Source organism: Coregonus lavaretus (assembly GCF_964263955.1).
Source record: "Coregonus lavaretus genome assembly, contig: HAP1_SCAFFOLD_621, whole genome shotgun sequence".
NCBI classification, from domain to species: Eukaryota; Metazoa; Chordata; class Actinopteri; order Salmoniformes; family Salmonidae; genus Coregonus; species Coregonus lavaretus.
Window position 1 is genome coordinate 151,007 of NW_028159804.1, and position 144,179 is coordinate 295,185.

A 144,179-nucleotide genomic window follows, 5' to 3' on the forward strand; every position below is an offset into this window, starting at 1 on the left:
GACAAAGGGCAGAGCTATGTCCGTTTGTTAGATGAACCCACGAGCTCGTGATCAAATAAATACTTGGTATAAAATCTCCACAGAATGTCTAAGTAAATTATTGTATCCTTGATTCTTTGATACCCGAGAAACTCATCATAACAGATTGGCGTCTAAACGAACAGGATGCAGTTCACAGCCAGACTAACAGGTAAGCAGACTTTCATTTTTTTTGATTATGTCAAATTCTGCTTATCTGTGGTAAGGCTTAGCTGTAACGGACCTTTAATTAAAGGGGGACGATGAGTGGTGTTGAGTTATGTAAGGGATGAAAGGGGAATATCAAATTGGACTATGATATGGTGTTATGATTCAAAAATAGTGTGTTTAAAGTACTGAGTAAAGGCAATAAGCGGACAAACGAATAGGCGCAGGGCAACTATGATGTTAAGTACATCATGAAGAGAGAGTGGATCAAGCCATTAATGTCAAACAGTACATTATAAAATGAGTGGGCTCAGGTAAACCCTTGATGTTAGGTACGTCATAAAGAGTGGGCAAGTAACCCTTGATGTGAGCTAGGATACATCATAAAATGGAATAGAGTGGGTTTTTAGTCCCGTAGTGTGTAAGACATTATAAAATAATAGGTTACGGACCTGTTAGATGTGGGAGGACATCATAAAATGAAATACTCAAAACGGCCAGGAGCCGATGAAACGTAACATATTGAATCATAGCACCAAAATGACATTTAAAGGAAAACTACATTTTAATTCATATCAGGATGGAGATTTTATTTAAGTATTTAATTGCAATTACTAATATTGCATGTACTAATAACAGTAATGAATGGCCAGCTTAGTACACCGGTATATATAAATATTTTTTTTAAAGTCACCATCAGAGCTTCATTTAATTCGAAGTAAGAGACAGGAAATGACTATCTTATGAACAAAGAGCAGAAGGTAATTTCAATATGAAGGGTGCAAAATAAGTTCTAAAAATGGGTATGATAATTTGATATAAGTTTGGATAAGAAATTACGATATATAACATAATAAGGTCATAATGGGTTTTTAGTATACATTTTTACGAATGGGTGGTCCTCTGTAGCTCAATTGGTAGAGCATGGCGCTTGTAATGCCAGGGTAGTGGGTTCGATCCCCGGGACCACCCATACGTAAAAATGTATTTGGATAAAAGCGTCTGCTAAATGGCATATTATATTATTATTATAGAATATCAAGGAGTGGTAAATAGAGTTTGAAGTTATTTTAGAGAGTAGTGGAAAGTCTGTGTTTTCTGGGACAGGAATGGCAGTGTCCTTGGAAATTACAGGCTGTTTTTTTGGTTCCGCTGGAAGAATGAATGAGGATTGTTAAACTAACTAAAGTATTCTTTGATGTGAGTACCTAGAAGTTTCTAACGGTCTATATGGAGTTTGTGACAAATGTGAAAATATGATCCATTTTACATATGGGTAGGTGATTAGTAGAGATTTCATAAAATAATAATTGGAATAACAATTATATATTGGCTTTGTCGTATATGATGAATGGTGGCAATTATCGCTGTCAACAAAAGAGTCCATCCATGCTGCATCGTGTCAGAAGTTTTTATTCATACCACGAGGTTACAGCATAGATTACAGACACGCGTTGTCTGGAGAGCAGTTGCCTCGAATTATAATAACCGCTCTGCCCTATCTTCTTCGTGTACCCCTATTTATAACAAATGCAACAAGATGAGCTCCCTCTTCTGGCCAGTTTACAATACACTTCCTGTCTATTATATGTTACATTATACTAACCATTGTCTTTTGATACTAACATAACCAACATTCCATTTCGTCATGAAAAACATTTAACAAAGGCATAATCTTCAGATACGATATTCCCCCCTTTCGAGACGACATAAACGTCTCGAAAACAAACAGAATAAGATTATGACTATTAACCATTTATCTTATTGAGTATCTTTAACATTAAACCAAACACATTCTCCTCTAGAGTGTAAATACCTTTCTATGAAATACCTGTTTATGAAGTGAGAATACATTACTATGACATATGAACAACTGTTTATGAAGTATGAATACATTACTATGAATTATGAATAAATCTTTATGGAGTGTGAGAGCGAAAAACCTGTCCAGCAGCCATCCATCCATATCAATCAAGACAGTAAAATTCTCTCACGGTCCCTCTGCCCCAGGCAACCACCGTCGGTACTCCAGATAACCTCATTAACCATGTAAATGCATTTGAAACTATGATGTAATTAAATACACATGTAAACAAAATCCTATCCATAAATATCCATTGTACGGCTGGTCAAACCATCGAATCGTACAATGAATCTCTCCCTTCCTAGACCTTCTGTCCCTAAACCCCATCGAAATAAACAAAAGCATCTAAGATCCTCATCTGCATTCAATAACATCAAACATCATTCTACTAAAATCAATACCTAAGAATATGACACAATTATGTATTACACATGTCTATATTTCATTGCCAACACTGGAATGTAGTCCACTACACTTCATCTCCCTGTAGTGTCCTCTTCCAATGGACTTGTTGATGATGGAATCAGCCACACCCTCCTTGTTTCATCTCCTCCAGTCATATTGTCCCTTCATATTGTCTTTGTTTGAGTATTCCAATCTCCACATGTTCTCCCAAATGCTTCTGGAATGACAAGAAAATAAACGACCAAACAGTATCTTTTGCAAAACAACATTTTCAAATTAAACCTCCACATCAATTTAAGAATATAAAAATGACCTATAAATGATGTATGAATCACATTAACCTATCCCCCCCTTGATTCATAAATCATACCAAAATCATACTAAAAAAATGTTTTCCTTGAAACAATAAAAATAAAATGATCAAATAATCAAAAAGGATATTTATCCATTCAGTAGTCCATCTAGACCCCCTCGTCCGTCTTTGTCCAGATCCGGAACAGTCAACACCGGCATCCTTCTCCAACCTATTTCAATCTCATAGCTTCCTCAAAAGTCAGTAACATATTACACCTTGCTATCAAAGCTGTCATTAACCCATCACTGCCCCTACTGGCCTAATTGATCTTGCAACCAAATCTTCTCAGATCTCCCAAACACATCCCTTATAATGCATATATAACCCCAGTGATCTTATCTAAACTATCTGGACTCAAAAGATAACTAATATTTATCAATATGATCTTCCCAAATGTTACACCATACCATGAATAAAGTCCCCCCTTCTCCCTTAGACTTATTCTTCAATGATAGGCTTGAAGACTATGACATGTCGCCATGTCACCCTTTTAACCCTAGAGTTAGCTGTGTCCAATGCTATCCCTCTTATAATGGTAAAACCTCATATGGAAGCTTCAACGTTGACATGTAACCAAATCCTGTTAATTCATAATGTAAGAATATATATTTTATCATCACAAACCCACCCAATATCTCTAAAATTCCCCATAGTCATAAGCAAAAGCTAATCTTTTACCCATCAAAGTCCTGCTCTTCTTACTACCTGATACCTAAAAAATAACATATTTCTCATTACTACCCTTAAGGTCATGCTTATCCAAATTTATCATATAACATCACACTGATCTTCCCATAAACATACCCCTTACCTCATATGTTTTATTAGAACAAAAACAATTCTTAGCCCTCACTGCTTTCACCTCAAATGCTTCAGGGATCCGCTGTTACCTGACTTTACTTTCCATCTAACAATTCCCATAGGGTAAACCATTTACCCAAGAACACTACTTAAACCTAAGCTTAAACCACTGTTCTGACAACGACATTATTTTATCTGTCAATGACTGTTGCTAATTCCACAGTCATGACAAAGCATAAGACTGACCCACACCTGATAGAGGCTGCGCAACCATCTAACATGTTTGGGATGGAATTCTCAACAGACATGGACCCTCAAGATTCCTCACTGATCTTCCAGAATGAGTTAATATATCTCTAATTTCCACAACAGAAGAACGAGCAGTACTGATCAGATACCTCTCCCCATCTGTCATTAAAATCAAAGATCTCATCCTGTCCTCCATGATGAATCTATATTCTCTCTACTACTCTCTGTTCTCCTATTTTAACCCTATTCGTACTATCATTGACAACACTCTCCATCCGTAACCTAAACCCCTGAGTCCTTCTTGCTAACCCCCTTTAATTTCAGAACAGTTGTTGTCGGTATCATACTCCTATATTTGCTATTGCCATAGTATCATTAATCCCTTCCAAAGTTACCATTAAAGTAGTTGATTTAGCTGCTGTATCAACCCTAATTACTTCTAGTGCAAAATTTCCCATTATCCTCGGTGTATTATCTACTGTTGGAGTGACTACTGTCCATTCAGTTCTACTCCTCCTGAACTCCCTCAATGACTGTGGAGGCTACAACAGACCTCAACTCTTCCATTATAAGCGTTACTTCATGAATTACCTAGCCCTTTAACCAATAATTCGTAACCGGAACAAATTCTAATGCTTGCCCTAAATAAGTACACATATATTCTCCCTGACCTTTCTCTGTAACCTTACGCCAAATAAGTGAACAGTCACTCCTAACCCTCTTTTAAACTATACCTCCTTTTACTCCTGATCCTGATAACAATACTTATTCTCCATAATTATCTCTCCATATGGGAGAAACGTCCCCATCCTAAACCCTAATAAGTATTTTTCCCCCTAAAATTGGTGCTGTATTGGTTCCCTTATAATCAAATGCAATATATTTATGACTTTAATACCTATCAATGTTGAAAGAGTTAAATTGCTTCTCCCTGTTGTTCTAATAGACTGAAGTGTTAATGTCCTTATTTACTCCTAGTTTTCCCCCAGTTTTCCCCTAAGACTTTGAACTCTTTCCTTGTACTTCCATCCATCACCACTAGTGTCACTTTTTCCCCAAATCTCAGTCCTATCTCTAAATCCCTGACTTTCAAACTTTTGATTACACAAAATACACCTATAATGACCTTGATCTCCCTGCTGGAAACTGTAAATATAGATACTCCATCACCCTCAATCTTCTCTTATCATTCAGCAACACATACTTTCTCAATGCATTTGCCCCTATCAGATCTAAACTCCTACCATATCTTCCCACTTAACTTTAAAATGTCCTTCATCACTGTTCTCTCTCTCTCTTTCTACTACCTTTGAAACTTAGCTTACTGTCTCAGAGTTCCTTCAACCCTAATCTACTCCTAACTTATTTTAATCTGATCTTTTCTCTCATAACCTTTAAAACCTTTTCCCCTGATTTTCACAAAATCCCTTACCACCAAATTTGTAGAATATGTGATTGGGAAAGTTCCCCACCTGCTTCTGACTCATTACACACAGACTTGGCAAACGTCTAAACACCTTTTAGCCTAGCCTGAAATCCCTTAGTGTAAGAATGTAACCCAGAATAATAGTCACCCCCTTTTAACTTTATTTTCCCAGACAGATCGTCTAATAGACAGTCGTCTAGTGTACATTTTATTGTACAATTCAATTCAAACCATGCATCTCTTCCCAACACTGCCATAACAGCATCTTCTAATATTAGTACCTTAAGAGTAAGTAACTGTTTTACTACCTCAAATCCCTATCCTAATTAGTTATCAAGTAGTGAGATGTTTAACCTCTTTAGGCTGAACACAAATAAGTTTTTCCCCTATTCACTATCACTTCTAATGGTCGGTTGTTTCAACTGTTAGCTATTTTCTCTTCTCCTCTAATCGATGCTCTCAGCAATGCCCCCCCTTCCGGATCTTCTAGACACTAACAGGTGATCTTGAATTGCCCCTGTATCTTCCTTAAAAATGTTCTCTGTTCTTCCTCCTCCTCCAATTCTGTGTCTGTCCAGAAACTGGCGGTCGATATGGAACATCTGGTCCCCCCTTGGCTGGTACAATTGCCTTTGATATTGTTCAGTTAAAGCTGTAACAGTGATTGTTGATTTGGTTCACTCTGATTCTTCATAACCAAAACTTATCTTCTCCACCCGTTGTATGATTGAGTTTTCAGAGTTTCTTCTTCTCCAACTCTTGGGATTATTTTCTCAGCATGTTTTCTTGGTCCTGTTCCTTCTCGTCGTTGACATATCAGTATTCTTCAACCTTAGTTCTAAGTTCTGTCCTCGAAATATCATCTTCCATCATCTTCTTACTGTTCTTCTGTGCCAGTCCTTGTAGGACAAACTCCTCTTGAAAATAAAGCACCTTTAATCTCCAAATCTTCATCTTCAACTTCATCTTTCTGAACCTCATTCTTCTCTTCGTTTCCAGACATCTCGGTTTTTCTTACTTCTGAAGTTTTGGATTCATCTTCATCTCTGAGGCAATAATCACTCTCCTGGATGATGACTGGAACTGAGGATAAACATCCCTAAGCTCTATTTTTTAGCCTATCCTATCGCTGGAATATTTTATCAATTTCTGTTTGAGAATGAAGGGCAACTTTTGTTTCACTTGCCGGATACCCTAGCAACACTTTAATTAAAGGATTACCACTATTTCAACCCGTGTAATGACTTTCATAGTCCTGATATCTTTTTCCCCATTGTAACAAGCCTTTCTATTCCTTTATTGTGAACTATCCTATTTTAGACTATATAAGTTATTTTATTTTTTATTTTATTTTATTTCACCTTTATTTAACCAGGTAAACCAGTTGAGAACAGGTTCTCATTTACAACTGTGACCTGGCCAAGACAAAGCAAAGTAGTGCAACAAAAAACAACACAGAGTTACATATGGGGTAAAAAAAAACATAAAGTCAGAGATACAACAGAAAATATATATACAGTGTGTGCAAATGTAGCAAGTTATGGAGGTAAGGCAATAAATAGGCTATAGTGCAGAATAATTACAATAGTATTAACACTGGAATGCTAGATGTGCAAGAGATTATGTGCAAATAGAGATAATGGGGTGCAAAAGAGCAAATTAAATAACAATATAGGGATGAGGTAGTTGGGTGGGCTAATTTCAGATGGGCTGTGTACAGGTGCAGTGATCGGTAAGGTGCTCTGACAACTGATGCTTAAAGTTGTTGAGGGAGATAAGAGTCTCCAGCTTCAGAGATTTTTGCAATTCGTTCCAGTCATTGGCAGCAGAGAACTGGAAGGAATGGCGGCCAAAGGAGGTGTTGGCTTTGGGAATGACCAGTGAGATATACCTGCTGGAGCGCAGACTACGGGTGGGTGCTGCTATGGTGACCAATGAGCTAAGATAAGGCGGGGATTTGCCTAGCAGTGATTTATAGATGGCCTGGAGCCAGTGGGTTTGACGACGAACATGTAGTGAGGACCAGCCAACAAGAGCGTACAGGTCACAGTGGTGGGTAGTGTATGGGGCTTTGGAGACAAAACGGATGGCACTGTGATAGACTACATCCAATTTGCTGAGTAGAGTGTTGGAGGCTATTTTATAAATGACATCGCCGAAGTCAAGGATCGGTAGGATAGTCAGTTTTACGAGGGCATGTTTGGCAGCATGAGTGAAGGAGGCTTTGTTGCGAAATAGGAAGCCGATCCTAGATTTAACTTTGGATTGGAGATTCTTTATGTGAGTCTGGAAGTTGAGTTTACAGTCTAACCAGACACCTAGGTATTTGTAGTTGTCCACATACTCTAGGTCAGACCCGTCGAGAGTGGTGATTCTAGTCGGGTGGGCGGGTGCTAGCAGCGTTCGATTGAAAAGCATGCATTTAGTTTTACTAGTGTTTAAGAGCAGTTGAAGGCTACTGAAGGATTGTTGTATGGCATTGAAGCTCGTTTGGAGGTTTGTTAACACAGTGTCCAATGAAGGGCCAGATGTATACAAAATGGTGTCGTCTGCGTAGAGGTGGATCTGAGAGTCACCAGCAGCAAGAGCGACATCATTGATATACACGGAGAAAAGTGTCGGCCCAAGAATTGAACCCTGTGGCACCCCCATAGAGACTGCCATAGGTCCAGACCACAGGCCCTCCGATTTGACACACTGAACTCTATCTGAGAAGTAGTTGGTGAACCAGGCGAGGCAGTCATTTGAGAAACCAAGGCTATTTAGTCTGCCAATAAGAATGCGGTGGTTGACAGAGTCGAAAGCCTTGGCCAGGTCGATGAAGACGGCTGCACAGTACTGTCTATTATCAATCGCGGTTATAATATCGTTTAGGACCTTGAGCGTGGCTGAAGTGCACCCGTGACCAGCTCGGAAACCAGATTGCATAGCGGAGAAGGTACGGTGGTATTCGAAATGGTCGATGATCTGTTTATTAACTTGGCTTTCGAATACTTTCGAAAGGCAGGGCAGGATGGATATAGGTCTGTAGCAGTTTGGATCTAGAGTGTCACCCCCTTTGAAGAGGGGGATGACCGCGGCAGCTTTCCAATCTCTGGGGATCTCAGACGTTATGAAAGAGAGGTTGAACAGACTAGTAATAGCGGTTGCGACAATTTCGGCGGCTAGTTTTAGGAAGAAAGGGTCCAGATTGTCTAGCCCAGCTGATTTGTAGGGGTCCAGATTTTGCAGCGCTTTCAAAACATCAGCTGTCTGAATTTGTGTGAAGGAGAAGCGGGGGGGGCATGGGCAAGTTGCAGCAGAGGGTGCAGAGTTGGTGGCCGGGTTAGTGGTAGCCAGATGGAAAGCATGGCCAGCTGTAGCAAAATGCTTGTTGAAATTCTCGATTATTGTAGATTTATCGGTGGTGATAGTGTTTCCTAGCCTCAGTGCAGTGGGCAGCTGGGAGGAAGTGCTCTTATTCTCCATGGACTTTACAGTGTCCCAAAACTTTTTGGAGTTAGTGCTACAGGATGCAAATTTCTGTTTGAAAAAGTTAGCCTTTGCTTTCCTGACTGCTTGTGTATATTGGTTCCTAACTTCCCTGAAAAGTTGCATATCGCGGGGGCTATTTGATGCTAATGCTGTACGCCACAGGATGTTTTTGTGCTGGTCAAGGGCAGTCAAGTCTGAGGAGAACCAGGGGCTATATCGGTTCTTAGTTCTGTATTTTTTGAAAGGGGCATGTTTATTTAAGATTGAGAGGAAATTACTTTTAAGGAACAACCAGGCATCCTCTACTGACGGAATGAGATCTATATCCATCCAGGATACCTGGGCCAGGTCAATTAGGAAGGCCTCCTCGCTAAAGTGTTTTAGGGAGCGTTTGACAGTGATGAGGGGTGGTTGTTTGACCGCGGACCCGTTACGGACGCAGGCAATAAGGCAGTGATCGCTGAGATCCTGGTTGAAGACAGCTGAGGTGTATTTAGAGGGTATGTTAGTCAGGATGATATCTATGAGGGTACCTATGTTTAAGGATTTAGGGTTGTACCTGGTAGGTTCGTTGATAATTTGCGTGAGGTTGAGGGCATCTAGCTTGGATTGTAGGATGGCTGGGGTATTAAGCATATCCCAATTTAGGTCACCAAGCAGTTATATAGACTTCCCCCCTGTAATTCTTAATATAACCTAAACAAATCCATTAACAATCCTGAATAATTAACCCCAATTCCTATTCCTATGTCACCAATATCAATTAGTGTTGGCTATCTTACCACAACCCATCAAATGCAAGTAAATGAAGTTAGTAAACTTCAGACTAAAATACCCATAAACAAAGCCTTCTAACCTTACAACCCTTCAATACTCCAATTCCCATAACCCCTTGCTCTATTAGCTCTAATTATCTTAAATTTACAGAACAATCCTCCATCCATCCTTGATTCCCAACACATCTGTAATCAAACCCCAGTGATACACAGCCTCCAAAATGCAATTTTTAATGAAATAGTATTTGCCAAGCCCATGTAAAATTGTCATAACATCACATATCTTTAAATTGGAAAATGTTGCAACCTAGCCTGATATCTGATCCTCTGCTGCGTCATGTGATGTCACGTCATGTGACGTCACGCCACGCACACGTCAGCCCCTCCTCTCTCTCTCTCGTCTCGCCGTTCCATGTTCCTCTCATATTTCAAAAAACATAGAAACACACAAGATTTCAGCAGTTTATGCAATTAACCAAGTTATCCACATTCAATATTCGTCCGTTTTACATTCGCTCTAAGACTTTAACTCAGGACGAATTATAGATCGCTCAAAAACATTTAAAATTTTATTTTCATCCGTCATTTAATTTAATTTAATTCAATCTATTATAATCCGCTACCATATATCTAATTTATAAATTCAATAGGTCCCAAAACAAGTTTCATCTTAACCAATCGCAGTTTAAACTAGAATCATCGTGTTAAAATTTCTCCTCTGTCTATTTTCCCTTGCAGGGTAACGCCAAATGGGACCTATGACCTTAAGCCACCATTTTGTTTTGTAGGCTTAGCCCAACCTCATTTCGTAGTTTTTAGCCCCGTAAAATCAACACGTGTCCTAATCTCCTGTCATAACCTCCCCCTTTCTGTAGGGTAGTATCGCAAAATTAAACGCATGCGCACAACCATTCAAAAATCCCTTCTCACCGTGGAAGGAAGATTTTCTATTCTCTCTCCCCAAACAGACAGAATAACCCTCCAGCTATAACTCCCGTTTCCCCCTTATAGTCAAACAACATTTAACAGCGCTCACAAAACAACATATAACCTGACTTAAACACAGAGACAAATTTAAGAGACTTTAATCCATCGCAATGGAGTCTCTAAGGATACGTTAGCATGCAGCACCCAACACAATTAGCCTTCAACCTTAGCATTTAGCTTAGCCTAAGGTACACCGTGGCACAAAACACAATTAGCATGTAGCATTAGCATTTAGCCACGATGTACCACGTGACCCGTAACAATCCAGCCTTAGCCCTAGCCTCCAGCTAACTGCGGCCTACAACACAAATGAACATCCCGCATTGCGTCTTTAATTGATTACTGTTTCGTTTGCCCTAAATTTATTCTGCCGTGGGTATGGCTATTTCAGTGAGCGATCCCCCCCAATGCAACTATCCCGTCGAACAGAAGTTGAGTAAGCCATCCCCAAGAAATGTCCCACCAACCCCCAGTCCCAGACTGAACCTGAACACTCATAACGCATGTCCAGGATTTTGGCCCACCCTGTGGTCGCCCCGTGTGTCACGAGGGCTTATCTAAACCTGCAATGCTCTAAAGAATGCGCATATCTGAATTTACCAACCATTGTCACCCGTTACCAATGAAATATAACCTTATCATTGACCATAGTTACCAATGAAATATAAATGTCTCCTACCGTTTTCCTAAATTTGTCATTGCCCATAGTTACCAATGAAATATAAATGTATGCTCTAAATCCTCATTGCCATCCGTTACCAATGAAATATAAACTTATCACTCTAAATTATCATTGTCTATAGTTACCAATGAAATAACATTTTAGCAGACTCCAGTCGACCAGCAACAACGCCACCTGAGGCCAGGTCATAATGGAACATCTCTCCCGTGCACACAAGTCATATCCAATCTAACAAACTCCAAAGCGGTAAGAACACTCACCCTTTTTCCGACCATGCTTCAGAGAGTGTTAGGCCGGCGGTTGACTGAAACAAGGAAGAGACGCAAAACCAGCCCCACGTTGGGCGCCATTATGTCGTATATGATGAATGGTGGCAATTATCGCTGTCAACAAAAGAGTCCATCCATGCTGCATCGTGTCAGAAGTTTTTATTCATACCACGAGGTTACAGCATAGATTACAGACACGCGTTGTCTGGAGAGCAGTTGCCTCGAATTATAATAACCGCTCTGCCCTATCTTCTTCGTGTACCCCTATTTATAACAAATGCAACAAGATGAGCTCCCTCTTCTGGCCAGTTTACAATACACTTCCTGTCTATTATATGTTACATTATTCTAACCATTGTCTTTTGATACTAACATAACCAACATTCCATTTCGTCATGAAAAACATTTAACAAAGGCATAATCTTCAGATACGATAGCTTGCTCACCCACAACGTAGACGTACGTCGTGGGTGGAAAAGTAATTAATATGGGTTTTCTATGTTTGTACCGTAGTTGGATAATGTGATCGAGATAAGATTTAAGGAATAAACTGACCGTGAGTAATGTGGTTAAAGACTTGAGTTATAATGTTGTACAAAGCCAATTTAGGGTTTCCATCAAAATAAAACTCATTATGGTGCGAATATGATGTCATAAAGGGATTTCATTACGTCGCAAGGGAAAACATAATCCGTTTTATTAAAATATTTCCAAATCAATGAATGTGGATTTGACTCGTTGACTGCTAATTTATTCATTTTGAGCACGTGAGATCTTTGCAAAGAAACACTTGAAATACTTTTTAAGGCTATTTTCTTGTAATTTTGTCGTTATTATGTACCAGAGGTTAAGACTACAAACCATTGTAGTTGGGCTATTTGGGGGACTTATTGTCTTTTCAAAAGCCATCGGTTCCATGGTACTGACTAAAATCTGGGTTTTGGAGTGTAATTCATATGATGGTAAACTACAGCAAGTGTTTGCTGTTACTTGTAGCCTACGTAGAAAGGATAGATACCTACATCTGCTATATTCTGATGATGGAAGAGTGTTGTTTTAAGACGAGCGGTGACTATAATCTTAGTTGATGGCAGGGGAAATAGGATATAGTTTACGACGCATGGAGAAGTGAATGTCTTATATTCATGAAAAGTGAAGCAAGGGAACTTATAGAATAATAGGAATATTAAACAAACACTAGGGATAGCGTCGCTTTGTTAGAAGTATTATGGACATACTATCGTGTAATAGATAAACTGAACCAAACATGACGTTACTACGGCAATTTAGGATGGTTAATGTTGTTACGTTCATTTTTAAACCCTACGATAAAGGTAACTGCAGAACGCGGTTTGAGCATGGATGCTATTTGGTATACTAGTAAGAAGGGGTTTCCATGTTTTGTCTGCGGGTGTTAGCAACTGTGTCTTGCTGAAACGTGAGAGTGCTGTAAGGGACATTATGGGTTAAATTAGGAGTACAGGGATCTGTGGTTGCTGTGGAGAAGGAAGGGGGTTGAATGGGGGGGTTGAATGTTATCGGTGTGAAATGGCTAGCTAGTTAGCGGTGAGAGCTAGTGGGGTTTCATTTGTGATGTCACTTGCTCTATGAACTGGAGCTAGTTGCTTTGAAAGGATCGCGGATTTTGTGGAGTGACTGGTAATGGTGTTTCGATGGTAAATGTTGTTGATATGTGTAGAGGGTCCCTGGTTCGAGCCCAGGAAGGGACAGAAAGCAAATATTTTACATTGATGCTATTGACCTAGATTACTAGACGAATTGACAAGATTACGTGAAAGGAATTGTCTTACCAGCACATAGCGAATAGTATAACATAGTAATTAAAGTTGCAGATCGGTGAATAGATGTTTTATTTGTTTTGACTATAACTTTACAATAATTTGTCATCTGTTGAGGTAACGTTATATGGAAAGTTAGTGATAGAGAATAATAGATATCGTAGAGGGTTTACAAAGTAAGTAAGTTCATTGGGTGATGAGACATGTTGAATTAATTTTGAATTGAATTGTTTGAAGAAGGTTAAGTAGGTTTATTGGGATGATATGAAGAACATGTCTACATAGTTGAATATGGAACATTATTTGATCATTGGTAATTATTATTACATTATATAGTTTATTTAAACAACATGGAGTTAAGCAGACAGTTCATTACTTCTAAAAAAAAAAACGCTAATCTGTTTATGGTATGTTGAATAATGGGATATAGTTTTTACTATTAGGATGATGGATTAAATAAACATTTTTAGAGGATTAAAGAAGTAAGAGCTGGACATAATCTAGGTGGAGTGGTTAGTACTAGTTGTTGCGGGCTACCTCAAGGGAGGAGAAAGTAGAAGAGAGATTTGTGCATATATTTGTCCCAATGTAGGAGTGTTAAGAATCATAGGAGGAAGATGGAACTGCCACTGTGGAGCATTGTTTTTGTTTTTGTTTTTGTGTCTATGTCTGTGTGTCGTTGCAGCTGTGAATCTTGAATTCCATATTGGTGCGATGCAAGAAGGACATGCTACACAGAACGATGTGAACAGAAATTGGGAAGTATATTAGAAATTGGTATTAAGAATCATTGTTAACACGTAATAATTTGTCATATGGTGAATGTTTATATGGATTTATTGGTTTAGAAATGAAATCAATTAAACTGTTATGTTTGTCTTCTAGTGAGATAAGTACAGATGCTGTCTTGATGCATAGTAGGGATAATTTGGCCTAGCATGGTGTGAACCTAAATAAATAAATGTAACAAACTATGAACCGGCTGAAGGTGAATATCAGAGGCGTTGAAGACGTTTTTGTAAAATACCACTTCTACATGCAACTGGTGTACAACAACCAATCGAAGATATCAAAGGATTTTCTCATGTTTTATATCGAAGGGGTGGGAAAGGAGTCCACCATTGAGTGAGAATGGAGAAAGATCTGTTCAAATGCAACATTTCTCATGTTGTTGGTATAATGGTTGGTAAATGGAGAAGACATTGAGGTTGTGGAGTTGGCGGTGACTCGAATGAGACATTGTAGTTGTGACATTGTCATGGGAAAGTCATTTTGAAATATGAAGATGTCTGAAGAACGTCATGAAGAGACGCAAGAAGATTTAAGTGATAATTTGGGTAGTAGGTATATACACTGCTAAATTAATAGTATTAAGAATGCATTGAGATAATGATCTGTACTTATTTTCAGGATGAGGAAAGTCATAATTGAATTATGGATGTTTATAATGTATGTTAATATAAGTGTACATTATGACAGTTGTAATGGGTGATAAAGTTGAGGGTTTTAATGTTCATTGATAAGGAGAAAGTGAATCAATAAGGATTGTCATTTTAAATTTGGTTGAGTTAAGTAATTTGGTTGGTTATAATTTATAAGATTAATGGGTGATTTAAGTAAATCATTTGTATGTATTAGTATAATTATTTTCAAAATGAAGAATATTGATTGTTCAATTGAGAAATGCTTTATATAGATATTATGGGTTAAAACAGTGATACATTATGGTAATGTCTTAGGATACACTTATATGATTTATTTTGAGTGGACATTGTTGAATCATACTGTTTTAAACATGGAAGTTAAGGTGAGGATTGTGAATGAAATCATGAATATGTTGATTAATTGGTTTAATGTATTAGCATATTAGTCATTATATACATTTGAAGTATTGGGTGATATTGATATGGATGTTTAGAGTGGTAAATATCTATGTTGATAGGCAAGTACTTAATTGGTTATTATCATGGGGTTATGATATTTTCATATGATCTGAATTTGGTTGAATTATTAAAGCAGGAATAGTTTAGGGACGTGATGATTTAACAGGGAGTGATAATAGAGTGTTATAATGTGTATGTCATATCAGGTATATTAGGAGGACAAAGTCGGAGTTGAACATTGTATATATTAACAATCATGGGTTGTTAAGCAATTGGGTATGAGATGTTACTCATCAGACTATGCAAGTGATAATCACATAGCATTGGATGCTATTATAGTAGATAAAGAGGGAATGTATGTGATTATATGGGGGATACATGTTGGATAGTAAGATTAGGAAGGTATTGGTAATTTAAATAAAGCTATGGGAAATATTAGAGACATATAGGAAGGTATTAGGAGGATGAACAGAGATGTATCAGTCAATATAAATGCAAGGAGACAAAGGATAAATTATTCATCTATATGTTATTCCAGATTAGAGTACATTGATAATGTTGATTGAGAAATGAGAATGTTAAGTTGGAAATGTATATCATGGAATTTAAGGTTTAGAGGATTGAAGATGTGGACAGATGACTATCTCAGTAGATCAGATAGCGCCCCTTGTGACCAGTGATAAGCTTGGGGTTCATCTGACGGGGCATGGATGATGAAGACGGATGTTTTTGTTATTTTTATATTCATGTGTATAGATTATAATATCCATGTAACTTACAAAGTGTTATGGATCTTTGTATTTGTGGGGATGGTGTCATGATGGTTACAATTTATTTTGATGAATGTTTTCTTGGTAGCATGTCTAAGAAATGGGTATATTTGAAAATGATGTATACAAAAAGGTCATTTTAAGATGGGGGATGTCTATGTGGGATTTTTCCTTATATATAAAAATAAGGTTTTGACTACATAGATTATTATCATGAATATATAGTAGTTAATTATGTGTCTATCTTTTACTCTGACTGAGTTTATAGAGGTTTGAGAGGTTTGATATCGCATAAGATAGATAAGAATTTATACCTTTGTTGATTAAATATATTGAGAATCAGGTTGGATTCAGGTATAAAAGGTAGAAAGGGGTCAATTCTCAGATTTCTAGCATAGTTTAGGATCTGGTCAGAGATATATATGTACTACTGATTGGAAATATTGAAGTTATATGTAAATGGTTGGGGGTTAAGTCATGTCACTTACCACAACAAAAAAAAAGTGGGTTGTAATAATGTCATGTCATAGTATTGTGAGGACCGAGGTAGAGTTACGAGATAATTGGTTTGGGGCCATGAAGTCTACATTCCTTATGTCAAAGGAGATTACTGATGTTTATGGTAGTATGATTGATGGACAGGATATAATGACCTGGGGCAAAGGGTAATAACAACAGAGAAAGGGAGTGACTATGATGGTTGCCAGATGTATGTGAAAGTGTGGGAAATTATTCTCTTATATTTTAGATGTGCTGTTAGCTTAATAAGAAAGCATTAATGATTAAACATAATAGGTTTGTGCTGTACTGATATAGACTGTTTAACATAGCACGCTGTGATTCATGTGAGGAGCTGTTAGGGAGTAGGGGGAGATAAGAACTTGTGTCACACAGACACAAACACAGCCTCTTTGTTAGACCGCGCTCAAGGACATGTGTTCTGCTACAAACTGTGTCTATGGGTGCTGACTCGGGACAAGTTGTGGAGATAACAATTAATGCCTGGCAACAGTGAAGCGCCAAGGGCCTGGGACCAGCCTGTGCGCCAACGATTGGCTGAGTAAGTCTAAACCACACTCAGCCTCTACCCTGATAGGCCCAGCAAGGAGCGGGAACTATCACTGTCAGGGTATTTAAAGAAGAGCCTGTAGTAAGGAACTTAGTTCTCTGTCTGCCCTGCGTGGTATTTCAGTGAGCCCGTATACGAACTTTCATACTTATCATATATACATTTGCATACAATAAATGTAGCTTGAATTGAATACCTCTTGATCATGTTTTCTCTCATTCCAATACCAGATTTGAATTAACGCTATTCTAACAAAAGGAAGGATGACCGAGAGTATAAAAGCTGTGAGATTTGTGTGTGTGGGCAGTTCAAATGACAAAGGGCAGAGCTATGTTCGTTTGTTAGATGAACCCACGAGCTCGTGATCAAATACTTGGTATAAAATCTCCACAGAATGTCTAAGTAAATTCTTGCATCCTTGATTCTTTGATACCCAAGAAACTCATCATAACAACCTGTGTGCAATCTAAGTGTCACATGATCTCAGTATATACCTGTTCTGAAAGGCCCCAGAGTCTGCAACACCACTAAGCAAGGGGCACCATGAAGACCAAGGAGCTCTCCAAATAGGTCAGGGACAAAGTTGTGGAGAAGTACAGATCAGGGTTGGGTTATAAAAAAATATCAAAAACTTTGAACATCCCACAGAGCACCATTAAATCCATTATTAAAAAATGGAAAGAATACGGCACCACAACAAACCTGCCAAGAGAGGGCCGCCCACCAAAACTCACGGACCAGGCAAGGAGGGCATTAATCAGAGAGGCAACAAAGAGACCAAAGATAACCCTGAAGGAGCTGCAAAGCTCCACAGCAGATATTGGAGTATCTGTCCATATGACCACTTTAAGCTGTAAACTCCACAGAGCTGGGCTTTACGGAAGAGTGGCCAAAAAAAAGCCATTGCTTAAAGAAAAAAATAAGCAAACACATTTGGTGTTCGCCAAAAGGCATGTGGGAGACTCCCCAAACATATGGAAGAAGGTACTCTGGTCAGATGAGACTAAAACTGAGCTTTCTGGCCATCAAGGAAAACGCTATGTCTGGCGCAAACCCAACACCTCTCATCACCCCGAGAACACCATCCCCACAGTGAAGCATGGTGGTGGCAGCATCATGCTGTGGGGATATTTTTCATCGGCAGGGACTGGGAAACTGGTCAGAATTGAAGGAATGATGGATGGCGTTAAATACAGGGAAATTATTGAGGGAAACCTGTTTCAGTCTTCCAGAGATTTGAGACTGGGACGGAGGTTCACCTTCCAGCAGGACAATGACCCCAAGCATACTGCTAAAGCAACACTTGAGTGTTTTAAGGGGAAACATTTAAATGTCTTGAAATGGCCTAGTCAAAGCTCAGACCTCAATCCAATTGAGAATATATGGTATGACTTAAGGATTGCTGTACACCAGCGGAACCCATCCAACTTGAAGGAGCTGGAGCAGTTTTGCCTTGAAGAATGGGCAAAAATCCCAGTGGCTAGATGTGCCAAGCTTATAGAGACATACCCCAAGAGACTTGCAGCTGTAATTCCTGCAAAAGGTGGCTCTACAAAGTATTGACTTTGGGGGGGGGGTGAATAGTTATGCACGCTCAAGTTTTCTGTTTGTTTGTATTGTTTCTTGTTTGTTTCTTGTTTGTTTCACAATAAAAAATATTTTGCATCTTCAAAGTGGTAGGCATGTTGTGTAAATCAAATGATACAAATCCCCAAAAGATCCATTTTACTTCCAGGTTGTAAGGCAACAAAATAGGAAAAATGCCAAGGGGCGTGAATACTTTCGCAAGCAACTGTAGATAGCAATAAAAACGATACTACAGAGATACACAATAAGTTAGAGGAAAAACAAAAAGAACTGGAGGAACTTATTCAAGAACGATCTAATGTAATCTATTACAAAAATAAAGCAAACTGGATGGAATATGGAGAAAAATTCACCAAATTCTTCCTGAATCTCCAACACAGTAACGCTAATAAAAATAATTTGCAGAAACTCGTTACTGAAGACGGAGTCGTCTATGATTCTCCGAATGATATTTTAAAAGAGGAAGCTAAATATTTTAAGCAGATGTTCTCTTTTCCGTCTCATCCTCACCCACTGAATGATGTTTACTGTAAGGAATTATTTCCAAATAATAATAAAAAATGGAAAATTAACAAATGTACAGAAAGAACAGCGCGAAGGGCAAATTACAGAGGAATAACTTTTTGAGGCCATTAAATCCTTTCAGTGTGGAAAACCTCCGGGGCTTGATGGTATACAGGTAGAGGTATATCAAGCCTTTTTTTATATATACTCAAAGCTCTATTGTTAGCTTGTTTTAACTACTCTGATAGAAATGGTAGTCTGTCAGGTACTCAGCAGGAAGGTCTGATTTCACTATTATTAAAACAAGACCCAGATGGCAAATATAAAGATCCAGTTTATCTTAAAAACTGGAGGCCTCTTACACTTCAATGTTGTGATGCAAAAATACTAGCGAAATGCAGAGCACTCAGAATTAAAAAGGTTTTACCAGGTATTGTTCATCCTGATCAGACAGGTTTTTTACATGGACGATACATTGGAGATAATATACGACAACTACTAGAAATAATAGAACATCATGAAACATCTAAGAAGCCAGGCCTGGTATTTATAGTGGATTCTGAAAAGGCCTTTGATAAAGTAAGACTAGATTTTATTTATAAATGCCTGTATTTTTTAAATTTCGGTGATTCTCTTATAAAATGGGTAAAAGTAATGTATAGCAACCTCAGGTGTAAAATAGTAAATAGAGGCTACTTCTCAGAGAGTTTTGAATTGTCAAGAGGAGTTAAACAAGGGTGCCGCTATCACCATATCTATTTGTTATGGCCATCGAAATGCTAGCTATTCAAATCAGATCAAATAACAACATTAGAGGATTAGTAATCCAAGGCTTAAAAACAAAGGTGTCCATGTATGCCGATGACTCAAGTTTTATATTAAGTCCGCAAGCTAGATCCCTGCAATGTCTCATTGAAGATCTAGATAACTTTTCTGGACTCTGGACTAAAACCTAATTATGATAAGTGTACATTATTACGTATTGGATCTTTAAAAAAATTTTACATTACCCTGCAGTTTACCTATAAAATGGGCTGACGGTCTTACGACTTCCTCCAAAGCTGCCACCTCTCCTTGTTCGTTCAGGCTTCGGCGTTTGTTGTCACCGGCCTTCTAGCCACTGCCGCTCGTCATCTCTTCATTCCATTTGTTTTGTCTTGTTTATTACACACACCTGGTTCATATCCCCCTCATCAGTACCTGTATAAGTGTTCCCTCTGCCCCCTTGTATTGGTGGGGGATTGTTTATTGTGGAGGTTCTTTGTTATTTTGTATCGCCGGGTTATTTTCACCCGTGTGCTTCGTTGTTTTCCAGTGCACCTGTTTTTCCGCACTGAAGTGTTTGACGCATTGCTGCGTACTACTGTGTTCAGAATAAACCTTTTATTCTGTGAATTGCCCTCCTGCGCCTGACTCCTTCAAATCATCCATCACAGATGGTGAAGTAGACATACTTGGTATTCATATCACCAAATATATAAATGAGCTCTCCACAATGAATTTCAATAGAAAACGTGTAAAAATAGACAAGATCCTGCAATCATGGAGAGGTAAATACCTGTCTATTTATGGATTAACTCCTTAGTCACATCTCAGTTTATTCACATACTTATGACAATGCCTACTCCTGATGATTTGTTTTTGAAATCATAGGAGCAAAAAATATTTCGCTTTATCTGGGATGCTAAACCAGACAAGATAAAGCGTGCCTATCTATATAATGAATATGAATTGGGTGGGTTGAGATTATTAAATATAAAAGCACTAAACCTCTCTCTAAAAGCATAACTTATTCAAAAGTTTTACTTGAACCCTAAATGGTTCTCAAGTAGATTACTAAGAAAAGCTCATCCATTGTTTAAAAATTGCCTTTTTGCCTTTGTTCAGATTGCCATGTCTCATTTTCGATTAATTGGTGGCTGATGGTTCGGGTCGCCGTTTTTGACCTTGTGGGAGATGTCGATGTGCCCTTGAGCAGGGCGTTGACCCTGGTTGCTTCTGTGTGTCGCTCTGGATGGGAGTCTGTTAGATTACTAATGTGATGTAGTTGTTGAGCGCTTCACTGCAAATATATTGTATGTTTTAAATATTCAATAAATATATATATCGATATACACTCGATCCCACTGATGTCAACAACTACAGACCAGTATCCCTTCTTTCTTTTCTTTCCAAAACTATTGAGCGTGCCGTCTTTAGCCAACTCTCTTGCTATCTCTCTCAGAATGACCTTCTTGATCCAAACCAGTCAGGTTTCAGGACTGGTCATTCAACTGAGACTGCTCTTCTCTGTGTCACGGAGGCTCTCAGCACTGCTAAAGCTAACTCTCTCTCCTCTGCTCTTGTCCTTCTAGACCTGTCTGCTGCCTTTGATACTGTGAACCATCAGATCCTCCTCTCCACCCTCTCCGAGCTGGGCATCTCCGGCGCGGCTCACTCCTGGATTGCGTCCTACCTGACCGGTCGCTCCTACCAAGTGGCGTGGCGAGAAGCTGTCTCCGCACCATGTGCTCTCACCACTGGTGTCCCCCAGGGCTCAGTTCTAGGCCCTCTCCTATTCTCCCTATACACCAAGTCACTTGGCTCTGTCATATCCTCACATGGCCTCTCCTATCATTGCTACGCTGACGATACACAACTAATCTTCTCCTTTCCCCCTTCTGATAACCAGGTGGCGAATCTCATCTCTGCATGTCTGGCAGACATATCAGTATGGATGACGGATCACCACCTCAAGCTGAACCTTGGCAAGACGGAGCTGCTCTTCCTCCCGGGGAAGGACTGCCCGTTCCATGATCTTGCCATCACGGTTGACAACTCCGTTGTGTCCTCCTCCCAGAGTGCGAAGAGCCTTGGCGTGACCCTGGACAACACCCTGTCGTTCTCCGCTAACATCAAGGCGGTGACCCGATCCTGCAGGTTCATGCTCTACAACATTCGGAGAGTACGACCCTGCCTTACACAGGAAGCGGCACAGGTCCTAATCCAGGCACTTGTCATCTTCCGTCTGGATTACTGCAACTCGCAGTTGGCTGGGCTCCCTGCCTGTGCCATTAAACCCCTACAACTCATCCAGAATGCCGCAGCCCGTCTGGTGTTCAACCTTCCCAAGTTCTCTCACGTCACCCCGCTCCTCCGCACACTCCACTGGCTTCCAGTTGAAGCTCGCATCTGTTACAAGACCATGGTGCTTGCCTATGGAGCTGTGAGGGGATCGGCACCTCTGTACCTTCAGGCTCTGATCAGTCCCTACACCCAACCGAGGGCATTGCGTTCATCCACCTCTGGCCTCTGGCTCCCCTTCCTCTGCGGAAGCATAGTTCCCGCTCAGCCCAGTCAAAACTGTTCGCTGCTCTGGCACCCCAATGGTGGAACAAGCTCCCTCACGACGCCAGGACAGCGGAGTCACTCACCACCTTCCGGAGACATTTGAAACCCCACCTCTTTAAGGAATACCTGGGATAGGATAAAGTAATTCTTCCTTGCTGAGTGGCCTTTCAGGTTATGTCGATATAGGACTAATTTTACTGTGGATATAGATACCATTGTACCTGTTTCCTCCAGCATCTTCACAAGGTCCTTTGCTGTTCTGGGATTGATTTGCACTTTTTTCACCAAAGTATGTTCATCTCTAGGAGACAGAATGTGTCTCCTTCCAGAGCGGTATGATGGCTGCGTGGTCCCATGGTGTTTATACTTGCATACTATTGTTTGTACAGATGAACGTGTTACCTTCAGGCGTTTGGAAATTGCTCCCAAGGATGAACCAGATTTGTTGAGGTCTACAATTTTTTTTCTGAGGTCTTGGCTGATTCATTTTCATTTTCCCATGATGTCAAGCAAAGAGGCACTGAGTTTGAAGGTAGGCCTTGAAATACATCCACAGGTACACCTCCAATTGACTCAAATGATGTCAATTAGCCTATCAGAAGCTTCTAAAGCCATGACATCATTTTCTGGAATTTTCCAAGCTGTTTAAAGGCACTGTCAACTTAGTGTATGTTAACTTCTGACCCACTGGAATTGTGATACAGTGAATTATAAGTGAAATAATCTGTCTGTAAACAATTGTTGGAAAAATTACTTGTGTCATGCACAAAGTAGATTACAGGACTACAGGAATGTTTTGCTAGCACAGACTGGAATATGTTCCGGGATTCGTCCGATGGCATTGAGGAGTATACCACCTCAGTCACTGGCTTCATCAATAAGTGCATCGATGATGTCGTCCCCACAGTGACCGTACGTACATACCCCAATCAGAAGCCATGGATTACAGGCAACATCCGCACTGAGCGAAAGGGTAGAGCTGCCACTTTCAAGGAGCGGGACTCTAACCCGGACGCTTATAAGAAATCCCGCTATGCCTTCCGACATACCGTCAAACAGGCAAAGCGTCAATACAGGACTAAAATTGAATCCTACTACACCGGCTCCGATGCTCGTTGGATGTGGCAGAGCTTGCAAACAATTACAGACTACAAAGGGAAGCACAACCACCAGCTGCCCAGTGACACGATCCTACCAGACGAGCTAAATTACTTCTATGCTCGCTTCGAGGCAAGCAACACCGAAGCATGCATGAGAGCATCAGCTGTTCGAGACGACTGTGTGATCACGCAGTCCGTAGCCGATGTGAGTAAGACCTTTAAACAGGTCAACATTCACAAGGCCAAAGGGCCAGACGGGCGCTGACCAACTGGCAAGTGTCTTCACTGACATTCTCAACCTCTCCCTGTCTGAGTCTGTAATACCAACATGTTTCAAGCAGACCACCATAGTCCCTGTGCCCAAGAACACTAAGGTAACCTGCCTAAATGACTACCGACCCGTAGCACTCACGTCTGTAGCCATGAAGTGCTTTGAAAGGCTGGTCATGGCTCACATCAACACCATTATCCCAGAAATCCTAGACCCACTCCAATTTGCATACCGCCCCAACAGATCCACAGATGATGCAATCTCTATTGCACTCCACACTGCCCTTTCCCACCTGGACAAAAGGAACACTTACATGAGAATGCTATTCATTGACTACAGCTCAGCGTTCAACACCATAGTGCCCTCAAAGCTCATCACAAATCTAAGGATCCTGGGACTAAACACCTCCCTCTGAAACTGGATCCTGGACTTCCTGACGGGCCGCCCCAGGTGGTGAGGGTAGGTAACAACACATCTGCCATGCTGATTCTCAACACGGGGGCCCCTCAAGGGTGCGTTTTCAGTCCCCTCCTGGACTTCCTGTTCACCCATGACTGTATGGCCAGGCACGACTCCGACACCATCATTACGTTTTCTGATGACACAACAGTGGTAGGCCTGATCACCGACAACGATGAGACAGCCTATAGGGAGGAGGTCAGAGACCTGGCCGTGTGGTGCCAGGATAACCACCTCTCCCTCAATATGATCAAGACAAAGGAGATGATTTTGAACTACAGGAAAAAGAGGACTGAGCACGCCCCCATTCTCATCGATGGGGCTGTAGTGGAGCAGGTTGAGAGCTTCACATCACCAACAAACTGTCATGGTCCAAAAACACCCAAGACAGTCATGAAGAGGGCACGACAAAGCCTCAGGAGACTGAAAAGATTTGGCATGGGTCCTCAGATCCTCAAAAGGTTCTACAGCTGCACCATCGAGAGCATCCTGACTGGTTGCATCACTGCCTGGTACGGCAACTGCTCGGCCTCCGACCACAAGGCACTACAGAATGTAGTGCGTACGGCCCAGTACATCAGTGGGACCACTATACCAGGCGGTGTCAGAGGAAGGCCCTAAAAGTTGTCAAAGACAATGCTTGTTGAATGACCTTCTATATAAGCGTGATGAAAGTCAGTTGTCAATTTGTTTACTGTAAAATAGCATTGTATCTGGTCAAACACAAATTTTTCCTAAACTTTAGTAAGGGTTGGTAACAGGCTGATTGGTCAGCTATTTGAACCTGTTCCCTGTTCTGTTCCCTGTTCTCTGTTCCCTGTTCTCTGTTCCCTGTTCTGTTCCATGTTATCTGTTCCCTGTTCTGTTCCCTGTTCCCTGTTCTGTTCCCTGTTCTGTTCCCTGTTCTCTGTTCTGTTCCCTGTTCTGTTCCCTGTTCTCTGTTCCCTGTTCTGTTCCCTGTTCCCTGTTCTGTTCCCTGTTCCCTGTTCTGTTCCCTGTTCTGTTCCCTGTTCCCTGTTCTGTTCCCTGTTTCCTGTTCCCTGTTCTGTTCCCTGTTCTGTTCCCTGTTCCCTGTTCCCTGTTCTGTTCCCTGTTCCCTGTTCTGTTCCCTGTTCCCTGTTCTGTTCCCTGTTCTGTTCCCTGTTCTCTGTTCCCTGTTCTGTTCCCTGTTCTCTGTTCTGTTCCCTGTTCTGTTCCCTGTTCTCTGTTCCCTGTTCTGTTCCCTGTTCCCTGTTCTGTTCCCTGTTCCCTGTTCTGTTCCCTGTTCTGTTCCCTGTTCCCTGTTCTGTTCCCTGTTTCCTGTTCCCTGTTCTGTTCCCTGTTCTGTTCCCTGTTCCCTGTTCCCTGTTCTGTTCCCTGTTCTGTTCCCTGTTCCCTGTTCTGTTCCCTGTTCCCTGTTCTGTTCCCTGTTCTGTTCCCTGTTCTCTGTTCCCTGTTCTGTTCCCTGTTCTCTGTTCCCTGTTCTGTTCCCTGTTCTCTGTTCCCTGTTCTGTTCCCTGTTCCCTGTTCTGTTCCCTGTTCTGTTCCCTGTTCGCTGTTCTGTTCCCTGTTCTCTGTTCGCTGTTCTGTTCCCTGTTCTCTGTTCCCTGTTCTGTTCCCTGTTCTGTTCCCTGTTCTCTGTTCTGTTCCCTGTTCTGTTCCCTGTTCTCTGTTCCCTGTTCTGTTCCCTGTTCTATGTTCCCTGTTCTGTTCCCTGTTCCCTGTTCTGTTCCCTGTTCTGTTCCCTGTTCTCTGTTCTGTTCCCTGTTCTGTTCCCTGTTCTGTTCCCTGTTCTCTGTTCCCTGTTCCCTGTTATGTTCCCTGTTCTGTTCCCTGTTCCCTGTTCTGTTCCCTGTTCTGTTCCCTGTTCCCTGTTCTGTTCCCTGTTCCCTGTTCCCTGTTCTGTTCCCTGTTCTGTTCCCTGTTCTCTGTTCCCTGTTCTGTTCCCTGTTCCCTGTTCCCTGTTCTCGGCTCCCTGTTCTGTTCCCTGTTCTGTTCCCTGTTCACTGTTTCTTTTAACTGTTCCCCTGTTCCCTGTTCTGTTCCCTGTTCTCTGTTCTGTTCCCTGTTCACTGTTTCTTTTAACTGTTCCCTGTTCCCTGTTCTGTTCCCTGTTCTGTTCCCAGTTCTGTGTCTAGTGTCTACAGTAAACTATAGTCAACCCCAATCCCTTTCTTTCCTGTCTCTCCCTCTTGTCTATCTTTCTGTCTGTCTGTCTCATTCATTGCAGTCAAACAGGCAGGCTGTCACTGCAAAAGAACAGTTGAGGAGTCCCAGCATTGAGCTGAGTCAGAGACAGGTCAATGGCGACCTTTCCTGTTGATGTGAGTGTACTACAACAGTGTGAGGACTAATTTAAAAAAGGACTTGCCAGGAGACTATTTCAGCAGACTAAAAATGTAAATACACAGGAAAGTATTTCTCTGACTTTTTCTCGGGGGGGGGGGGGGGGGGCTCAATATAGAGAATAAGATAGGAGAGAGAGAGCGTGCGTGCAAAGAGAGAGAAGCTACTAGAGAATTGGGAGAGAGAAAGAAGGGGTCTATGATGTCAAATCAGTTCAACCCCTTTGAGCACTATTTGCACCATATAAATATTCAGGGCTGGGCAAGTGACCTCAATCAGTTTCTGTCAACACAAAACACACTCTGCTCTCTCACAGAAAGAAAGAGACACACACACACATTTACATTTTACATTTTACATTTTAGTCATTTAGCAGACGCTCTTAACCAGAGCGACTTACAGGAGCAATTAGGGTTAAGTGCCTTGCTCAAGGGCACATTAACGTCATTTAGCAGACGCTCTTAGCCAGAGCGACTCACAAATTGGTGCGTTCACCCTATAGCCAGTGGGATAACCACTTTACAATTTGGGGGGGTTAGAAGGAATACTTTAGGCTATCCCAGGTATTCCTTAAAGAGGTGGGGTTTCAAATGTCTCCGGAAGGTGGTGAGTGACTCCGCTGTCCTGGCGTCGTGAGGGAGCTTGTTCCACCATTGGGGTGCCAGAGCAGCGAACAGTTTTGACTGGGCTGAGCGGGAGCTGTGCTTCCGCAGAGGAAGGGGAGCCAGCAGGCCAGAGGTGGATGAACGCAATGTCCTCGTTTGGGTGTAGGGACTGATCAGAGCCTGAAGGTACAGGGGTGCCGTTCCCCTCACTGCTCCAAAGGCAAGCACCATGGTCTTGTAGCGGATGCGAGCTTCAATTGGAAGCCAGTGGAGTGTGCGGAGGAGGGGGGTGACGTGAGAGAACTTGGGAAGGTTGAACACCAGACGGGCTGCGGCATTCTGGATGAGTTGTAGGGGTTTAATGGCACAGGCAGGGAGCCCAGCCAACAGCGAGTTGCAGTAGTCCAGACGGGAGATGACAAGTGCCTGGACCAGGACCTGCGCCGCTTCCTGTGTAAGGCAGGGTCGCACTCTCCGAATGTTGTAGAGCATGAACCTGCAGGAGCGGGTCACCGCCTTGATGTTAGCGGAGAACGACAGGGTGTTGTCCAGGGTCACGCCTAGGCTCTTCGCACTCTGGGAGGAGGACACAGCGGAGTTGTCTACCGTGATGGCGAGATCATGGAACGGGCAGTCCTTCCCCGGGAGGAAGAGCAGCTCCGTCTTGCCAGGGTTCAGCTTGAGGTGGTGATCCGTCATCCATACTGATATGTCTGCCAGACATGCAGAGATGCGATTCGCCACCTGGTTATCAGAAGGGGGAAAGGAGAAGATTAGTTGTGTATCGTCAGCGTAGCAATGATAGGAAAGGCCATGTGAGGATATGACAGAGCCAAGTGACTTGGTGTATAGGGAGAAAAGGAGAGGGCCCAAAACCGATCCCTGGGGGACACCAGTGGTGAGAGCACGTGGTGCGGAGACAGCTTCCCGCCACGCCACTTGGTAGGAGCGACCGGTCAGGTAGGACGCAATCCAGGAGTGAGCCGCGCCGGAGATGCCCATTTCGGAGAGGGTGGAGAGGAGGATCTGATGGTTCACAGTATCAAAGGCAGCAGACAGGTCTAGAAGGACAAGAGCAGAGGAGAGAGAGTTAGCTTTAGCAGTGCGGAGAGTCTCTGTGACACAGAGAAGAGCAGTCTCAGTTGAATGACCAGTCCTGAAACCTGATTGGTTTGGATCAAGAAGGTCATTCTGAGAGAGATAGCAAGAGAGTTGGCTAAAGACGGCACGCTCAATAGTTTTGGAAAGAAAAGAAAGAAGGGATACTGGTCTGTAGTTGTTGACATCAGTGGGGTCGAGTGTTGGTTTTTTGAGAAGGGGAGTAACTCTCGCTCTCTTGAAGACGGAAGGGACATGGCCAGCGGTCAAGGATGAGTTGATCAGCGAGGTGAGGTAGGGGAGAAGGTCACCGGAGATGGTCTGGAGAAGGGAGGAGGGGATGGGGTCAAGCGGGCAGGTTGTTGGGCGGCCTGCAGTCACAAGTCGCAGGATCTTATCTGGAGAGAGAGGGGAGAAAGAAGTCAAAGCATAGGGTAGGGCAGTGTGAGCAGGACCAGCAGTGTCATTAGACTTAACAAACAAGGATCGGATGTCGTCAACCTTCTTTTCAAAGTGGTTGACGAAGTCATCCACAGAGAGAGAGGAGGGGGGGGGGGGGGGAGGGAGGATTCAGGAGGGAGGAAAATGTGGCAAAGAGCTTCCTAGGGTTAGAGGCAGATGCTTGGAATTTAGAGTGGTAGAAGGTGGCCTTAGCAGCAGAAACAGATGAAGAAAATGTAGAGAGGAGGGAGTGAAAAGATGCCAGGTCGGCAGGGAATTTAGTTTTCTTCCATTTCCGCTCCGCTGCCCGGAGCTCTGTTCTGTGAGCTCGCAATGAGTCATCAAGCCACGGAGCTGGAGGGGAGGACCGAGCCGGCCGGGAGGATAGGGGACACAGAGAGTCAAAGGATGCAGAAAGGGAGGAGAGGAGGGTTGAGGAGGCAGAATCAGGAGATTGGAGGGAGAAGGATTGAGCAGAGGGAAGAGATGATAGGATGGAAGAGGAGAGAGTAGTGGGAGAGAGAGAGCGAAGGTTGCGGCGGCGCTTTACCATCTGTGTAGGGGCAGAGTGAGTAGTGTGGGAGGAGAGTGAGAGAGAAAAGGAAACAAAGTAGTGGTCGGAGACTTGGAGGGGAGTTGCAGTGAGATTAGTAGAGGAGCAGCATCTAGTGAAGATGAGGTCAAGCGTATTGCCTGCCTTGTGAGTAGGGGGGGACGGTGAGAGGGTGAGGTCAAAAGAGGAGAGGAGTGGAAAGAAGGAGGCAGAGAGAAATGAGTCAAATGTGGACATAGGGAGGTTGAAATCCCCCAAAACTGTGAGGGGTGAGCCATCCTCAGGGAAGGAACTTATCAAGGCGTCAAGCTCATTGATGAACTCTCCAAGGGAACCTGGAGGGCGATAGATGACAAGGATATTAAGCTTAAATGGGCTAGTGACTGTGACAGCATGGAATTCAAATGAGGAGATAGACAGATGGGTTAGGGGAAAAATTGAGAATGTCCACTTGGGAGAGATGAGGATTCCTGTACCACCACCCCTCTGACCAGATGCTCTCGGGGTATGCGAGAACACATGGTCAGACGAGGAGAGAGCAGTAGGAGTAGCGGTGTTTTCAGTGGTGATCCATGTTTCCGTCAGCGCCAGGAAGTCGAGGGACTGGAGGTTGGCATAGGCTGGGATGAAGTCAGCTTTGTTGGCAGCAGAACGGCAGTTCCAGAGGCTGCCTGCGACCTGGAACTCCACGTGGGTGGTGCGTGCAGGGACCACCAGATTGGAGAGGCAGCAGCCACGCGGTGTGGTGCGTTTGTGTAGCCTGTGCAGAGAGGAGAGAACAGGGATAGGCAGAGACATAGTTGACAGGCTGTAGCAAATGGCTACAAAAATGCAGAGGAGATCGGAATGAAATGGGCTAAGCATCTGGGAGTGGAGAGAGCAGGGCCTCCCTCACCAAAACTTCTACCTCGGAAACTAAAATTGTTTCACTGAACCACCCGAAGAAAAAAACTCTCCCAACTTCCGCCTTTGGAAATCAGAATTGTTGTGAACCACAGCGGTTCAATGTTTAAAGGAGTAGACTCAACCCACTTTGTTCAGCTAGCCAACTATGACTCCATAGCCAACTAGCAGACTAGCATCCAATAACAATAACACACCGTTTAGCGCCAACACTTGGTCACAACAAACCACCAATATTGTGATAACACACTAAACAGATCATTCGTGTCTGTGTCAAGTTCCTTACATGACGCAGCAATGATTAGACGTTGGCTAGCTAGGACAAGTAAATTGTGGTTAGCTACTTCAGTACAGCCAAATGGTCATGTTGGGTAGCTAGCAATGGCCACTGTGTCGACTCTGTTTGAAGAACGGCTAGCTAGCTAGCTTCGTGCTACAGCTGGCACGGCCGAGGACACTGCCAAGACACAGTAACTACCCACAACAACCCACGAAGCCTAGCTATGACGCCGTAGCCAACCTGCAAGCTAGCATCCATTAACACACAACTTAGCATCAACACCTGGCCACAACAAACTGCCAAGAGTGTGTCAGCACACCAAACAGACAATTCAAGTCCGTGTCGAGTTCCCTTCACAACGCAGCAAAAAAAATAAAAATAATAATAATAATAATAATAATAATTAAACGTTGGAACCAGCTCTCCAGCGTTGCTAATCGTTACCAATAGCTACCCGCTAGCTAGCTAGCTTCGTGCCTCAATTCTAACCCACAATTACCCACGGAAAGCTACAATAACAACAATACTAACCTACAATAAATACAATACCTAACTACAGCTAACTACCTACCTACGATCTAGTACATGGTTAAGCAAAAGTTAAACGTTGGGTAGGACTACATTACCGTTGGAGCCAGCTCTCCAGCGTTGCTAATCGTTACCAATAGCTACCCGCTAGCTAGCTAGCCTCGTGCCTCGATACTAATCCACAATTACCTATGGAAAGCTACTACAACCACAATACTAACCTACAATAAATTCAATACCTAACTACAGCTAGCTACCTACCTACGATCTAATACATGGTTAAGCAAAAGTTAAACGTTGGGTAGGAGTACATTACCGTTGGAACCAGCTCTCCAGCGTTGCTAATCGTTACCAATAGCTACCCGCTAGCTAGCTAGCCTCATGCCTCGATACTAACCCACAAATTACCCACGGAAAGCTACAATAACAACAATACTAACCTACAATACCTAACTACAGCTAACTACCTACCTACGATCTAATACATGGTTAAGCTTTACTCAACACTACATGTAGCTTACCCCTACTTACCTCCAGCCAGAGAAAAACACGTCCTCTCCCGTCAGCACACACAGCACACACAGATGCACACTCACACTTTTACAGACACTCTTATCCAGAGCAACTTACAGTTAGTGAATACATATTTTTTTTATACTGGCCCCCCGTGGGAATCGAACCCAAAACGCCATGCTCTATCAACTGAGCTACATCCCTGCCGGCCATTCCCTCCCCTACCCTGGACGACGCTGGGCCAATTGTGCGCCGCCCATGAGTCTCCCGGTCGCGGCCGGCTGCGACAGAGCCTGGATTCGAACCAGGATCTCTAGTGGCACAGTTAGCTCTGCGATGCAGTACCTTAGACCACTGCGCCACTCAGGAGACTACACACACAAACACACACAGATCCATTCAGACAAAGGTCTTAAAGCTAATGAGTGCTTTGGCAGCTCAAGCTGTGGTAAATTAACTGGTTGGCTTGATTCAACTCTCAGTAGCAACTCGTACCCGGATACGGGTTGAAAATGGCTGATTTGGACACTGGGAAGCGCCTAAATTGGAACGCAGTGGCTGGACAGTAACATGCTATACATGAGGTCAGAGGTCAGTGGCTGTACAGTAACGTGCTATACATGAGGTCAGAGGTCAGTGGCTGTACAGTAACATGCTATACATGAGGTCAGTGGCTGTACAGTAACATGCTATACATGAGGTCAGAGGTCAGTGGCTGTACAGTAACATGCTATACATGAGGTCAGTGGCTGTACAGTAACATGCTATACATGAGGTCAGTGGCTGTACAGTAACATGCTATACATGAGGTCAGAGGTCAGTGGCTGGACAGTAACATGCTATACATGAGGTCAGAGGTCAGTGGCTGTACAGTTACATGCTATACATGAGGTCAGAGGTCAGTGGCTGTACAGTAACATGCTATACATGAGGTCAGTGGCTGTACAGTAACATGCTATACATGAGGTCAGAGGTCAGTGGCTGTACAGTAACATGCTATACATGAGGTCAGTGGCTGTACAGTAACATGCTATACATGAGGTCAGAGGTCAGTGGCTGGACAGTAACATGCTATACATGACGTTGGCGCTCAGGTTCTCTGCTTTACAGCTCTGTGTGGGTTTTGACTGACAGCCGTTCTGAACTTGAGTACCCGCCAATTGGGCAACTTTTGCAAATGTTTTGTTGTCTTGAGTGAGGGGAATTCTGTAAATTAAGAGGACACAATGTATTTTGAAAGATGAGACGTTGATGTTATACAGGTAAGCCAAACACCCATTAGTCCAAATGTGCACTTCACATTGCCATATCATAAAACTCATGTCATATACAGTGTCAACGTTTATCATCACTATGTTTGATGTACAATTACAAGTTGTTATACCCTGGGTTGTCCTGAACAGAATGAGCCTGTTTGTATATTTGTATTGTTACGTAAATGTGCCACGGACCACGCATCTGAATGCACTCATGACTTCATTCTATGCCCACCAAAATTACGATCTGCTTCAGGGGAATATATTTAGTATTGTTTTATCTAAAAAAAATAAAAATAAACTATTTTTATTTTTATGAAATTCACTGAGGAGGATGCTCTTCCCCTTCCTCCTCTGAGGAGCCTCCACTTATAGGGAATAGAGTCTCATTTGGGACACACATATTAACCTAAACCTACTGACCCACTTTGAGGACTGACCCTTAATCTCATCCCTCTGGGACTTTCAGAGGGGAAATAAATGTGTTTTCCCCTTCAGCAGTGTTGCCAACTTAGTGTCATGCCCTGATCAAGAGAACTCTCGTTGGTTGGGTCAGGGTGTGAGTTTTCTGTTGAGATCTATGTTAGTGTATTTCTATGTGGTAGATCTAGTGTGTATTTCTATGTTTGGCCGGGTGTGATTCCCAATCAGAGGGCAGCTGTCGCTCGTTGTCTCTGATTGGGGATCATACTTAGGTAGCCTGGTTTCCTACCTTAGTTGTGGGATCTTGTTCCGTTTAGGCTTGTATGTGTATAGCCGGAGGACTTCACGTTACGTTGTTTCTTGTTTTGTTGTATGTTTATTGAGTAAATAAACATGTACGCTTTTCACGCTGCACCTTGGTCTGACCCGTCTCTCAACGATCGTGACAGAAGATCCCACCACAAAAGGACCAAGCAGCGTGCCGAAGAGGAGCGAATAGCTTTGTCACAGGTGGGCAAATGGTGGTCATGGGAGGAGATATTAGCTGGGAAAGGACCCTGGGCGAAGGTAGAGGCCCGGGTAGGAGAGGATCCACGACAACGCCAACGGGACCAACTGCTGAGGAAGCCCGAGAGGCAACCCCAAGAAAAAAAATTGGGGGGGCTAGAGGGGTGGTCAGGGATCGAGAGAGAAGAGCCCCAGCCACTGCACCCGGTGGGGTTCCAGTTGGAGTCCCTACGACCATGGGAACAGGAATGGGAACAGTTTTACACAGAGGAGTCGGAGGATGACGACGACGATGAGTTTCTGTTCCCTAACTCGTGGGGGCTCCCGAAGGAGTCCTCACTGGAGGAGGATTGGCGAGAGAGAGAGAAGGACTGGAGCAGTCTGAGAGAGGAGGCCACCACGTTACGGGGTGCTGTTAGCTCAGAGGGAGCAGGAGTTATCCGTTCAGAGGGAGGCGCTACAGGAGGCTCAAAGGGAGAAGGAAGTAGTGGAGGCACGGAGAGAGGAGCTGGTCAGGCAACAAAAGGAGCGTGTGTTCATTGAGGAACCTAGGTATGCGGAGATACGCACTGTGTTGCCAGTGCGCATTCACAGCCCAGTGCGTCCTGTGCCAGCGCCCCGCACGTGTCATGCGAAAGTGGGCATCCGGCCAGGACGGGTTGTGCCAGCACCCCGCACCAAACAAGTGGTGCGTGTCTCCAGTCCGGCCCGTTCCTGCTCCTCGCACCAGACCAGTGGTGCGTGTCCCCAGTCCAGCCCGGCCCGGGCCTGCTCCTCACACCAAGCCAGTTGTGCGTGTTCCCAGTCCGGCACGGCCCGTGCCCGTTCCACCGGTGCTTGGTCCAGCACCGGTCAGCTGCTCCACTCCGGAGTCAGAGCAGTCCGCTCCACCGGTGCCTAGTCCAGCTCCGGTCAGTGGCTCCACTCCGGAGCCAGAGCAGTCCGCTCCACCGGTGCCCAGTCCAGCTCCGTTCGGCGGATCCACTCCGGAGCCAGAGCAGTCCGCTCCACCGTTGCCCAGTCCAGCTCTGGTCGGCGGCTCCACTCCGGAGCCAGAGTAGTCCGCTCCACTGGCGCCCAGTCCAGCTCCGGTCAGCGGATCCACTCCGGAGCCAGAGCAGTCCGCTCCACCGGCGCCCAGTCCAGCTCCGGTCAGCGGATCCACGCCGGAGCCAGAGCAGTCCGCTCCACCGGCGCCCAGTCCAGCTCCGGTCAGCGGATCCACTCCGGAGCCAGAGCAGTCCGCTCCACCGGCGCCCAGTCCAGCTCCGGTCAGCGGATCCACTCCGGAGCCAGAGCAGTCCGCTCCACCGGTGCCCAGTCCAGCTCCAGTCAGCGGATCCATTCCGGAGCCAGAGTAGTCCGCTCCACCGGTGCCCAATCCAGCTCCGGACAGCGGCTCTACTCCAGGCCCAGATGTCAGCCCCTCTCCAGGGTCGGGGCCTCCCACACCAGGGTCCAGACAGGGCTTGGTGCATTGTGGGAGGAAGGAGAGGGGAAGCATCGCGCCGAGGTCCAGACCAGACCAGGGGCGCAACGGGGAGGCAGAGAGGGAGAGGTCGTCACGCCCGGACCCGGATCCTCCCCTAATGAGTCAGGTTGGTGCAGCCGGAGTACGCACCTTTGGGGGGGGGGGGGTACTGTCACGCCCTGATCAAGAGAACTCTCGTTGGTTGGGTCAGGGTGTGAGTTTTCTGTTGAGATCTATGTTAGTGTATTTCTATGTGGTAGATCTAGGGTGTATTACTATGTTTGGCCGGGTGTGATTCCCAATCAGAGACAGCTGTCGCTCATTGTCTCTGATTGGGGATCATACTTAGGTAGCCTGGTTGCCTACCTTAGTTGTGGGATCTTGTTCCGTTTAGGCTTGTATGTGTATAGCCAGAGGACTTCACGTTACGGTGTTTCTTGTTTTGTTGTATGTTTATTGAGTAAATAAACATGTACGCTTTTCACGCTGCACCTTGGTCTGACCCGTCTCTCAACGATCGTGACACTTAGCGACTTTGTCGCTATATTTAGCGAGTTTTCAGACCCCTCTAGCGACACGTTTTCAAAAAAGCGACTAGCGACAAATCTAGCAACTTTTTCTGGTGTTATTGGAGACTTTTGGAGACTCTGACGTGAAAGCACGTATCGTTCTTACTCTTCTCAACGAGCAGCGGGTGCTGCCGTGGGCCCCACCCCCACCCCCACCCCCAGGGCCCCCTCCGTCCCAAAGCACTCACAGGCGGCCCAGTCCTCATGCAGCAGTCCCTCCCAGCTGCAGTCAGAGCAGGAGATGTTCATCCCTCCGCGTCCAGACTGCAAATGAATCGCGCATGCGGGAAGCCGTCGCTGGCTGATCCCGCCCTGGCTGATCCCACCCTGGCTGATCCCACCCTGGCTTACATTCAGGGCGGGATGTAAATGTAAAACATTTTTTTTTTTTATATCGAGAGAAGAAAGTTCATTTGTAGTTCTAAACATATTTAGGGTGTTTTTTACTCACTTGTTGTCTTTCCCACAACGTTATTCCTCTCTCCTACAGCGTCCATCACAATTACATGCAGATGGCCAATTATGCAAATTAGGTGATGATGTCATTTAGCGACTTCTAGCGACTTTTAGGACAGCCAATAGCTACTTTCCTTACTGATGAGTTGGCAACACTGCCCTTCTGATCACACACACACACATAAGCTACATAGATAAGCAGACACCCAGTCACGTCAGCACACACCCACTTTTTCAGAGCCTCACCTGTTGCCTACAAATTAACAAGCGGTCAGGTGAGTGTCAATAGTCTATTATTTCTCACAAACATTACTCGCCATTGAGGGCAAGTCTGACTTTTACCCATTGGAAGATTCCAAACAAGGTGCGACACCTCGGTCTACAGTTATAAAATGGGTAGAGGTCTAAAACATTCCACACCAGTGACAGCCAGTCTGTCTTGGAAGATTCCAAACAAGGTGCGACACCTCGGTCTACAGTTATAAAATGGGTAGAGGTCTAAAACGTTCCACACCGGTGACAGCCAGTCTGTCTTGGAAGATTCCAAACAGGGTGGAGAAACGCTTACTACACTTGCTGTTATTAAGTGAGTACATATTTTCTGTGTCATGTTTCAGGACAGTACAGTGAGTCCGGCATTAGAATCTAACTAGTGTAGACCTAGTGTAAAAAGTTAAGCAACAGGTAGAAGATTGTAACAAGTTGAAGAAATGAAATGGGTAAAGTAAATAGGATAGACCACATCTGTTAAGTTTTTTTATGACCCCACCAAAAAAGATCAATGATAATACAAATAAAATAAACGTTTTTAAAAATATTGAAACGTTTATAAGCATCTTGATAAGGGATACAGCAAAAATGTCCCATCCAAAGATCTTCAAGTCACCACTATCAATCCGTGTCATTCATATGTGCTTTTGTGAAGAAAATACTTTCTGATTGAGACGTTCTGTTCCAATGAGAGTTCATCTGGGGTTATAAGACGTTCATTTCCTCATCACGTGATCTGGAATCACAGCAGAAAAACAGACAGCGTGCGAGACAGAGAAGTCCATATCACTCCAAAGACATGACGGTCACAGATGTCTCCCGCTGTACGATGGAAGTTATAGAAGTTGAGGAATTCTTACGGAACCCTCCGCCCGGTTTCACGGTAGAGGCTGGCTACCGATTCGTGAAAAGCGATCCTGAAAACTGCTGCGTGTTCATCGATGACTTTGAGTTATCCAGAGTAGGAAAAGTAGTCTTCCAGCACTCGCCAGGAAAGTAAGGAATATGTTAATTTAAAAAGTTAGGTTAGTCAGCCTTGAAAACATAATTCAGATGCGCATCAACTTCTCAGCAATCGACAATTCATCTAACCATTTATTTTGTTTCAGGAAAATCACAGTGCGCAATTTGGGAGATTACACTCGCTTCAGGAAGAGCCTAACCTCAAAAAAGATATATATACTGGTGTCTGCATGTGAAAGTAAACTTTCATCGACAGATAAGAAATCTCCCAAAAACCTCAAAGGTAAATTTTCACTGTTCTATCTATAATGGACCTGTGGGCTGCAGCAGACAAGGCGTAAGCCAAAACCACACGGTGCGTCTGTCTGTGTGCGCTGCGCTGTAGTCCATGGTTTTCCTAAATGACTTTTCATAACGTTACTCTTTACAGCATCAAATACCAGATTGCATAATTTAATGTATGTACAGGAGTAAATGTTATCCACCAATACATGCATAATGTATCAGGCTATCAGCAGCACATAGTTCTTAACCATGCAGTGAAACAACAGCATTTTATTGATGTATTTTTAACCTGGGCTGGCCCCTCCTATGTAGGTTATAATGAATCACTCGGTACTTCCCAAATTGTGCCTTATTCCCTATATAGTGCACTTCTTTTGACCAGGGTTCTGGTCAAAAGTATTGCACTATATAGGGAATAGGGTGCCATTTGGGATAGAACTGCGGTTTTTGACCGGTTGCAGGCGGTGCAGTGTGACTTTTAGGTCTGACTCACGGCCTAACTACAGTGCAATTGAAAAGGATTCAGACCCCTTGACTTATCCACATTTTGTTACGTTACAGCCTTATTCGAAAAATGTGTTAAATAAATAAAAATCCTCATCAATTTACACACAATACCCCATAATGACAAAGTAAAAACAAGTTTTATTACAAATAAAAAAAACTGATACCTTATTTCCAAAAGTATTCAGACCCTTTGCAATGACTCGAAATTGAGCTCAGGTGCATCCTGTTTCCATTGATCATCCTTGAGATGTTTCTACAATTTGATTGGAGTCCACCTGTCATAAATTCAATTGATTGGGCATGATTTGGAAAGGCACACACCTATCTATATAATGTCCCACAGTTGACAGTGCATGTCAGAGCAAAATCCAAGCCATGAGGTCGAAGGAATTGTCCGTAGAGCTCAGAGACAGGATTGTGTCGAGGCACAGATCTGGGGAAGGATACCAAAAAATGTCTGCAGCATTGAAGGTACCCAAGCACATGACAGCCCACTTGGAGTTTGCCAAAAGGCACCTAAAGGACTCAGACCTTGAGAAACAAGATTCTCTGTTCTGATGAAACCAAGATTGAACTCTTTGGCCTGAATGCCAAGCGTCACGTCTGGAGGAAACCTGGCGCCATCCCGACAGTGAAGCATGGTGGTGGCAGCATCATGCTGTGGGGATGTTTTTCAGCGGCAGGGACCAGTCTAGTCAGGATCGAGGTTAAGATGAACGGAGCAAAGTACAGAAAGGTCCTTGATGAAAACCTGCTCCAGAGTGCTCAGGACCTCAGACTGGGGGGTGAAGATTCCCCTTCCAACAGGACAACGACCCTAAGCACACAGCCAAGACAATGTGGTAGTGGCTTCGGGAGAAGTCTCTGAATGTCCTTGAGTGGTCCAGCCAGAGCCCGGACTTGAACCTGATCAAACATCTCTGGAGAGACCTGAAAATAGCTGTGCAGTGACACTCCCCATCTAACCTGACAGAGCTGGAGAGCATCTGCAGAGAAGTATGGGAGAAACTAGCCAAATACAGGCGTGCGAAGCTTGTAGCGTCATACCCAAGAAGACTCGAGGCTGTAATCGCTACCAAAGGTGCTTCAACAAAGTACTGAGTAAATGGTCTGAATACTTATGTAAATGGTATTCTTTTTTATTTTATTTTTGCTTTATCATTATGGGGTATTGTGTGTAGATTGAGGGGAAAAACAAACAATTTAATCCATTTTAGAATAAGGCTGTAACATAACAAAATGTGGAAAAAGTAATAGGGGTCTGAATACTTTCTGAATGCACTGTACAGAGACTCATTGCCTCTTCACTGTGGTGGATTGGTGAAAGGTTTTATTACTAACTAACACAGTGGTCATCACATGACTAACTCTCTCTCTCTCCCCAACCCCTCTCTCTCCCTCCTTCTCACTCTCCCCCTCTCTTTCTCTCTCTCTCTCTCTCCCTCTCCTTTTCTCCCTCCCGCCCAGTGCTCCAGCGGTATGTGGTGGCCATTGATGGCCGTAACGCTCTGATCAAGTGGGAGATGGAGAGAGGCCTGGACAGGACTATCTCCTCTGTGGCTGGGGAGAGCTACAGGGTCGATGTGAGTTTGTCATTTTCCTGTTATAAAAATAACATTTTAATAAGAGTGTGATTCTTGGATAACACGCTTATTTTCTTTATGCAACCACCTCTCAAGATGATGACATTGAAAATAGCATTTTCATATTTCTTATATTTTAATGTAAAGTTAAAATACATTTTTCCCTCTGCTTTTTGGTTTTCAGATTGACCTGGGTGATGCATTGCGTGGCTGGGCAGGTGAGAGTTTCTGTCTCCTAGGCGACAGAGAGAAGGTCACGCCCGTGTGGAGGGATACCTGCTTCACCCTGAAATATTACTCTGATGCCCTCTTCGACTTCCCACACTGGCTCGGCTTCAGTAAACGCCATTTCAAGGTAAAATACAATGAATGAATAAGGCCTATTTATTTATTAATGGATCTGGAACTGTCCTGTTAGCTTATTGATGTATATTAAAGCAATAAGGCCAGAGGGGGTGTGGTAAATGGCCAATATACCACGGCTAAGGGCTGTTCTTATGCATGACGCAACTCGGAGTGCCTGGATACAGCCCTTAGCCGTGGTATATTGGCCATATACCACAAACCCCAGAGGTGCCTTATTGCTATTATAAACTGGTTACCAACATAATTAGAGCAGTAAAAATAAATGTTTTGTCATACCTGTGATATACCACGGCTTTCAGCCAATCAGCATTCAGGGCTCGAACCACCCAGTTTATAATCTCTACCACAGACCGTTTACTGCTGAATAATCTGTTTCTCTGAATCTTGCTTGTGGCCATCAAAGGGTGTGTCCCAATAATATCTCTGTCCTCCTGAAGTGTGCAGTCGTTCACTACTTCCCACAAATCTAAAAGCATTGAAATATAGTGGAAACTCCCACCAGCCCATGGCAGTGAAATATAGTGGAAACTCCCACCAGCCCATGGCAGTGAAATATAGTGGAAACTCCCACCAGCCCATGGCAGTGAAATATAGTGGAAACTCCCACCAGCCCATGGCAGTGAAATATAGTGGAAACTCTCACCAGCCCATGGCAGTGAAATATGGTGGAAACTCCCACCAGCCCATGGCTCCGTCATTTTCTTTCAAATCAGTGAAGGGAAGTGAACAGTTCCACTCTGGGAGGAAGGAGATGATTGGGCCATACCTAGGGTGTCCACTCTGGGAGGAAGGATATGATTGGGCCATAGCTAGGGTGTCCACTCAGAGGAAGGGAACCAACACATGTTTATTTACTTTGTGATTTCTTCCCTGTAGATCTCCTACCATGGAATATGAGACCTTAGCAATAATCAATAATAGCTATTTGATGGGCAAGAAGACTGGACATAGGCCAAAGATGAGCTATTATATTGACAAGATAGCCGAGTGACCGCTCAAACAATGCAAATACATGTCTTCAATGCTTGAAGGCAAGTGAGGTCAGGAGGGACCATTCTAGCCAATGAGAGGGCAGATACACGTGTGAACAACAGGCACAACCAAGTTGCCGGAATGCCACCTGCATCCATTTATATCAGTACATTTGTAACAGTCTAAAAATTACAAACTTCTATTTGAATCAAATTAGCCCCATGTAATTCAACACTCTCTCATAGACCTCCATACAAAAATGGTCTTATCTCACACGGATATATTTTGGGCGGAGTAAATCCTCTCGCTTCGCCTCTTCCCCTCAACCTAGGCCCATGTTTCAGCGGACAGCGACTCCTGTTAGTTGAAGTGAGACGCTGTCTGCTATGCAGGATTCCACCACTGGGAGGATCTGTTTATCAGCAGACTGGATCATCTCGTTTAGTGTAGGACATGGGATGGTCAGTTTAATGCTGCTGCTTTGATTTGAGAATTGACCCCTCTGCTGCACTGTTATGTTAATGGGAAGACTGAGTAAGCTAGTCGGCATGAAACTATTGTAAGAATAGCCCAAAAGACTTACAATAAGTTGTTTTAAGAAGTTCATATATATACAGCGCCTTCAGAAAGTATTCACTCCCCTTGACTTTTCCCACATGTTGTTGTGTTACAGCCTGAATTTTTGTAAATTGATAAAATAGAGATTATTTTTGTTACTGGCCTACACACAATACACCATAATGACAAAGTGGAATAATGTTTTCCCCCCCAAAAAAAAATTAATGAATAAAAAATGAGTCGGTAAGTATTCAACCCCTTATGGCAAGCCAAAATAAATGTCCTTAACAAGTCACATAATAAGTTGCATGGACTCACTGTGTGCAATAATAGTATTTAACATGATCTTTGAATGACTACTTAATCTCTGTACCCACACATACAATGATCTGTAAGGTCCCTCAGTCGAGCAGTGAATTTCAAACACAGATTTAACCACAAAGACCAGGGACGTTTTCCAATGCCTCGCAAAGAAGGGCACCGATTGGTAGATGGCACAGGCGGCTGGTGGTACCTTAATTGGGAGGACATGCTCTTAGTAATGGCTGGAACGGAATTAATGGAATGGTATTGAAAACATCAAACACATGGTTTCCATGTGTTTAATGCCATTCCATTCACTCCATTCCAACCATTATTATGAGCCGTCCTCCCCTCAGCAGCCTCCTGTGGTAGATAGGTAAAAAATTAAAAAAGAAGACATTGAATATTCCCTTTGAGCATGGGGAAGTTATTAATTACACTTTGGATGATGTATCGATACACCCAGTCACTACAAAGATACAGGCGTCCTTCCTAACTCAGTTGCCCAAGAGGAAGGAAACCGCTCAGGAATGGTGACTTTAAAACAGTTACAGAGATGAATGGCTTTGATAGGAGAAAACTGAGAATTGATCAACAACATTGTAGTAACTCAACAACACTAACCTAATTGACAGAGTGAGAAGAAGGAAGCCTGTACAGAATACAAATATTCCAAAACATGCATCCTGTTTGCAACAAGGCACTAAAGTAATACTGCAAAAACTGTGGCAAAGCAATTAACTTTTTGTCCTGAATACAAAGTGTTATGTTTGGGGCAAATCCAATGTAACACATTACTGAGTACCACTCTCCATATTTTCAAGCATAGTGGTGGCTGCATCATGTTATGGGTATGCTTGTAATCGTTATGGACTAGGGAGTTTTTCAGGATAAAAGATAAACGGAATGGAGCTAAGCACAGGCAAAATCCTAGAGGAAAACCTGGTTCAGTCTGCTTTCGACCAGACCGATGAATTCATCTTTCAGCACGACAACCTAAAACACAAGGCCAAATCTAAACTGGAGTTGCTTACCAAGAAGACCGTGAATGTTCCTGAGTGGCCGAGTTACAGTTTTGACTTAGATCTGCTTGAAAATCTATGGCAAGACTTGAAAATGGCTGTCTAGCAATGACAAACAACCAATTTGTCCAAGCTTGTAGAATTTTGCAAATAATAACAGGCAAATGTTGCACAATCCAGGTGTGGAAAGCTCTTAGAGGCTTACCCAGAAACACTCACAACTGTAATTAATCGCTGTCAAAGGTGCTTCCACAAAGTATTGACTCAAGGGTACTTCTGTATTTCATTTTCAATACATTTGCAAACATTTGTAAAAACATGTTTTCACTTTATCATTATGGGGTATTGTGTGTAGATGGGTGAGAAAAACATATTTAATCCATTTTGAATTCAGGCTGTAATACAAGAAAATATATGCTCTTTATGTAAATGTTGAGATGCTGTATGCTCTTTATGTGGATGCTGAATGCTCTTAATGTAGATGTGGAGATGCTGTATGCTCTTTATGTGGATGCTGAATGCTCTTAATGTAGATGTGGAGATGCTGTATGCTCTTAATGTAGATGTGGAGATGCTGTATGCTCTTAATGTAAATGTGGAGATGCTGTATGCTCTTAATGTAAATGTGGAGATGCTGTATGCTCTTATTATTATTATTATTAATGTAGATGTGGATGCTGTATGCTCTTAATGTAAATGTGGAGATGCTGTATGCTCTTAATGTAAATGTGGAGATGCTGTATGCTCTTAATGTAAATGTGGAGATGCTGTATGCTCTTAATGTAAATGTGGAGATGCTGTATGCTCTTAATGTGGATGCTGTATGCTCTTAATGTAGATGTGGAGATGCTGTATGCTCTTAATGTAGATGTGGAGATGCTGTATGCTCTTTAGATGAAGGGTCACCTTGGACTGACTTTAGAAACTGTTCAAATTACATTTAGAGGGGTAGTTGTGGCTGCTGTGGCATATCAAAACATTTTATTAATTTTCAATGGAATTCAAAATTATGCTCTGTAGTTTTGATTGTTTTTGTGTGTTTCTATTTCCAGACTCAAATAAAAGTATTTTTTAGAAAAATAAAACATGAAATTATTGAGCACAGAAGCGGATAATTGCACCACATTGAATTACACATCACATCACACACTTCCTACCCTTGCACTGTGCGAATACACACATGCACGCACACACAAAGACAATACATAGAGGTCCTACGGCAGTGACTATAAAGTCTAACACAGACAATACATAGACTTTATAGTCACTGCCGAAGTAGGTCTAACACACAGACAATACATAGACTTTATAGTCACTGCCGAAGTAGGTCTAACACACAGACAATACATAGACTTTATAGTCACTGCCGAAGTAGGTCTAACACACAGACAATACATAGACTTTATAGTCACTGCCGAAGTAGGTCTAACACACAGACAGGTTCAGGGAATGAGGAGGAGAGCGGAGGCTGCGTTGGTGATCATTTCCGTGGTGTCTTTATAGTCGTTGCCGAAGTAACGCACCAGCAGGAAGTTGAAGATACCCACAATGCACATCAGGATGAGGAAGGCCAGGACGCGTTTCCCAAACAGGTACCCTGGAGTGCTGTCAGACAGAAACACAGTCAGTCACACACACACACACACACACACACACATACACATACACATACACACACACACACACACACACACATACACATACACACACACACACACACACACAAAACAACAGTCAGTCAGTCACACACACACACACAAAACAACAGTCAGTCAGTTACACATACTTCACACACACAGGTACACACACACCCTCTCACCTTTGAGATGTCTGACCCATGTACCCGACAAAGTACTTCTGCCTGGCCACCAGGTAGATGAGCCCTGCGAAGGCAGCAGGAGCTGAACACACCAAGATCACAGACATAGTGTTAGTTGGGGAATCATACTAGGTGAAAATAGAGACTTGGGAATTGTCACGTGATGTACGGCATCTGTGTGATGATTTACCTTGGTTAAGACACAGCCCAGCACACCACATCACTGCTAGGAAGGTCGGGTAGGAATCCATACAGTTACGACTGGGGGAGACAGACAAGAGAAACACATGATGAAAACCCTAGTTAGGCCTAGATTCAATCAGATCGAGGGTTAACCGGCGATAGCAGACACCCGCATGGCGGGTGAATACAAAACACACAAACACAAACTTACAGTGAATACAAACACACACTGAGACTCGACTCATATGAAGTGTTAGGGCTCTATTCAATCCGTATCTCGGAAATTCAGCATTACAGCGTGATTGACATGTAAAGGCAATGTTCCCCTGTTAACGGTGAGACTGCATTCACGGTTAAAGCTGCATATGTCGGCTCAATCGGAATTACCTTTGAAGTTCTATAGCGGAATCTGTAACGCTTCAGTTTTACAGATTGAATAGAGACCTTTTTTCATTTTTTCTTTATTACTTTCCAATCCCACCACCCCTTCCCTAATTGGAGTAAACTAGTGAACAACAACGCTTAGGCCTCTACTTCCAGCTTATACATACTATATACATTTTATGGACACAGTCAATTTGACAATAATTCTATATTGTTTGTTTTTTCTCCTGAACTTCCTCTACCCTGAACTTCTCCGATCATTTTCATGATGTCCATCCGGTTTGCTTCTATATACCATATCTTTCTAACTGTGCTCTTTCACAAAAGCTCTCAACCTATAACCTACAGTGGGGAGAACAAGTATTTGATACACTGCCGATTTTGCAGGTTTTCCTACTTACAAAGCATGTAGAGGTCTGCAATTTTTATCATAGGTACACTTCAACTGTGAGAAACGGAATCTAAAACAAAAATCCAGAAAATCACATTGTATGATTTTTAAGTAATTAATTTGCATTTTATTGCATGACATAAGTATTTGATACATCAGAAAAGCAGAACTTAATATTTGGTACAGAAACCTTTGTTTGTAATTACAGAGATCATACGTTTCCTGTAGGTCTTGACCTGGTTTGCACACACTGCAGCAGGGATTTTGGCCAACTCCTCCATACAGACCTTCTCCAGATCCTTCAGGTTTCGGGGCTGTCGCTGGGCAATACGGACTTTCAGCTCCCTCCAAAGATTTTCTATTGGGTTCAGGTCTGGAGACTGGCTAGGCCACTCCAGGACCTTGAGATGCTTCTTACGGAGCCACTCCTTAGTTGCCCTGGCTGTGTGTTTCGGGTCGTTGTCATGCTGGAAGACCCAGCCACGACCCATCTTCAATGCTCTTACTGAGGGAAGGAGGTTGTTGCCCAAGATCTCGCGATACATGGCCCCATCCATCCTCCCCTCAATACGGTGCAGTCGTCCTGTCCCCTTTGCAGAAAAGTATCCCCAAAGAATGATGTTTCCACCTCCATGCTTCACGGTTGGGATGGTGTTCTTGGGGTTGTACTCATCCTTCTTCTTCCTCCAAACACAGCGAGTGGAGTTTAGACCAAAAAGCTATATTTTTTTCTCATCAGACCACATGACCTTCTCCCATTCCTCCTCTGGATCATCCAGATGGTCATTGGCAAACTTCAGACGGGCCTGGACATGCGCTGGCTTGAGCAGGGGGACCTTGCGTGCGCTGCAGGATTTTAATCCATGACGGCGTAGTGTGTTACTAATGGTTTTCTTTGAGACTGTGGTCCCAGCTCTCTTCAGGTCATTGACCAGGTCCTGCCGTGTAGTTCTGGGCTGATCCCCCACCTTCCTCATGATCATTGATGCCCCACGAAGTGAGATCTTGCATGGAGCCCCAGACCGAGGGTGATTGACCGTCATCTTGAACTTCTTCCATTTGCTAATAATTGCGCCAACAGTTGTTGCCTTCTCACTAAGCTGCTTGCCTATTGTCCTGTAGCCCATCCCAGCCTTGTGCAGGTCTATAATTTTATCCCTGATGTCCTTACACAGCTCTCTGGTCTTGGCCATTGCGGAGAGGTTGGAGTCTGTTTGATTGAGTGTGTGGACAGGTGTCTTTAATACAGGTAACGAGTTCAAACAGGTGCAGTTAATACAGGTAATGAGTGGAGAACAGGAGAGCTTCTTAAAGAAAAACTAACAGGTCTGTGAGAGCCGGAATTCTTACTGGTTGGTAGGTGATCAAATACTTATGTCATGCAATAAAATGCAAATTAATTACTTAAAAATCATACAATGTGATTTTCTGGATTTTTGTTTTAGATTCCGTCTCTCACAGTTGAAGTGTACCTATGATAAAAATTACAGACCTCTACATGTTTGTAAGTAGGAAAACCTGCAAAATCTGCAGTGTATCAAATACTTGTTCTCCCCACTGTATATACTGATTATGGACACAGTATGCTTTACATTAGTTATCTTCTTGTTAATAGTTGTTGTTATTAGTCCCATCCTTCAGCTCCATTCAACACCTCCCATCTCTTAACACCATTCATATTGGATTTCTATTTGCCATATATTTTTCAACTGTACTGTGATGTTTCACAAAAGTTCTGAACCCTTCTATTTTCATTGTTACTACAGATTGTAAATTGAAAATAAACATTTTTGCTAAAAGTATTATTATATTATTGATCGATTGACTTATGACTTTTCAGATCACCCAGTAGTGCTATTGAATAGAGCCCTTACAATATCTATTGCACATATTCTGTGGTTAGTAAAGGACTCTCTCTGTAGTGTGTCAGTAAAGGAACGTTGATGAAATGTGATGACAACATCCTCAGCCCCTCTCACACTAAGAAGGAGGGGTGGAGGGAGGGTGGGGTGTTAGAAAAATATATTTAATGTGTGACTCAACGCAGCCACACAGCAACTTCCTGAACTTATCCATCAAGAAACTCTTGTTTTTGTTGCAAAATGTTTTACTTTGTGTGTTTGAGTGAGTGTGTTTCTTCACACATGATAATAATATGCCATTTAGCAGACACTTTTATCCAAAGCGACTTACAGTCATGCGTGCATACATTTTTTGTGTATGGGTGGTCCCGGGGATCGAACCCACTACCTTGGCGTTACAAGCGCCGTGCTCTACCGGCTGAGTTAGCCTAACCACCGTTAACTTAAGTCCTCTCTTCAGAGTAGTTTCAAGTTGTATTAGTCGTATGTACGGGACACACATGGTATACACCGTCCAACTAAACGCTTCCTTGCAGCTTCCTTCTGGACAATGCAACAACAATAAGAAATAATGAAAGATGAGAATAGCAACATAAAGTAAATGTCTCAGTAGAACAGAAGAAACATTTCAGCAGAAGTATAATAGAGGAAGGCACAATCTACAGTCCAATATTTACACGTGTTTTGGGGAAGGGGGGGAGGGGGAGGGGGAGGGGTTTATAAAACTGAGCAGTATAATATAAGTGGTCCTCTGTAGCTCAGCTGGTAGAGCACGGCGCTTGTAACGCCAAGGTAGTGGGTTCGATCCCTGGGACCACCCATAAAATAAAAAATTTATGCACGCATGACTGTAAGTCGCTTTGGATAAAAGCGTCTGCTAAATGGTATATTATAAGTGTAGTAGCAGCAGTTGTGATATGAGTGTGTGCTAAGGTGCAGAGTAGAGAAAGGATGTGGGTCCACTGTTTCCTTTTTTTAGTACAGGAAGTACATCAGTGCAATAACGATGGCCTCCAATTAAAGACATTGAAACAACAGTTCTGATCCTCTGTTCCTTCATGTGTCTGTCTTCATCTACGTTATTCGTCTTTTATACCTGAACTTTTAAAGGAAAGGAGACAAGAAGAGGAAGCCACTTCAAACTATTGAGATGCACCCTATGGGCCGATTTCCTGGTCTGAGATTAAGCCAAGTCCTGGAATACAAAGCACTTACAATGGGGCTGTTTCCGTTGAGTATGCTTTTTAGTCCAAGACTTAACATCTGTACAGGAAACCGTCCCAGTCTGACCTCCCCTACAGCCCCAGTCTGACCTCCCCTACAGCCCCAATCTAACCTCCCCTACAGGCACAGGGCAGTTCCACACAGTAAGCAGAATCTAACCTCCCCTAAAGCCACCAGGGCAGTTCCACACAGTAAGCAGAAAGAACTACACCTGATGTGTTTTTTATGGAACTCTGTGATGGTTATAATGTCAGGAGAGACGGCTGCCTCCCAAATGGCACCCTACACCCTACTCCCTACACCCTACTCCCTACACCCTACTCCCTACACCCTACACCCTACTCCCTACACCCTACACCCTACTCCCTACACCCTACTCCCTACACCCTACTCCCTACACCCTACACCCTACTCCCTACTCCCTTCACCCTACTCCCTACACCCTACTCCCTACACCCTACACCCTACTCCCTACTCCCTACACCCTACTTCCTACACCCTACTCCCTACACCCTACACCCTACTCCCTACTCCCTTCACCCTACTCCCTACACCCTACTTCCTACACCCTACTTCCTACACCCTACTCCCTACACCCTACTCCCTTCACCCTACTCCCTACACCCTACTTCCTACACCCTACACCCTACTCCCTACTCCCTACACCCTACTCCCTACACCCTACTTCCAACTCCCTTCACCCTACACCCTACTCCCTACACCCTACTTCCTACACCCTACACCCTACTTCCTACTTCCTACACCCTACTCCCTGCACCCTACATATGACACTACAGTTGACCAGGGTCGGGCACTATGGGCCCTGGTCAACAGTTCCGCACTATAAATAGAAAATAGGGTGGCTATAACCTGGTCTGGTTGGAGTTTGAGGAAACTCCATGGGATGGTTACTAATGTTAGGAGAGATGGAAATCAGATGGAAAAGTCGACTACTCAGATGGAAGAGAAAGGAGACATGGGATATGCAAAACCCTTATCACAAAGCCAACAAAACCAATGTGTACAGAAACACGCAGTCTTGTGTGGGTTGTGGCTTGGCTATTATTAGGTTATGGCTTGGTACATGGGGGTAGTAGCGTTCATGTACATGTAATAAGCAGTAAAGAACATTGGGAAATAATGTCAAACTGGAACAACAGTTCAACACGGTTCAAATGGAACGTCCTTGTTTGGGTTATGGCTTAGTTAATATTCTAAATACACAGGGAAAGAATATAACTGTACATATAACAGTGTGTGTGTGTGTGTGTGTGTGTGTGTGTGTGTGTGTGTGTGTGTGTGTGCATGTGTGAAAGTCACTTACTTGGCGCAAGACACTCTCTCAAAAGCAGAAGTTTTGGTGTTTTGCACTTTACCTTCCTTCTCTACTTTTGTTGCAAAGAAAGCTGTAAATAACACAACAGATACATCACCAACAGTCAGAAATGTATTTCATCATCGATCAGAGAAGCTAAGGAAAATACTTGATTTTCAAGTGATATACCGTAATTTAAAAGCTAGGCATGGTATTCAATTCAAAGCATCAACCGAAAGATTAAATGATAAAAAACATTTTACAGTATGAAAAACAAAGAACATGTCACCACTACTAATGCCTATTAGTCTTAATAAATCACATAGTAAGCTACTTTACAATGCGAGGAAATCCTCCTCGGGTCTCCATTTATAAAGGTATTATTTATCTCAATGGTGGGACTTCCTGGTTCAAATAAAATATATATTTTAATCGATATTACGTTTATAGTCACTCAGCTGAGATAGGGCCGGTTTCCCAGACACAGATAAAGCCTAGTCCTGGACTAAAATCGCCATTGAAAGTGTTTTTTATTCCAGGATTAGGTTTAATATATGTCTGGGAAAAAGACCAATAAAGTGTATTTATTCTCTCACTGACAATGACAATGCAAGTAACTTCGCCACAGTTGTCTTTTTGGCCAGGTCTCCTTTCTATAAATATATTATTCATGTGAATGGGACATCCTAGTTGAAATAAAATAATACATGTAGTAAAATAAAATTTTTGATAATAATAACCATAATAATTGATATAAAGTGTATTAATTGTCTTACCATTCTGCAGGACGCTAATGAGAGTGACGATGACCAAGAGAAAGATGTGTTCCACCACTATGGATACCATGACTACTCAGAACGGAGGGATGGAGGGAGATAACAACAGGGAGGACAGGATGATTGAATATAAGGAGAGGAGGAGGGGGGACAACAGTTATAACTCTCTCTCTCTCTCTGTGTCTGTCGCACACACACACTATCTCTCTATCTCTGTCCTGCACTTCCTCTATTTGTTTTACGCAAATGATTTTTCAGACAATATTTCCTTACTAGTGTGTGTGTGTGACAGGGCCTACCAACGGAGCTCCCTCACCCTTCCGTCATGGTTACGTCACTGTTATTGCCTTTGCTTAGTACATTGAAAACGCCATTGACGAACTAAGAATGTAGACTCCCATATGGTCTAGCGGTTAGGATTCCTGGTTTTCACCCAGGCGGCCCGGGTTCGACTCCCGGTATGGGAATGAGTGTTTTTGTTAGTAGTCTTCCCACCAATAAATCACTATCATAGGCGATTCAATTTACTTACATATTTTTACAATGATGCTTGCATGCATGACTTTCCAATTGGCGAGGAGTTTTCTGCGCGCGGAGAACAGCCAATACATAAACCTAGCTAGAATTGACATGTTCTACATGTTTCATATTTATGAGAATGTATGTCAATAAATTTAACAAAACATTGATTCCTCCAACTGATAAAATACTGTGTTTTAAAATAATGTACATACTGTAGCTAGTAGAACCAGAGAAGTTAGAGAACGCGAGACACCCCACTCTGGTCTACTTATTTCCCCCGCCCCGAGGAGGGGGTGCCCCAGAACGAGATATCTCACAGGCAAAAAGATTCTGGTCGGGGCGGATGGGGCGAGCGGTTGGCGGGGCGGATGGGGCGAGCGGTTGGCGGGGCGGATGGGGCGAGCGGTTGGCGGGGCGGATGGGGCGAGCGGTTGGCGGGGCGGATGGGGCGAGCGGTTGGGGACAATAAGTAGACCAGAGCGAGCGAGCGAGCTCTCGCGTGAGTATGCCAGATATTCTGGAGGAACCGTGAGCTCACGCGGGAAAAGCATACTCACGCGAAAGAGGAAACGCCCAATTACACAGACAGGATCCTTGACAAAAAAATAAATAATTGTAAACTATCTTTGGTAGAATATTGAAAGACCGACGTTGGGGTAAATGGACATGCTCTTTCAAATATGTTCCACTAGGTGGCGCATTAGCACTATCGAAGAGCCTGACATGGCGAAGGAAAGAATACTAGTTAAATTGCATTACCAGTAAATATGTGGTTGTGGAACTACTTACCAATCTATGTATATTCAGTAGTTAACACATTTTATCACCCTGTAGTGAGACCACAACTACAAAGCTACATCACCACATTTTCATATCCTTCCATTCATTTTAGTGGAGTGAACTGCGTATACTTTCCTGCAGGTTACTCCTGATTCTTAGCCTGGGTGCCACTACCAGTCTGTTGTGCCATCATGACACAGGAGTTGTCGTGATAGCACATACAGTGCATTCGGAAAGTATTCAGACTCCTTGACTTTTTCCACATTTTGTTACGTTACAGCCTTCATTTCTAAAATTGATTAAATAAAGACAATTCCTCAATCTACATACAATACCCAATAACGACAAAGCAAAAGCCGTTTTTTTGAAATTTTTGCTAATTTATAAAAAATAAACATATATATATATATATACACACATACATACATACATATAGCTCTCTTTGTGCCAGACTAGGTTCAAATGCCTTCCGTTTCTTTTTTATCTGTATATGTTATGTTTTATTTTTTATTTCACCTTTATTTAACCAGGTAAGCCAGTTGAGAACAAGTTCTCATTTACAACTGCGACCTGGCCAAGATAAAGCAAAGCAGTGCGATAAAAACAACAACACAGAGTTACATATGGAGTAAAAAAAACATAAGGTCATAAAATACAACAGAAAATATTTATACAGTGTGTGCCAATGTAGCAAGTTATGGAGGTAAGGCAATAAATAGGCTATAGTGCAAAATAATTACAATTAGTATTAACACTGGAATGCTAGATGTGCAAGAGATTATGTGCAAATAGAGATACTGGGGTGCAAAATAGCAAAATAAATAACAATATAGGGATGAGGTAGTTGGGTGGGCTAATTTCAGATGGGCTGTGTACATGTGCAGTGATCGGTAAGGTGCTCTGACAACTGATGCTTAAAGTTAGTGAGGGAGATAAGAGTCTCCAGCTTCAGAGATTTTTGCAATTCGTTCCAGTCATTGGCAGCAGAGAACTGGAAGGAATGGCAGCCAAAGGAGGTGTTGGCTTTGGGAATGACCAGTGAGATATACCTGCTGGAGCGCAGACTACGGGTTGGTGCTGCTATGGTGACCAATGAGCTAAGATAAGGCGGGGATTTGCCTAGCAGTGATTTATAGATGTCCTGGAGCCAGTGGGTTTGACGACGAACATGTAGTGAGGACCAGCCAACAAGAGCGTACAGGTCACAGTGGTGGGTAGTGTATGGGGCTTTGGAGACAAAACGGATGGCACTGTGATAGACTACATCCAATTTGCTGAGTAGAGTGTTGGAGGCTATTTTGTAAATGACATCGCCGAAGTCAAGGATCGGTAGGATAGTCAGTTTTACGAGGGCATGTTTGGCAGCATGTGTGAAGGAGGCTTTGTTGCGAAATAGGAAGCCGATTCTAGATTTAACTTTGGATTGGAGATTCTTAATGTGAGTCTGGAAGGCGAGTTTACAGTCTAACCAGACACCTAGGTATTTGTAGTTGTCCACATACTCTAGGTCAGACCCGTCGAGAGTGGTGATTCTAGTCGGGTGGGCGGGTGCCAGCAGCGTTCGATTGAAGAGCATGCATTTAGTTTTACTAGTGTTTAAGAGCAGTTGGAGGCTACTGAAGGAGTGTTGTATGGCATTGAAGCTCATTTGGAGGTTTGTTAACACAGTGTCCAATGAAGGGCCAGATGTATACAAAATGGTGTCGTCTGCATAGAGGTGGATCTGAGAGTCACCAGCAGCAAGAGCGACATCATTGATATACACAGAGAAAAGAGTCGGCCCAAGAATTGAACCCTGTGGCACCCCAATAGAGACTGCCATAGGTCCAGACAACAGGCCCTCCGATTTCACACATTGAACTCTATCTGAGAAGTAGTTGGTGAACCAGGCGAGGCAGTCATTTGAGAAACCAAGGCTATTTAGTCTGCCAATAAGAATGCGGTGGTTGACAGAGTCGAAAGCCTTGGCCAGGTCGATGAAGACGGCTGCACAGTACTGTCTATTATCGATCGCGGTTATAATATCGTTTAGGACCTTGAGCGTGGCTGAAGTGCACCCATGACCAGCTCGGAAACCGGATTGCATAGCGGAGAAGGTACGGTGGGATTCGAAATGGTTGGTGATCTGTTTGTTAACTTGGCTTTCAAATACTTTCGAAAGGCAGGGCAGGATGGATATAGGTCTGTAACAGTTTGGATCTAGAGTGTCACCCCCTTTGAAGAGGGGGATGACCGCGGCAGCTTTCCAATCTCTGGGGATCTCAGACGTTACGAAAGAGAGGTTGAACAGGCTAGTAATAGGGGTTGCGACAATTTCGGCGGCTAGTTTTAGAAAGAAAGGGTCCAGATTGTCTAGCCCAGCTGATTTTTAGGGGTCCAGATTTTGCAGCTCTTTCAGAACATCAGCTGTCTGAATTTGTGTGAAGGAGAAGCAGGGGGGGGCATGGGCAAGTTGCAGCGGAGGGTGCAGAGCTGGTGGCCGGGGTAGTGGTAGCCAGGTGGAAAGCATGGCCAGCCGTAGCAAAATGCTTGTTGAAATTCTCCATTATTGTAGATTTATCGGTGGTGATAGTGTTTCCTAGCCTCAGTGCAGGGGGCAGCTGGGAGGAAGTGCTCTTATTCTCCATGGACTTTACAGTGTCCCAAAACTTTTTGGAGTTATTTGCATCCTGTAGCACTTTCTGTTTGAAAAAGTTAGCCTTTGCTTTCCTGACTGCTTGTGTATATTGGTTCCTAACTTCCCTGAAAAGTTGCATATCGCAGGGGCTATTTGATGCTAATGCAGTACGCCACAATGTTTTTGTGCTGGTCAAGGGCAGTCAAGTCTGAGGAGAACCAGGGGCTATATCTGTTCTTAGTTCTGTATTTTTTGAATGGGGCATGTTTATTTAAGATTGAGAGGAAATTACTTTTAAAGAACAACCAGACATCCTCTACTGACGGAATGAGATCTATATCCATCCAGGATACCTGGGCCAGGTCAATTAGGAAGGCCTGCTCGCTAAAGTGTTTTAGGGAGCGTTTGACAGTGATGAGGGGTGGTCGTTTGACCGCGGACCCGTTACGGACGCAGGCAATAAGGCAGTGATCGCTGAGATCCTGGTTGAAGACAGCGGAGATGTATTTAGAGGGTAAGTTAGTCAGGATGATATCTATGAGGGTACCCATGTTTACGGATTTAGGGTTGTACCTGGTAGGTTCGTTGATCATTTGTGTGAGATTGAGGGCATCTAGTTTGGATTGTAGGATGGCCGGGGTGTTAAGCATATCCCAATTTAGGTCACCAAGCAGTACGAACTCTGAGGATAAATGGGGGGCAATCAATTCACATATGGTATCCATGTATGTCTGTATATTATTTTACTGCACTAGGGAGATTGTTTGGAGAACCTTATTTACTATTATATATTGATTTTTACAATTGTTTCACTATTTATGCAATGCGCAATGCAGAGAACACCGGAAGAAGAACAATCATCATTTAATTACCACAGTGAATTATTGTAATGTTTGTTTATGCGTCAATTAATCCCATAAACGGTGGGTTGCCAATTGGCGATTTGACACGAAAATAAAATGTCATTCATTCGATATACCTTATTTACATAAGTATTCAGACCCTTTGCTATGAGACTCTAAATTGAGCTCAGGTGCATCCTGTTTCCATTGATCATCCTTGACATGTTTCTACAATTTGGTTGGAGTCCACCTGTGGTAAATACAATTGATTGGACATGATTTGGAAAGGCACACAACTGTCTATATAAGGTCCCACAGTCGACAGTGCATGTCAGAGCAAAAACCAAGCCATGAGGTAGAAAGGAATTGTCCGTAGAGCTCAGAGACAGGATTGTGTCGAGGCACAGATCTGGGGAATGGAAACAAAACATGTCTGCAGCATTGAAGGTCCCCAAGAACACAGTGGCCTCCATTCAAAAATAGAAAAAGTTTGGAACCACCAAGACTCTTCCTAGATCTGGCCACCCGGCCAAACTGAGCAATTGGGGGAGAAGGGCCTTGGTCAGGGAGGTCACCAAGAACCCGATTGTCACTCTGACAGAGCTCCAGAGTTCCTCTGTGGAGATGGGAGAACCTTCCAGAAGGACAACCATCCCTGCAGCACTCCACCAATCAGGCCTTTACGGTAGATTGGCCAGAGGGAAGCCACTCCTCAGCAAAAGGCACATGACAGCCCACTTGGAGTTTGCCAAAAGGCACCTAAAGGACTAAGACCATGAGAAACAAGATTCTCTGTTCTGATGAAACCAAGATTGAACTCTTTGGCCTGAATGCCAAGCGTCACGTCTGGAGGAAACCTGGCACCATCCCTACGGTGAAGCATGGTGGTGGCAGGATCATGCTGTGGGGATGTTTTTCAGCGGCAGGGACTGGGAGACTAGTCAGGATCGAGGGAAAGATGAACGGAGCAAAGTACAGAGAGATCCTTAATGAAAACCTGCTCCAGAACACTCAGGACCTCAGACTGGGGGCAAAGGTTCACCTTCCAACAGGACAACGAACATAAGCACACAGCCAAGACGATGCAGGAGTGGCTTTCGGACAAGTCTCTCATTTTTTAGAATAAGGCTGTAACGTAACAAAATGTGGAAAAAGTCAAGGGGTCTGAATACTTTCCCAATACACTGTACATATCTGGGACCAGGCTAATTGATTCTCACAACTCTCCCCCAAAACTATTTCCTCTAGATTCTAGAAATTGACAATATGGATAATTTTGCCTCCTGATTGATTTGCTACTAGGAGTCACAGTATATATTTTCCACCACCTATCATACACAAATAAATAAGGAGATGGTTTGGGGATAAGACCGATAAGCGTCCTGTCCAGGAGTTACAGGTGCATCACGCTGACTCACGTTAGTACAAAATTTTTTGGTTCTGGCTCAGACAAGGCTTATTTACGTATACCTCAAAAACATGTGTATCCATGTCAAGAAGATTTTATTTTATTAGAATTACATACAGTATCTGATTCAGTACAACATTGTACAACTCTGTCACACTTTGTATTACAAAAATATATTCAAACCTTGGATAAGATAAGAGTTCGAACCACCCCTAAAACACAAACCCATTTTTATCCTACATGTCAGGCTTTTATCCTAGCTCAGGTTAAAGTAATTCAGACAAACGAATATAAAAAAAAGCAAACCAAAACAACAACAGTACATATGATGTCTTCTGGAGGTTTTATTTTCCCTCCACAAAAGCAGGATCAAATAATTGTTCTATTAACTTTCCAGAATACTCTGAAACAACCTCCATATTTTATCTCCCTTAAAGCCTCAGAACCTGTAAGTATTATGGTTCGTCCCAAATGATACCCTATCCCCTACAGGCCCTGGTCTAAAGTAGTGCACTATATAGGGAATAGGGTGTCATTTGGGACGAAGCCTCAGCGAGTATTAACATTACTCCATTTCAGCTTCAACATTCTTGCTAAACTAAAAAAATAAATGAGCGATATCCGAGTTAAAGGGATAGTTCTCCCAAATTCAAGTCCCATGACTTGGATGGGATTTGTGCCACAAATGCTAAAACGTTAGAGCGTGGAAACAACCAAAGCATGGATTGCTGTCATACCTTGTCCATAGATTGTTTACAGGGTAAGACAACCAATGTCATTTTATTTGATTCCGCTCTGTGTAACACATGCTACCCAGAACAGAACAACCCATTGATGCCAAGCATGTGCACGTGCACACACACACACACTCTCTCCAGACAAAGGAATAGTAGCATGTAGTTTGTACTAGGAACTGTCTGCATCCGAAACGGCACCCTAACTCCCTATATATAGTGCACTACTCATATAATTAGAATACTTTAATTTAATAGGATCTCTATGGTGCTACTTTTAACCAGGGGCTCTGGTCAAAAATAGTGCACTATATAGGGATTAGGGTGCCATTTCAGACGTAACCTTAGCCACTGATCTGAGGTAAGCTTTGTATTTCCCCCTAATGTTTAAGCTTAGGGGTTAGGTAAGAGTTGTTAGCAGATCCTAGACCTGTGGTTAACGAGCCTAAAAGAACATGTCGAGAGCACTGAGGGTTTCAGTCTCCATCTCCACCGTCTGCTGATTGGCCGAACCTGATATGAACTCTTCCAGGAAGTTCTCACCAGAGGTTGTGATTGGCCCGGCTAGATCAGGCTGTGGCACTACTACATAGTGACTGGCCGGTTGCAAGGTCACAGGTGTCACCACCTGTGAGGCTCCAACAACACCATTCCCCCCACATGCCAAGTCCCCGCCCCCTTCTTGACCATTGGTGGTCAGCATCTCCAGGAAGCCTGTGCTGTCCGGTGATAGGTTGCTTGCGGTCGTCGCGGGCGACAGAAGGTCGGCGAAGAACTCGTCGTATGCGGGGCTGTCGTAGACAGAGGTACTAGAGCTCACGGTGTAAGAGGGATTCCGATCAACCATGTCTGGTCTGCAGGTCACTCCCCCCCCGGGGTACCCCAACATCTGATTCAGCTTCTCCAGTTTCTTCTTCTTGGCTTTCAGCTTCTTCAGCAGCTTGTACCTGAGGGCCTCCGTCTCACTGAGGCCAGCCGGAACTTTCGAGCCCTGGCCTCCGGGGCTGTGTTTCCTGGAGGAAGAGATTTTAGGGAGCTCAGTGACTCCTGGAGAGGGGGGAAGTGAGGTCATAATAGGCACTGCTGAAGTGGTGTGGTTGATAGGGGGTTTTCGCGAGACAAGGGCGGCAGGTTGACTTGGTGTCTTCCAGACGCCATTTTGAGGGTCAGTTCTTTGAGAGAGGAGCTGGGTGGGAGGTGAAGTCTTGGAGGGGACATCGTTTATGTTTGTATTTACGTTCCTGCTCCTGGCCTGGAACCTTCCGTACATCTCGGCAGCCTTCACCGGCAGGGTCTCGTTGTCCACCTTACTCAGTTTGGGTTTGGGTAGAGGCGGAGGCTTCTTCAGCCTGGCGTCTGGGTTGGGGGGAGACACCTTTGGGGTCTGCCTGCTCTGTGAAAGCTGCTGGAACTGGTTGGGTGTTGAGTGGTTGAAGTGGCTGGGTGGTCTCTGGGTTCTGGGGGGAGTTGGGGTGGAGGTGGGGTGGCGGCTAAGCAGGTAGGACCAGCGAGAGTTGGGGTCCAGGGGCGGAGGAAGGCCGGGTTTGCTCTGCAGAGACGTGGAGGTATTAGCGGGTTTGGAGTGGGGCGGGGGAGAGCAACGAGTAGGGGACTCTGGTGCTGGGGTGCTGGGTTCCACATATGATGGTGACATCATAGATACAACTGAGGGCAGGATTATTCCGCCACAGTTTCCAGTAAGTGCCATTGGTGTAGCTGTTCTTGGTGGTGTTGTTGATGTGACCACCTTAGCTGCTGGTGCAACTGGAGTGTTGGATGCTACCATTTTGGGTTTACTGCGGGTGCTTCTGCCCCTTCTGAGCTTGGGAGGACTAGGAGGAGTGGGCTCTTCAGAGTCGGGCTCAGAATGACCGTCACTGTTGTCAAGGAGAAACTCACTGGCAGTGTCGGGGGACGTTGGCCTTTTGATGACAATGTCATCATCTGTTTCAGGGGGCATTTCACGGGCAGGTGCGGGGTTCTCAGCCTCAGGTGTAGGAGCAGGTCGAGGAGGAGTGAGGTCTCCAGTTTGCCTGGGAGCTAGGGAGACGTTGTCGTCCAACGGCCTCCCATCAGAGTCAACTTGGACCTCTACGAGCGTCAGGGTGACGATGTCATCGTGGGAGAGGCCCTCGAAGGTGTCGAGCAGTGTGGTGCTACTGATGGATGAGTTACCAATGGTTACCGTGGTGTCCATGATGTCGTTGTCGGTATCATCAGACACCGTCAGTGCCTCGACAATGGCCGTGTCGTTGTGAAGGAGGGGGAGAGAAAGGTTGTGGTCACAGGACTGAACCGGTACGCCAGGAAGCACGGTGGTGGAACCGATGACGATGGGAGAGTCAACGTTATTCGTTAATGTTGTGTCCATAACGTTATCAATATAGCCAGCAGTTATGGTGGTGTCCATGTCAGTGTCCGCATCGTCAGAGACCGTCTGAGAGATGTCTTGAGATTCATTGTTGACAAAGAGTTTGGCTAAGGGAGGTTGCTTCAGTTCTTTCTGTATCAGGAAAGTGCTTGTCAGGGATACAGGGGGAGAGCAGGGTGTCTGTGGGTTGTCCGGTCTGTTGGTCTTCAACTCCCAGAAGACAACATGGATTTCTCTAGGAGGGACCACCAGCTGGGTGTGGGAGACACAGTTAGGGTGCTTCAGATCGTCGAACTCCAGCCATGATCCTGTGGGGAGAGACAATAAGAGGAAGAGTGAAGAAAGTGAGGAATGGGTGTTATACAATGGTAGTGGATGGGGAGAGTTACTACAGTCACAGAGGAATGGGTGTTATACAATGGTGGTGGATGGGGAGAGTTACTACAGTCACAGAGGAATGGGTGTTATACAATGGTGGCGGATGGGGAGAGTTACTACAGTCACAGAGGAATGGGTGTTATACAATGGTGGCGGATGGGGAGAGTTACTACAGTCACAGAGGAATGGGTGTTATACAATGGTGGCGGATGGGGAGAGTTACTACAGTCACAGAGGAATGGGTGTTATACAATGGTGGCGGATGGGGAGAGTTACTACAGTCACAGAGGAATGGGTGTTATACAATGGTGGCGGATGGGGAGAGTTACTACAGTCACAGAGGAATGGGTGTTATACAATGGTGGCGGATGGGGAGAGTTACTACAGTCACAGAGGAATGGGTGTTATACAATGGTGGCGGATGGGGAGAGTTACTACAGTCACAGAGGAATGGGTGTTATACAATGGTGGTGGATGGGGAGAGTTACTACAGTCACAGAGGAATGGGTGTTATACAATGGTGGTGGATGGGGAGAGTTACTACAGTCACAGAGGAATGGGTGTTATACAATGGTGGTGGATGGGGAGAGTTACTACAGTCACAGAGGAATGGGTGTTATACAATGGTGGCGGATGGGGAGAGTTACTACAGTCACAGAGGAATGGGTGTTATACAATGGTGGTGGATGGGGAGAGTTACTACAGTCACAGAGGAATGGGTGTTATACAATGGTGGCGGATGGGGAGAGTTACTACAGTCACAGAGGAATGGGTGGTATACAATGGTGGTGGATGGGGAGAGTTATTACAGTCACAGACGAATAGATAACATGCTCACTCTCAGATCATTCCTCAATAGTAGGAAGGTGCTAAATTGATTATTGAAGGTATTTTTTGTGTGCTGTCCATCTCTTTTATAGAGTTACCCCAACACAACGTAAAGAGACCTACTGATTGGCACTTTATAAATGCTACACATGATTAGACACACTGACATGACCTTTCAGTTACGAAATATATTTGTTTCTATCTGTTGATAATGGAGGTATGAATAAGCTATATATGGCATTCTTAAAGTGATACTTTGAGATTTTGGCAATCAAGCCCTTTATCTACTTCCTGAGTCAGATGAACTCATGGATACCATTTTTGTGTCTCTGCATCCAGTATGAAGGAAGTCTGAGGTAGTTTCGCGAGCCAATGCTAACTAGCAATCTACTAGCATGCTAGTAGTTACCATAGACTTCCAGTCATTGCGCTAACACTAGTTAGCAATTTCCTTCAAACTGCACGCAGAGACATAAACATGGTATCCATGAGTTCATCTGACTCTGGGGAAGTTGCCAAGATCCTGAAGTATACCTTTTAAAAATAACACAAATTAACTTGTTGACCAGTAAAAAACAACAAACTACATGAATGAAATGACAGTCTTAACTGCCCCTGAAGGGATAAATAAAGTTATACTGAACTAAATGAGAAAGCCACACTGACCGTCTGGTCTGCGTATCCAGGTGACAAAGTGCTTGAGTTGCTGGTCATACTGTATGACGGTGGTGACGGAGTATTTCTGCTGCTGGAAGGTGAAGGAGTACACACTGAGGTCGTTGTCAGGGAGACCTTCTACAAAGTGCAGCACAAACACAGGAGACACCCTGAAAGAAGAGACAGAATAGATATCAGCCTCAGGAAACAGAGTTAGAGAAAAGCAAGACAATGTCTACAACATGGCACCTCGATCGTTTGAAGAGAACTCATCTACTCATCTCCTGTCCTCCATCTGCACTGACTGGTAACAGAACAACAAATCAGCAACAGACAACATGAAAGAGAAAAACCAAGACAATAGAGTGCTTGCAGTTGCTTCACAAATCACCTAGCAACCGCACCAGGCGCCATGTCTGGTAGAAGTCCTCCAATCGTCCACATGGCTGGCTGCGTTTTGCCATCACCGTAAACGTCAGGAAGAACCCAGAAAACGGAGGCAGTGGGAGAACCTATTCAAGTAAGTAAATATATTTTGAAAATGATAGCTACAGGAACTTTGAGTGCAGGCTAACTCAAATTAGCTGCTAATGTAATGTTCGCTAGCTGATTTTACATACCGTGTAGCTAACCAAGTGAATTAAAAAATCACCAGCAAGCTAACTTCATATTAGCTAGTTAGCTACCTATCTTTGATGTATTTATTTTTGTAACTCAAAACGCAATTGTAGCTATGTAGCTAGCTAGCTAACAGCCATGGAAGAGGGTGAAAACGTTAGCTAGCAGTTCCATCTGTCAGAGAAGGGACAGTTGGCTCCTTTGGATAGGGCAGCTACTGGTCCTTTGTGAGAGGACATTATGAAAAGACTCTCCAGTTCAAGTCCCTGGCAAGAAACACTATGAGAAGAGAGAGATACAGCAACATCATATTTAGTGCCGTCTAATTTGAGTATAACGCAGCCCGTTTCTTTGTGATGTGTTCTGTCCGCAGATCCAGAGAGCTGTGAAACCCTGTCTGCAGTTGAAGAGGTACCAATGAAATTATCTTGGGACAAAAGGGTACATCGTTGTATGCCATGGATTATATGTGTACCTATGTTGGCAAATTTTGTGAAGAACAATACATAAAAAAAAAAAAAAAAGTCCCACACAATGTAGAAACCTATTACAACTGGAGCAGGCCAGCCCTGCTGGGTGTGCAGGCGTCTATTCCAGCCCAGCACCAACATACATGATTCAATGTATCAAACCTAATTGGTTGATAATCAAGTGTGCTATTGCTGGACTGGAACAGAAGTCTGCTCACCCAGTAGATCAGGGATCAGTGGAGCGAGGTTGGACACACCTCTGGTATTTACTTTTGTTTTTTTGTTCAACTGAAATGACGCTTTAGTAATTAATAGCCTACTTGTTACTAAGATGTCTAACCTTTACATACGAGTTAGTTTACGTGTGCAAATTATATGAAATACTGTTGATTCTTTGAAGTGAAGTGTTTAAACTTGTTTTAGTTGTCACCTTAAAACTTTTTATTCAAGATGAACTAGCGTCAATGTTGATTAAATCACAGCTCACAATCCTGCAATAAAGGCAATCTGTCTAATATGTCTGTGTTATATTCTCAAAAAAACGTTTTGTTCAGTTGTAAGCTCTACAATTAGTATTATTTTATTGTCACTTTTTTTTCAGGATATCAGCCATCTGAACCCATTTTGCAGCTGATAATGACATGCAACGCCAATGCAGCCACAGACCTCCAGCAGCGGTTCCCAACTCCGGTCCTCCAGTTCCCCCCAACAACACACACGGAGCCCTGGACAAACACACCTGATTCAATTCATTGAGGGCCTGATGATTAGTTGACGAGTTGAATCAGGTGTGCTTGTCCGGGGCTACGATAAAACAGTGTACTGTTGGGGCGTACTGGAGGACCGGAGTTGGGAACCACTGGCCTACAGTATGATGGCGTTAGCCTTATGGCAGGGTTTCCCAAACTCGGTCCGCCAAGGGGTGCACGTTTAGTTTTTTTTGCCCTAGCACTACACAGCTGATTCAAATAATCAACTAATCATCAAGCTTTGATAATTTGAATCAGCTGTGTAGTGTTAGGGCAAAAACCAAAACGTGCACCCCTTAGGGTCCCAAGGACTGAGTTTGGGAAACGCTGCCTTGTGGGCATTTGCAATGCACCCCTTGACATTGTGCATCTGAAGCAGAGAATAGCTTAACTCACATATTATTTACATATTCTTGAGCTATATGTTCTCAATTTAAAAAAAACTATAGCAGTAGACAATGTACAGTGCATTCGGAAAGTATTCAGACCCCTTGACCTTTTCCACATTTTGTTACATTAAAGCGTTACTCTAAAATTGATTGAAATTGTTTTTTCCCCTCATCAATCTACACACAATACCACATAATGACGAAGCAAAAACAGGTAAATACAAGTATTCAGACCCTTTACTCAGTACTTTGTTGAAGCACCTTTGGCAGCGATTACAGCCTCGAGTCTTCTTGGGTATAATAATAATAATAATAATAATAAGCCATTTAGCAGACGCTTTTATCCAAAGCGACTTACAGTCATGCGTGCATACATTTTTGTGTATGGGTGGTCCCGGGGATCGAACCCACTACCCTGGCGTTACAAGCGCCGTGCTCTACCAGCTGAGCTACAGAGGACCACCCGCTACAATCTTGGCACACCTGTATGAGGAGTTTCTCCCATTCTTCTCTGGAGATCCTCTCAAGTTCTGTCAGGTTGGTTGGGGAGCTTCTCTGCACAGCTATTTTCAGGTCTCTCCAGAGATGTTCGATCATGTTCAAGTACGGGCTCTGGCTGGGCCACACAAGGACATTCAGAGACTTGTCCCGAAGCCATTCCTGTGTTGTCTTGGCTGTGTGCTTAGGGTCGTTGTCCTGTTGGAAGGTGAACCTTTGCCCCAGTCTGAGGTCCTGAGCGCTCTGGAGAAGGTTTTCATCAAGGATCTCTCTGTACTTTGCTCCGTTCATCTTTCCCTCGATCCTGACTAGTCTCCCAGTCCCTGCCGCTGAAAAACACCCCCACAGCATGATGCTGCCACCACCATGCTTCACCGTAGGGATGGTGCCAGGTTTCCTCCAGACTTGACGCTTGGCATTCAGACCAATGAGTTCAATCTTGGTTTCATCAGACCAGAAAATCTTGTTTCTCATGGTCTGAATCCTATAGGTGCCATTTGGCAAACTCCAAGCGGGCTGTCATGTGCCTTTTACTGAGGAGTGGCTTCCGCCTGGCCACTCTACCATAAAAGGGCCTGATTGGTGGAGTGCTGCAGAGACAGTTGTCCTTCTGGAACGTTCTCCCATCTCCACAGAAAAACTCTGTCAGAGTGACCATCGGGTTCTTGGTCACCTCCCTGACCAAGGCCCTTCTCCCCCGATTGCTCAATTTGGCCGGGCGGCCAACTCTAGGAAGAGTCTTGGTGGTTCCAAACCAGTCTCGGAGCACTACGGAAAATTCCTTCAACCTCATGCCTTGGTTTTTTCTCTGAAATGCACTGTCAACTATTATATAGACAGGTGTGTGCCTTTCCAAATCATGTCCAATCAATTGAATTTACCACAGGTGGACTCCTATCAAGTTGTAGAGACATCTCAAGGATGATCAATGGAAACAGGATGCACCGGAGCTCAATTTGTAGTCTCATAGCAAAGGGTCTGATTACTTATGTTAATACTTTGAAAACATTTCTAAAAACCTGGTTTCGCTTTGTCATTACGGGTTTTTTTGTGTAGATTGATGAGGAAAACATTTAATTTAATCAATTTTAGAACAAGGCTCTAAAGTAACAAAATGTGGAAAAAGTCAAGGGGTTTGAATATGTTTTCCAAATGCACTGTATATGAGGCTAATATTATACCAGATGTTGTACATGGCTTGTGCTGACATTAAATAGTGTAGTGCAAATCCAACCCTGAAATGTCTGTTAGAAGGAGATTATGGGATCCTTAGCTTAAAACATACACACAGCTACTACCACCAAGTTCAATGTCAGATCCTTTTCTCCCAGATGGTCTGAGTGGCACTTGGATCGTATTAAAAAAAGATTCTTCTAATGTCTCCAGTCATATAAAGTGTAGTAGAAATCTATGAAATGTTTGTCAAAGGCCACATTTTCCCCTTGCAAAGGAAAGAAACATCTCTAAAATAGCCTATAGGCCTATACCACTACACGCTCATTAATAGCCTATAGGCCTATACCACTACACGCTCATTAATAGCCTATAGGCCTATACCACTACACGCTCATTAATAGCCTATAGGCCTATACCACTACACGCTCATTAATAGCCTATAGGCCTATACCACTACACGCTCATTAATAGCCTATAGGCCTATACCACTACACGCTCATTAATAGCCTATAGGCCTATACCACTACACGCTCATTAATAGCCTATAGGCCTATACCACTACACGCTCATTAATAGCCTATAGGCCTATACCACTACACGCTCATTAATAGCCTATAGGCCTATACCACTACACGCCCATTAATAGCCTATAGGCCTATACCACTACACGCTCATTAATAGCCTATAGGCCTATACCACTACACGCTCATTAATAGCCTATAGGCCTATACCACTACACGCTCATTAATAGCCTATAGGCCTATACCACTACACGCTCATTAACAGCCTAAATTATGACTATCCAATCTACTCATCACATTAGGAATAGTATGCTTACATTAGTCTGCAAATGTGATGATAGATGCATGCAATCCTTTGTTATAAAGGTGCATTTTTAGGGTGAAAAAATTGCTTCCCTAAAACGTGAAACTCACGCGACACATGCTAATAGCTAGACTTCAAGCTATCGAGCTAGCTAATTTTGGCTAACTTAGTGTTGTTGTTAACACCTGATTAGCATAACAGCTAAACTAAAGTCAAGATCGATCAGACTTGACTTACCAGTGATTAAATGATTGTAGCAGACCCTGTACTAACAGCTGTCTGGGTTCAGGTCTTGACGGGCAAACAGGTTTCTTCGCTTTTCTGACAGTTCTTGAGTCTTATCTCCTTGGTGTCACCAATGGTGTTTCATGATTGTGGGGAATCCGTAAACATTTTTTTTCATCCCCGTTGTCTTTCCTGCCTTGTCAGAGCAGCCAAATACTGCACAGAAAATGACTGTGGTGATGAATCAAACAGTTTCAGACACTGTTTTCATGCTCTTTGTGGTAGCAACTCAGCTGCTGTTGTCGGAAAGAATTACTGCGGGGGTCTTCCAACATCGCCGTCAGGAGGCATCATACGTCAACTGCAAGCCATCTATAACAACTACTTGGCTCCATCTCAATAGTCTACAATATCAACTACTTGGCTCCATCTCAATAGTCTACAATATCAACTACTTGGCTCCATCTCAATAGTCTACAATATCAACTACTTGGCTCCATCTCAATAGTCTACAATATCAACTACTTGGCTCCATCTCAATAGTCTACAATATCAACTACTTGGCTCCATCTCAATAGTCTACAATATCAACTACTTGGCTCCATCTCAATAGTCTACAATATCAACTACTTGGCTCCATCTCAATAGTCTACAGTATCAACTACATGGCTCCATCTCAATAGTCTACAATATCAACTACACTGAACAAAAATAAAACTTAACATGTAAAGTGTTGGTCCCATGTTTCATGAGCTGAAATAAAAAAATCCATACGCACAAAAATCTTATTTCTCTCAAATGTTGTGCACAAATCTGTTTACATCCTTGTTAGTGAGCATTTCTCCTTTGCCAATATAATCCATCCACCTGCCAGGTGTGGCATATCAAAGAAGCGGATTAAACAGCATGATCATTACACAGATGCACCTTGTGCTGGGGACAATAAAAGGCCACTTTAAAATGTCCAGTTTTGTCATACAACACAATGCCACAGATGTCTCAAGTTGAGGGAGCGTGCAATTGGCATGCTGACTGCAGGAATGTCCAACTGAGCTGTTGCCAGAGAATTTAATGTTCACTTCTCTACCATAAGCTGCCTCCAATGTCGTTTTAGAGAATTTGGCAGTATGTCCAACCGGCCTCACAAACGCAGACCACGTGTAAACAAACCAGCCCAGGACCTACACATCCGGCTTCTTCACCTGCGGGATCGTCTGAGGTGGGGGGCCTAATTAATTTATTTCAATTGACTGATTTCCTTATATGAACTGTAAAACTCAGTAAACTCTTTGAAATTGTTGTATTGGCTCCATCTCAATAGTCTACAATATCAACTACATGGCTCCATCTCAATTGTCTACAACAGGGCTCTCCAACCCTGTTCATGGAGAGCTACCGTCCTGTAGGTTTTCGCTCCAACCCCAGTTGTAACTAACATGATTCACCTTATCAACCAGCTAATTATTAGCACCAAGTGTGCTAGATTAGGGTTGGAGCGAAGACCTACAGGATGGTAGCTCTCCAGGAACTGAATTGGAAGTTTCCCATTGTTTTCTATGAGGACTTCTCAATTCATGAATAGAATTCCAATTTCATTCACTTCCTGAATTAAAAAACAGAACTGACCACAACCCTGGTTGAGATCCAACTCAAGTATGAAAGGTTAGAGGTCGCACCCTCACCTCTCCAGCACCAACATCCTGGTCTGCTTCCTCTTATTACACTTGCTGCAACGTGATTGGTGGGCCGCGTTGAGAGGGTGCCAATCAGAAACCACCTTGGTGAAAGTGGTGAGGGTCTTCTTACATCTGAAAGAAAAAAACATTTCATTGTAAATAAAGACACACACACACGCATACACCCTTTAGTCCAGTTGAGTCAGTCAGTTTTTCCCTTTATTTGTTTTATGCAAATTATTATCTAAAATGTCCTCCCTTTGTGTCAACATTACCTCGTTGTTGTTGCCATTCAAATGCCTAGTTAAACACAGAAAGACACAGCTTCCCATATGGTCTAGCGGTTAGGATTCCTGGTTTTCACCCAGGCGGCCCGGGTTCGACTCCCGGTATGGGAATGAGTCTTTTTGTTAGTAGTTTTCATCTCACTTAAATTATTATTAGAAGCTATCTAGACCGATTCAATTTCAATTCACACAGGAATATAGGGGATGGAGGTTTCAACAAATAATATCTGCTTTTTTTAAATTTATTTAACCTTATTTTAACCAGGTAAGCCAGTTGAGAACAAGTTCTCATTTACAACTGCGACCTGGCCAAGATAAAGCAAAGCAGTGCGATAAAAACAACAACAGAGTTACATATGGGGTAAAACAAAACATAAAGTCAAAAATACAACAGAAAAAATATATAGATACAGTGTGTGCAAATGTAGTAAGTTATGGAGGTAGGGCAATAAATAGGCCATAGTGCAAAATAATTACCATTTAGTATTGACACTGGAGTGATAGACGTGCAGAAGATGATGTGCAAATAGAGATACTGGGGTGCAAATGAGCAAAATAAATAACAATATGGGGATGAGGTAGTTGGGTGGGCTAATTTCAGATGGGCTGTGTACAGGTGCAGTGATCGGTAAACTGCTCTGACAACTGATGCTTAAAGTTAGTGAGGGAGATAAGGGTCTCCAGCTTCAGAGATTTTTGCAGTTCGTTCCAGTCATTGGCAGCAGAGAACTGGAAGGAATGGCGGCCAAAGGAGGTGTTGGCTTTGGGGATGACCAGTGAGATACACCTGCTGGAGCGCATGTACTTAGCCAAGTTCTTCAAAAGAAACCAACCGAAAACTACAGGAAGAATGAAATGAGTACATTTACATTTTAGTCATTTAGTAGACGCTCTTATCCAGAACAACTTACAGGCGCAATTAGGATTAAGTGTCTTGCTCAAGGGCACAGACAGATTTTTTTAACTTAGTCGGCTCAGGGATTCGAACCAGCAAACTTTCAGTTACTGGCCCAACGCTCTTAACCGCTAGGCTATCTGCCGCCCCAGTAAGTAGCGGATGGAGGTTTCAACAGACTAATCGTTACCCTTTTCACCGTCTGTATTGTAGCTACTGGGCCAAGTTCCTTGAAGATTCATAATTAGAACAATAGGTTCACAGTATTTTTTGCTCTTTGCACTGCTAAAATGTTGCCCAATACCTGCTTCACTGTCTATACTGGTAAACTTATACCGGGCCAAGTTTCTCAAAGAGCCATAATACGACCAATCACGAAACTAGGAGGAAGGAATTAGGTGAGTAAACGTTTGTTTTCATTCATGACTCATTTTCCTATTCTTTCCTCTTCCTCTGGGCACAAGACTGGGCACTCCTCCAGTAGTACAGAACAATCACCACATTGATATATTAATTTCACTTCTCTTTCCTTCTCTCCCTTTTTCTCTCATTCCCTCTCTTTTCTCTTACTCCCTCTCTTTTCTCTCATTCCCATGCCTATCCCAGCAGCACGTTGTGCCTCAGGATATGTCGGATGCTGTTACAAGCCATGTCTACTGAAGGTAGAGAGAGCGAGAGAGGACAAGATGCTTATAAACCTGCTCTCTCACCTGATTGACCATTAGGTTAATATGACCTTGTGGTCCTCTGTAGCTCAGCTGGTAGAGCACGGCGCTTGTAACGCCAAGGTAGTGGGTTCGATCCCCGGGACCACCCATACACAAAAATGTATGCACGCATGACTGTAAGTCGCTTTGGATAAAAGCGTCTGCTAAATGGCATATTATATTATATTATATATTATAGTCTACAGTATTGACCATTAGGTTAATATGACCTAGTCTACAGTATTGACCATTAGGTTAATATGACCTAGTCTACAGTATTGACCATTAGGTTAATATGACCTAGTCTACAGTATTGACCATTAGGTTAATATGACCTAGTCTACAGTATTGACCATTAGGTTAATATGACCTAGTCTACAGTATTGACCATTAGGTTAATATGACCTAGTCTACAGTATTGACCATTAGGTTAATATGACAGAGTATACAGCAGGACTGCCCAACCCAGTTCCTGGAGAGCTACCGTCCTGTAGGTTTTTACTCCAACCCTAATCTAGCACACCTGATTCTAATAATTAGCAGGTTGATAAGATGAATAAGGTTAGTAACATCTGGGGTTGGAGCGAAAACCTACAGGAGGGTAGCTCTCCAGGAACAGGGTTGGAGTTAAAACCTACAGGAGGATAGCTCTCCAGGAACAGGGTTGGAGTTAAAACCTACAGGAGGGTAGCTCTCCAGGAACAGGGTTGGAGTTAAAACCTACAGGAGGGTAGCTCTCCAGGAACAGGGTTGGAGTTAAAACCTACAGGAGGATAGCTCTCCAGGAACAGGGTTGGAGCGAACACCTACAGGAGGGTAGCTCTCCAGGAACAGGGTTGGAGTTAAAACCTACAGGAGGGTAGCTCTCCAGGAACAGGGTTGGAGCGAACACCTACAGGAGGGTAGCTCTCCAGGAACAGGGTTGGAGTTAAAACCTACAGGAGGGTAGCTCTCCAGGAACAGGGTTGGAGCGAACACCTACAGGAGGGTAGCTCTCCAGGAACAGGGTTGGAGTTAAAACCTACAGGAGGGTAGCTCTCCAGGAACAGGGTTGGAGTTAAAACCTACAGGAGGGTAGATCTCCAGGAACAGGGTTGGAGCGAACACCTACAGGAGGGTAGCTCTCCAGGAACAGGGTTGGAGCGAACACCTACAGGAGGGTAGCTCTCCAGGAACAGGGTTGGAGTTAAAACCTACAGGAGGGTAGCTCTCCAGGAACAGGGTTGGAGTTAAAACCTACAGGAGGGTAGCTCTCCAGGAACAGGGTTGGAGTTAAAACCTACAGGAGGGTAGCTCTCCAGGAACAGGGTTGGAGCGAACACCTACAGGAGGGTAGCTCTCCAGGAACAGGGTTGGGCAACCCTGGTCTACAGTATTGCTGTAGGACTACCAGAGGCTTCTTATGAAAACTAAAGAACGTTGGAAACAGTCAAACACAGAACTTCTAAGATAACGACTAATAATGATATTGATCACTAAATCACTGATAGACAGATGAAGATTCTCCATGAGAGATGGAGATTCTCCATTGAAAGTGCTTCTTAGTCCAAGACTAGGTTATATCTATGTCCAGAAACCTGACCCTAAAAGTTAAAAGGTGGCTCTTACTTGGTGGCTTGTTGACAAGTTGTTGAGATACACTCAACCTGCCACTTATAGACCTTTATGATATATCCCTGATAGATACATTAAAATAGTGTAAAACAGACATTTACATTTACATTTTAGTCATTTAGCAGACGCTCTTATCCAGAGCGACTTACAGTTAGTGAATACATATTTTTTTATACTGGCCCCCCGTGGGAATCGAACCCACAACCCTGGCGTTGCAAACGCCATGCTCTATCAACTGAGCTACATCCCGGCCGGCCATTCCCTCCCCTAACCTGGACGACGCTGGGCCAATTGTGCGCCGCCCATGAGTCTCCCGGTCGCGGCCGGCTGCGACAGAGCCTGGATTCGAACCAGGATCTCTAGTGACACAGTTAGCACTGCGATGCAGTGCCTTAGACCACTGCGCCACTCAGGAGTAAGGAGATAGTTACTTGGTGTTGGTGGCGTGCTGGCAGGTTGTTGAGATACACTCAAACTGCCACTCATATGCTTGCTGGAAAAGAGGCTCGGCCCATGAGTCAGCCCTGAGGAGGAGAGGCAGGGCGAACACCGGCGTCTCATTCTGACCTGCAGGAGAGGAGACAAAACAGCAGGGGGCAGGGTGAGGTCAGGGCTAAAAAAAATCAGGGTCAGCTCACTAAAAGTCAAATCAGGTCAATTTGGAATCAATGGTTGAATGTTTGTGTTAGTTCTGAATTTAAGAGACAGTTGAGATGCTGGAATATTTAATATTTGTGTATATATATATATATATATATATATATATATATATATATATATATATATATATATATACACATATACATATATACACACATACATACACATACACATACACACACACAAATATATATACATATATATATATATATATATATATATATATATATACAGTGGGGAAAACAATTATTTAGTCAGCCACCAATTGTGCAAATTCTCCCACTTAAAAATATGAGAGGCCTGTAATTTTCATCATAGGTACACGTCAACTATGACAGACAAAATGAGAAAATAAAATCCAGAAAATCACATTGTAGGATTTGTAATGAATTTATTTGCAAATTATGGTGGAAAATAAGTATTTGGTCAATAACAAAAGTTTCTCAATACTTTGTTATATACCCTTTGTTGGCAATGACACAGGTCAAACGTTTTCTGTAAGTCTTCACAAGGTTTTCACACACTGTTGCTGGTATTTTGGCCCATTCCTCCATGCAGATCTCCGCAAAATGATGCTCAGTAGTGTGTGTGGCCTCCACGTGCCTGTATGACCTCCCTACAACGCCTGGGCATGCTCCTGATGAGGTGGCGGATGGTCTCCTTAGGGATCTCCTCCCAGACCTGGACTAAAGTCTGTGGTGCAATGTGGCGTTGATGGATGGAGCGAGACATGATGTCCCAGATGTGCTCAATTGGATTCAGGTCTGGGGAATGGGCGAGCCAGTCCATAGCATCAATGCCTTCCTCTTGCAGGAACTGCTGACACACTCCAGCCACATGAGGTCTAGAATTGTCTTGCATTAGGAGGAACCCAGGGCCAACCGCACCAGCATATGGTCTCACAAGGGGTCTGTGGATCTCATCTCGGTACCTAATGGCAGTCAGGCTACCTCTGGCAAGCACATGCGGCCCCCCAAAGAAATGCCACCCCACACCATGACTGACCCACCGCCAAACCGGTCATGCTGGAGGATGTTGCAGGCAGCAGAACGTTCTCCACGGCGTCTCCAGACTGTCACGTCTGTCACGCGCTCAGTGTGAACCTGCTTTCATCTGTGAAGAGCACAGGGCGCCAGTGGCGAATTTGCCAATCTTGGTGTTCTCTGGCAAATGCCAAACGTCCTGCACGGTGTTGGGCTGTAAGCACAACCCCCACCTGTGGACGTCGGGCCCTCATACCACCCTCATGGAGTCTGTTTCTGACCGTTTGAGCAGACACATGCACATTTGTGGCCTGCTGGAGGTCATTTTGCAGGGCTCTGGCAGTGCTCCTCCTGCTCCTCCTTGCACAAAGGCGGAGGTAGCGGTCCTGCTGCTGGGTTGTTGCCCTCCTACGGCCTCCTCCACGTCTCCTGATGTACTGGCCTGTCTCCTGGTAGCGCCTCCATGCTCTGGACACTATGCTGACAGACACAGCATACCTTCTTGCCACAGCTCGCATTGATGTGCCATCCTGGATGAGCTGCACTACCTGAGCCACTTGTGTGGGTTGTAGACTCCGTCTCATGCTACCACTAGAGCGAAAGCACCGCCAGCATTCAAAAGTGACCAAAACATCAACCAGGAAGCATAGGAACTGAGAAGTGGTCTGTGGTCACCACCTGAAGAACAACTTCTTTATTGGGGGTATCTTGCTAATTGCCTATAATTTCCACCTGTTGTCTATTCCATTTGCACAACAGCATGTGACATTTATTGTCAATCAGTGTTGCTCCCTAAGTGGACAGTTTGATTTCACTGAAGTGTGATTGACTTGGAGTTACATTGTGTTGTTTAAGTGTTCCCTTTATTTTTTTGAGCAGTGTATATATATTTCCCTTTATTACCTTCCAACCCCACCATCCCTTCCCTAATTGGAGTAAACTAGTGAACAACAATGCTTAGGCCTCTACTTCATGCTTATACATACTATATACATTTTATGGACACAGTCAATAAATATATTTTGTTTGCTTTTACTCCTGAACTTCCTCCGATCATTTTCATGATGTCCATCTGGTATGCTTCGATATGCCATATCTTTCTAACAGTGCTCTTTCACAAAAGCTCACAATATATAACCTATATATTTATTATGGACACAGCATGTCTTACACTAGTTATCTTGTTATTAGTCCCATCCTTCAGCTCCATTCAAGACCTCCCATCTATCTCTGAACACCATCCATATTGGATTTCTATTTGCCATATATTTTTTTAACTGTACTGTGATGTTTTACAAAAGTTCTGAACCTTTCTATTCTCATTGTTTCTACAGTTTGTGAATTGAAAATATTTTTTTTTGCTAAAAGTATTATATTATTGATCGATTGACTATGACTTTTCAGATCACCCAGTAGTGCTATCTGCAGGGTCAGCGCCATGCAAATATTGCAATCCTTCAGCCATTCCCGGACCTGTTTCCAGAAACAAGCTACAAATGGACAGTAACAAAACAAATGATCTAATGATTCTGTCTCTTCACAGCCAAATCTGCAGAGCTGGGAAGGTTGTATACCCCATACAAATAACATTCTATTGGTAGCGAGAATTTGTTATAAGAATTTAAATTGAAAAATTCTAAGTTTTGAATCCGGCGTTGTTTTACGTAACAGTTCATAAACACTATGCCATGGAATTGGTACGTCAAAAATCTCTTCCCAACTAATTTGCAATCTATATGGGACGGCTGTCAATCTTTTGGTCCTTAAATTAAACTGGAAAACTTTATCACAATTTTCTTTAACCAATTATGTTCTTTAATGCAAGGCCGACAGACAAGTTCCTTACTTTTTCCTCCTTCCACTTTCCTCTTCCATTTTTGCGGTAACGCTGCAATTATTTGGTTGTAATTTTGGGTAGAGCAGACATTTCCATATGTTTTTGTTAGCTGCACGTGCGACATAACTCCACCATTCCTACCGATAATATCATTTACGAAGATTACTTCTTTTTTTTTATCTAAAAAAAAATATTTTTTTAAAATCAATTAGTATATTTGAGTTTAACCACAATATTTGTTGCAATATTTGTTCTGTCATTTCTGGAGGATTAAATTGAAATTGCAACCAACTTTCTATGACTTGTTTTAGAAATAGTGATATTTGGAAGATGATTTCCTTTTCAAATACCTGAAAGTGAGGGGTTGTAATCTGAATTAAGGGAAAAGGTCCCTTCTTGAACATTGGTTGAGACAATCTTACTAGTTTGCTAGAGAACCAGTTCGGATTTAAGTATAATTTTTGTATGACTGAAGCTTTTAGTGATAGGTCTAATGCTTTAATATTTAATAATTTCTGTCCTCCTAATTCATATTCATTATATAAATAGGCCCGTTTAATTTTGTCTGGCTTGCCATTCCAAATAAAATGGAATATTTTTTTCTCATATAATTTAAAAATGTTCGGTAGGCGTAGGCAAGACCATAAGCAAATAGGTAAACTGGGATAATACTAAAGAGTTAATCAGGGTGGTTTTTCCACAAATTGACAGGCACCCACCTTTCCATGGTAGCAAGATCTTATCTATTTTTGCTAAATTTCTATTTTATTTTTTTGGAGTGAGATCATTTATTTCATTTGGGATATGTATTCCGAGTATATCCACATCACCATCTGACCATTTTATTGGTAAACTACATGGTAATGTAAATTTTTTATTTTTTTGTGATCCAATATGTAATATAGTACATTTATCATAATTTGGTTGTAATCCAGAGAGGTTAGAAAATGTATCTAGATCCTCTATGAGGCTGTGGAGGGATTCAAGCTGTGGATTTAAAAGAAAACATGAATCATCAGCGTACAATGACACCTTTGTTTTTAAGCCCTGGATTTCTAATCCCTTGATATTATTGTTGGATCTGATTTTAATAGCTAACATCTCGATAGCAATAATAAATAGATATGCCGATAGTGGACAACCTTGTTTCACTCCTCTTGACAGTTTAAAACTTTCTGAAAAATAGCCATTATTTACTATTTTACACCTAGAGTTACTATACATGATTTTAACCCAATTTATAAGAGATTGTCCAAAATTGAAATGCTCCAGCCATTTATATATAAACCCCAGTCGTACTTTATCAAATGCCTTTTCGAAGTTTACTTTGAATAGTAGGCCTGGTTTCACAGATTTTTCATAGTGTCCTATTGTTTCCAGTACTGCCTTATATTATCTCCAATGTATCGCCCATGTAATAACCTGTCTGATTAGAATGAATAATGTCCGACAATACTTTTTTAATTCTATGCGCTATACATTTTGCTAGAATTTTTGCATCACAACACTGAAGTGTAAGGGGCCGCCAATTTTTTATATGGACTGGATCTTTATATTTTCCACTTGTATCCTGTATCAGTAATAATGAAATCAGACCTTCTTCTTGAGTGTCAGATAATCTACCATTTACATAGGAGTGGTTAAAACATGCTAATAGCGGTCCTCTAAGTATATCAAAAAAGGTTTGGTATACTTCGACTGGTATGCCATCCAACCCTGGAGTTTTCCCGGACTTAAAGTCTTTAATTGCTTCCAGAAGTTCCTCCTCTGTAATTTCCCCTTTACATGAGTCTTTCTGTAGGGCTGTTCATTTTACATTATCAATAGAAAATAAATCTCTACAATTTGCTTCAGTTAGAGGAGATGGAGGCGACTGAAACGAAAACATATACTTAAAATACTTTGTTTCCTCCTTCAAAATATAATTTGGTGAATCATGGGTGACTCCGTCATTTGAAACCAGTTTCAAGAAATTATTTTTGGTAGCATTCCTATGTTGAAGATTAAAAAAGAATTTGGTGCATTTTTCCCCATATTCCATCCAGTTTGCTTTATTTTTATAATATATTACACTTGATCTTTCTTGAATAAGTTTCTCCTTTTCTTTTTGTTTTTCCTCTAATTTATTCTGAGCCTCTATGTTACAGTTTTTATTGCTATCTATCTGTTCTGTTAGACCTTCTATTTCCTTTGTTAGTATGGACTCTTTTGACCTAAATTGCTTTTGTTTTCGAGATGAGTACTGAATTGCATGGCCTCTAAAAAGGCACATTTAAAGGTGTCCCATACAATAAGGGGATTTGCTGTACCTATGTTATGTTGGAAAAAATCAGTTATAAATTCCTCTGTCCTAGTTAAAAACAAGTTATCATCCAATAGGCTTTGATTAAATTACCAATATCCTCGCCCACGTGGAAATTCAGTAAGAGTAATGTATTTGCCAATTATATGATGGTCCGACCGCATTCTGTCCCCTATCAACACTTTTTAAACTTTTGGTGCCAACGACAATGACATAAGAAAGAAGTCAAGACAACTAGCTTGATTGAGTCTCCGCCATGTATACCGTGGGGAGAACAAGTATTTGATACACTGCTGATTTTGCAGGTTTTCCTACTTACAAAGCATGTGGAGGTCTGTAATTTTTATCATAGGTACACTTCAACTGTGAGAGAAGGAATCAAAAAAATCCAGAAAATCACATTGCATGATTTTTAAGTAATTCATTTGCATTTTAATGCATGACATAAGTATTTGATACATCAGAAAAGCAGAACTTAATATTTGGTACAGAAACCTTTGTTTGTAATTACAGAGATCATACGTTTCCTCTAGGTCTTGACCAGGTTTGCACACACTGCAACAGGGATTTTGGCCCACTCCTCCATACAGACCTTCTCCAGATCCTTCAGGTTTCGGGGCTGTCGCTGGGCAATACGGACTTTCAGCTCCCTACAAAGATTTTCTATTGGGTTCAGGTCTGGAGACTGGCTAGGGCACTCAAGGATCTTGAGATGCTTCTTACGGAGCCACTCCTTAGTTGCCCTGGCTGTGTGTTTCGGGTCGTTTTCATGCTGGAAGACCCAGCCACAACCCATCTTCAATGCTCTTACTGAGGGAAGGAGGTTGTTGGCCAAGATCTCACGATACATGGCCCCATCCATCCTCCCCTCAATACGGTGCAGTCGTCCTGTCCCCTTTGCAGAAAAGCATCCCCAAAGAATGATGTTTCCACCTCCATGCTTCACGGTTGGGATGGTGTTCTTGGGGTTGTACTCATCCTTCTTCCTACAAACACGGCGAGTGGAGTTTAGACCAAAAAGCTCTATTTTTGTCTCATCAGACCACATGACCTTCTCCCATTCCTCCTCTGGATCATCCAGATGGTCATTGGCAAACTTCAGACGGGCTTGGACATGCGCTGGCTTGAGCAGGGGGACCTTGCGTGCGCTGCAGGATTTTAATCCATGACGGCGTAATGTGTTACTAATGGTTTTCTTTGAGACTGTGGTCCCAGCTCTCTTCAGGTCATTGACCAGGTCCTGCCGTGTTGTTCTGGTCTGATCCCTCACCTTCCTCATGATCATTGATGCCCCACGAGGTGAGATCTTGCATGGAGCCCCAGACCGAGGGGGATTGACCGTCATCTTGAACTTCTTCCATTTTCTAATAATTGCGCCAACAGTTGTTGCCTTCTCACCAAGCTGCTTGCCTATTGTCCTGTAGCCCATCCCAGCCTTGTGCAGGTCTACAATTTTATCGCTGATGTCCTTACACAGCTCTCTGGTCTTGGCCATTGTGGAGAGGTTGGAGTCTGATTGAGTGGGTGGACAGGTGTCTTTTATACAGGTAACGAGTTCAAACAGGAGCAGTTAATACAGGTAATGAGTGGAGAACAGGAGGGCTTCTTAAAGAAAAATGAACAGGTCTGTGAGAGCCGGAATTCTTACTGGTTGGTAGGTGATCAAATACTTATGTCATGCAATAAAATGCAAATTAATTACTTAAAAATCATATGTGATTTTCTGGATTTTTGTTATAGATTCCGTCTCTCACAGTTTAAGTGTACCTATGATAAAAATTACAGACCTCTACATGCTTTGTAAGTAGGAAAACCTGCAAAATCAGCAGTGTATCAAATACTTGTCTCCCCACTGTATCTCACTAAATCAGGATATTTAAGCCACCATATAACTACTAGTTCTAATGTATCCATGACATTCACGATTTCCTTAAGAGCATGAGGGTGATAGTTTGTAGTGTGATTTCCTTTACGGTCCAATGAGCTATTTAATACAGTATTATAATCTCCCACCATAATAATAGAGTCTTGTATTGCTTGCAGGGTTGATAATTTATTATATATTTTGTCAAAGAAGTGTGGATCATCATTATTTGGTCCGTGAAAGGTTAATGAGGCATATTTGTTTATGGTCCAATAACATATTTAAAATAATCCATCTACCTTGCATATCTGTTTGGACAATTTGCACATTCGGATCGAAATTACTGTTAATTAATATCATCACCCCTTTTGAGTTTCTTAGCCCATGGGAGAAGTATATTTCGCCCCCCCATTCCTTTTTCCATGCAACTTCATCTTGAATTGTTGAATGGGTTTCCTGTAAACAATAGATATTATATTCCTTCTCTTTGAGCCATGTAAATATTGTTCTTTTGTTATTATCTGCTAAGCCATTACAATTACAACTGGCTATACTTATTTCAGTACATACCATAATGAGATACACGTTTCAAATCTATTTGTCATTATATATGTTTGTAAATTTACCAATAGAAAATACCATAGTGATTGAGTGTCCATATCACTATACCATGATATTTGCAATGTTACTAATTAACCCTCCAATTGTTCTCCACCAATTCCCCCGCTAAAACCACTCCCCATCCCAAGTTGGGCCGTCATCCCAGTGATCAGTATACCACCCCTGTCCCCCCGGATCCCTATGCCCCCGAGAGGCCAGGACCCATCCATCGAAAACATCACATAGTGCCACCCACAAAACAGAAGCAGGTCAACCGCCAAAAGCATTTCCAATGCTCTCACCTCAATATATTTACATAGCTATTTAAAAAAACATCTATTCAAATATCTTGCATATCTTATTTTCCATCATTATCAATTAATGTGCGTAAAAATGTCGGCAGTTCATGCGTAGGATTTTAACCTATAACCAGAATTGCCATTGTATTACATTACATTTTTAACAAGCAACTACCACTTCAGCAAACAACCACTGCGATGCGATTCGAAAAATAAGTATTTGGTCAATAACAAAAGTTTCTCAATACTTTGTTATATACCCTTTGTTGGCAATGACACAGGTCAAACGTTTTCTGTAAGTCTTCACAAGGTTTTCACACACTGTTGCTGGTATTTTTGGCCCATTCCTTCATGCAGATCTCCTCTAGAGAAGTGATGTTTTGGGGCTGTCGCTGGGCAACACGGACTTTCAACTCCCTCCAAAGATTTTCTATGGGGTTGAGATCTGGAGACTGGCTAGGCCACTCCAGGACCTTGAAATGCTTCTTACGAAGCCACTCCTTCGTTGACCGGGCGGTGTGTTTGGGATCATTGTCATGCTGAAAGACCCAGCCACGTTTCATCTTCAATGCCCTTGCTGATGGAAGGTTTTCACTCAAAATCTCACGATACATGGCCCCATTCATTCTTTCCTTTACACGGATCAGTCGTCCTGGTCCCTTTGCAGAAAAACAGCCCCAAAGCATGATGTTTCCACCCCCATGCTTCACAGTAGGTATGGTGTTCTTTGGATGCAACTCAGCATTCTTTGTCCTCCAAACACGACGAGTTGAGTTTTTACCAAAAAGTTATATTTTGGTTTCATCTGACCATATGACATTCTCCCAATCCTCTTCTGGATCATCCAAATGCACTCTAGCAAACTTCAGACGGGCCTGGACATGTACTGGCTTAAGCAGGGGGACACGTCTGGCACTGCAGGATTTGAGTCCCTGGCGGCGTAGTGTGTTACTGATGGTAGGCTTTGTTACTTTGGTCCCAGCTCTCTGCAGGTCATTCACTAGGTCCCCCTGTGTGGTTCTGGGATTTTTGCTCACCGTTCTTGTGATCATCTTGACCCCAAGGGTGAGATCTTGCGTGGAGCCCCAGATCGAGGGAGATTATCAGTGGTCTTGTATGTCTTCCATTTCCTAATAATTGCTCCCACAGTTGATTTCTTCAAACCAAGCTGCTTACCTATTGCAGATTCAGTCTTCCCAGCCTGGTGCAGGTCTACAATTTTGTTTCTGTTGTCCTTTGACAGCTCTTTGGTCTTGGCCATAGTGGAGTTTGGAGTGTGACTGAGGTTGTGGACAGGTGTCGTTTATACTGATAACAAGTTCAAACAGGTGCCATTAATACAGGTAACGAGTGGAGGACAGAGGAGCCTCTTAAAGAAGAAGTTACAGGTCTGTGAGAGCCAGAAATCTTGCTTGTTTGTAGGTGACCAAATACTTATTTTCCACCATAATTTGCAAATAAATTCATTAAAAATCCTACAATGTGATTTTCTGGAAAAAAAATTCTCAATTTGTCTGTCATAGTTGACGTGTACCTATGATGAAAATTACAGGCCTCTCTCATCTTTTTAAGTGGGAGAACTTGCACAATTGGTGGCTGACTAAATACTTTTTTTCCCCACTGTATGTGTGTGACCTAATGGTTAGGAGAGCAGTTTGAAAGTGGAAAACTACAGCCTGCCTACAGAGAGGAGGGATGTTTGTATGACGTATGAGTATAAAAGATGGACTCTGAAATTGTGATGGCAGAATTCTCAATGAATAAAGATCTCTGACTATGCAGATCGGAACTCTGTCCGTTACTTAAATCCCAAAAGACTTACAACCTTTTGGGAGACGCACAGAGACACTGAAATAGTTTGTTTAATAATTCACATAACAACAGCGCAGCGGAGGTAGCATGTCACTTCAAAAGCACTAAATGGTCTCAGAGTCTCAGCATTTTAACTTTGTTTGTGGTATTGAGCGATTTAAGCAGAACTCTATATAATTCCAATGCAAGAACCCCCACAAACTGTGCCACCTCAACGATTTCAACTGCCCCCTTAGTCACTTTATCCTGGCGCCGGGTCTGGAGGGAAGCAGCTGAGTAGACTAATGGCTGGTTAGGGGATGTGGCTGGCTGCTCACAGTTGTTACACGTGATATTATTGGATGAAGCACTCATTCTGATATGACATATCTAACATCACACTCTGAACTCTGATATTCTATTTGTAGGACGCATTCTGTTCAGTCATTCATTTCGATATGAGAAACGTACACCATTATTCACTGGTAATGTTAGCTTGCCAGCTTAGATGCTAACATAGCTAGCTAGTTAACGTTAATAACTTTGTGTGTGATAGTTTGCGCTATTGAAACATACATGCAACTACAGTATAATTTGCTTCTTATCAAACATAAAATCACAGCATTATTTTGAACACAGGTTGCTTACCTCGAGTTGCATTCCAAATTTCCCAGTCAGGAAAAAAAAGTTTGTTGCGTGGAGCGCGTGACGACACAGCCGCCAGAGAAAGTTAACTTTAGTGAGCACACAGTGGGACAATCTCAATTGCATACTCCTCGCGCCCTCTCTCCTCAAAACCCATTGGATGAGAAAGCCAGAGGTCCCTCCCCTCTGACCTTCTCCTCCAACGGGTTTTGAGGAGGCGGCGAGGAGAGAGGACGCGATGAGTATGTAATTGAGATTCTCCCAGGGAGAAGGTCTGTTCACGCCTCTCTTTTATAGCTCAATATGGGTTTGATTCTCGGGACCACCCATACATAAAATGTTGCATGACTGTAAGTCGCTTTGGATAGTGTCTGATAAATGGCATATACTGTAATGTACACAGTATACAAAGTCTCAAGAACACCTGCTCTTTCCATGGCACAGACTGACCAGGTGAAAGCTATGATCCCTTATTGATGTCACTTGTTAAATCTACTTCAAAATCAGGGTATATGAAGGGGAGGAGACAGGTTAAAGAAGGATTTTTAAGCCTAGAGACAATTGAGACATGGATTGTGTACATGTGCCATTCAGATTAAAGAAGGATTTTTAAGCCTCGAGACAATTGAGACATGGATTGTGTACATGTGCCATTCAGAAGGTGAATGGGCAAGACAAAATATTTAGGTGCCTTTGAGCGGGGTATGGTAGTAGGTGCCAGGCGCACAGGTTTGCGTCAAGAACTGCAACGCTTCTGGGTTTTTCCTGCTCAACAGTTTCCTGTGTGTATCAAGAATGGTCCCACCACACAAAGGACATCCAGACAACTAGACACAACTGTGGGAAGCATTGGAGTCAACATGGGCCAGCATCCCTGTGGAACACTTGACACAATGTTGAGTCCATGCCCTGACGAATTGAGACTGTTCTGAGGTCAAAAGGTATTAGGAAGGTGTTTCTAATGTTTGGTACACTCAAACTGTTCGCTGCTCTGGCACCCCAATGGTGGAACAAGCTCCCTCACGATGCTAGGACAGCAGAGTCACTCACCACCTTCCCGAGACACTTGAAACCCCACCTCTTTAAGGAATACCTGGGATAGGATAAAGTAATCCTTCTACCCCCCCTTACCCCACCCCCAAAAAAACATATTGTAAAGTGTTTATCCCACTGGCTATAAGGTGAATGCACCAATTTGTAAGTCGCTCTGGATAAGAGCGTCTGCTAAATGACGTAAATGTAAAATGTTTGGTACACTCAGTTCTTGACACAAACCGGTGCGCCTGGCACCTACTACCATACCCCGTTCAAAGGCACTTAAATATTTTGTCTTGCCCATTCACCCTCTGAATGGCACACATACACAATCCATGTCTCAATTGTCTCAAGGCTTAAAAATCCTTCTTTAACCTGTCTCCCCCCCTTCATCTACACTGATTTGAAGTGGATTTAACAGGTGACATCAATAAGGGATCATAGACTGACCAGGTGAAAGCTATGTCATGGAAAGAGCAGGTGTTCTTAATGTTTTGTACACTCAGTGTATATTATTATATACGACTTTATTATACAGTGCCTTCAGAAAGTAGTCACACCCCTAGACTTTTCCCACATTTTGTTGTGTTACAGCCTGAATTTAAAATGGATTCAATTGAGATTTTTGGTCACTGGCCTACACACAATACGCCCAATATTAGGTTATTCAAAGTTCTTACAAATTAATTAAAAGCTGAAATGTCAACAAGTCAATTAGTATTCAACCCCAATAACGTTCAAATCTGCGTCTGCTAAATGACTAAAATGTAAATGTAAAGCGTATTCCAAAACATGCATCCTGTTTGCAACAAGGAACTAAAGCAATAGTGCAAATAATGTGGCAAAGCAAGTAACTTTTTTTTTCAAGCATAGTGGTGGCTGCATCATGTTATGGGTATGCTTGTAACCATTAAGGACTGGGATGTTTTTCAGGATAAAAAAGAAACGGAATGGAGCTAAGCACAGGCATAATCATAGAGGAAAACCTAGTTCAGTCTCCTTTCCACCAGACACTGGGAGACAAATTCACCTTTCAGCAGGACAATAACCTAAAACACAAGGCCAAATCTACGTTAGAGTTGCTTACCAAAAAGACAGTGAATGTTCCTGAGTGGCCGAGTTCCAGTTTTGACTTAAATCGCCTTGAAAATCTATGGCAAGAACTGAAAATGGTTGTCGAACAATGATCAACAACCTATTTGACAGAACTCAAATAATTTTTAAAAGAATAAAATGGGCAAATGTTGCACAATCCAGGTTTGGAAAGCTCTTAAGAGACTTACCCAGAAAGACTTACAGCTGTAATCACTGCCACAGGTGCTTCTATATAGTATTAACTCAGGGGGTGTGAATACTTATGTCAATGAAATATTTCTGTATTTAATTTAATACATTTGCACAGAAAAAAAATTGAATTCAGGCTGTAACAATTTTTTGGGGAGTAAGTCAAGGGGTATGAATACTTTCTGAAGGCACTGTATATTACTTTAGACTAAGTAGATAAGATAAGGTCACGTGAACAAAAAGCCCAAATTGCACGAGTCATTTTGCAGATGCTCTTATCCGGAGCTTTCACACGTTTGTTGATCTATGAACTGCCGAGAGCCATCACCCAACGCCCTCTATGATTTCCCAGACAGGTTCTTACCCAGTTTGCATTTCAGTAGAGGCTCCAGCAGTTTAAAGATGGACATCCTGGCGGTCTGCATCTCCGTCTGGACCCTCTGTAACACCGCAGAGGGCACTCTGACTACTCCGTCTGGAGAGAGATGAGAGGGAGAGAAACACACAGGTGTAAACATGGCATTCTGGCAGCACAAAAACACATGTTTTTTTTACTTCTTTGGAAAGTGAAAGGCAGTCCAAAGTCAAATTGAGTTCTGTATTTAGGATTGGGAAATAGATCAAAACACAAGAAACTCTGCTGAAGGCAGCTTGGTTAAACCCCCCCTAGAGTCGATGTCCACACCCCCGTGGAAATCTAATTAGCATTTTTTTTATCCCATACAAATCCATCAGTTTAAGCTAGAGATATATTTTGTTGTTGCATTGGATGAGTCTCAATCCACCGCATCCGCCGATGTCGCACTTCCGTATCTGTGAAAATAGGTGACAGAGCTAGAGTGGTGATTGGCAGACCATGAGACATCACGAAAATTGGTCTTCTCACAAAATGAGACTCAGGAAGACGATGTTCTCCATTTTGCTCTAGGACCTCCACAGGCGTCTTGGGACTCGTCTGAAATCGGTACAGTCAATCTGCCAACTTCTGTCTGTAGCATTCGAACAGCTTGGATTACACACTAATATGATCCATCTGTGGAAAGGTGAGACTCTCACGAACATGTACGTTGTTTTGCTCTAGGACGCCCACAGGCCTCAGGAGACTTGTCTGAAGGTCCCCCGGTACCAGTTGAAAAAATGCATGGAAGTTTACACTACCAGTCAAAAGTTTGGACACACCTACTCATTCAAGGGTTTTTCTCTATTTTTACATTGTAGAATAATAGTGAAGACATCAAAACTATGAAATAACACATATGGAATCATGTAGTAACCAAAAAAGTGTAAAATCAAAATACATGTTATATATTTGAGATTCTTCAAATAGCCACCCTTTGCCTTGATGACAGCTTTGCACACTCTCTGCATTCTCTCAACCAGATTCATGAGGTAGTCACCTTGAATGCATTTCAATTAACAGGTGTGCCTTCTTAAAAGTCAATTTGTGGAATTCCTTTCCTTCTTAATGCGTTTGAGCCAATCAGTTGTGTTGTGACAAGGTAGGGGGGTTATACAGAAGATAGCCCTATTTGGTAAAAGACCAAGTCCATATTATGGCAAGAACAGCTCAAATAAGCAAAGAGGAACGACAGTCCATCATTACTGTAAGACATGAAGGTCAGTCAGTGCGGAACATTTCCAGAACTTTTCTTCAAGTGCAGTCGCAAAAACAATCAAGCGCTATGATGAAACTGGCTCTCATGAGGTCAACCACAGGAATGGAAGACCCAGAGTTACCTCTGCTGCAGAGGATAAGTTCATTAGAGTTACCAGCCTCAGAAATTGCAGCACAAATAAATGCTACACAGAGTTCAAGTAACAGACACATCTCAACATCAACTGTTCAGAGGGGACTGTGTGAATCAGGCCTTCATGGTCGAATTGCTGCAAAGAAACCACTACTAAAGGACACCAATAAGAAGAAGACACCTGCTTGGGCCAAGAAACATGAGCAATGGACATTAGACCGGTATAATGTGTCCTTTGGTCTGGAGTCCAAATTGGAGATTATTGGTTCCAACCGCCGTGTCTTTGTGAGACGTGGTGTGGGTGAACGGATGATCTCCACATGTGTATTTCCCACCGTGAAGCATGGAGGTGTTATGGTGTGGGGGTGCTTTGCTGATGACACTGTCTGTGATTTATTTAGAATTCAAGGCACACTTAACCAGCATGGCTACCACAGCATTCTGCAACGATACGCCATCCCATCTGGTTTGGGCTTAGTGGGACTATCATTTGTTTTTCAACAGGACAATGACCCAAGACACCTCCAGGCTGGGTAAGGGCTATTTTACCAAGAAGGAAAGTGATGGAGTGCTGAATCAGATGACCTGGCCTCCACAATCCCCCGACCTCAACCCAATTGAGATGGTTTAGGATGAGTCGGACGGCAGAGTGAAGGAAAAGCAGCCAACAAGTGCTCAGCATATGTGGGAACTCCTTCAAGACTGTTGGAAAAGCATTCCAGGTGAAGCTGGTTGAGAGAATGCCAAGAGTGTGGAAAGCTGTCATCAAGGCAAAGGGTGGCTATTTGAAGAATCTCAAATATAACATATATTTTGATTTGTTTAACACTTTTTTGGTTACTACATGATTCCATATGTGTTATTTCATAGTTTTGATGTCTTCACTGTTATTCTACAATGTCGAAAATAGTAAAAATAAAGAAAAGCGCTGGAATGAGTATGTGTTTCCAAACTTTTGACTGGTACTGTATATGGTGACTGTTTAGTGCCTAAAATAAGGGGTTAAATCCATGTTAAAAAATAAAAATAAATAAATCCTGATCTATATCTCTCAGATATAGGACAGACACTTCAGAACAAACTTCCTTAGGATTTTTTTGGGGAATCTATTGTTTGTTCCATGTATTGAATCTTTTATTCAATGCGTTTGTTTTAGTCTAATAGCAGTAAAAAAATGTATACTTCAAGGGGTCTTAGAATTCTAACTCAAATAGCTAAATGGTCCTTGGTATGACCTTCTTAAAACAATTCCATATAGCTTAGTAGAACACGGCTACATTCATTCCCATTCCAAATAGATATTCAGCTCTTAGCTGCCAATGTTCTACATCAATTCAAATAAACCTTACTAAATAGATAAGTCCACCCACCTGCGTCAGTGTGTTGGTAGGCTGTAATGAGACCACAGGCCCGGTCATATCTCTCACACAGGTCCCAGACAGGTTGACCTACAGTGGGCCTCTTGGTGGGTCGTCTGTCCCTCAGGGTGCGACAGTGGACCAGCGCTACCAGCAAGGTGTCCAGCCAACACAGACTGTTCTCATTCCTCCAGAACAGGTGAGGCCCGGGAACCGGGACCAACTCCCCAGTCAAGATAACTTCCGGGTCAAAGTGGGGACCCACTTCCTGCGTGTATTTAATAATAGGAGTCTTTCTCGGCCGGCCCATTTTCTTTTTCAGCGGTGGTGCCACGACTTCCACTTCCTCCGTGACGCTTCCTTCCTGTTCCGTTTCCATGGTTGCGTCAGTCATCTCGTCCTCGCTACTGATTAGTTGCCGGGCGTTCTGAGCTCTTCTTCTAGCTCTGATAGGACCAGCATCTTCATCATCATCATCCCCCACAACATGAACTTCAACAGGCACTTTGCTCTGACTGAGGTCCACACTACAGGGCCTACACATCACCTCTGGTGGGCACTCTTCCTCCTCTTCCTCGTCAAAGACAGGCAGATCCTCCTCTCCGTACTCATCATCCACCTGCTCCTCGTCTTTCTCTGAGGCAGGGACAGCCTCCAAGGCCACAAGTGTAACCACTTCTTCCTCCTCCTCCTCCATTAAACACTCCTCTTCCTCACCTTTCTCTAAGACAGAGAGACCCTTGTTAATGCCAGGTGAAGCCTCCTCTAAGACGGTCAGAGCTTCCTGCAACACGAGGACAGCTTCCATGGCAGGTGTCCCCACCTTCTCGGGTGCAGACACACCATCCTCGGGTGCAGACACAGTCCTTTGTAAGGGAGGGTTAACCTTCTGATGTGCTGGTGTAGCTTCCCCTGGGGCAGTCAGAGCCTCTAGGAGAGAGACTGTGTCCTGTAAGGGAGGGTTAACCTTCTGATGTGCTGGTGTAACTTCCACTAAGGCAGCCTTGGCCAACGGTTTCTCTGGGGCAGACGTTGAGGCAGAAACGGCCACGTGTAAGGGAGGTGAAATCTTCTCATGGACAGAAATGGCTACCTGCGGGGCAGATAAAGTCTTCTCTAGGGCAAATACAGCCTCCTCTAAGGTAGAGATAATCTTAACCACCTTTGGTGCACCTTCAGTCTCTACGGTAGGCTCTACAACAGAAACGGCCACCTGTAAGACCGGTACAGTCTTCTCTTGGAGAGGCAAACCCTTGTCTAAGGTAGGTGTACCCTCCTCTGGGAGAAAGACACCATCTTCTTCCTCTTCTAGGACTTCCTGGTTCATTTCTTCTGGCATCGACCAACCAGAATCCTTGTGGTATCCGTTGGCCCCTCCCCTCTCAGTCTCAGGAAGTGGGTGTTTGAGGGTTTTATCCACCACATCCATGTCGGTGTGTTCTGACTGGCTGATTCTTTCCTTCTGTACTGCACGCTTCTTCCCATTAAAGCACTCTTCTCCCCCATTGAGTTTGTTGGCGATGCTGCTGACTGATAGAGCTCCACTCTGTGATACGGCCTCCTCTGCCACTTCTGAATCCACCGATCGTGCACGTTTGGGGGAAGGTACAGGGTCTCCGTTCTCCAACCCGCAGGGGCTCTTCCTCTTGTTCCCCGTCTGAGTTCGGAGTAGAGGGGGTACGAGGCTGTCCAGGACATCCTCCAAAGGCCTGGAGACCAGGGGAAACAGGCACTGTAGGGTAGAGGGGGAGAGGTTACTCTGATGCATTTGTTTATTTAAAACAGGCAAGTCAATTCTTAATTAAAAAGGATGGCCTGGCAAGAGGCGTGGTTGAATTAAGAAATAATTATGGGCAACTGTCTGGGAAGTTCAAACTTCACATTGACTTCATATTGTTTCTTGACCCTACTACTTGTATTCACTCTTGCATTGAATGACAACACTACAGGACAACACTCACACTATAAAGTAGCAGAGTGAAAGGATACTTTAGCACAGTTTCTGACTGCATTTACTACCGACAGTAACACAGAATTCAGCCATAATACTGCCACTATGCCGGACAACAAAGCAAACCCAGACACAGGACACAGTTTCTTTAGGAAACTACTAAAACTAGTGTCTTGTTCAGAGGTTTCTTTAGGAAACTAAAACTAGTGTCTTGTTCAGAGGTTTATTTAGGAAACTACTAAAACTGGTGTCTTGTTCAGAGGTTAATTTAGGAAACTAAAACTAGTGTCTTGTTCAGAGGTTTATTTAGGAAACTACTAAAACTAGTGTCTTGTTCAGAGGTTTCTTTAGGAAACTACTAAAACTGGTGTCTTGTTCAGAGGTTTCTTTAGGAAACTACTACAACTGGTGTCTTGTTCAGACAGTTTAGGATTCACTCATTGATCCTGCTTTGTGAAATACCCCACTGTTTTTGTTGACGTTGTGCTGATTGTGTGCGCACATCTGTGTGTGTGTGTGTGTGTGTGTGTGTAAGTGAGTGAGTGAGCGCATGTGTGTGTTTTAACGATACCCTACCTGTGGGTCAGTGCAGAGAGTGATGAACTCCTGGAAGTTGATCCTGTAGGAGCGCAGGGCCTGAGTCTGTCCTTTAGCAGCACACCATGGACAGGTCTCCAACAAAGCTGAGCGCTCCTGGATCTGCAGGGACCAATCACAAAATATGTTAATACCCTGATAGATATCAGTAGGGGAGGGCAACCTGGTCAACCACATACAGTAATTACACAGAGTATTGTACAGTATCATTGAGTAAAGTTGAGTACAATAGAGTATCACCAGTATCGTGATACTCGTTAGTATCTTGGCAAGAAGACAAAACATGAAGCATATTTAACTTCTTTAGGAAGACAGCCCTAATGTTGTAAACAAACATTATGTTGTCATCCAGAGTCACATTTATTTATTTTTCAAGCTATAGCACACAATATTTTACATACAGCAGGTTTTTAAAGGCCCAAAGAGTATAGTCTGCTTCGTGTTTTCATTTAATGCATGGGAAAATATATCCCGATACTTGCATCGTCAAAATATAATTTAGTGCCATCACAGAGTATCGTACACGGTATCATTTAGAATCAGAGAGTATCTCAATGTCAGAATGAAAAATGTATGCACTCACTAACTAAGTCGCTCTGGATAAGAACATCTGCTAAATGACTAAAATGTAAAATATAGTACACTGGAGTATCAGATTAGAGTACACAGTATCATTGATTTTTTTAGTGTATCTCAAGATATCGTTTAGTACAGTGGAGTATCAATCCAGTCGATATGAGAATAATTTTTAAGTTGAGCATTGTACCAGGCAGCATGTCAATCAATCTAACCCTCAAAAACACCCACACACAACAGATCAAAACCTTCCGCCTTTTGAAACCAAAGTTTCAGTTTCTTTGTTTTGTTGAGTTTGTCTTTTTTTAAACTTTGATTTTGGATACAAGAGGATTCTGCCTGCCCAATCAGACAGCATCTCTCTGACCCAAAATAGCTTTGCACAAGTGACAGTAAGTGAGAGGAAGACAATACGAGTTCAACTGACTTTTTCCCAATACCCCGCTAGCGGGCCAAGGGCCCCCAAACCAGTGCCTTCGCCACTCATCACAGGCAAATCACTGCTGTTCCTTGTTGTTGTTGTTGTGTCCTGTGCTGTCAGTGTCCGGCGCCATTCACTACACATTACCATATCACTGTGAACACCCAGTCTCACCACCTCAGCATGGTAGGCTATGAGGGAGGGAAGGGGACAACAAAAACAAAGCAGAATATGTTAGGTACAGTGAGTAGTGTATATCTAAAGAAGAAGAAGAAGACAGTCAGAGAATGAACCCATATCAGCCAATGGAACGCCAGCCTACTGACAAGACACCTGCGATTGACTACCATATTTATTCAGATGTGCACACTATTGACTACACAGCCCTATTCTAGCCAGCAGAACTGAATATTAATATAGCTAAGCATTCTCTTTCAGGGGTAGAATACATGGTTACATGATTAAATATATAAAATACATACTTATAAATTAAGTATTTACCTAGTTCAACCAGTATCTGTGCGTTAGGGACCTCTAAAGCCCAGAATGCTCCGATTCAAACTCAAATTCACCAGCTCTGCAAGAGTTAAAATAGACGTTATAATAATGATAAGCCAATGAGAAGTTATTTTGGTTCTTAGAGTTTTATAGTTGTACTGTTGTTCATGCTTAATCGGGACCAATTGATTTACACAGATATTTTACGGACGATTGATAGTCACAGGATATACAAAATAAGTATTTGAGCTAATATTTTTATTGGACCTATTTATTTAGACCTTTTTTTGAAGGCCGTAACGGGAGTAAATCAAGATAGTTTCTCAGCGAAATTCAATTAACGTATTGTGACATTATAACGCTCGCAGAGCTGGTGAATGAGAACTTCCTAGGCGTTAGTTAACTTTAATCAAAGATAACAATTGTCACGCAGACAGACGCCACATTGGCAAAGTACACGCAGCAAAACGTTGGCATTACGTTTGGATATCTAACGTTTGCTAATGGCTAAACGTTACCTACACCCATAATCATGTCCGAAACATAGTTGATATGACCATGCAGGGAATAGGATTTAATGTTGCTGTGATAGCTAGCTACCTTATGAAACTAACACAGAAAAATAGTAACGTTAGCTATAACGTGGTGGTTAATGCTAGCTTGTTAGCAATGCCATGCTATTGAGCGAGTAGTTAGAGAAAACGCTAGACCTCAAACCTTGCTATTATTTTACCCTACCTCGGTAAAGAGCTTATTCTATCAAATTTAGAGTTGAATATGATCACAATAATCCATCTGAAGTTAATTCATTCATCAACTCCGGTCGGCGGTGTGTTTCCATGTGCACCGCTCTTTCGGGGTCGAAACGTTGTGTTTCCGGTTGGGGGCTAGTTGCCGTTTCCACTAGATAGCTCCGACACAAAGTCAAAATTGGTTTTATCGTAAGAATTCATGAAAACTAAAATGAGCATTTAGGTCTTGAGATTTTTTTGGTCTTTTTAGGCCTAAGGTTTGCAGTGGGTTTAGGGTTAGGTTGAAAATCAGATTTTAAGAAGATAAATTGTAGAAATGGGCGGGGTTTATGACTTTGTGTCTGTGGTAGCTAGTGACAATCGCTTTGCGCCGGTTACATAGTTAACTTTACCTTCCCTTCGAACGGAGAAAAAGGCGTTGGTGTACCACCTCCCACAGGCCACACAATGTATAACACCTTATTGGCTAGACTGGTCATAGAGAATGATAGAGGACTCTAATGGCCAAAAAGGCTTCATTTGCATTGGCGACGCCATTGAGGACATCCACCATTTTAATATAGTCAACTGGGTGGGACTTCCAACTTCATTGGCTGATCCATGTCCAACCGGGGCATCAGAAGGGATCAGCTAATCGTGAAAAATAAAATGGACTTCTTCAAAATGGAGATTGTCTCAATGGCGTTGCCCATGCTGTCACAGACTCTATAATTGCACAGACACAAAGATGAGTCCTCTATCTATCTCTATGAGACTGGTACATTTTGATTCAGATCAAGAAGAACATCAGATTCACATAGCTGCCTGCAACACACAGACATTGTGGAGTCGAGCTCTGAAAAATAGATGTTCAGCTAGCTAGCCGGTAATGTAGCCTAGAGTGACGCTGACTTGACTGGTGTGATGAGGACTTTGCATAAAATGATAATAACAATTATGAAGTCCAATCAATGTAATAGATTTGATGATAATATAAGATTATTTACATTTACATCATTTAGCAGACGCTCTTATCCAGAGCGACTTACAAATTGGTGCATTCAACTTATGATAGCCAGTGGGACAACCACTATTCCAGGTATTCCTTAAAGAGGTAGGGCTTCAAGTGTCTCCGGAAGGTGGTCAGTGACTCTGCTGTCCTGGCGTCGTGGGGGAGCTTGTTCCACCATTGGGGTGCCAGAGCAGCGAATAGCTTTGACTGGGCTGAGTGGGAACTGTGCTTCCGTAGAGGTAGGGGAGCTAGCAGGCCAGAGGTGGATGAACGTAGTGCCCTCGTTTGGGTGTAGGGTCTGATCAGAGCCTGAAGGTAAGGAGGTGCCGTTCCCCTCACAGCTCCGTAGGCAAGCACCATGGTCTTGTAGTAGATGCAAGCCTCAACTGGAAGCCAGTGGAGTGTGCGGAGGAGCGGGGTGACATGAGAGAACTTGGGAAGGTTGAACACCAGACAGGCTGCAGCGTTCTGGATAAGTTGTAGGGGTTTAATGGCACAGGCAGGGAGCCCAGCCAACAGCGAGTTGCAGTAATCCAGACGGGAGATGACAAGTGCCTGGATTAGGACCTGTGCCGCTTTCTGTATAAGGTAGGGTCGTACTCTGCGAATGTTGTAGAGCATGAACCTGCAGGATCGGGTCACCGCTTTGATGTTAGGTAGGACGCAATCCAAGAGTGAGCAGCGCCGGAGATGCCCAACTCAGTGAGGGTGGAGAGGAGGATCTGATGGTTCACAGTATCAAAGGCAGCGGATAAGTCTAGAAGGATAAGAGCAGAGGAGAGAGAGTTAGCTTTAGCAGTGCGGAGAGCCTCCGTGACACAGAGAAGAGCAGTCTCAGTTGAATGACCAGTCTTGAAACCTGACTGGTTTGGATCAAGAAGGTCATTCTGAGAGAGATAACAGGAGAGTTGGCTAGAGACGGCACGCTCAAGAGTTTTGGAGAGAAAAGAAAGAAGGGATACTGGTCTGTAGTTGTTGACATCAGAGGGATCGAGTGTAGGTTTTTTGAGGAGGGGTGCAACTCTCGCTCTCTTGAAGACGGAAGGGACATGGCCAGCGGTCAAGGATGAGTTGATGAGCGAGGTGAGGTAAGGGAGAAGGTCTCCGGAAATGGTCTGGAGAAGAGAGGAGGGGATAGGGTCAAGCGGGCAGGTTGTTGGGCGGCCGGCCGTCACAAGTCGCAAGATTTCAGGAGAGAGAGGGGAGAAAGAAGTCAAAGCATAGGGTAGGGCATTGTGAGCAGGACCAGCGGTGTCATTTGACTTAATAAATGAGGATCGGATGTCGTCAACCTTCTTTTCAAAATGGTTGACGAAGTCATCCACAGAGAGGGAGGAGGAGGAGGATTCAACAGGGAGGAGAAGGTGGCAAAGAGCTTCCTAGGGTTAGAGGCAGAGGCTTTAAATTTAGAGTGGTGGAAAGTGGCTTTAGCAGCGGAAACAGAGGAAGAGAATGTAGAGAGGAGGGAGTGAAAAGATGACAGGTCCGCAGGGAGTCTAGTTTCCCTCCATTTCCGCTCGGGTGCCCGGAGCCCTCTTCTGTGAGCTCGCAATGAGTCGTCAAGCCACGGAGCAGGAGGGGAGGACCGAGCCGGCCGGGAGGATAGGGGATATAGAGAGTCAAAAGATGCAGAAAGGGAGGAGAGGAGGGTTGAGGAGGCAGAATCAGGAGATCGGAGGGAGAAGGATTTAGCAGAGGGAAGAGATGATAGGATGGAAGAGGAGAGAGTAGCGGGAGAGAGAGAGCGAAGGTTGCGACGGCACATTACCATCTGAGTAGGGGCAGAGTGAGTAGTGTTGGAGGAGAGCGAGAGAGAAAAGGATACAAAGTAGTGGTCGGAGACTTGGAGGGGAGTTGCAGTGAGATTAGTAGAAGAACAGCATCTAGTAAAGATGAGGTCAAGCGTATTGCCTGCCTTGTGAGTAGGGGGGGACGGTGAGAGGGTGAGGTCAAAAGAGGAAAGGAGTGGAAAGAAGGAGGCAGAGAGAAATGAGTCAAAGGCAGACGTAGGGAGGTTAAAGTCACCCAGAACTGTGAGGGGTGAGCAATCCTCAGGAAAGGAACTTATCAAGGCGTCAAGCTCATTGATGAACTCTCCAAGGGAACCTGGAGGGCGATAAATGACAATTTATATGCCTATCATAATGTGAATAATTGCTGTACTAATATTAATACTGCTACTAATAATTGCTGTACTAATATTAATACTGATAGTAATAATTGCTGTACTAATATGAATACTGATACTAATAATTGCTGTACTAATGCAACTATGTCATCTTTTGCTATCCACATTTAGTTCAGCTTCTCTTTCTGATTTGAATTTATAGAAGGAGAAACATAAAATGGAGAGGGGGGGTTCTTTGGGGTACTCAGAGTACAGAGGCAAGAGGGCAGGGCGGTGGGGTAGGTGCTACAAATCTATGAAAAACAACCCCCCCCCCCCCCCCCCCTCCCCCCAGCCCCTCCTGTATGCACCACTACTCTCCTTTGTTTTCCTCTCCTGATGACAAATTCATATTGCATATTTTCTTCCCCCCCAGAGAGGCCTCAATAGAATGCATAAATACACTGGCGGTGGGCTGTCTACTGCTGCTACATGGGACATATGAGAGTGTAATAGCCAGACAGAGACAAATGGGTCTCTGGATAAAAGTTGCCCTTAGGTACAGATCTGGGATCAGTTTCCGCTCACTGAATCCTACTCGTAGATATGAAGGGGTGGAATTGCCCCTCCCCCGTAATGTATTTTTATTTCTTTTTTGACTGTATTTATTCTCATATGTCAAGTAAGTGTATTAGGTCCCTCCCCTCCATTGTTCCTAGTGGGTGGACATATTCCGTCCCTTTATATTTTGATAGCACTGTGCTAGAATGTATTCCTATATAGCAAATTCTGATTGGTGGCACTATCAGTTTCACCCTTCGATTGTTCTGTAGGTCGAAGGGTATCAATGTAACCTCCAAAGAAATAAATGGATTGTAGAAATCAAGGGTGGTTTAATTTAAGATGATAATGATGCTAACAAACAGCAAATTAATATCAGAACGTGGAAGGAAAGCATCATCACCATCACCACCATCATCACTACCATCATCACCACCATCATCATCATCACCACCATCATCACCACCATCATCATCTTCATCTTCATCACTACCATTATCATCACCACCTTCACCATCATCAATACCATCATCATCATCACCATCAACCATCATCAATACCACCAGCATCATCATTGTATTATAAGTTAGACATTATCATAATCTTGTTGTACTTTCCACACCTGTAAAGACAATGGCTCAGAGCCCTATAAAAATCCCATCGTTTTTTTTTGTCAGTGGTATGATGATGATAATTGATTTGATAATGAATTTGACCTTAAGGGACTGAAAAAACAGCACTGTCCCAACAAGGGTGCATTCAAATCTGTCTATTAAAAATGGTATCAAACTTTTGTCGAGATCAAAATATGGTTATATTTCTAATGGCACATGATTGTTTTTATTCAACTTGTAAAATTAGGCTTCAATCAATCCATGGATTGACCTTATATGTGTGAATTGAATGTGCCTGGAAGGGGCTATGGAATGCAATACAATTCTATTCATAGGAGCGCGAGCGCATGTGATAATTGTAACGTTGGGTTGCAACATACACGCATACTGTAAGCGCGTTGACATCAAAGATCTTTTAGCAGGTCTCCCGCGATGCTCTTTGCTTGTATCCTAATACATGTATCCAAAAGGTTTAGCCTTTAGCTAGATTGTAACAAAACGTACAGTTACAATAGCAGAAAAATAACGGTACAAAGTTAACGGTTCGAGTCAGAGCTGTAGCCTATTGCGCGTCTCACTGCTTCATATAGCCTTAAGAGCGCACATGAAACAGGTTGTTATGTTTGTGGTGCTCCCACTGATAACAATATACCACATGCATTAGATTAAACTATGTGATTAACATTTGTTAGATAATCTTGTATTTCTCTTAAACAATCACTTTTAGCATAGTAAACGCTGTCTCGTATCGAAAAGCAGAGCGATGGTGGCTTAAGAAGGCTAAATAATTAGACAGTTATTGATGCACCTGCATTGATAGCAGTGTATATTGTGTCTAGCCTATAGCCTATTGATTGGCTGAAAAACAAATGCCAAATTATCTCAAATTCCTTCTGCATTACATTACCAAGAAGTCCCTCAAACAGTTTTATATTATTCCTATTCAAAACCCACCATCCTAATCTTAAATTAACAAAGTCATAATTTGCTAATAAAGTTAACATTGGGTGGTGTGAAAAGTCAATGGTTGTGATTGATGATCAGGGGAAACGCCCACCTATCCGGTTCACTTTACCACTCTGTAGCTCACTAGAACGCTCCACGTTGTCCCATTCATTTGCTACACTGTGTTCAACACACATAATTCAATACTATGGCTAACACACTACACTATCTAGCAAGCTGCGCGCCCCAAACTCAGCACTAGCAACATGTTTCGTATCACCGCGCCATTTAAAACTCTGGTGACGTTTCACAAAAGATAGCCAATGGCGCATCGTCTGATATTAGGGCAATGAAAAGGTTATATCCAATCAGATATGCGATAGACTTGAAGGTGGCCAATGCGGGGCGAGCACCATCGACAGTAATGTTACAGAAGCGAAGACTGAAGACACTGCGTATCGCTGGTATTCCACATACAGCCATTGCAGTGCATTGAGATACAGCGGCAGCCTTTGGTAAGTATCACTCACGAAAAAATGTGAAAGTGTCGGGAAGGATGAAAGTGATAAGAAAATGCTGAAATACCTCAGAAATGTATTGACCATGCTTGAATATTAGGTTGGCGACAATTTTGTGATTTTTCATTCGAAGCGAACGTAAAAAAAACTACAAATTAGCCAGCTACTGTAACTTACAATAAGCACACGTAAAAAAAAAAAAAGAGAAAGCAAAATGAATCAGTGGAATTTCAATACAAACGTCGATTTCCTTGAATGCAAATTATTTCATTAATTCATGTCAGGTAAGTGTTGCATTGTTATGATAAAATGTGGTGTAATTATCGAGTTAAAAATCAGTAATGTCCAGCGGACAGCTGGCTATGTAACGTTAGCGCACAAACATGGTTCATGGTGGAAGACATGGTTCATGGTATGGGCTCCAGCCCATAGCTAGTCATTGCAGTGTGTTGCGAGGCTGTGATGCCTCTCATGCGAAGATGAAACCGTGGGAAAATCGAAAATAAAAATATAGAAAACATTGTGGGGAAAAAAAGCTGTTCATAGTTATTTTTAACTAATCGTCTCATAAAAGAGTGAAATAAAAATTTCCTCAGGAATCTGCGCTTTACTGTAATGGCTGACTGTACTCGCATTGGAAAAAATGCAGACAGTAACGGCTGAGCCAGCCATACAAGCGCAGTTCACTTCAACTTTTTCAAACCGTGATTTCTCACCAAACACGTATCAAACTGTACGATCTAACGATTAGAAATTAAAGTCCCATCTTTCCTTATTCCAACGACAGTATTATGGTATTTTTCCGTCGAGATTAAAGGGTTGAAATCGCAGATTGAAATAAAGTGGGCACCCGCGGTCGCGCTGCCCTCTACTGTATGCAATGTAATGGCCAAAGATTTAACTAACCCAAGATAGACCACAGCCTGTCCTTTCCAATGTGAGCAAATGAATCATAGTGGGCGGAACAAGCAAGGAGCGGTGCAGAGCCAAGCACAAGTTAGTAAGATCCTATTGGCACGTTCTAGCATCTATTTGCATATTTCCGTAAGGGAACGCCTACTCTGAAGTGCGCGTGTGCAATAACATCATTTGCCTGTGCAGTCGTTCTAAACAACGCAATTTAATGAAACTTTGGCAAAGGGTAAAGTCAACAAAACATAGTCCAATCTGATCTTGACATATTGTAGTAATAGGAACAGAATACTTTATTAAGATCAAATGTTTAATTGAATCGAAAATTAGCAGAATGTTGGGCAAAATCCATCTCACTCTACTCTCACTGCCGGCCACTAGGCTTCCTCTCATCACCATATTTGGTGGCGAGTGGAATCGCTTACCGGATGCTTCAGATTTGTACATCCGGTGAAACATCTGGCTCATTGTTCTATCTGTGTCGTCACTAGTTACCATAGCCACAAAGTCTTAAACCCCTCCTATTTCTAAAATTTATTTTCTTAAAATGTGATTTTAAACCTAACACTAACCACACTGCTAACCTTATGCCTAACCCTGACCTTCCATTAAGACCAAAAAGCAAATTGTTGTTTTCATTCATTTTTACGATTTTCAATTTTGACTTTGTTGCTGTGGTAACTAGTGTAAACCGTGTAATGGCTGTGCATTGACACAAAGAGAAGGAGCCATATTCTCCATGTTAGTGGATGAAGACAAGCGGCCATTCCGAGCTAATAGGAAACTAACTCAACACGGCCCGCACATAGGCATAGCACAGACCCAGTGTATTGCTATAAACGGCGGCTATTGCAATAGGAATCTACCGGGGAAAAGTATTGTCAGGCTCGCGGGCTTTGTCAACATATTTGTCGATTAATAAAGCGACCGGGAATGCGGGTGGAGACATTTCAGGGCGACTTTCTTTCATGAAGAAGGCTTTCTTACAAAATGGAAGAAGAAATATTGCAGTCGTTGTTGACCTCCTTTTCCTCAACGAGAAGCCTATGCGCCATTACTACTTCACTCGGCAGATAGAAAGGCATTGCTTTGTTACAACACAGATGTATAGCTACCAGTAATATAATAGGGAATATTAGTGATTTTTTTCCCAAATTTTTATGATTTTTTCAAATGTTGCCGAATCGAGTTTAGATTGAAAGGGAAACATCTTTTGACGTTATTTTGTGGTTTTAGGGTATTTTTCTCGATTTTTCGGGGTTTATGTTTTTCTTAGGAATATATTTATTTAGACTGCACTGTCATTTTTTAACATTATACACGAATTCATCAGAAACGTAGTGATATGTATTTCTCATTTTCTTTCTGCTTTAGTGCGTGAAACATTTCAAATCTTTGCATACATCTGCATAAGAGAATCCAATGTTGCACGCATTTTTTTCTAGATTGAGAACTTCTGTAACGTTCTATAGCTAAAACTCCAATGATTGAATGACAGGCACTCCGCATAAAAAAATAAAAATAAAATGTGACTAATTTTAAGACTACAAAATACATGAAAATCGTTTTTTACATGATTTTTTATTAAAAAGTTACATTTCTCATGATTTCACCAGTAAAAATAACGGCTGCGTTTTCGGCAAAGAGCTGTGACAAACGCTCCTCGACAAAGGGTTTGTTTTCCACAAACGTATTTTCTAGCAGACAGAACGAACCAGACGTGTTTATTCGCAGAGGGCTGCGTTTACAGTTCTGATGCCAAGAGTGAGGGAAGGAAACGGTCTTGATTGCAGGCTTGTAGGGGGAATCCCAAATGATAGAAAATAAATCATCCAAATAAATAACCAATACTATATTATTTAATGTCTTTAACCCATTGGTCAAAGCAAATCTAATTAACTCAGTTGCAACAAATATTGGTAATTAGTTGAGAAAGGGCTTCCACCCTCAGTCAGGTAGTGAATTTCAACCATGAGGCGCAAAGAGCTTTCAGAAGAGTTCAGGGATAAAATTGTAGATAGGCACAGATTAGGGGAAGGTTATAAAAAAATCTCCCATACATTGAGTATCCCATTGGGTACAGTCAGGTCAATCATTAAGAAGTGGAAGGTGTATGGAACCACGGAGACTCTGCCCAGATCAGGAAGGCCTTCCAAAATAAGCAGTTGGGCCAAAAGGATTCTAGCTCTAGAACTCACCATGAGGCCGACGGCCTCTTTGAAAGAGCTGCAGACTTCCATGGCTGAGATGGGAGAAAATGTCCACGAATCAACTATAGCTCGATCGTTCGCCAACTGTAGCCGGTACGGCCGATCGGAAAGAAGGAGAACATTACAGAAAACAAACACCGCTCTCCAATCACGTGCAGAGTTTGCAGAAAAGTATTTAGGTGACACTTCAAAAAAAATATGGCAGTAAATCGTTTTTTGGTCAGAAATGACTGAATAAAAATGTTTATAATATTTTACGTTATTAACTTTTCTTTGCTGTTTTGCTAATTTCTAAAACGTTCTCTCCCTTTTTAGATATTGAGATGGGGAAAGATCCAAGGAAGCCGAGGGGCAAGATGTCCTCCTATGCCTACTTTGTCCAGACCTGTCGGGAGGAGCACAAGAAGAAACACCCAGAAGCTTCCGTCAACTTCTCCGAGTTCTCCAAGAAGTGCTCTGAGAGATGGAAGGTAAGTATGGAACACATCTCAGCTGTGACTGACTGGCACCCTATTCCCTATATAGTACACTGCTTTTGACCAGCGCCCCTATGGGCCCTGGTTGAAAGTAGTGCACTAAATAGGGACTGGGTGCCATTTGGGAGCCAACCCCCTTTAGTTGACACTGTCCTGTACCAATATCAATCCCTTGATAGCTGTCTGTGGTACAAGATAGTTTCAAATGAATGGTGTCACAGCTAAGTTGTTCCATACTTATCTGCCACCCCTTGTGTATCATTCTCTTGTAAACGTTGTCTCCCTCTACCACTGTGTGTCTGACCAGTGTTTTCTACATGTACTTAAACACCTTCTTCATGTTGTTGTTTTTCTTCTTGTCTCAGACCATGTCCGCCAAGGAGAAGGGGAAGTTTGAGGATCTGGCCAAGCTGGACAAGGTGCGCTATGAGAGGGAGATGAGGAGCTACATTCCTCCCAAGGGAGAGAAGAAGAAGAAGTTCAAGGACCCCAACGCCCCCAAGAGACCATCGTGAGTACTGCCTGACAGAAAAAGACAGTCATCCCCCCATGACTCATGTCTCAGAGAAGCATGTCTAAAGTAATTATGAAACAATTATTATTATAAAATAATGAACAATAAAAGTGATTTGAATTACATTTGAATATCACAACTACTGCATCTAATGCAGCCATCTAACACTACAATTAAAATCAGTGTATCCCATGTTTTGGCAACAACAATCATTTCATGATATCCAAACAAAACCAGTAAGAATTCTCTTTCCTTCCTACCACCATCTCTCTCCTTCCACCATCTCTCTCCTACCACCATCTCTCTCCTTCCACCATCTCTCTCCTTCCACCATCTCTCTCCTTCCACCATCTCTCTCCTTCCACCATCTCTCTCCTACCACCATCTCTCTCCTACCACCATCTCTCTCCTTCCACCATCTCTCTCCTACCACCATCTCTCTCCTTCCACCATCTCTCTCCTACCACCATCTCTCTCCTTCCACCATCTCTCTCCTTCCACCATCTCTCTCCTACCACCATCTCTCTCCTTCCACCATCTCTCTCCTACCACCATCTCTCTCCTTCCACCATCTCTCTCCTTCCACCATCTCTCTCCTTCCACCATCTCTCTCCTTCCACCATCTCTCTCCTTCAACCATCTCTCTCCTACCACCATCTCTCTCCTTCCACCATCTCTCTCCTACCACCATCTCTCTCCTTCCACCATCTCTCTCCTACCACCATCTCTCTCCTTCCACCATCTCTCTCCTTCCACCATCTCTCCTTCCACCATCTCTCTCCTACCACCATCTCTCTCCTACCACCATCTCTCTCCTACCACCATCTCTCTCCTTCCACCATCTCTCTCCTTCCACCATCTCTCTCCTACCACCATCTCTCTCCTACCACCATCTCTCTCCTTCTACCATCTCTCTCCTTCCACCATCTCTCTCCTACCACCATCTCCCCCCTCCTTCCTTGTCCCTCTCCCATCCTCCAGGTCTGCGTTCTTCATCTTCTGCGCTGACCTCCGACCCCAGGTGAAGGGGGAGACCCCGGGCCTGTCTATCGGTGATGTGGCCAAGAAGCTGGGAGAGAAGTGGAACAACCTAACGGCGGAGGACAAGGTGCCCTATGAGAAGAAGGCTGCCAAGCTGAAGGAGAAGTACGAGAAGGTAAAACAAATAAACGTCAACCCTTTTGTTCCTTTATGAATTTGGAGGAGCTGTAACACAGTGCAGTCAGACGGGGGGGGCGACGGGTGTATTCAGAGGGCTGAGTCTAATTTGGACTTTCTTGTAGTTCATGTCAATAGTGTGACAATTGAAGTTAGACTTGTGGATTTCAACATGGGACCAACAGTAAATTCTACAGTGTGGTTAGAAATACCTTACATGTTAACAGTCAAAAGATCTATTACTAAAACCAGGGGTGTAATTGTTTTGCAACGTAAACTAGCGTTTCTATTGGACAGATTCAGGTAGGTCCCTCCGTTTGCTGATCCTGTCCAATAGAAATGCTAGTTTTCGTTCTAAAATAGAAAATGTTGCAACTGTTTGGAGTAATGATTACACCCCAGTCATCTGAAACACTAGCCAAGTGTCATTCAGAGCAACAGTTCAACAAAAATCTCTCCTCCGCTTCCTTGTTCTCAGGACATCACTGCGTACCGCAACAAGGGTAAGGTGCCCGTCAGCATGCCAGCGAAGGCCGCCGCACCCGCCAAGGACGACGAAGACAGTGATGATGATGATGATGAGGATGATGAAGATGATGATGATGATGATGAGGATGATGACGAGTAGATTACCGTTGTTACGTGTAGCACTTATAATTTCTTGTTTATAAAGCATTTAACCCCCCCTTGTACACACATCACTTACTGAAAACAAAACCAAAACTTGAAAAAAAAGTCAAAAGACGCTAAAAAAAAAAAAACTGTACCAAAAGAAATGACTTAAGAAGTTTATAAGCTGTACAGATTTTTTTCTCCTTTTCTACAACAGTGTCATCTGTGTTTGTCTAGTGTTACTCTCTTCCAGTGGTAGTTAGTATTTATACCACTATTATCCCTGGCTGCGTCCCAAATGAAACCCTATTCCCTATTTAGTTCACTCGCTATGAGGCTCTGGTCAAAAGTAGTGCACTATAAAGGGATCAGGGTGCCATTTGGAACGCAGACTTGCCTGGTACAGTTTAAAGCGGTTGTAAAATTGGCTGGGAAACCGCTGGGTCTATTTGCCCTATGTAGCAGTGCACAGCAGCACACTACCTAGTTATACGTGGGGTCCTAGAAGTTCTTCTGTTTTCAATGACTGGTGTATCTGTTCTCTTATTTTAGATGCCGTATTATCAAATTGCCGTATTATCAACGTTATTTTACTGTACTATTTGAATACCACTGTAATTACAAAAATAAGAAAAGGATTACATCTGTTTTTGTTGATTCTGAATTGCTTCTGACATCAATAAACTTTTTTTTTTTTTATAGATTGATTTTTATTTTTATTTTCTTGTAGATGGAACACCACTAGATTATTCCCATGGTTAATAAGATACAAGTCATTAGTCAGTAAAGCTGTTGGAAGTATCCTACTGTTACTGTTTTTCAGCCTTCGATTGTGTCGTACTGAAGTTTGAATAGAATGGGCAAGGATGGGAGTAGCAACTCAATCCAATGCAACTCTATAGCTCATCAGTGAAGGTCTGACATGAGGTAAACTGGTTCTGTATTGGCTATACTATCCGCTGGGTTCCTAACAGGAGGAAAGTCATCTTCACTGCTTTGTTAACACAAGTGTCTAACTGACAGCCAGTCAATAATACATTCAATCATATGAATGGTCCTTATGGGTTATCCTGTCTGGGAATAATCGTAGCTGGTTATGCCGTGTTCACGTGCTAGTCGGAACTAGGAAACGGACATTTCCGACTTGCTAAGTGGTTGAATGCGTCACGTGTATAACCACCAACCAGTTAGCAAGTTGGACATTTCAGAGTTCCGTCTAGCACGTGAACGCGGCAAGAGTTTCTCATATCTAGGAATAATCGTATCTCAAGAGTGTCGTAGGCGCGCTTGGGAATAGGGCTTTACAGAAGCGCCGTAGAAGGCTGACACACACACACACACTAAGATCAACTGTATTACTGGAATGTCGCCTGGGTCTAGGAGAACTGCAGTGCCCCTGTCCAGTTACTGTGGTGGGGGGTAAAACTGTAGTCACTTGGCCCTAAAAAGAGAGAAGAAACCTATTTCCTTATAGTGCTGTACTTTTGACCAGTGCCCATAGTGCATTATATATATTTGTATTTATTATGGATCCCCATTAGCTGTTGCCAAGGCAGCAGCTACTCTTCCTGGGTTCCAAACAACATTAAGGCAGTTATACATTTTAAAATCATTACAATACATTCACAACATATTTCATAACTTATTAAGTGCGTGCCCTCAGGCCTCTACTCTACTACCACATATCTATAACAAAAAATCCATGTGTACGTGTGTGTATAGTGCGTATGTTATCGTGTGGAGATATATAGGGATTAGGTTTCAAGTTTTAATGTCACGTGCACAAGTACAGTGAAATGCCTTTCTTGCAAGCTCCAAACCCAGTAATCAATAGGGTGTAATGCAGTAATCAACAGGGTGTAATGCAGTAATCAACAGGGTGTAATGCAGTAATCAACAGGGTGTAATGCAGTAATCAACAGGGTGTAATGCAGTAATCAACAGGGTGTAATGCAGTAATCAACAGGGGGTAATGCAGTAATCAACAGGGGGTAATGCAGTAATCAATAGGGTGTAATGCAGTAATCAACAGGGTGTAATGCAGTAATCAACAGGGTGTAATGCAGTAATCAACAGGGGGTAATGCAGTAATCAACAGGGTGTAATGCAGTAATCAACAGGGGGTAATGCAGTAATCAACAGGGTGTAATGCAGTAATCAACAGGGGGTAATGCAGTAATCAACAGGGGGTAATGCGGTAATCAACTGGGTGTAATGCAGTAATCAACAGGGTGTAATGCAGTAATCAACAGGGTGTAATGCAGTAATCAACAGGGTGTAAAAGAGGTAATCAACAGGGTGTAATGCAGTAATCAACAGGGGGTAATGCAGTAATCAACAGGGTGTAATGCAGTAATCAATAGGGGGTAATGCGGTAATCAACAGGGTGTAATGCAGTAATCAACAGGGTGTAATGCAGTAATCAACTGGGTGTAATGCAGTTATCAACTGGGTGTAATGCAGTAATCAACAGGGTGTAATGCAGTAATCAATAGGGTGTAATGCGGTAATCAACAGGGTGTAATGCGGTAATCAACAGGGTGTAATGCGGTAATCAACAGGGGGTAATGCAGTAATCAACAGGGTGTAATGCAGTAATCAACAGGGTGTAATGCAGTAATCAACAGGGTGTAATGCAGTAATCAACAGGGGGTAATGCAGTAATCAACAGGGTGTAATGCAGTAATCAACAGGGTGTAATGCAGTAATCAACAGGGGGTAATGCAGTAATCAACAGGGTGTAATGCGGTAATCAATAGGGGGTAATGCGGTAATCAACAGGGTGTAATGCAGTAATCAACAGGGGATAATGCAGTAATCAACAGGGTGTAATGCAGTAATCAATAGGGGGTAATACAGTAATCAACAGGGTGTAATGCGGTAATCAACAGGGGGTAATGCAGTAATCAACAGGGTGTAATGCAGTAATCAACAGGGGATAATGCAGTAATCAACAGGGTGTAATGCAGTAATCAACAGGGTGTAATGCAGTAATCAACAGGGTGTAATGCAGTAATCAACAGGGTGCCATTTGGGATGTACACACAGACTATTCAAGTGTACTTTTAATGACAATGTGTGGACAATGCTGTCCCTTTTAAGGAGGTGTGAGTCATCATAGCTGTGTGTGTGTGTGTGTGTGCCTACGTGTCAGTATAGTGCAATAGTGTAAGTGTGTGTGTCTATGTATGTCTGTCTGCACAAACATCTGAGCCTGTGTGTTGCTGTATCCTATCCTCTCCCTACCCCTGGTGGGGGTTAGCTACTGTGGCTAGGCTATAGCTAACAGTATACAGAGAGGATGTTAGTATGTCTTAGCAGCACAGCGTGGCATGATAACACCATGCACCACTGTCTCCTGTTCTCCCTGCTTTATTTAGATATACTGAGGTATTCTCTCTCTGCCTGTCTCTCTCTTTCTCTCTCTCTCTCTCTCTTTCTCTCTCTCTCTCCCTCTCTCTCTCTCTTTCCCTCTCTCTGTTTCTCTCTGTCTGTCTCTCTGTCTGTCTGTCTCTCTCTCTCTCTCTCTCTCTCTCTCTCTCTCTCTCTCTCTCTCTCTCTCTCTCTCTCTCTCTCTCTCTCGCTCTCTCTCTCTGTCTCTCTCTCTCTCTCTCTCTCTCTCTCTCATTGACTTCCATCCAGGATGTGGAAAAACAGCGACGGTTTATATAAGAAGGATTATGTGCTTTGACAAACCCAGTGAAACAAGATAATTGCGTTGTAGAACTGCCTCACATAATGTAATGCACAGTGTCACTCACTAATCACACACACACACACACACTGGATAGACACAGGGTTTATTCAGGAGGAGGCAATGCTACAGAATGGAATGTTTAGATAGAAATTAGTTAAGTAGAACAGAGATACCATGTGATCCTGTATGAAAACAAATTGTGATTTCCCCCATTCAGAGTTATTTTACAATCTGTGATTATTTACAATGGGAATGCCAAGGCCAACTGTAGAGTTGTCATCAATATCATCGTGACTCATGATAGACTGTGGATGTGATAAATGACACCATTCTGTACCTATCTTTAACCCATATGGTTATTTTCTGGGGGGAAATTGATCCAAGGGCCTTCAAAAGGGGGGCGCCCCACGGGGGACGCCAGTCGCCCATCCCTGTTCTACCACGAGTTCTGGAGTCAGAGGGTTAACAACAGCAGCAGTAGACGGGCAGCTGTGAGTAAGTTCACTCCCAGTCCATGAGGAGATTAACAACAGAACAACAACAATGAAGTATGGCCGTGTGTTTACAATGTTCATCCACCGCTGTCATTTCCTGGTTTCAGAATGTCTATTTGGCTACCACTAGTACAATAGGCATACATAGTGATGGTAATGGTAGTAGTGGAAGGGGCTGTGTTAGTGTGTCCAGTGCTGGTTCTGTGTAGTGGCCTACTACTGGTCTACTCCCTTTCAGCTGTTGTGGTTCGCTGTGCTGTACTGTGAGACTATCGTCCTGCTTCACAGAGCAGACAGACTAGGCCTGAAAGCAGCAGTCCACAGACAGGCAGGCAGCACACAGCGCCACAGAACAGACAGGCAGGCAGCACACAGCGCCACAGAACAGGCAGACAGCGGGCCTCAAAGCCTCACTAATCCAGTCTCTTGCTGTTCACTCACACAGCACACAATACCCGGGCTTAGAGCGAGCTCTAGTGGACATTTAGTGGAACTGCAGAAGTATTGGTTTTTCTCTGCGGTATTGCTGATAAAATATGTGGGAATAATCAAAGTTAATATAACGCTACTTATATGAACAGTTATTGTATTGATTTATAACAGAAGAAACAAACCAGCTCTGATAGTGTCTAACTTTCTATCTAAAATATTTTCAGGCATTGTTTTTTCCTCCTGCAGTTTATTTTATTTTAATTATTTCAAATTTATTTAACCAGGTAAACCAGTTGAGAACAAGTTCTCATTTAGAACTGCGACCTGGCCAATACAATTTATTTAACCAGGTAAACCAGTTGAGAACAAGTTCTCATTTCGAACTGCGACCTGGCCAAGACAACAACACAGAGTTACATATGGGGTAAACAAAACATAAAGTCAAAAATACGACAGAAAATATATATACGCTGTGTGGAAATGTAGCAAGTTATGGAGGTAAGGCAATAAATAGGCCATAGTGCAAAATAATTACAATTTAATATTAACACTGGAATGATAGATGTGCAAGAGATGATGTGCAAATAGAGATACTGGGGTGCAAATTAGCAAAATAAATAACAATATGGGGATGAGGTAGTTGGGTGGGCTAATTTCAGATGGGCTGTGTACAGGTGCAGTGATCAGTAAGGTGCTCTGACAACTGATGCTTAAAGTTAGTGAGGGAGATAAGAGTCTCCAGCTTCAGAGATTTTTGCAGTTCATTCCAGTCATTGGCAGCAGAGAACTGGAAGGAATGGCGGCCAAAGGAGGTGTTGGCTTTGGGGATGACCAGTGAGATATACCTGCTGGAGCGCATACTATACCTGCTGGAGCGCATACTACGGGTGGGTGTCTATGGTGACCAATGAGCTAAGATAAGGCGGGGATTTGCCTAGCAGTGATTTATAGATTACCTGGAGCCAGTGGGTTTGGCGACAAATATGTAGTGAGGACCAGCCAACAAGAGCGTACAGGTCACAGTGGTGGGTAGTATATGGGGCTTTGGTGACAAAACGGATGGCACTGTGATAGACTACATCCAAGAGTGTTGGAGGCTATTTTGTAAATGACAGGATCGGTAGGATAGTCAGTTTAACAAGGGCATGTTTGGCAGCATGAGTGAAGGAGGCTTTGTTGCGAAATAGGAAGCCGATTCTAGATTTAATTTTGGATTGGAGATGCTTAATGTGAGTCTGGAAGGATAGTTTACAGTCTAACCAGACACCTTGTCAGAAGATGACGGTGAAATGCGGTAGGCGAAGTCAAACGCAGGACACAGAGCTTACTGGAAAAGTACTTTACTTGAAAGTAACCAGAGAAGAAAACCATCTCCATACAAGGAGGAAAACAACCCGCACTCGGCTGATTCCGTGACACACCTAGGTATTTGTAGTTGTCCACATACTCTAGGTCAGACCCGCCGAGAGTAGTGATTCTAGTCGGGTGGGCGGGTGCCAGCAGCGTTCGATTGAAGAGCATGCATTTAGTTTTACTAGTGTTTAAGAGCAGTTGGAGGCTACGGAAGGAGTGTTGTATGGCATTGAAGCTCGTTTGGAGGTTTGTTAACACAGATACAAAATGGTGTTGTCTGCGTAGAGGTGGATCTGAGAGTCACCAGCAGCAAGAGCGACATCATTGATATACACAGAGAAAATAGTCGGGCAAGTTGCAGCGGAGGGTGCAGAGCTGGTGGCCGATGTAATGGTAGCCAGGTGGAAAGCATGGCAAAATGCTTGTTTGAAATTCTCGATTATTGTAGATTTATCGGTGGTGATAGTGTTTCCTAGCCTCTGTGCAGTGGGCAGCTGGGAGGAGGTGCTCTTATTCTCCATGGACTTTACAGTGTCCCAAAACTTTTTGGAGTTAGTGCTACAGGATGCACATTTCTGTTTGAAAAAGCTAGCCTTTGCTTTCCTAATTCCCTGAAAAGTTGCATATCGCGGGGGCTGTTCGACGCTAATGCTGTTGGTGCTGGCACCTCGGACCGTGTACGTCCCAAATGGCACCTTAATCCATGTATAGGGTAGTAATGAGCTATAATAGGGTGCTTTCTTCAATGCATAATGGCCACAACTAAGAGGCTCCATTGCGTAAGTGAATCAATGTAGCCTCCAGATAATGAGACTGCATGACTGTCCAAGGGTCAAACCACAGACAACAACCTATCAATTCAATTTCAATTTAAGGGGCTTTATTGGCATGGGAAACATATGTTTACATGGCCAAAGCAAATGAAATAAACAATAAAAAATGAACAGTAAACATTACATTCACAAAAGTTCCAAAAGAATAAAGACGTTTCAAATGTCATGTTATGTCTATATACAATCAATCAAGTGTATTTATAAAGCCTTTTTTTACATCAGCAGATGTCACAAAGTGCCATACAGAAACCCAGCCTAAAACCCCAAACAGCAAGCAATGCAGATGTAGAAGCAGTGTTGAAATGATGTGCAAATAGTTCAAGTACAAAAGAGAAAATAAATATATGGGTTGTATTTACAATGGTGTTTGTTCCTCACTGGTTGCCCTTTTCTTGTGGCAACAGGTTACAAATATTGCTGCTGTGATTGCACACTGTGGTATTTCACCCAATAGATGTGGGAGTTTATCAAAATTGGATTTGTTTTCAAATTCTTTGTGGGTCTGTGTAATCTGAGGGAAATACGTGTCTCTAATATGGTCATACATTTGGCAGGAGGTCAAGAAGTGCAGCTCAGTTTCCACCTCATTTTGTGGCCAGTGTGCACATAGCCTGTCTTCTCTTGAGAGCCAGGTCTGCCTATGGTGGCCTTTCTCAATAGCAAGGCTATGCTCACTGAGTCTGTACATAGTCAAAGCTTTCCTTAAGTATGGGTCAGTCACAGTGGTCAGGTATTCTGCCACTCTGTACTCTCTGTTTAGGGCCAAATAGCATTCTAGTTTGTTCTGTTTTTTTGTTAATTCTTTCCAATGTGTCAAGTAATTCTCTTTTTGTTTTCTCATGATTTGGTTGGGTCTAATTGTGTTACTGTCCTGGGGCTCTGTGGGGTCTGTTTGTGTTTGTGAACAGAGCCCCAGGACCAGCTTACTTAGGGGACTCTTCTCCAAGTTCATCTATCTGTAGGTGATGGCTTCCTTTTAGGCGGTTGTAGAATTTAAACGCCTCTTTTCTGGATTTTGATAATTAGTGGGTATTGGCCTAATTCTGCTCTGCATGCATTATTTGGTGTTTTACGTTGTACACAGAGGATATTTTTGCAGAATTCTGCATGCAGTCTCAATTTGGTGTTTGTCCCATTTTGTGAATTCTTGGTTGGTGAGCGGACCCCAGACCTCACAACCATAAAGGGCAATGGGTTCTACAACTGATTCAAGTATTTTTGGTAATTGGTATGTCTAATTTTATGTTCCTTTTGATGGCATAGAAGGCCCTTCTTGATTTGTCTCTCAGATCGTACACAGCTTTGTGGAAGTTACCTGCGGCGCTGATGTTTAGGCCGAGGTATCTATAGTTTTTTGTGTGCTCTAGGGCAACGGTGTCTAGATGGAATTTGTATTTGTGGTCCTGGCAACTGGACTTTTTTTGGTACACCATTATTTTGTCTTGCTCTCTCTCTAGTCTAGAACAAACACTTCTAGAGTATGCATTGTTTACCCTCCAGCGTCGATTGAACCATTTAATCCAGACAATTTAGTGAAAATTGGGGCATCATCGAAGTCTGTAAGCACCCCTCGTCATAATATTTTGACAGTCTGTTGTGTTCTGTATGACAGATGTCATCCACGGCCTCCAGCGGCCCCTCCTCTTCCGCTGATGATCGTCGTTCTCCACCACGGCGTCTCTCCGCGGCCATGGTAACACCACTGTGTAACGGACTACTGCACACAACAACAGAAACAAGCGCTTCTCTTTGAGGTACAATCATACTATTTTCATGCACATAGTTGTAAGTACTAGCTATTTGTTTGTCTTTTGGTTTGTGTGGTATACTTGGCGGGACGTCATTTATTCGAAACAAGAGGGTATTTTCTTGCCATGCGATCCGTTTTGTTATCTGGCCTAAGCTTGGGGTGTAACTGGAGGCCGATGGGAAATGCTGTTTTATTTACGCATACTGCTGATCAAAATAGATGGAGGGATATCTGTGTTTGAACTACAAGACCCGGGTCCTGAAATGCAATGATAGATTTTTTATTGATATGTGCATTCTTTGAAAAGGTTTTCTGCTGATGTTATTATTGTTGATTCACATACTAGCCCACTAGTAATGGTTGACATATTTACCTTAGCAAGCTAACTATCTAGCTAGCTAGCTACATTGTGAAAATGATGTGTTTTCTAGCTATTTTAGCTAACTATGAAACCCATCTGGATTAAGTAGGTCTAAATTAAATAGGCTTTGAAGTGAATGTAATTAGTTTAGCTACTATGAACATATGGTTATTGAAATGCATGGGGGTGTAACCAGAATGAAGGGACACTGCTATCAACTATGGGACATCCTGCTTACCATGGGATAAGATGATCATACTGCGTGTCTAGCACAGGGTTTCCCAAACTTGGTCCTGGCCCTGCCCTGGGTCCACATTTAGGTTTTTGCCCTAGTGCTAACGTTACACGGCTGATTCAAATGACCAAGTAATTGTCAAACTTTGATTATATGAATCAGCTGTGTAGTGGAAGGGCATACACCAAAATGTGCACCCGGGGGGTGTTTGGGAACCCCTGGTCTAACAGAGCAATGGTTTGATACACCACCTCCAGTGTAGACAGCTTATTATATAACTCTGAGTTTGCTCTTACTTCAGTTTAAACTAGTATCTGCAAACCCTGGCTGTTCAAACAGTCCATTGATTTCAGATAGTACATAGCTAGCCAGCTAATCCGAACATAAGTCTGACAAGCCAACTCTAAACACTGAAGAAAGGGATCATGTGACACAGCCAGCAGTAGTGCATAGGAAAGGGAACCAAGATATCTCACTACTGTTTGACAACAGTTCCCATTGTTTATAAAGCCTGTGAGCCATGTCATGATCTTGGTTTACTTGCGTCACTTTTACATTCTCAGTGCTGAGATCATGTCATACTAACATAGCTTAGTTTCAGAGTAGTGTATGCACATCCAGTGACTTGCAGGTACAGGGTACAACAAGTCAACTAAAGAAAGAAAGCGATACCCGCACACTGATGATGATTACTTCTGTAGTTTTATTGTGCAACGTTTCGACCTGAAGATCGAAGGAGAACTTTCATCCTAATGTAGCCTTCTTCTGTTTCCCTGCCAGACAGTTCCAGCCCAGAGACATTGTCCTCCATTAAGATGAACCTGGCAGAGATCTGTGACAATGCTAAGAAGGGCAGAGAGTACGCTCTGCTGGGGAACTATGACTCCTCTATGGTCTACTACCAGGGAGTGATCCAGCAGATACAGAAACACGGCCAAGCCCTCAGAGACCCTGCACTCAAAGTCAAGTGGCAACAGGTGGGACTCTCCCAAACACATACATACATACCACATACATGTTGCAGCATAGAAGCATTGGTAATAAGACATTATGAACGCTCTTACATGCTTAACAAGTAATCATTTGATATACCGGTTGGCTAAAAGTGTTACCGAAATGTCCTCTCTCGCTCTAGGTGAGACAGGAGCTGGTGGAGGAGTATGAGCAGGTGAAAGGCATTGTGGGAACTCTGGAGAGTTTTAAGGTAGACAAGCCAGCTGACTTCCCTGTCCCTCAGCCTGAGGAAGGGCCCCGAGACCCCGCAGTGTGGCCCCCCCCCACCCCCGCAGAGCACAGGTATATGGCATGTCTGAGACCTAACACAATTCTTCAGGTCTCAGGCAATCTTATTCATCACTTGAGCTCTGTTCACCGGACCAGCTCCACTGCTGAGTGCAGAGGAGGCAACCTGAAGGGGTAAACAGCACCTGGCTGTGTAAGGTCTCATTTTTAACTAAGAACAAGTACAGACCTCAAGTTAAAATCTTAAGGTGGAACATTGTAGCATTAACACAGTGTATCTGGGTAGTGTGCATTGAAGTGGACGAATCAGTGTGTATATATCAATGCGAATCCACTGATATGAGAGGAGGAAATGCCACTTAACCAAATGATTACCACTTAACCAAATGATCACCACTTAACCAAATGATCACCACTTAACCAAATGATTACCACTTAACCAAAAGATCACCACTTAACCAAATGATTACCACTTAACCAAAAGATCACCACTTAACCAAATGATCACCACTTGAAGTTGACAAGCTGCTGCTTCCTATTGGAAGTGAGGCTGCAGCAGTACATGGCAGAGAGTAGGCTACACATCTTCGGAAAAGCATGGCGATTACAGTATACAGGACCACAATAAAAAGGTTACATGCTGCATAGTTTCATTCACTAGCTGTACGTCTTATGACTTTCTAAAATAGTCTATAGGGCCCTGTAGCATCCTACAACCATCATGATCTCTCAAACTGACATTCTGTTTTGCTACACTGCTCGGACATTAATTGCTTCATGGAAAATGTGTGTGTGTCCCTGCCTGTGTGTGTGTTTAGGGCCCCTGCTGCAGTGAAGCGTCCTAACAGTGGTGTAAAACCCCAGCAGAGGAAGGACTCACCAGGGATGCAGCCCAGAGGGGCTCCAGGGGGGAGGGGCCAGACCAACCCCAAAACAGACCGCCCTGCCCCCAGGGACGCCCCCCGAGGCACCAAGGCCAGAGACGACAAGGTCAGTGTACAGCTGGAGATACTATATTTACACTGTTAGGGCTGGTTTCCTGGACACATGAAGTCTAGTCCTGGACTGAAAATCATGCTTAATCTCTATCGAAATAACCTTTTAGTCTAGGACTAGACTTGATCTGTGTCTGGGAAAACGGCCCTTAAACTCGTATGTCTGTTGTCCCAGGGTAAGACGAGTATAAGGCGGGGAAGTTAAACTTCTGTTAAACGTGTGTGTGTGTGTGTGTCTCCTGCAGGGTAAAAAGGCTGTAGCAGAGGGAGCGGGGGATGGAGAGCTGAAGAAGTTTGATGGTTCAGGGTACGACAGTGACTTAGTGGAAGCACTGGAGAGAGACATCGTCTCCCGCAACCCCAACGTACACTGGTACAGTAAACACATCACCTTGCTGACGTGTGTGTGATAAGAGCGTCTGCTAAATGACTAAAATGTAAATGTAAATAATCACTTTGTGTGTATCACTGTAGGACTGACGCATTGCTGATAAGTTTGGTGTGTGTGTGTGTGTTCCAGGGGGGATATTGCTGACCTGGAGGATGCTAAGAAGTTGCTGAGAGAAGCGGTGGTTCTGCCCATGTGGATGCCAGACTTCTTCAAGGGTATACGCCGACCCTGGAAGGTAACACACACACTTAAAAGGCAATGAGAGATAGTGCCTTGAGTAGTTGTGTGTGTGAAGTCATGAGTAGGGGCTGTAACGTGACCGTATTACCGCCACACCGGCAGTCACGAGTCATGGCCGCAGTCAAATTCCATGTGACCGTTGAGTCACGGTAACTAGGCTTCTCCAAAACTGCTCTTTGATGCCGCTGGTGGTCATTAGTAGCATTAGTAGCCTACCAAACTTGTTAAAAGCCAGTCGCTAATGGCCTGGTACTCAGCGCTCTATTGTCCCTCTAATCACTCTGACAATGCAAATGCAATCGAAAATGAACACTGCAGGAGAGCCCTGGCATTGAGTTTAAACGGAATAGGATCAGCTGTTGCGCAGCGAGAGCCAGCTCCTCATAGCTGGTTGATACATGGAATGAAATGTGTTCCTATAAGCCCATGTTGAGCAACATTTCTATAGGCTATGCTATGCAAGGCTATGCTAGGCTATGCTATGCGTGAGAAAACAGAGTTTCTATTAAAAAGAGGAGGATCCCATAAGCTTTCTATAGGCTAGGCCTACTATATTTCTCATAATATTAAGCACATTGCCATGCTTTACAACTGGAGTAACCTACCTGGCTGGCATGAAAATGAACCGCAGGAAAAGCGTCCTCCATTCGCTATTCAAGTGCATACGGATGACATGTATTTTTTTCCCCCTGCCCCTGTTCTGACAGGTGCATGATAATGGTCCATTCTAAATCAAAACTAATTTCATACATATATGATTTAGTATATGTAAAGACAAGATTACATTGAGAATAGTCTGATGGGTGAGAATATTATCACTTGTGAATGATGCCCAGTGTGTCTAAGGCAAGAAACAGTGCATGCATTTTTTTTGCAACTTTTTCAAATCATAGTCGAATGCATCGTGTAGCCTAGCCCATAGGCCTAATATGTTTTGATAAGGTTTGTATCACAACCATAAATCTAAGCGTAGCCTACAGGCCCAAGACCCCTGGTACATGGTTTGAGAGCAATATTGCTCAATACTTAAAATTAATCCGCTCTACAACTGCTGTAGCCTACCTGGCATATTATTAAACACGTTACCGCGGGAAGCACTTTCTCCATTCACTATTCGAGTGCAGGCTGCCATGTTCGAATGCCATGTTTTGTGGGCCATTCTAAATAAAAAATAATTCCACACATACACTACATGGCCTAAAGTATGCTCGTCAAACATCTCATTCCAAAATCATGGGCATTAATATGGAGTTGGTCCCCCCTTTGCTGCTATAACAGCCTCCACTCTTCTGGGAAGGCTTTCCACTAGATGTTGGAACATTGCTACGGGAACTTGATTCCATTCAGCCACGAGCATTAGTGAGGTCGGGCACTGATGTTGGGCGATTAAGGCTGGCTCACAGTCTGCATTCCAATTCATCCTATAGGTGTTCGATGGGGTTGAGGTCAGGGGTCTGTACAGGCCAGTCAAGTTCTTCCACACCGATCTCGACAAACCATTTCTGTCAGGACCTCGCTTTGCGCACGGGGGCATTGTCATGCTGAAACAGGAAAGGGACTTCCCCAAACTGTTGCCACAAAGTTGGAAGCACAGAATTGTCTAGAATGTAATTGTATGCTGTAGCGTTAAGATTTCCCTTCACTGGAACTAAGGGGTCTAGCCCGAACCATGAAACACAGCACCAGACCCTTATTCCTCCTCCACCAAACTTTACAGTTGGCATAATGCATTGGGGCAGGTAGCGTTTTCTTGGCATCCGCCAAACCCATATTCGTCAGTCGGACTGCCAGATGGTGAAGAGTGATTCATCACTCCAGAGAATGCGTTTCCACTGCTCCAGAGTCCAATGGCGGCGAGCTTTACACCACTCCAGCCGACGCCTGGCATTGCGCATAGTGATCTTAGGCTTGTGTGTGGCTGCTCGGCCATGGAAACCCATTTCATGAAGCTCCTGACGAACAGTTCTTGTGCAGATTACCTCATTTCTACCAGCATGTCACCTGTACAACTGGAGGTGAAAGAACTCTAGACCACCTTTACTCTACACACAGAGACGCGTACAAAGCTCTCCCTCGCCCTCCATTTGGCAAATCTGACCATAACTCTATCCTCCTGATTTCTGCTTACAAGCAAAAACGAAAACTTCATCACTACTTGTTTTTGTAAGAAGTATGCTGAATGCACTGAGGTGTCTGTTTTTTAAAATACTAGCACACAGCTCGGGCACCCATGCATACCCCACAAGACATGCCACCAGAGGTCTCTTCACAATCCCCAAGTCAAGAACAGATTATGGAAGGCGCACAGTACTACATAGAGCCATGGCTACATGGAACTCTATTCCACATCAGGTAACTGATGCAAGCAGTAGAATCAGATTTAAAAAACAGATAAAAATACACCTTATCGAACAACGGGGACTGTGAAGAGACACACACAGACACACATACACATGATAAGACACGCACTCTACACACACATACACATGGATTTTGTATTGTAGATATGTGGTAGTAGAATAGTGGCCTGAGCGAACACATTGAATGTGTTGTGAAAAGTTTAATGAAATGTAATATTTAAAACGGTATATAACTGCCTTTAATGTTGCTGGACCCCAGGAAGAGTAGCTGCTGCCTTGGCAACAGCTAATGGGGATCCTTAATAAATACAAATATAAGAAACCTGGCATGTGCCTAACATAATGCATATCGCTAACTAGCTAGCTGGCTAGCTAAATGCCATTTAGCTAAATGCACATCGCTAATCGCTAGCTGGCTAGCTAAATGCCATTTAGTTAAATGCATATCGCTAACTAGCTAGCTGGCTAGCTAAATGCCATTTAGCTAATTGCTAACTAGCTAGCTGGCTAGCTAAATGCCATTTAGCTAATTGCTAACTAGCTAGGGCAAAGCAAACGTTACCTCTAATACAGGTTGCTACCAGTGATGGTGTAGATCTGTATGTTGTTTGTACAACAGCATGTTCTGAATCAGCCTATTCTAAAATGTTTGTCTAAATGTAACATCTATTCAAATGGTCCCTTGGGAAACACTGACCAACACTTTGGTACATTTTATGTGGTGCTCCTAACTTTTTAAAGTTAGGAGCACCAGTGCTACCAATGGAAATACGTTAATTTAGAGCCCTGCCCTCAGGCCCAATCCATTGATAGGGGGGTCAATATTTCATTGGTCTCTGTGTCACAACCAAACACATGTATCACATGAAGACCATGTAGTGTAGAAATGCATGGTTTCTTACATGTGAGTGAATTAATTAATGAATACAGTGAACAGTTTTGAACGTTGACATATGGATGGATATTCAGAGGCTGCTCTTTGCCATACACCACTCAGGCCTGTAAGCGGTGATGTTGTACTGTAGAAATTCATGTAGTTTGGAAAAGATTGACCTACTGTCAGCGACCCCTCTGCAATATATGCTCAGTCTCTCTCTGTCTCTCTCTCTCTCTCTCTCTCTCTCTCTCTCTCTCTCTCTCTCTCTCTCTCTCTCTCTCTCTCTCTCTCTCTCTCTCTCTCTCTCTCTCTCTCTCTCTCTCTCTCTCTCTCTCCACCAGGGGGTGTTGATGGTGGGCCCCCCAGGGACAGGGAAGACCATGCTGGCTAAAGCCGTGGCTACAGAGTGTGGCACCACCTTCTTCAACGTGTCCTCCTCCACACTCACCTCCAAATACAGAGGAGAGTCTGAGAAACTGGTTCGCCTGCTCTTTGAGATGGTGAGTCTTTGTGTGTGGTCTCTTGTGACGGACGAAAACAGTAATATGGTGATGATTAGGCCTACTACATGGTTTAGATAGCTGACTAGACTACCTTACCTAGCAATAAATAATCGCTGACATGGGATAATTGAGTGACTGACAGAACAATAGAAAAACTGCTGATGCACAACCACATTTCAAAATGTCACTTTGTATATTCTACTATTCTAACTCTCAACAGTAAGTTGAGACCCCGACTGAGTTTAAAAAAAAGATTTCTGCTCACTGGGGAATACTCAATGAACCTTTTTTGAAAGAACCTTTTCTCTCCATTGTGTCCAGGCGAGGTTCTACGCCCCGACCACCATCTTCATAGATGAGATAGACTCCATCTGTGGGAGTCGAGGGAAGTCAGACGAACACGAAGCCAGCCGCAGAGTCAAGTCAGAAATACTGGTGCAGATGGACGGTGAGAGAAGCTGGGGGAGAGGAAGAGAGGAGGAGGAGGAGCGAGGGAGAAATAGATAAAGAGAGAGGGAGAAATAGATAAGGAGAGAGGGTGAAATAGATAAGGAGAGAGGGAGAAATAGATAAGGAGCGAGGGTGAAATAGATAAGGAGAGAGGGAGAAATAGATAAGGAGAGAGGGTGAAATAGATAAGGAGAGAGGGTGAAATAGATAAGGAGAGAGGGTGAAATAGATAAGGAGAGAGGGTGAAATAGATAAGGAGAGAGGGTGAAATAGATAAGGAGAGAGGGAGAAATAGATAAGGAGAGAGGGAGAAATAGATAAGGAGAGAGGGTGAAATAGATAAGGAGAGAGGGTGAAATAGATAAGGAGAGAGGGAGAAATAGATAAGGAGAGAGGGAGAAATAGATAAGGAGAGAGGGAGAAATAGATAAGGAGAGAGGGAGAAATAGATAAGGAGAGAGGGTGAAATAGATAAGGAGAGAGGGAGAAATAGATAAGGAGAGAGGGTGAAATAGATAAGGAGAGAGGGTGAAATAGATAAGGAGAGAGGGTGAAATAGATAAGGAGAGAGGGAGGGAGGGAGTGGGGCAGAGGGAGAAAGAGTTCACTGGTTTCTGAATATGTTGTTTCTTGCTCCGCTGCTGAGATGTGTTTTTGGGGACTGTACCATTGTTGTCCAGGTGTAGGGGGAGCTATCTGACTCTACCATTGTTGTCCAGGTGTGGGGGGAGCTATCTGACTGTACCATTGTTGTCCAGGTGTAGGGGGAGCTATCTGACTGTACCATTGTTGTCCAGGTGTAGGGGGAGCTATCTGACTGTACCATTGTTGTCCAGGTGTGGGGGGAGCTATCTGACTGTACCATTGTTGTCCAGGTGTGGGGGGAGCTTCAGAGAATGACGATCCCTCTAAGATGGTGATGGTTCTGGCCGCTACTAACTTCCCCTGGGACATCGACGAGGCGCTACGGAGACGACTGGAGAAGAGAATCTACATCCCACTGCCTACAGGTGATCTTTAACCTTTCAACCCTAACCTCTACCCTTACCCTGAACCTGAGATGCGGAAATCCTGTTTCATACAGATGTCTTGCATATTAACCTATTCTTAAAATGTATCTGTTGTGCAGAACATTCACATTGTTGTACAGTTATACCTGTATGTCTCTAGCTGTAGGGTGTGTTGTTAACCCACTTTCCTGTGTGTGTGTGTGTGTGTGTGTGTGTGTGTGTGTGTGTGTGTGTGTGTGTGTGTGTAGCTGTGGGTCGTGCTGAGCTGCTGGGGATCAGTCTAAAGGAGGTGGATGTGGCTGATGACGTGGACCTGGCTCTCATCGCTGACAAGATAGACGGATACTCTGGCGCTGACATCACCAACGTCTGCAGGTCTAGCTGTGTGTGTGTGTGCGGGGGGGGGGGGGGGGGGCTTGGTTCTTCTATCCTTTTGGGGACTTTAAGATAGTAAAACAAGGAAAATTCTTCCTCGTGGGGACATTTCCCATACACCCATGAGGACAAAAGCTATTTTAAGCTTAGTGTTTAGGGTTACAGTTAGGGTAAGGGGTTAGTGTTTAGGGTTACAGTTAGGGTAAGGGGTTTGTGTTTAGGGTTACAGTTAGGGTAAGGGGTTTGTGTTTAGGGTTACAGTTAGGGTAAGGGGTTAGTGTTTAGGGTTACAGGTTAGGGAAAATAGGATTTTGAATGGAAATTAATCTGAGGTCCCCACGAGGATAGATGAACAAAACGTGTGCGAGTGTTCTTGTGAGACTGTTCCCATGACTGACCCTTGTGAGTCGTGACTAGTCGTGTGGCACTTTCTGTCTGTGTGTGTAAGCTAAGGTCACAGTCATGGCTCTTGGCCAGGGGCATCCCCTGAACACACCCTTTATATAACAGAGAGAGTTGAGGGGGGAGGGTGGGTGGGAGGGAGAGCGGGAGAGCGGAAGGGAGGAGAGTGGGAGAGCGAGCGGGAGGGAGGAGAGTGGGAGAGCGAGCGGGAGGGAGGAGAGTGGGAGAGCGAGCGAGAGAGAGGGAGGGAGAGTGGGAGGGAGGAGAGTGGGAGGGAGGGAGAGTGGAAGGGGGAGAGAGAGAGAGGGAGGGGGGAAGTGGGAGGGAGCGGGGGAGGAGGGAGAGTGGAAGGGGGAGGGAGAGAGAGAGGGAGGGGGGAAGAGAGGGAGTGGGAGGCAGATGGGGAGGGCGAGCGAGCGAAAGAGGGAGAGAGGGGAGAAGAGAGGGAAAGGGATAGATTAAGGGAGAGATGGAAGGAAAGGGAGAGCGTGATACAGAGAGAGAGGGAGAGAGATACAGAGAGAGAGAGAGCGAGATACAGAGAGAGAGAGCGAGATGGAGGGAGAGAGGGAGAGGATACAGAGGGAGGGAGGGAGGGAAATGGAGAGAAACCATTGTGGCCTCGGGAGGTCAGGCCTCTGCGCTGTATGTGACCAATTAGCTGTGTGCAGTACATTTTAGTTATGCGTCAATTTACAGTGCATTCGGAAAGTATTAAGATCCCTTGACGTTTTCCACATTTTGTTACGTTACAGCCTTATTCTAAAATTGATTGATGAGGGAAAAAACTAATTGAATCTACCCACAATACCCCATAATGACAAAGCAAAAACAGTTTTTTAGAGATTTTTGCAAATTTATTACAAATAAAAAACAGAAATACCTTATTTACATAAGTATTCTTTGCTATGAGACTCAACATTGAGCTCAGGTGCATCCTGTTTCCATTGATCAACTTGATTGGAGGCCACCTGTGGTAAATTCAATTGATTGGACATGATTTGGAAAGGCACACACCTGTCTATGTAAGGTCCCACAGTTGACAGTGCATGTCAGAGCAAAAACCAAGCCATGAGGTCAAAGGAATTGACCGTAGAGCTTCGAGACAGGATTGTGTTGAGGCACAGATCTGGGGAAAGGTACCAAAACATTTCTGCAGCATTGATGGTCCCCAAGAACACAGTGGCCTCCATCGTTCTTAAATGGAAGAAGTTTGGAACCACCAAGACTCTTCCTAGATCTGGCTGCCCGGCCAAACTGAGCAATCGGGGAGAAGGGCCATGGTCAGGGAGGTGACCAAGAACCCGATGGTCACGCTGACAGAGCTCCAGAGTTCCTCTGTGGAGATGGGAGAATCTTCCAGAAGGACAACCATCTCTGTAGCACTCCACCAATCAGGCCTTTATGGTAGAGTGGCCAGACCGAAGCCACTCCTCAGTAAAAGGCACATGACAGCCCGCTTGGAGTTTGCCAAAAGGCACTTAAATCCTCAGACCATGATAAACAAGATTCTCTGGTCTGATGAAACCAAGATTGAACTCTTTGATCTGAATGCCAAGTGTCACGTCTGGAGGAAACCTGGCACCATCCCTACGGTGAAACATGGTGGTGGCAGCATCATGCTGTGGGGATGTTTTTCAGCGGCAGAGACTGAGAGACTAGTCAAGATCGACGGAAAGATGAACGGAGCAAAGTACAGAGAGATCCTTGATGAAAACTGCTCCAGAGCGCTCAGGACCTCAGACTGGGGCGAAGGTTCAACTTCCAACAGGACAACAACTCTAAGCACACAGCCAAGACAACGCAGGAGTGGCTTCAGGACAAGTCTCAGAATGTCCTTGAGTGGCCAAACCAGAGCCCAGTCTGAAAATAGCTGTGCAGCGACGCTCCCCATCCAACCTGACATAGTTTGAGAGGATCTACAGAGAAGAATGGAAGAAACTCCCCAAATACAGGTGTGCCAAGCTTGTAGCGTCATACCCAAGAAGACTTGGGTAATCGCTGCCAAAGGCGCTTCAACAAAGTACTGAGTAAAGGGTCTGAATACTTATGTAAATGTGGTATTTCAGTTTTTAATTTTTTATACATTTGCAAAAATGTATAAAAACCTGTTTTTGCTTTGTCATTATGGGGTATTTTGTGTAGATCGATGTGGGGGGAAAAAACTATTTCATACATTTTAGAATGAGGCTGCAACAAAATGTGGAAAAAGTCAAGGGGGTCTGAATACTTTCCGAATGCACTGTATCCAGGTTTTTTGGTGTCAAGAGATCAGAGCTCTGTATAAAGAACGTGTCTACTGTTAAATAAATTGTCTCTGTCTCTGAGTGTGTGTATTCCTCAACCTGTGTGTGTGTGTGTGTGTGTGTTGTATGCTAATGCCATGTGTGTGTGCCCCCACAGAGACGCGTCTATGATGGCAATGCGTCGGCGTATCCAGGGCCTCTCTCCAGAGGAGATCAGAGCTCTGTCTAAAGAAGAGCTTCAGATGCCTGTCACCATGGACGACTTCACCATGACCCTGAAGAAGATCTCCAAGTCTGTCTCCGCTGCCGACTTGGAGAAGTACCAGGCCTGGATGGACGAGTTTGGATCGGTCTAGAGAGAGGACACAGCACTGGGAGTGGAAGAAAGGACTGGAGAGGAGGCTGTGACTGGAGAGGAACTAGAGGAGGCTGTGACTGGAGAGGAGCTAGAGGAGGCTGTGACTGGAGAGGAGCTAGAGGAGGCTGTGACTGGAGAGGAACTAGAGGAGGCTGTGACTGGAGAGGAACTAGAGGAGGCTGTGACTGGAGAGGAACTAGAGGAGGCTGTGACTAGAGAGGAACTAGAGGAGGCTGTGACTGGAGAGGAACTAGAGGAGGCTGTGACTGGAGAGGAGCTAGAGGAGGCTGTGACTGGAGAGGAGCTAGAGGAGGCTGTGACTGGAGAGGAACTAGAGGAGGCTGTGACTGGAGAGGAACTAGAGGAGGCTGTGACTGGAGAGGAGCTAGAGGAGGCTGTGACTGGAGAGGAGCTAGAGGAGGCTGTGACTGGAGAGGAGCTAGAGGAGGCTGTGACTGGAGAGGATCTAGAGGAGGCTGTGACTAGAGAGGAACTAGAGGAGGCTGTGACTAGAGAGGAACTAGAGGAGGCTGTGACTGGAGAGGAACTAGAGGAGGCTGTGACTGGAGAGGAGCTAGAGGAGGCTGTGACTGGAGAGGATCTAGAGGAGGCTGTGACTAGAGAGGAACTAGAGGAGGCTGTGACTAGAGAGGAACTAGAGGAGGCTGTGACTGGAGAGGAACTAGAGGAGGCTGTGACTAGAGAGGAACTAGAGGAGGCTGTGACTAGAGAGGAACTAGAGGAGGCTGTGACTAGAGAGGAACTAGAGGAGGCTGTGACTGGAGAGGAACTAGAGGACAAGAGTGTGACTGGAGAGGAACTAGAGGACAAGAGTGTGACTGGAGAGGAACTAGAGGAAAAGAGTGTGACTGGAGAGGAACTAGAGGACAAGAGTGTGACTGGAGAGGAACTAGAGGACAAGAGTGTGACTGGAGAGGAACTAGAGGACAAGAGTGTGACTGGAGAGGAACTAGAGGACAAGAGTGTGACTGGAGAGGAACTAGAGGACCAGAGTGTGAGCCAAGTGGATAGAAGTGTAAAGCGGAGTGTTTGGTTGAGATTAAAGGGTACATCTCAATAGTCTAAAGTGGCTTCCTCTCTTTGTCTCCTTGTCTTCCTCTCTTCATCACCTTGTCTCCTTCTCTTCAAAGCCTTGTCTCCTTGTCTCTTCATCTCCTTTTCTTCCTCTGTATCTGTTTGTCCCTCCCTCCCTCCACTCACTACGGCTCTATGTGACTGTGGAGAAGGAGTCTGTGACTGCATCCCAAATGGTACCCTATACCCTATATAGTGCACTACATCTGACCAGAGCTCATATGGGTCTGGTCAAAAGTAGTGCACTATATAGGGATTAGGGTGCCATTCCGAATGCAGTCTGAGACTCTTCACATGATTGTCCTGGTGGGACTGCTTGGACTGATACTTGAATGGACTGATACTTTTTTTTTGGAATGAAAACACATACATACACTAACCACCACACACATTCACCAGGAGATTAAATGTAGCTGAACAGGTTGGTTGAATGGTTCAGCCGTTAGTTTGACCACCTAGCTATCACAGTGTCTGGAAATGTAGATAATATACTGAACTAAAATAGAAACGCAACAATTTCAAACATTTTACTGAGTTACAGTTCATATAAGAAAATCAGTGAATTGAAATACATGTATTAGGCACCAATCTATGGATTTTACATGACTGGGAATACAGATATGCATCTGTTGGTCACAGATACCTTAAAAAAAAGGTAGGGGTGTGGATCAGAACCAGTCAGTGTCTGGTGTGACCACCATTTGCCTCATCCAGCGCGACACATCTCCTTTGCATAGAGTTGATCAGGCTGTTGATTGTGGCCTGTGGAATGTTGTCCCACTCCTCTTCAATGGCTTTGCGAAGTTGCTGGATATTAGCGGGACCTGAAACACGCTGTCGTACATTTCAATCCAGAGCATCCCAAACATGCTCAATGGGTGACATGTCTGGTGGGTATGCAGGCCATGGAAGAACTGGGACATTTTCAGCCTCCAGGAATTGTGTACAGATCCTTGCGACATGGGGCTGTGCATTATCATGCTGAAACATTAGGTGATTGTGGCGGATGAATGGCAAGACAATGGACCTCAGGATCTCGTCACGGTATCTGTGCATTCAAATTGCCATCGATAAAATGCAATTGTGTTCGTTGTCCGTAGCTTATGCCTGCCCATACCATAACCCCACTGCCACCATGGGGCACTCTGTTCACAACGTTGACATCAGCAAACCGCTCGCCCACACAACGCCATACACATGGTCTGCGGTTGTGAGGCTGGTTGGACGTACTGCCAAATTCTCTAAAACAACGTTGGAGGCGGCTTATGGTAGAGAAATGAACATTAAATTATCTGGCAACAGTTCTGGTGGACATTCCTGCACTCAGCATGCCAATTGCATGCTCCCTCAAAACTTGAGACATCTGTGGCATTGTGTTGTGACAAAACTGCACTTTTTAGAGTGGCCTTTTATACTCCCCAGAACAAGGTGCACCTGTGTAATGATCATGCTGTTTAATCAGCTTCTTGATATGCCACACCTGTCAGGTGGATGGATTATCTTGGCAAAGGAGAAATGCTCACTAACAGGGATGTAAACAAATTTGTGCTCACAATTTGAGAGAAATAAGCTTTTTGTGCGTATGGAACATTTTTGGGATCTTTTATTTCAGCTTATGAAACATGGGACCAACACTTTACATGTTGCGTTTATGTTCAGTGTAGTTAGTATAGCTACTGTAACTAGTATACTAGTTAGATAGTGAAGCTACTGTAACTACTATCCTAGTTAGTGTAGCTACTGTAACTAGTATCCTAGTTAGTCATCACTGATGAACACTACTCACACAGATGTTTATTATTGATCACTAAACTGTTGGATCTTATGTGTTTTATAACCCAGCACCACAGAAAGACTGTGTAGTAGTGTGTGTGTGTGTGTGTGTTCCTTTATATTTCACCTGGAGACACACAAACGAACCATTCTTCCACTTGAGAGGCTCTACGTCTGGTGCGGTACTGACTTTCGTTTTTAGAAACTTCATCTCATTCCTTTCTTTAGTGATTTAATTTATATGAATTGTACGCGCGTTACGATTCACATTCCTGAATGTTTTAAGTGAAAAGGAAAATGGAATCTTGTCATTGTCATGTTTTTATTGTTTGAAGTTTTGGAACACTGGAACACTGGAGAAGTAACAGAGCTGTATGTCTGTCTGTCTGTCTGTCTGTCTGTCTGTCTGTCTGAGTCCAAAATGGGACCCTATTCCCTATGTACTGCACTACTTTTGACCGGCTCCCATCCCATAGGGACAACAAGTAGTGCACTATATAGGGAATACAGCCATTTAGGACACAATCAGATGGGTTTGTCAAGTAGGCCTAAGACTAAGTCTAGTACATCAGAGGTACAGAGTTGTGAATTAGAGCAGGAGTGAGGAGCTAGGCAGCCTCACTATGTTTGGTGATATTTTCAAATGTCATTTATAAAAACGAGAATATTAAAGTGTTATCAGATATTCTGTGTATTTGTATTTATTATGGATCCACTCTTCCAAAATTAAGGCAGTTAGTGATAGATTAATTATTAATGACTAATTATTACACCCTGAAACTGTGTATAATTTGTTAGAAATGTGTGAGTGTAGGACCAGTAAAGACTATGGCATTGAGCTACTATTTAGCAATGTGAGTAAGAGTTAGGCCAGACAACAAAGGACAAGGAGAACTGCCTACAGGCAACTGATAGGCTTTTTAATGAGTATGGTGCAGAATATTGTGAGAACGGCAATAACTGAGGAATGTAGGGAGTAGGCTATGATAAGAAAGTGTGTGTGTGTGTGTATGTACAGTGGGGAAAAAAGTATTTAGTCAGCCACCAATTGTGCAAGTTCTCCCACTTAAAAAGATGAGAGAGGCCTGTAATTTCCATCATAGGTACACGTCAACTATGACAGACAAATTGAGAAAAAGAATTCCAGAAAATCACATTGTAGGATTTTTAATGAATTTATTTGTAAATTATGGTGGAAAATAAGTATTTGGTCACCTACAAACAAGCAAGATTTCTGGCTCTCACAGACCTGTAACTTCTTCTTTAAGAGGCTCCTCTGTCCTCCACTCGTGACCTGTATTAATGGCACCTGTTTGAACTTGTTATCATTATAAAAGACACCTGTCCACAACCTCAAACAGTCACATTCCAAACTCCACTATGGCCAAGACCAAAGAGCTGTCAAAGGACACCAGAAACAAAATTGTAGACCTGCACCAGGCTGGGAAGACTGAATCTGCAATAGGTAAGCAGCTTGGTTTGAAGAAATCAACTGTGGGAGCAATTATTAGGAAATGGAAGACATACAAGACCACTGATAATCTCCCTCGATTTGGGGCTCCACGCAAGATCACACCCTGTGGGGTCAAAAGGATCACAAGAACGGTGAGCAAAAATCCCAGAACCACACGGGGGGACCTAGTGAATGACCTGCAGAGAGCTGGGACCAAAGTAACAAAGCCTACCCTCAGTAACACACTACGCCGCCAGGGACTCAAATCCTGCAGTGCCAGACGTTACCCCCTGCTTAAGCCAGTACATGTCCAGGCCCGTCTGAAGTTTGCTAGAATGCATTTGGATGATCCAGAAGAGGATTGGAAGAATGTCATATGGTCAGATGAAACCAAAATATAACTTTTTGGTAAAAACTCAACTCGTCGTGTTTGTAGGACAAAGAATGCTGAGTTGCATCCAAAGAACACCATACCTACTGTGAAGCATGGGGGTGGAAACATCATGCTTTGGGGCTGTTTTTCTGCAAAGGGACCAGGACGACTGATCTGTGTAAAGGAAAGAATGAATGGGGCCATGTATCGTGAGATTTTGAGTGAAAACCTCCTTCCATCAGCAAGGGCATTGAAGATGAAACGTGGCTGGGTCTTTCAGCATGACAATGATCCCAAACACACCGCCCGGGCAACGAAGGAGTGGCTTCGTAAGAAGCATTTCAAGGTCCTGGAGTGGCCTAGCCAGTCTCCAGATCTCAACCCCATAGAAAATCTTTGGAGGGAGTTGAAAGTCTGTGTTGCCCAGCGACAGCCCCAAAACATCACTGCTCTAGAGGAGATCTGCATGGAGGAATGGGCCAAAATACCAGCAACAGTGTGTGAAAACCTTGTGAAGACTTACAGAAAACGTTTGACCTGTGTCATTGCCAACAAAGGGTATATAACAAAGTATTGAGAAACTTTTGTTATTGACCAAATACTTATTTTCCACCATAATTTGCAAATAAATTCATTACAAATCCTACAATGTGATTTTCTGGATTTTATTTTCTCATTTTGTCTGTCATAGTTGACGTGTACCTATGATGAAAATTACAGGCCTCTCTCATCTTTTTAAGTGGGAGAACTTGCACAATTGGTGGCTGACTAAATACTTTTGTCCCCCACTGTAAGTTGGTTTGCATATAAAAACATTACAGGTTCATCAGGGTTACCCCATGATTAAAAGCGTAACGTTACTTTTTAGCAATAGTAACTAGTACATCATACTTAAAACGAGACTTTAATACACAAAAGATCATTACAATAACTTTTAAACTAGAGATTTATAGTTCTAGGAAAACATCCAGTCTCAAACTATCTGAATCGTCGTCGTCCTCCACCAAGCCAGATAGGTCATATCCTTCATTCCTTAGGTCGGAGTACGGGATTGGGCCGTATCTCACCATCTGTTGGGAAACCGCCTTCTCCATCGCCTTGCTCACCAACCCTCGGACACAGGGAATAAGACAACATCCACAAAGAACAAGTATACCCATAGAAGCTATAACTGCACCCAGAATAGTTACAATAATAGTTTTCCATTTACCAAATATGTTATCAAACCAACCGTTTAGGGAGCTATCAATACCAGAGTTCTCAGCCAGTTCGTTCGCCAGCGTGGTGAGTCCCTGAAGCGCTTTGGTCACGGACCCGTCCGGTGCTGTATTGTTGGGGAAGAAAGTACAGCACATAGATCCAAACAGAACACAAACTCCGCCCCAATCAGCCAAAAGCATATCTAAAGCTATTCTATTCTGCCATGCCATTAAGCTAGTTGCCGCTGTCTGCTCAGCCAATCCCTTTATTGCATCACGAGAATCAATCAAATATAACCGTATAATCTCCTCATGGCCCTCCTGCGTCTTCATCTTAAGTGGCGCTGTGACCTCCCTAATCAATCCCGACCCCAAAGGGCGGCTATCTAGGGCATGGATAGGGAAGGGCACATCAACTGGTACAATAGGAATCCCTAACTTATACGTGAACCGGCGATCGATAAAATTCCCAGCTGCGTCTGAATCTACTAGCGCCTTGTGCTGGGAGTGAGGAGAAACCTCAGGAAACACAACTTTAATACACATATGCGCAACAGAGAGCTCTGGGTGAGTTGGGTGCTTACTCACCTGGAATGACTCATCAGTGCGCTGCCTACTGCCTCGATTCCTAGGAGACCCTCCCCAGCACCGACCAGCAGTGTGTCCTCTGCGGCCACAGTTGGTGCAGGGGACGGCCTCTCTCCTGGTCTCTCCTGGTCTCCCTAGCACCAGCACCCCCGAGCTCCATAGGGCTCGGCTCGGACGTCCGCGGGTAGCCAACAGGGTATCTAGGCAAATTGACATGTCCACCAGCTGATCGAAGCTTAGGTTGGTGTCCCTGCAGGCCAATTCCCGACGCACGTCCTCCCTCAGGCTGCACCTGTAGTGGTCGATGAGGGCCCTCTCATTCCATCCCGCATTGGCAGCCAGAGTCCGGAAGTCCAGTGCGAACTCCTGCGCGCTCCTCTTCCCCTGTCTGAGGTGGAACAGACGCTCACCCGCCGCCTTCCCCTCTGGGGGATGATCGAACACCGCCCTGAAGCGGCGGGTGAACTCCGCATAGTTGACTGTAGCGGCGTCTATTCCCCCCCACTCGGCGTTGGCCCACTCCAGCGCCTTGCCGGACAGACAGGAGATGAGGGCGGACACGCTCTCGTATCCCGAGGGCACCGGGTGGATGGTTGCCAGGTAGAGTTCCACTTGGAGCAGGAAACCCTGACACCCGGCCGCTGTGCCATCATAAGCCCTCGGGAGCGAGAGCCGAATCCCACTGGACCCCGGAGGTGAAGCGATGGGTATAGCTGATGGTGGTGTTATCATCGGAGGAGGTGTAGGCAAACCTCCTCTTTCCCATCGCTCCATGGTGTTCACTACCCGTTCCATGGCGGTGCCGAGAGCCTGGATCATGGCCGCTTGTTGTGCTACGCGTTCCTCCATTGATCCAGCTGGCACCGCCGCTCCTGCTGACTCCATGTTATGGTGTGTGATTCTGTCACGCGACGTGTATGCGGTCAGCAAAGTCAAACGCAAGGACACAGAGCGGCTGGCAACGTACCTTACTGAACACAGTAAATATAGTCCAAAAACAATAAATCTCCAAACAGGGAGGAAAACACAATAACCCGTACCCCAAAGCAACTGCCGGAATGACAAAGAACAATCACACACAATAACCAATGAGAGACAGGGGGTAATATAGGGAATACAATACAACATAATGGGAAACAGGTGTAAACAATAAAGACCAAACAAGACAAACACCGAAACATCGATCGGCAGTAGCTAGTACTCCGGGGACGACGAACGCCGAAGCCTGCCCGAGCAAGGAGGAGGAGCAGCCTCGGCTGAATCCGTGACAGTAAGAGTTAGGCCAGACAACAAAGGACAAGGAGAACTGCCTACAGGCAACTGATAGGCTTTTTAATGAGTATGGTGCAGAATATTGTGAGAACGGCAATAACTGAGGAATGTAGGGAGTAGGCTATGATAAGAAAGTGTGTGTGTATGTATGTGTGTATGCATGTGAGTATATGTGTGTGTGTGTGAACTGATGGTCAGGAGAGCAGTTTTAGAGTGGAAAACTACAGCCCGCCTACAGAGGGGAGGGATTTTTTTTGTATGACGTATGACTATAAAAGATGGACTCTGAAATTGTGATGGCAGAATTCTCAATGAATAAATCTCTGACTATGCAGACCCGGACTCTGTCCGTTACTTAAATCCCAAAAGACTTACAACCTTTTGGGAGACGTACCGAGACACTGAAATAGTTTGTTAAATAATTCCCATAACAGTTATACATTTTTTTTAAACATTACAATACAGTCATAACAGATTTCACAGCACACTGTGTGCCCTCAGATATGTGGTACTCCACTACCACATATCTACAACACAAAACCCATGTTATCGTGTGTGTATGCATGTGTCTGTGCCTATGTTTGTGTTGCTTCACAGTCCCCGCTGTTCCATAAGGTGTATTTTTATCTGTTTTTAAAATCTGATTCTACTGCTTGCATCAGTTACCGGATGTGGAATAGAGTTCCATGTAGTCATGGCTCTATGTAGTACTGTGCGCCTCCCATAGTCTGTTCTGGACTTGGGGACTGTGAAGAGACCTCTGGTGGCATGTCTTGTGGGGTATGCATGGGTGTCTGAGCTGTGTGCGAGTCGTTCAAACAGACAGCTCGGTGCTTTCAACATGTCAACACCTCTCACAAACACAAGCAGTGATGAAGTCAATCTCTACTCCACTTTGAGCCAGGAGAGATTGACATGCATATTATTAATGTTAGCTTTCTGTGTACATCCAAGGGCCAGTCATGCTGCCCTGTTCTGAGCCAATTGCAACTTTCCTAAGTCCCTCTTTGTAGCACCTGACCACACAACTTAACAGTAGTCCAGGTGTGATAAAACTAGAGCCTGTAGGACCTGCCTTGTTGATAGTGCTGTTAAGGTAGAGCAGCGCTTTATTATGGACAGACTTCTCCACATCCTAGCCACTGTTGTATCAATATGTTTTGACCATGACAGTTTACAATCCAGGGTTACTCCAAGCAGTTTAGTCACTTCAACTTGCTCAATCTCCACATTATTTATTACAAGATTTAATTGAGGTTTGGAGTTTAGTGAATGATTTGTTCCAAATACAATGCTTTTAGTTTTAGAAATATTTAGGACTAATTTATTCCTTGCCACCCACTCTGAAACTAACTACAACTCTTTAAGTGTTTCATTCGCTGAAGTAGCTGACATGTATAGTGTTGAGTCATCCGCATACATAGACAATCTTTACTCAAAGCCAGTGGCATGTCATTAGTAAAGATTGAAAAAACGAATGGGCCTAGACAGCTGCCCTGGGGAATTCCTGATTCTACCTGGATTATGTTGGAGAGGCTTCCATTAAAGAACACTCTCTGTGTTCTGTTAGACAGGTAACTCTTTATCCACGATATAGCAGGTGGAGTAAAGCCATAACACATACGTTTTTCCAGCAGCAGACTATGATCGATAATGTCAAAAGCCGCACTGAAGTCTAACAAAAGAGCCCCCACAATCTTTTTATCATCAATTTCTCTCAGCCAATCATCAGTCATTTGTGTAAGTGCTGTGCTTACATTTACATTTACATTTTAGTCATTTAGCAGACGCTCTTAACCAGAGCGACTTACAGGAGCAATTAGGGTTAAGTGCCTTGCTCAAGGGCACATTAACGTCATTTAGCAGACGCTCTTAGCCAGAGCGACTCACAAATTGGTGCGTTCACCCTATAGCCAGTGGGATAACCACTTTACAATTTGGGGGGGGGGGGGTTAGAAGGAATACTTTATCCTATCCCAGGTATTCCTTAAAGAGGTGGGGTTTCAAATGTCTCCGGAAGGTGGTGAGTGACTCCGCTGTCCTGGCGTCGTGAGGGAGCTTGTTCCACCATTGGGGTGCCAGAGCAGCGAACAGTTTTGACTGGGCTGAGCGGGAGCTGTGCTTCCGCAGAGGAAGGGGAGCCAGCAGGCCAGAGGTGGATGAACGCAATGTCCTCGTTTGGGTGTAGGGACTGATCAGAGCCTGAAGGTACAGAGGTGCCGTTCCCCTCACTGCTCCATAGGCAAGCACCATGGTCTTGTAGCGGATGCGAGCTTCAACTGGAAGCCAGTGGAGTGTGCGGAGGAGGGGGGTGACGTGAGAGAACTTGGGAAGGTTGAACACCAGACGGGCTGCGGCATTCTGGATGAGTTGTAGGGGTTTAATGGCACAGGCAGGGAGCCCAGCCAACAGCGAGTTGCAGTAGTCCAGACGGGAGATGACAAGTGCCTGGACCAGGACCTGCGCCGCTTCCTGTGTAAGGCAGGGTCGCACTCTCCGAATGTTGTAGAGCATGAACCTGCAGGAGCGGGTCACCGCCTTGATGTTGGCGGAGAACGACAGGGTGTTGTCCAGGGTCACGCCTAGGCTCTTCGCACTCTGGGAGGAGGACACAGCGGAGTTGTCAACCGTGATGGCGAGATCATGGAACGGGCAGTCCTTCCCCGGGAGGAAGAGCAGCTCCGTCTTGCCAGGGTTCAGCTTGAGGTGGTGATCCGTCATCCATACTGATATGTCTGCCAGACATGCAGAGATGCGATTCGCCACCTGGTTATCAGAAGGGGGAAAGGAGAAGATTAGTTGTGTATCGTCAGCGTAGCAATGATAGGAGAGACCATGTGAGGATATGACAGAGCCAAGTGACTTGGTGTATAGGGAGAAAAGGAGAGGGCCCAGAACCGATCCCTGGGGGACACCAGTGGTGAGAGCACGTGGTGCGGAGACAGCTTCCCGCCACGCCACTTGGTAGGAGCGACCGGTCAGGTAGGACGCAATCCAGGAGTGAGCCGCGCCGGAGATGCCCATCTCGGAGAGGGTGGAGAGGAGGATCTGATGGTTCACAGTATCAAAGGCAGCAGACAGGTCTAGAAGGACAAGAGCAGAGGAGAGAGAGTTAGCTTTAGCAGTGCGGAGAGTCTCCGTGACACAGAGAAGAGCAGTCTCAGTTGAATGACCAGTCCTGAAACCTGATTGGTTTGGATCAAGAAGGTCATTCTGAGAGAGATAGCAAGAGAGTTGGCTAAAGACGGCACGCTCAATAGTTTTGGAAAGAAAAGAAAGAAGGGATACTGGTCTGTAGTTGTTGACATCAGTGGGTTGCTTGTTGAATGTCCTTCTCTATAAGCATGCTGAAAGTTTGTTGTCAGTTTGTTTACTGTAAAATAGCATTGTATCTGGCTTTAGGTGAGGCAGATGAACCTGTAGCCATATTACTTCAACAGTATTTAACATGAGATACTCTCTAATCTTCACAGGAATGTGGTTCTGAATATAAATAGCAACACCTCCACCATTGTCATTTCTATATTTTCTTTAAATGTTCTAAACTTGTATTGCTACCACTGTATCATCAAAGGTATTATCTAAGTGAGTTTCAGAGATAGTCAGAATATGAATGTCATCTGTCACTAGCAAATTATTGATTTCATGAACCTTTTTTCTTAAGCTACATATGTTGTTAAGTGAAGGCTGGAGGTAAGGCTGGAGGTAAGCAGGAGGTAAGCTTCTCATATGGTGTTGAGTAAAGCTTAACCATGTATTAGATCGTAGGTAGGTAGTTAGCTGTAGTTAGGTATTGTATTTATTATAGGTTAGTATTGTTGTTATTGTAGGTTTCCGTAGGTAATTGTAGGTTAGTATCGAAGCACGAGGCTAGCTAGCTAGCGGGTAGCTACTGGTATCGATTAGCAACGCTGGAGAGCTGTTTCCAATGTTAATGTAGTCCTAGCCATCGTTAAATTTTTGCTGCGTTATGCGTTATGAAAGGAACTAGACACGGACTTGTTTTTGCTGCGTTATGCGTTATGAAAGGAACTAGACACGGACTTGAATTATCTGTTTAGTGTGCTAACACACTCTTGGCAGTTTGTTGTAACCAAGTATTGATGCTAAATTGTGTGTTAATGGATGCTAGTGAAGATGTCGGGAGAGGTCGTGTTTTTCTCTAGCTGGAGGTAAGCAGGAGGTAAGCTTCTCATATGGTGTTGAGTAAAGCTTAACCATGTATTAGATCGTAGGTAGGTAGTTAGCTGTAGTTAGGTATTGTATTTATTATAGGTTAGTATTGTTGTTATTGTAGGTTTCCGTAGGTAATTGTAGTCGTGTTTTTCTCTAGCTGGAGGTAAGCAGGAGGTAAGCTTCTCATATGGTGTTGAGTAAAGCTTAACCATGTATTAGATCGTAGGTAGGTAGTTAGCTGTAGTTAGGTATTGTATTTATTATAGGTTAGTATTGTTGTTATTGTAGGTTTCCGTAGGTAATTGTAGGTTAGTATCGAAGCACGAGGCTAGCTAGCTAGCGGGTAGCTACTGGTATCGATTAGCAACGCTGGAGAGCTGTTTCCAATGTTAATGTAGTCCTAGCCATCGTTTAATTTTTGCTGCGTTATGCGTTATGAAAGGAACTAGACACGGACTTGAATTATCTGTTTAGTGTGCTAACACACTCTTGGCAGTTTGTTGTAACCAAGTATTGATGCTAAATTGTGTGTTAATGGATGCTAGCTTGCAAGTTAGCTACGGCGTCATAGCTAGGCATCGTGGGTTGTTGTGGGTAGTTACTGTGTCTTGGCAGTGCCGGCTGTAGCACGAAGCGAGCTACCTAGCCGTTTTTTCGAACAGAGTCAGAGTCAACACAATAGCCATTGTGTGCCGGGTGTAGCACGAAGCTAGCTAGCTAGCCGTTCTTCAAACAAAGTCAACACAGTGGCCATTGCTAGCTACCCAACACGACCAGCTAACTGTACGGTAGTAGCTAAATACAATATACTTGTCCTAGCTAGCCAACGTCTAATCATTGCTGCGTCATGAAAGGAACTTGACACAGACACGAATGATCTGTTTAGTGTGTTATCACACTATTGGTGGTTTGTTGTGACCAAGGGTTGGTGCTATACGGTGTGTTATTGTTATTGGATGCTAGCTTGCTAGTTAGCTATGGTGTCATAGTTGAATAAAGTGGGTTGAGTCTATTCCTTTAAACATTGAACCGCTGTGGTTCACAACAATTCTGATTTCTAAAGGTGGAAGTTGGGAGAGTTTTTGTTCGGGTGGTTCAGTGAAACAATTTTAGTTTCTGAGGTAGAAGTTTTTGGTGAGGGAGGCCCTGCTCTCTCCGCTCCCAGATGCTTAGCTCATTTCATTCCGATCTCCTCTGCATTTTTGTAGCCATTTGCTACAGCCTGTCAACTATGCCTCTGCCTATCCCTGTTCTCTCCTCTCTGCACAGGCTACACAAACGCACCACACCGCGTGGCTGCTGCCTCTCTAACCTGGTGGTCCCTGCACGCACCACCCACGTGGAGTTCCAGGTCGCAGGCAGCCTCTGGAACTGCCGTTCTGCTGCCAACAAAGCTGACTTCATCCCAGCCTATGCCAACCTCCAGTCCCTCGACTTCCTGGCGCTGACGGAAACATGGATCACCACTGAAAACACTGCTACTCCTACTGCTCTCTCCTCGTCTGACCATGTGTTCTCGCATACCCCGAGAGCATCTGGTCAGAGGGGTGGTGGTACAGGAATCCTCATTTCTCCCAAGTGGACATTCTCAATTTTTCCCCTAACCCATCTGTCTATCTCCTCATTTGAATTCCATGCTGTCACAGTCACTAGCCCATTTAAGCTTAATATCCTTGTCATCTATCGCCCTCCAGGTTCCCTTGGAGAGTTCATCAATGAGCTTGACGCCTTGATAAGTTCCTTCCCTGAGGATGGCTCATCCCTCACAGTTTTGGGGGATTTCAACCTCCCTATGTCCACATTTGACTCATTTCTCTCTGCCTCCTTCTTTCCACTCCTCTCCTCTTTTGACCTCACCCTCTCACCGTCCCCCCCTACTCACAAGGCAGGCAATACGCTTGACCTCATCTTCACTAGATGCTGCTCCTCTACTAATCTCACTGCAACTCCCCTCCATGTCTCCGACCACTACTTTGTTTCCTTTTCTCTCTCGCTCTCCTCCCACACTACTCACTCTGCCCCTACTCAGATGGTAATGCGCCGCCGCAACCTTCGCTCTCTCTCTCCCACTACTCTCTCCTCTTCCATCCTATCATCTCTTCCCTCTGCTCAATCCTTCTCCCTCCAATCTCCTGATTCTGCCTCCTCAACCCTCCTCTCCTCCCTTTCTGCATCCTTTGACTCTCTGTGTCCCCTATCCTCCCGGCCGGCTCGGTCCTCCCCTCCAGCTCCGTGGCTTGATGACTCATTGCGAGCTCACAGAACAGAGCTCCGGGCAGCGGAGCGGAAATGGAAGAAAACTAAATTCCCTGCCGACCTGGCATCTTTTCACTCCCTCCTCTCTACATTTTCTTCATCTGTTTCTGCTGCTAAAGCCACCTTCTACCACTCTAAATTCCAAGCATCTGCCTCTAACCCTAGGAAGCTCTTTGCCACATTTTCCTCCCTCCTGAATCCTCCCCCCCCCCCCCCCCCCTCCTCTCTCTCTGTGGATGACTTCGTCAACCACTTTGAAAAGAAGGTTGACGACATCCGATCCTCGTTTGTTAAGTCTAATGACACTGCTGGTCCTGCTCACACTGCCCTACCCTATGCTTTGACTTCTTTCTCCCCTCTCTCTCCAGATAAAATCCTGCGACTTGTGACTGCAGGCCGCCCAACAACCTGCCCGCTTGACCCCATCCCCTCCTCCCTTCTCCAGACCATCTCCGGTGACCTTCTCCCCTACCTCACCTCGCTGATCAACTCATCCTTGACCGCTGGCCATGTCCCTTCCGTCTTCAAGAGAGCGAGAGTTGCTCCCCTTCTCAAAAAACCAACACTCGACCCCACTGATGTCAACAACTACAGACCAGTATCCCTTCTTTCTTTTCTTTCCAAAACTATTGAGCGTGCCGTCTTTAGCCAACTCTCTTGCTATCTCTCTCAGAATGACCTTCTTGATCCAAACCAATCAGGTTTCAGGACTGGTCATTCAACTGAGACTGCTCTTCTCTGTGTCACGGAGACTCTCTGCACTGCTAAAGCTAACTCTCTCTCCTCTGCTCTTGTCCTTCTAGACCTGTCTGCTGCCTTTGATACTGTGAACCATCAGATCCTCCTCTCCACCCTCTCCGAGCTGGGCATTTCCGGCGCGGCTCACTCCTGGATTGCGTCCTACCTGACCGGTCGCTCCTACCAAGTGGCGTGGCGAGAAGCTGTCTCCGCACCACGTGCTCTCACCACTGGTGTCCCCCAGGGCTCAGTTCTAGGCCCTCTCCTTTTCTCCCTATACACCAAGTCACTTGGCTCTGTCATATCCTCACATGGCCTTTCATATCATTGCTACGCTGACGATACACAACTAATCTTCTCCTTTCCCCCTTCTGATAACCAGGTGGCGAATCGCATCTCTGCATGTCTGGCAGACATATCAGTATGGATGACGGATCACCACCTCAAGCTGAACCCTGGCAAGACGGAGCTGCTCTTCCTCCCGGGGAAGGACTGCCCGTTCCATGATCTCGCCATCACGGTTGACAACTCCGCTGTGTCCTCCTCCCAGAGTGCGAAGAGCCTAGGCGTGACCCTGGACAACACCCTGTCTTTCTCCGCCAACATCAAGGCGGTGACCCGATCCTGCAGGTTCATGCTCTACAACATTCGGAGAGTACGACCCTGCCTTACACAGGAAGCGGCACAGGTCCTAATCCAGGCACTTGTCATCTCCCGTCTGGACTACTGCAACTCGCTGTTGGCTGGCCTCCCTGCCTGTGCCATTAAACCCCTACAACTCATCCAGAATGCCGCAGCCCGTCTGGTGTTCAACCTTCCCAAGTTCTCTCACGTCACCCCCCTCCTCCGCACACTCCACTGGCTTCCAGTTGAAGCTCGCATCCGCTACAAGACCATGGTGCTTGCCTATGGAGCAGTGAGGGGAACGGCACCTCTGTACCTTCAGGCTCTGATCAGTCCCTACACCCAAACGAGGGCATTGCGTTCATCCACCTCTGGCCTGCTGGCTCCCCTTCCTCTGCGGAAGCATAGTTCCCGCTCAGCCCAGGCAAAACTGTTCGCTGCTCTGGCACCCCAATGGTGGAACAAGCTCCCTCACGACGCCAGGACAGCGGAGTCACTCACCACCTTCCGGAGACATTTGAAACCCCACCTCTTTAAGGAATACCTGGGATAGGATAAAGTAATCCTTCTAAACCCCCCCCCCCCCCCAAATTGTAAAGTGGTTATCCCACTGGCTATAGGGTGAACGCACCAATTTGTGAGTCGCTCTGGCTAAGAGCGTCTGCTAAATGACGTTAATGTGCCCTTGAGCAAGGCACTTAACCCTAATTGCTCCTGTAAGTCGCTCTGGATAAGAGCGTCTGCTAAATGACTAAAATGTAAATGTAAAATGTTGACGTGGGCTATTTTGAGCACTTTACTGGCAAGCTTAGCAGCTGTAGATGTGCTAATGTGATGGATGCAGGAAGATGACGGAGGGAGCAAGGGGGAAATCGAACGACAAACATCTGTGTATCGACCACTGAGCAATACCTCTGTCAACTTGACTCTGTCCTGACTGGCTGTGTGTGTGTGTGTGTGTGTGTGTGTGTGTGTGTGTGTGTGTGTGTGTGTGTGTGTGTGTGTGTGTGTGTGTGTGTGTGTGTGTGTGTGTGTGTGTGTGTGTGTGTGTGTGTGTGTGTGTGTGTGTGTGTGTGTGTGTGTGTGTGTGTGTGTGTGTGTGTGTGTGTGTGTGTGTGTGTGTGTGTGTGTGTGTGTGTGTGTGTGTGTGTGTGTGTGTGTGTGTGTGTGTGTGTGTGTGTGTGTGTGTGTGTGTGTGTGTGTGTGTGTGTGTGTGTGTGTGTGTGTGTGTGTGTGTGTGTGTGTGTGTGTGTGTGTGTGTGTGTGTGTGTGTGTGTGTGTGTGTGTGTGTGTGTGTGTGTGTGTGTGTGTGTGTGTGTGTGTGTGTGTGTGTGTGTGTGTGTGTGTGTGTGTGTGTGTGTGTGTGTGTGTGTGTGTGTGTGTGTGTGTGTGTGTGTGTGTGTGTGTGTGTGTGTGTGTGTGTGTGTGTGTGTGTGTGTGTGTGTGTGTGTGTGTGTGTGTGTGTGTGTGTGTGTGTGTGTGTGTGTGTGTGTGTGTGTGTGTGTGTGTGTGTGTGTGTGTGTGTGTGTGTGTGTGTGTGTGTGTGTGTGTGTGTGTGTGTGTGTGTGTGTGTGTGTGTGTGTGTGTGTGTGTGTGTGTGTGTGTGTGTGTGTGTGTGTGTGTGTGTGTGTGTGTGTGTGTGTGTGTGTGTGTGTGTGTGTGTGTGTGTGTGTGTGTGTGTGTGTGTGTGTGTGTGTGTGTGTGTGTGTGTGTGTGTGTGTGTGTGTGTGTGTGTGTGTGTGTGTGTGTGTGTGTGTGTGTGTGTGTGTGTGTGTGTGTGTGTGTGTGTGTGTGTGTGTGTGTGTGTGTGTGTGTGTGTGTGTGTGTGTGTGTGTGTGTGTGTGTGTGTGTGTTGTGTGTGTGTGTGTGTGTGTGTGTGTGTGTGTGTGTGTGTGTGTGTGTGTGTGTGTGTGTGTGTGTGTGTGTGTGTGTGTGTGTGTGTGTGTGTGTGTGTGTGTGTGTGTGTGTGTGTGTGTGTGTGTGTGTGTGTGTGTGTGTGTGTGTGTGTGTGTGTGTGTGTGTGTGGTGTGTGTGTGTGTGTGTGTGTGTGTGTGTGTGTGTGTGTGTGTGTGTGTGTGTGTGTGTGTGTGTGTGTGTGTGTGTGTGTGTGTGTGTGTGTGTGTGTGTGTGTGTGTGTGTGTGTGTGTGTGTGTGTGTGGTGTGTGTGTGTGTGTGTGTGTGTGTGTGTGTGTGTGTGTGTGTGTGTGTGTGTGTGTGTGTGTGTGTGTGTGTGTGTGTGTGTGTGTGTGTGTGTGTGTGTGTGTGTGTGTGTGTGTGTGTGTGTGTGTGTGTGTGTGTGTGTGTGTGTGTGTGTGTGTGTGTGTGTGTGTGTGTGTGTGTGTGTGTGTGTGTGTGTGTGTGTGTGTGTGTGTGTGTGTGTGTGTGTGTGTGTGTGTGTGTGTGTGTGTGTGTGTGTGTGTGTGTGTGTGTGTGTGTGTGTGTGTGTGTGTGTGTGTGTGTGTGTGTGTGTGTGTGTGTGTGTGTGTGTGTGTGTGTGTGTGTGTGTGTGTGTGTGTGTGTGTGTGTGTGTGTGTGTGTGTGTGTGTGTGTGTGTGTGTGTGTGTGTGTGTGTGTGTGTGTGTGTGTGTGTGTGTGTGTGTGTGTGTGTGAGTGAGTGAGTGAGTGAGTGAGTGAGTGAGTGATAACCGTTTTCACCAACAGGTACCTAAAGTCATCATACGACCCCAGTATAACATCATGACCTATATTATTACTGTACCCAGTGTACACAACCTACAATAACCTTTAGCTCACTTAGCTACGCTGTGTATACTGGACCTACGTCAGAGAGACGAGCCCCTGTCACCCAGCCAGAAGACAGAGAGACGAGCCCCTGTCACCCAGCCAGAGGACAGAGAGACGAGCCCCTGTCACCCAGCCAGAGGACACCCAGCCAGAGGACAGAGAGACGAGCCCCTGTCACCCAGCCAGAGGACAGAGAGACGAGCCCCTGTCACCCAGCCAGAGGACAGAGAGACGAGCCCCT

General features: G+C 43.9%; 5 protein-coding genes across 7 annotated transcripts; 3 read left to right on the forward strand and 2 right to left on the reverse strand.

Annotated features, from left to right (window-relative positions):
* The first annotated feature begins 37,194 nt into the window (after nt 1-37,194).
* Nucleotides 37,195-42,359, forward strand: LOC311122430 (mesenteric estrogen-dependent adipogenesis protein-like). Its single transcript, XM_084196787.1, has 5 exons — nt 37,195-37,440; nt 37,554-37,690; nt 39,667-39,782; nt 39,967-40,137; nt 41,025-42,359. Exons 1-5 carry the CDS (start codon nt 37,244-37,246, stop codon nt 41,043-41,045), a joined length of 642 nt encoding a protein of 213 aa, XP_084052913.1. The 5' UTR covers nt 37,195-37,243; the 3' UTR covers nt 41,046-42,359.
* Nucleotides 42,360-43,262: 903 nt separating this feature from the next.
* Nucleotides 43,263-51,177, reverse strand: LOC311122431 (arachidonate 5-lipoxygenase-activating protein-like). Its single transcript, XM_084196788.1, has 5 exons — nt 50,958-51,177; nt 50,191-50,272; nt 45,013-45,083; nt 44,823-44,904; nt 43,263-44,608 (listed from the first exon to the last, which is right to left on the reverse strand). Exons 1-5 carry the CDS (start codon nt 51,025-51,027, stop codon nt 44,446-44,448), a joined length of 468 nt encoding a protein of 155 aa, XP_084052914.1. The 5' UTR covers nt 51,028-51,177; the 3' UTR covers nt 43,263-44,445.
* A 6,027-nt stretch (nt 51,178-57,204) lies between these two features.
* LOC311122425 (uncharacterized protein) lies at nt 57,205-93,529 on the reverse strand. 2 transcript variants are annotated; one of them, XM_084196782.1, is made up of 9 exons: nt 93,411-93,529; nt 92,181-92,365; nt 91,157-91,279; nt 88,642-90,361; nt 85,888-85,998; nt 72,655-72,790; nt 68,727-68,852; nt 62,104-62,264; nt 57,205-60,539 (listed from the first exon to the last, which is right to left on the reverse strand). In XM_084196782.1, the coding sequence occupies exons 2-9, from the start codon at nt 92,322-92,324 to the stop codon at nt 58,306-58,308; spliced, it is 4,755 nt and encodes a 1,584-aa protein (XP_084052908.1). In that variant the 5' UTR covers nt 92,325-92,365; nt 93,411-93,529; the 3' UTR covers nt 57,205-58,305. The 2 variants fall into 2 exon arrangements, with proteins under 2 accessions (XP_084052908.1, XP_084052907.1); XM_084196781.1 differs by lacking the exons at nt 92,181-92,365; nt 93,411-93,529 and having other exon boundaries at nt 91,157-92,168.
* Nucleotides 93,530-99,073: 5,544 nt separating this feature from the next.
* On the forward strand, nt 99,074-105,743 carry LOC311122428 (high mobility group-T protein-like). Of its 2 annotated transcripts, none has more exons than XM_084196785.1 (5): nt 99,074-99,157; nt 102,598-102,752; nt 103,124-103,269; nt 104,254-104,428; nt 104,909-105,743. In XM_084196785.1, exons 2-5 carry the CDS (start codon nt 102,606-102,608, stop codon nt 105,056-105,058), a joined length of 618 nt encoding a protein of 205 aa, XP_084052911.1. In that variant the 5' UTR covers nt 99,074-99,157; nt 102,598-102,605; the 3' UTR covers nt 105,059-105,743. The 2 variants fall into 2 exon arrangements, with proteins under 2 accessions (XP_084052911.1, XP_084052910.1); XM_084196784.1 differs by lacking the exon at nt 99,074-99,157 and adding an exon at nt 100,820-102,461.
* A 7,821-nt stretch (nt 105,744-113,564) lies between these two features.
* Nucleotides 113,565-125,647, forward strand: LOC311122427 (katanin p60 ATPase-containing subunit A-like 1). Its single transcript, XM_084196783.1, has 11 exons — nt 113,565-113,605; nt 114,982-115,174; nt 115,333-115,493; nt 116,258-116,429; nt 116,680-116,807; nt 116,955-117,060; nt 120,644-120,802; nt 121,127-121,253; nt 122,131-122,265; nt 122,514-122,640; nt 125,446-125,647. The coding sequence occupies exons 2-11, from the start codon at nt 115,013-115,015 to the stop codon at nt 125,642-125,644; spliced, it is 1,476 nt and encodes a 491-aa protein (XP_084052909.1). The 5' UTR covers nt 113,565-113,605; nt 114,982-115,012; the 3' UTR covers nt 125,645-125,647.
* Nucleotides 125,648-144,179: the final 18,532 nt, after the last annotated feature.

Bases quoted from the DNA above. Each gene is read 5' to 3' on its own strand.
- LOC311122430 (XM_084196787.1), top strand. From the start codon at position 37,244: ATGACGGTCACAGATGTCTCCCGCTGTACGATGGAAGTTATAGAAGTT. The intron at 37,441-37,553 runs GTAAGGAATATG...ATTTTGTTTCAG, and splicing joins TTCCAGCACTCGCCAGGAAA to GAAAATCACAGTGCGCAATT. The intron at 40,138-41,024 runs GTAAAATACAAT...TCTTCCCTGTAG, and splicing joins TCAGTAAACGCCATTTCAAG to ATCTCCTACCATGGAATATG.
- LOC311122431 (XM_084196788.1), bottom strand. From the start codon at position 51,027: ATGGTATCCATAGTGGTGGAACACATCTTTCTCTTGGTCATCGTCACT. The intron at 44,905-45,012 runs GTAAATCATCAC...TGGTGTGTTCAG, and splicing joins TGGGCTGTGTCTTAACCAAG to CTCCTGCTGCCTTCGCAGGG. The intron at 44,609-44,822 runs GTGAGAGGGTGT...TCTGTCTGACAG, and splicing joins ATGGGTCAGACATCTCAAAG to CACTCCAGGGTACCTGTTTG.
- LOC311122425 (XM_084196781.1), bottom strand. From the start codon at position 91,462: ATGTTTTGTCTTCTTGCCAAGATACTAACGAGTATCACGATACTGGTG. The intron at 90,362-91,156 runs GTAGGGTATCGT...TCTACCCTACAG, and splicing joins CTCTCTGCACTGACCCACAG to TGCCTGTTTCCCCTGGTCTC. The intron at 72,791-85,887 runs GTAAGAACCTGT...CCTCTCCTGCAG, and splicing joins TCTACTGAAATGCAAACTGG to GTCAGAATGAGACGCCGGTG.
- LOC311122428 (XM_084196784.1), top strand. From the start codon at position 102,044: ATGAGGCGCAAAGAGCTTTCAGAAGAGTTCAGGGATAAAATTGTAGAT. The intron at 102,462-102,597 runs GTGACACTTCAA...CTCCCTTTTTAG, and splicing joins GTTTGCAGAAAAGTATTTAG to ATATTGAGATGGGGAAAGAT. The intron at 102,753-103,123 runs GTAAGTATGGAA...TTCTTGTCTCAG, and splicing joins AGTGCTCTGAGAGATGGAAG to ACCATGTCCGCCAAGGAGAA.
- LOC311122427 (XM_084196783.1), top strand. From the start codon at position 115,013: ATGAACCTGGCAGAGATCTGTGACAATGCTAAGAAGGGCAGAGAGTAC. The intron at 115,175-115,332 runs GTGGGACTCTCC...CTCTCGCTCTAG, and splicing joins TCAAAGTCAAGTGGCAACAG to GTGAGACAGGAGCTGGTGGA. The intron at 115,494-116,257 runs GTATATGGCATG...GTGTGTGTTTAG, and splicing joins CCCACCCCCGCAGAGCACAG to GGCCCCTGCTGCAGTGAAGC.